The sequence below is a fragment of the Vicugna pacos genome, chromosome X (assembly GCF_048564905.1).
Source record: "Vicugna pacos chromosome X, VicPac4, whole genome shotgun sequence".
Lineage (NCBI taxonomy): Eukaryota > Metazoa > Chordata > Mammalia > Artiodactyla > Camelidae > Vicugna > Vicugna pacos.
This window is the reverse complement of record NC_133023.1, coordinates 23,119,499-23,263,677: the sequence shown is the minus strand read 5'-3', so window position 1 is coordinate 23,263,677 and position 144,179 is coordinate 23,119,499. Positions and strand designations below refer to the sequence as shown.

The 144,179-nt window shown below is 37.5% G+C and overlaps 1 protein-coding gene across 4 annotated transcripts; it reads right to left on the bottom strand.

The window, feature by feature from the left end:
* Positions 1–25,575: 25,575 nt before the first annotated feature.
* GK (glycerol kinase) lies at positions 25,576–92,455 on the bottom strand. Of its 4 annotated transcripts, XM_072955588.1 has the most exons (21): positions 92,219–92,455; positions 82,687–82,760; positions 80,447–80,553; positions 73,659–73,736; positions 64,072–64,155; positions 60,705–60,781; positions 58,451–58,588; positions 56,196–56,305; positions 55,627–55,693; positions 52,667–52,702; positions 52,214–52,281; positions 48,313–48,355; positions 47,772–47,852; positions 35,754–35,832; positions 34,876–34,972; positions 34,133–34,217; positions 33,476–33,596; positions 33,222–33,365; positions 30,446–30,526; positions 27,660–27,746; positions 25,576–25,763 (listed from the first exon to the last, which is right to left on the bottom strand). In XM_072955588.1, exons 1-21 carry the CDS (start codon positions 92,294–92,296, stop codon positions 25,753–25,755), a joined length of 1,746 nt encoding a protein of 581 aa, XP_072811689.1. In that variant the 5' UTR covers positions 92,297–92,455; the 3' UTR covers positions 25,576–25,752. The 4 variants fall into 4 exon arrangements, with proteins under 4 accessions (XP_072811689.1, XP_015099189.1, XP_006209479.1 ...); XM_015243703.3 differs by lacking the exon at positions 27,660–27,746; XM_006209417.4 differs by lacking the exon at positions 64,072–64,155.
* Positions 92,456–144,179: the final 51,724 nt, after the last annotated feature.

Genomic DNA, 144,179 nt, shown 5'->3' with positions numbered 1-144,179 from the left:
AGCACCTTTGTGGGAGTTGTGCGACCCAGCACTGTACACCAAGGGACTCAGAAGGAGGAGTCTGGCCCACCTGTGCACCTGGGAGTATGGAGACAGACTTCAGCACAGGATGTTCAATCAGTGGAACAGTAAACATGTCCAAGACCCTCTCATCACATTTGAGAAAAAAATCTGGGAAGTGCTGACCTGGGCAGATACCTACAGACAAGAGACAAACTGCAGAAGTCCAGTCTTCCCAAAGGGAGATGCAGCATGCCATTGGAGCAAACAAAATTATATATTATACATGGGGGAGTGTATAGCTCAGTGGTAGAGTGCATGCCTAGCATGCACGAGGTCCTGGGTTCAATCCCCAGTACCTCCATTTAAATAAATAAACAAACAAACGAACCTATTTATCTCCTCTATAACCCCCCCAAATATATTACATATGAGTGAGTTTGGACACAGAGGAGACAGTAAGAAATTTACTAGTGCTGCCCCACCTCCCCCAAGGTAACGCTGCATGGGGCTGAACTATCAGGCGGTGCCGACCTGTCCTAACCTCTCAAGTAGTGAAGCAGAGCAGTGAATGAGTGCTGGCTACTCCAGGGATACAGGATGCAGCTGGAGCAACCCATTTTTCTCCAGCAGCACCCAGAGTATAGAGGCAGGACCTCCATGGCTGGGAGAAGGGAGGAGACTAAGAAAAACACAGAAAAGAGTATCATATCAAAGGGCATGAAAGGGACATGGTTCCTGTTTGAATACACTCAGGAGACAGTCTACCCATGAGCCTCTGACACTACCACATCAGAGGACCTACCTACCAGGTCTGTGGGCACCTTTAATTCCCTGAATGCTAAACACATAATTCCTGCCACTCTGCAGCTGGCTGCCTGGGCATAGTCCCAAGTGCAGCAGCAAGAGCTAGCTTTGTAGATAGAGAGTGAGCTCGGAAAACAGGCCAGTGTCCACGGGCAAGGGAGAAATCATAAACATGAGCTATAGTGCCACCTTCTAGAAAACAAGAAAAGTTTCCTGTAGCCAGCCTGGTGAGTTGTAAGAACAAGAGAAGACATAAAAGCTTAAGAATTCTGTCACAAGAGGGGCCAAGAAGAATGGAGCAGGTGTACCCATACAAGGCAGAGGAAACTCCAGATAATAGCATCAACAAACTGAATTCCCTATCTGAAGGCAACTAGCAAAGATTTAAGGAGGTGTCTACTACTCCAAATGTGAAAGCAGGCGATGCAAAACTTCAAGGAACATGGAAACAAACAAAAAAATCAAGGAATCATGTCATCAACAAAAGATAATTCTTTAATAACCAAACTGTGAGGCACAAAATTTTGTGACCTAGCTGATAAAGAATTCAAAACATCTGTTTTGAAGAAACTCAACAAGCTACAAGAAAACCCAGAAAGATAATTCAATGAAATCACAACACACACACACACACACACACGCGCACACACACACAAAAGTACATGATCATAGCAGAGAAAACCATCAACAAAACGAAAAGGCAATCTACTGAATGGGAGAAAATACTTGTAAACTATATATCCAATAAGGGTTTAATAACTAAAATGTAGAAGAACTCAAGAGCAAGCAAACAAACAATAAAATGGGCAGAGGATCTAAACAGTTGACATTTGAGCAGCACAAGTTTGAACTGTGTGTGTCTACTATATGCAATTTTTTTTTCAATAATGCATATTGTAGTACTACATGATCCAAGGTTGGTTGAATCTACAAATACAGAACCAGACACCCAGGGCTGACTATAAAGTTATATGCAAATCTGACTGTGTAGAGGGTTGGCATCACATATCCCTGCAAAGTTCAAGGTTCAACTGTAGATTATTTTTCCAAAGACATACAGATGTCTATGAAAAGATATCCGACATCAGTATCAGGGAAATGTAAATCAAAACCACAATGAGAAACCACTTCACAACCTGTAAGAAAAGCTACTATCAAAAAGACAAGAAATAAGGGTTGGCAAAGATGTGGTGAAAAGGGAACCCTTGTCCACTGTTGGGAATATAAACTGGTGTGGCCAATTTGAGAAACTGTATGGAGGTTTCTCAAATAATTAAAAATAGAACTATCATATAACCTAGCTATTCCACTTCTGGGTATTTATTTGAAGAATATGAAGACAATAATTCAAAAAGATATGTGCACCCCCATGTTCACTAGTTTTATTTACAAACTAGAAGTCATAAGAGGAAAGCTGGAAAATCCACAAAAATGGGGAAATTAAACAACACACTCCTGAACAACCTATGGGTCAAAAAAGAATCACATAAAAAAAAAACTCTCAAAACAAATGAAAATAGTAACACAACACACCAAAACTTATGGGATGTAGCAAAAGCAGTTCTGAGAGTAAAGATTATAGTGATAAATGCATATATTAAGAAAACAGAGGAGGGAGGGATGAATTAGGAGTTTGGGATCAGCAGATACCAACAACTATACACAAAACTGATAAAACAACAAGGTCCTACTGTATAGCACAGGAAACTATATTCAATAGCTTGTAATAACCTATAATGAAAAAGAAAATATATATGTATAAGTGAATCACTCTACAGTACACCAGAAACTAAAACAACATTGTAAATCAACTATTTTTCAATTAAAAAAATTTAAAAGTAGAAAAGGCTTAAATAAACAACCTCAGTTTACACCTCAAGGAACTAGGGCAAGGCCAAAGTAAGCCCAAAGTTAGCAGGAGGGAAAAAATAACAAAGATCAGAGTGGAAATGAATTAGACACCAGATAATCAATAGAAAAAATTTAAAAACTGGTTTTTGAAAAAAACAAAATTGGCAAATCAGACAAAATTGACAAATCTTTAGGTAGACAAAGAAAAGACTCAAATAATAGCAGAAATGAAAGAGGAGACATTCCAACTAATACTATAGAAATATAAATAATTTTAAGAGACTACTATGAGCAATTATATGCCAGCAAATTTGATAACCTAGAAGAAACAGACAACTTTCTGGAAACATACAACCTCCCAAGACTGCATCATGACAAAATAGATAATTTGAACAGACCAATAACAAGTAAGGAGATTGAATCAGTAATCAAAAACTTCCCAACACAGAACCCCAGGATCAGATGGCTTCACTGTGAATTCTATCAAATTTTTAAAAAACAATCAATACCAATCTTACTCATTCTTCCAGAAAACTGAAGAAGAGCAAAAACTTCCAAATTATTTTATCAGGCCAGCATTACCCTGATACCAAAGTCAGGTAAAGAAACTCCAAGAAAACTATAGATCAATAGTTTAATCCCAAAAAAATATAAATGCAAAAATTCTCAAATACTAGCAAAGCAAATTTACTACATATATAAAGGATTATACACCATGATCAAATGGAATTTATCCCTGGAAGCAAGGATGGCTCAACATATGTAAATCAATAAATATCATATATCACTTTAATAGAACGAAAGGTAAAAATCGTAAGTCATTTCACTAGATACGGAAAAAGCATTTGATAAAAATATAACACCTTTTCATAATAAAAACTCTCAAGAAATTGAGTAGACAAGAAACATATCTCAATATAAGACAAGACCATAACTAACATACTCATCTACAAGCTTTTCCTGTAAGATCAGGAACAAAACAAGGGTGCCCATTCCCAACACTCTTATTGAACATGGTACTGGAAGTCCTGGCTAGGCAATTAGGCAAGACAAAGAAATAAAAGGCATTCAAACCAGAAACGAAGAAGTAAATTGTGATTATTTGCAGATGGCATGATAAAAGAAACCGTAATGATTCAATGACAAAAATGGTTGGAACTAATCAATAAATTCAGTAAAGGGGGGAGGGTATTATATAGCTCAGGTGGTAGAGCACATGCTTAGCATGCATGAGGTCCTGGGTTCAATCCCCAGTACCTCCTCTAAAAATAAGTAAACAAACCTAATTACCTCCCTCTCCCCTCCACACACAAAATACATATATATAGTTAAAATGTCCAATTACTCAAAGTCACTTTGAGCAATGGAACAGAATAGACCCCAGAAATAAACTCCCACATTTACCATCAACTAATATTTGACAAAGGAGCCAAGAACACTCAATGGGGAACAGATAGTTTCTTTAACAAATGGTGTTGCAGATATAGAAAACAAATTTATGTTTACCAAAGGGGAAAGAATGCAGGGGAAGGGGAGGGATAAATTGGGAGTTTGGGATTAGCAGATACAAACTACTATATACAGAACAGATAAACAACAAGGTCCTACTGTATAGCACAGTAAAGTACACTTAATAGCTTGTAATAACCTACAGTAAAAAAAAAAAATCTGAAAGAGAATATATATGTATAACTGAATATGCCGTATACCAGAAACAAATACAACATTGTAAATCGACTATACTTCAATTTTAAAATGTGGTTTTGAGAAAACTGGAAAACCATGTACAGAAAAATGAAATAAAAATACTGCATAACATCACTTACGTGTAGAATCTAAAAAAGCCAAACTTGTAAAATCAGAGAGTAGAATGGTGGTTACCAGGGGCTGGGTAGCAGGGGATTTAGGGAGATGTTGTTTGAGGGTACAGACTTGCAAAGAGTAGGTAAGTCCCAGAGATCTAATGCACAGCATAGTGATTATAGTCAACAATATAAAATTTCAAAGTTGCTAAAAGACCAGTTCTTAACTGTTCCCACCACAAAAAAGAAATATCATGTGATGTAATAGAGATGTTAGCTAACACTATGGTCTTAATCATAATGCTATATATAAATGTATTAAATCAACACATACATCTTAAACTTATACAATGTTATATCAACTATATCTCATAAAAATAAACGCAAAAATTAAGTTATAAAAGTCTATACTCTTTGAAATATTCACAGGTTTATTTACGACATGCATTACTAATATAAATTTTATTTCTGTACTCTGAGGCAGTCCTTGAAAGCATAATACATTTTTTTTAAAGTATATGCAGCCCATGCAGTAAAGTGTGTTTACTTATGGAGAAAATCCAATGGAAACATTGTGATGGGCCAGTATCTTCTGTAGCTGATATTTATTTGCTTTTCATGAAAAACCAAACCAGCATCACGACCCCAGGTGAAGGCTGGAATCGCTTGCTTGGTATTCTTGGGCAGTACTTGCACTTGTGAATTAGAGCAGGGAAAATCTGAAGGGTCCATCAAAGCAGATTGTTTCCTTTGCTCTAGTCATGCAGGAAATATTTTTAAAGGTGGATTTGGAGTTCTTATTTGGGTCAACATTGGAAGGGTTTTTTTTGTTTGTTTGTTTTTTATTGCTTGCCAGCTATATGTGCCTTTAAAAATATCTTCACCCCAGATAATGGTGAGTTTTATTCTCTGCTGATGTTCAAGTCTTTGCTACTTGTTCTGAGGCTCAAATTTATCCCATCCTTTCCTCCACTTGGTTCAGCCTCAAAACACACAGGGGTCTTTCAATGACTTTTCTTTTTTTTGGCTAAAGCTATATAGTAGTTAGGTTTTACTATACAACTACTGCAAAACTCTAGTTTAGATCATGATACTGTGGGTCAGCTGGATGATTCTGGGCTGCCTTGGTTGATCTCATATGAGTTCACCCATGCTGGCAGCTGGGTGCTATAGAAGATGACCTCAGTTAAATGTCTGGCAGGTGGATGGGGGTTGGCTGGGGTGCTGTGGAAGTGACCGGACTATGTGGTTTCTTGTCTTCAGACAAACTTTACAAGAAATATATCTGAAATTGAGAAACAGTGACTTCAAAACAATCTCCTACTGGCATTTTAAAAGGGTAATCTCATTTTCAAGGCCTTTGGACAGAATATTTAATGATCTTGGGGACCCACATTGTGTATTTTGTGTCCTGAAACTACCCCGTTTGTAAATTTCTTTGGTAATACTCCAAAGTGTTTTTCTGCTAGTAGGCAAGGAGAGACACTTGTAGACACTGCTCACTCATCCTATTACAAAAGAGAGCAATTTTGATTACTTTGTCACACTTGGTGTTTGTTTTACCAGAAACGCTGGAGGCTTAAATTTAAAACCCACAAAGTGGTAGAAGTTGTTCAGTACGTATTATTTAATCTTTCAGCTCAATAAAACTTTCCCATTTCCTCAAGCACTGATGAGGCCATCTGGAGCCCAGAATGACCAGACAAATGGGCAACAGTGGTTACTATTGCTTCTCCTCAAGGAACATTAACTAAAATGTCCTTTTAAAGTAAAGCATCTGGACCTATTTATCACTGTTTAACAATGTGAAGGGAGTTGCATCCTAAACAGAGGATTGCATTAAGATGCTGAGTATGCATCGAAAAGAAATGCAAGATGGGGAGGGTATAGCATGCACAAGGTCCTGGGTTCAATACCCAGTACTTCCATTCAAGATAAATAAATAAAAGCCTAATTACCTCCCCAGCCTCAAAAATAAAATTTAAAAAAGAAAAAAAGAAATGCAACAAGGAGGTAAATGATTGTCGACATCTCTCCTTCTCAAAGATGTAGAACTCTGCGTCAGTGTCATGGGTAGCAAAAAAATCCCCCATCCCCGTTTCCATATTTTAGAGTCTTTCTGAATTTTCAAAATAAGGTGAAAAGTTGACCCTAGATTAGATTCTACAGAACATTCGTAATTTCATGGACACTGAGCTTTTCCTTGACCCACTCAAACACACACACACACACACACACACACACACACATATTCACTCACTCACTGTCTCTCATACACACAAAGATCTGACCAAACTCCTGAATGAATCCTGACTTCCAAAAGGCCTCCTCATCCAGCCCCTGACCCCTCCGAGTTAGTTGCTGGTTCCTTGCTCAGGGTCACTATTGAAACTTGAAGGATTTTAAGTAGTGAATTGACATCTCAGGTTCATGTTTAGAAAACTGTTAGAGCAGCAAGACTGGGACAGTTAGTTTTTGCTGTGTAAATAAAAAACCCCAAACAGAGAAGCTTAAAGAAACCACCGGTCGCTCTCTCTTTCTGAGACGACCCACACTCTGCCTATGGAGTATCTACCTTTACTTTAACAAACCCCCTACCCTGTGTACATCTCTCTAAATAAATCTTTTATTAAAAAAAAATCATTTCACTGCTCATGAGACTGTGGGCAAAGCCAATCACATGGCCAAACCAGGAGTCTGTGCACATAGGAACCAGTTAAAGGTGTGGATACAGAAAGGTGGAAACAAACTAGAGACCATCACCACAGCAATCTACTGCAGAGGGGTTATTTCATTTGTGAGTGCCTTCAAAACATGTGGATGGATTTTCTATGGCCCCGTTTTTTTTTTCTCTCTTTTTTTTGCGTTCATATACATGTCAAGAGATGATGAGGCTTTAAATAAGGTTACTAAGGAGGGTTAATAAGGGGACAGTAAAGTATGATATTCTGTTTTGATTTCTATTTATGTTTAAATTGACTTCAAGTTATGCTCATTTTTTCTACTGGGAAGGGTTTAGGGTTATACAAACCAAGAGAATTCATCCTACAGACTTTACAGAAGCGTTAGGTAATCATGATCACCATGTGTTATCCCCTAGAACCTCACCACTGTTTATAGATTTACATACAGAGAAGTATCCATTTAAATTTTTTTTTTGCTTATAAGTCAGTTCCCTATCTACACAAAGGAGACCACTTAATCGATTACTTCAAGTATAAAACAAATTCTTGTTATTTTTCTATTTTTATCCCTTCAAAATGCCCTAATTAAATTACTCATTCATTCCAAAAAAAAATAGTTATTTAGCTTATTATGTGCAAGGAACACAGTGCCAATGTATGGTATGGTTTTCCCATTTGCTGTCCCCCCTCTATCCCAGGCTTATTCATTCACTCATTTTTTTCAGCAAATATCTACTGAGTATATTTTGTAAGGCAAGTGCAATTATAACTCTGCATATCAAACTCATACATTTAATCAATAAATACGCACTGAGTGTCAGTTATGTGCCAGGCACTGTCCTAGACATTAGGGCTCCAAGGATGAGCGAAGCCTGGCATTCTTTACTTTCTAGAATTTATAGTGGACTTGGGAATACAGACATTAATTGGAAAAATTACACAAACGTGTATTCAATCACAAAATGACATAAGAAATAAGTACAATAAAGGAAAATATAGTTTGCACGAGGGAGCCCCAAAAGGTTTCCCTAAGCAAGTGATGCCTGAGGTGAGATGAGAGGGTTGGGAAGAGCCAGTGGGGGGACAAGCGGAAAAGAATCCATGGCAAAAGCCACAACACACAAAAGCCACAACACACTCTGTGGCTGGAGGGGCAATGCCCATTTACCAGAACTGAAGGAAGGGCTGGAGTAGAGAGCCGAGTGTGGGAAGTTGTGGAGATGAGGCTGGAGATTGGGGGTGGGGGATGGCTCACGCTGTGAGGGGCTGTAGGTCATGGTAACTATATGGGCTTTTATCTTAAGATAAATGAGAGTCATTGAAGGGTTTTAATTGGGAAGGAGACACTGTCAGATTTGTTTTTAAAAACAAATTTTAAAATTATTGCTCTGATTTACAATGGATTGGAGTGGAGTCAGGGTGGATGCAGTGAGATGAGTATGAATCCCTGTTTAGTGGTCCAGGTGGAAGCCTGGACTAGGATGTTGCCAGTATACGTGGAGAAAAGGAGCAGAGTTTCAGATTTATAGGCGGTAAAAAAAAAACCAAACAACAGACTCTGGTGATGGGTACGCGCAGACGAAGGCGGAGGCCGACTCCAAGGTCCTCAAGTGGTTCAATAATACCTTTGATAAGGTTTTTACCTACAATTCTGCACCCAAGTCCAATGTGTGGGGTTTTTCCCCCACAACCAATTCTCCGACACCAGCTGAATACCCTCTAAATCAACTTAATTCTGACACTATCTGAAGACAACGTCGGACCCCACAGGTTAAAGTATTAGGGCAGTAGATATGAGCAGAGAAAGGGGCCAAATGGCAGGAAACCATACATCATGTGAATAATGGGGGGGGGTCCTTGGGCAGACAGAGAAGCAGGAACCTTGGGACTGATAAAAGATACAATTTTTAGGGTGACAAGTGGCCTGGAGGCCAACGAAGAAAGGCAGGAAAAAGCAAATATCTCCAGTATCCAAATGTAACCTTTTGCTCACTATGCCCTCATTTCAATAAAATTAGCCTTGCAGATTAGAAGTACCCATCATGCACAGATGCTGTGACACTTCCCATCCAGACAAAATAAGGACAAAAATCCCTCTTCCCCTCAGGAAGCTGGAGCTAGGATGAAAATCAGGGAATACGACCCCAAACCCTTCCCTCCCCAATGAATATTCCACCCATCCCTTCATTTTTACACCCTGTGTAACCAATTTACCAAAGAAACTCAGCGCAGCTGCTCACCTGAGCCTGTCCCCTCTCCCCTTGAGAGTGTACTATATCGCTTAATAAATCCTCACTTTACTTTCTTAACCTCTGTGTCTAGTCTCTAAATTCTTTCTGCAACAAGACAAGAACCTAATCGTTGGCAACAAAGGGCTCGGAGCCCCACAAGAGCACCCCCTCCTTCAAAAGCCAGTCACAAGTCCAGACTGCTACTGTGCCTCTGACCGACCGGCTATAGATCAGAGGTTCCTACAACCCTCTCCTCGGGTTGGATTATCTTGCTAGAGCAGCTCAAAGAACTCAGAGAAACATTTTACTTACGTGATTACTGGTGTATTATAAAAGAACGTAACTCAGGAACAGCCAGATGGAAAAGACGCGTAGACCAGAGTACGTGGGAAGGGGTAAGGAGCTTCCACGCCGCCTCCAGGTCCACCAGACTACCACCCTCCTCAGTCTTTACGTGTTCACCAACCTGGAAACTCTGAATCTTGTCCTTCGGGGTTTTCATGGAGGCTTCATTATATCGGCCGTTGACAGCGGAACTCAAACTCCAGCACTCCCTTCCCCGAAGAGCAGGGAATGGGACTGGAACTTCCAGCCCTCTTACCACGTGGTTGGCTCCCCGGGCAACCAGCTCCCATCCTTAGGTGCTTTCTACGTAACCTCATTAACATGATAGAAGACACCTTTACCACTCTAATCACAGGAAATTCCAAGGGTTTTTAGGAGCTCTGTGCCGGGAACCAGGACAAAGACCAAATATTTCTTACTATAAATCACAGTATCACATTACCAATTGCAAAGGCAATCCATGAAGTCTCAGCTTTTACTGCTAAAGTACCCCCAAAATGTAATGACTTAAAACAACAATCATTTACTCACAATTTTGAGGTGTAGCGATTTGAGCTGTGCTCTTGTGGGTGGTTCCTCTACTGCTGGCCTCTGGGCTCAGGCTCCTGAATGCCTTCAGCTGGAAGTGGGGCAGACTAAGAGCGCTCAGCTGAAATCACTGATTGACTGTCCCACCTAATCTTCTAGGCTTCTTTACATGGCGGTCTCAGGGCTCCGAAGAATAACAAGAGAAGCTACTCCCAAAGTGCTGTCACTTTTCCAGCTTTTGCTTGCACTTCACTTACTACTGTCCCATTGGACAAGTCACACAGTCCAGCCTGGAGTCACTGTACAGGAGGATCACCCAGGGACATGGATATAGGGAGCTGTGACGAAATGGGGGAAAATTACTGAACAATCTGCCTCACGTGGTTTCATTGTTTTAACAATAAATGACTTGAAAACTTGTGGGAGGATAGCCTATGATCTCAGGGATTGATTTATATTTGTGTGGAATCAATACATTGTTATTGCCAACTAAGGAACGTCACTCACCGTCCAGCTCTACAAGGATTGAGTCTTTACCCACTGCAGTCACTGACCTTCAGCACACCCTGCAAGGAGTTCAGGGCAGAGATCAGGAATGAGGCGCTCTGTGCTCTGGGAAAACTGGCAGAACTGGCCTTCAGATAGATATTTTCAAAAGAAGATTTTACGAAACCAATTTCTTGCACCTTTCCATAATTAGAAAAGACCATTAGCTAAGATACCTGTGCCTCATGACTAACAATAACCTGCTACCAAGATGTAGGCAGCATCGCAGGTAACCCTTCTCCAAAATCACATATACCTCTTTGGAGCAGTTTCTCAGGGCTGAGAGGCTGCCTCCCGGACTATACAGATTCAGTAAGTCTCCAAATAAAACTGAAACTCACAGCTCTCGCGTGCATTCTTATTTCAGTCAAGATTATCAAGGCACAATCGCTATTTGACCTGGTGCTCGTGACCTAGTGTCATATACACACGCACACACGTATCAAGTAGTTTGTTTAGTCAACTCCCCCCTTACCCCTGCTAAATCTCATACTTTAGTGGTGAGGGTATAGATCAGTGGTAGAGCGCATGCTTAGCATGCATGAGATCCTGGGTTCAATCCCCAGTGCCTCTATTAAAAATAAATAAATAAACCTAACTTCTTCCCCTAGATCTGCCATTTACCTCCAACAAAATCAAAATTAAAGTACATTTTAGTAATCTCCAAAAGAAAAAAAATTAAATATTTCAAGACTAATTTTAACATACAACCCAAACTACCATCCGAATACCAACATATTACTTAAATATATAATTCTTACACATATAAAATCCTACTCAACCTATTAATGTGGCTTAATAATTAAAGCAAGGCACTGAAAATGCCTAGATGAGTTTACTAACTCCAAAAACACATAGGTTTGATCCTAGCCCATTAATTTCTAATAAAATTACATATGCAATTACCTTCATTCTAGTGAGAATGCCCTCTAAATCATAATAGATTAAAAGGAGCAGGCACCAAGCACTCTATAAAGTAGCTCACAACATCTTGCTTAACCACACCCCATGGGAAACAGCAGTGATTAAAAATTAATGTCTGACGACATTACATTAACTAAACAGGGTTGGTAAATTTCATGCAAGCCACTGCTGTCATATGTTAACCCAAATCAATAGAAATCTGTTGTAAAGCATGTTAAAGAGTACCCCAAAATAAAGTTCAGTCCTAGCTAACGTGTCAAAAGCCAAAGATAAAATAAAAATAAGCTACAGAAAGTGACTTTAACATTTCTGATTACACAACAGCTAAGATCCAGACTGGAATTAGATACTCGACTATGCTTAGCCCTAAACCCATGTAATTTTAGCAACAAAATTATTCGCCAGCGTACTATTAGCAATAGGCTAAAAGTCAAAGGACTTGGCGGTGCTCCTTTCTAGAAGAGCCTCTTCTATAATTGATAAACCACACCAACTGTTGCTAATACAGCATATATACCACCAGCTTCAGCAAACTCTAGAAATGACTAATAGTAACCATAATTATCAGACATAAAAACATTAGGTCAAGGTGCAACCTATGGGATGGGAAGAAATGGGCTACTTTTTTTACCTCAAGAACATAAAATATTTTATATGAAAATTTTTATGACATTAAAAGCCAAACGAGAATTTAGTAGTAAATTAAGAATATGGAGTGCTTAATTGAATCAGGTCTGGAAGCTCACTCACACCCACACTGCCCGCCGTGCTCCTCAAATAGGAAAAACTCCTTATAACCTAGAAATAAGTACCAAAAAACATAGAAGAGGAGATAAGTCATGACAAGGTAAGCAGAGTGCAAAGTGTTCTTGGATGAATCAAAGTGTAGCCCAAACAAAAACACCTAGTTTACACCCAGGAGATTTCAGACTGCATGAACACTTTGAACTAAAATTATGCAAACTTCCCACCAAACTCAACTATTATAAGTAAATTAAACATTCATTCAATATTTAAAGTATGAGCGATAGAAATTTTAATTTGGTGCTACAGAGAAAGTTTTGTAAGGGAATGATGAAAGAAGTATTAAAAGTAGCAAAAAGCACAGCTTACCCCTTGTACCTTTTGTATGATTTAACTAGAAAACTTTAACAAAGAAAAATTAAGTCAAACATCTTGAAACCAGATGAACTACTTACTTATGAACAGTTTATAAGAACAAATTTATCTAATGTGGCAAAACAGTGACTTCTCACTAAGTCTTTATAAGTAGTAGTGACAAGCCAAACAAGCCTGGTGATAGCTGTGGTGACATCATGTGTTGTCAGTAGTCAAGATCAGAGTTAACTGATGCTCCTCTGACATCTGTCCTCCTGAATCATCATAATTTTGATGCATTGATTCCCTAGTAGACTCTCCAGCAACTGCAGTATTACTTCTTGTGGATTTTGTGCTTCTAAAGAGAAAAATTTGAATTATTTTTTGGTCTCCATTTTCTTGTATTTGACTCAGTGTTTTGTGGATCACTACACATTTGCTTATGTCAGCTTTCCACTTAAAAAATATCCTTTCTTTCTAACAAAAATACTGGTTGTATCAGTCAGCTATTGGTATGTAATTGACACAACACAAAATTTCTATTGCATACAAAAAACACCGAGTCTGTGGGTCAGCTGGGGAGTCTGCTGATCTAAGTGCATGAGTCAGATCCATGTGTATCTTATTGTCCTTAATCCACAGGATTGGCTAATAAGGGTTTTTCAGTAAATCCATGGGCCACACTGAGTTCCCAGGTTGGTTTGCTTATTTTTTAGTTTGCTTCTCTCTCCCTCCCTGTTCCCTCCGTGTTTTTTAAAAAAGTTTTAAGACACAGTTTCTTGTGTCTTAAACAGTTGGCTTGTTTCTTTGACTTTTTATTTCTAATGTTTAGAATGATCTTTTAAAGATTCATTTTTATCCACTTTAATTATGAAATTGATAAAGACATTTTAGTTTGTCTATTATTTCTACACCTGTCAGTTGCTAGAACAGACATTTGTAAGAAATTTGTTCACTAAACTAAGTTATCAAGTGTATCACTCACGGTGTCCTTTTTGTTCCAAGTATATTAAATCATTCTTTTCTTTTCTGGTATTATTATCCACAGAGGAAGGATCACCTTTTGTCTTTAACTTTAAATGAAAGTTCTGGCCAGACATTTATCAAACATCCAGCACTTTTAAAGGCTGCTCATGCTACTTTGCCAGTTATCTGAGAAGCAATGACCATGAAAAGAAGCTCTGAAATCTCCCCACAGAATCAATGATGAAAAAATGAATTACTCCTAGAATGGAGAAATCTTCCACAGTTGATGAGATAGGAATATGCTAATTTAGGGTCACCTACTTAGGTACAATTATGTATGCTTTATGGATTAGTAATAAATATTAATGGCAAATGTTACTTTAGTAGAAAATAAATGCTTGCAAGTAAATACACCTGCAAATATTCATCATGGCAACTTATTGAAAGTGGGCCACATTTCTAGGAAGCAAGCCTGTGTCATAGACTAGAATGTAGAATCAAAGCTAATCCAGTCTGATATCACAGCAGTTGGCTAAATTGCACATGACCATCTACTGTCCCACTACCATTTCTTGGTAACATTTCTTTTGGCCCCAGAAATGCATATGGCAGGACAGAAGTTAATCATGATCAGAAGAGAGTCAGTGATGCTAAGAAGTCTGGTAGTGTGGTTAAAAGTGTTGGCTTTGCAACCTAAATGTCCATCGAGAGATGACCAGATAAAGAAGCTGTGGTATATTTATACAATGGAATACTACCCAGCCATAAAAAATAAAATAATGCCATTTGCAGCAACATGGCTGGACCTAGAGATTGTCATTCTAAGTGAAGCCAGAAAAAGAAAAAAATACCACATATCACTCATATGTGGAATCTGAAAAAAAAAAGCACACTATGAACCAAACAGAAACAGACTCACAGACTTAGTAAACAATCTTACAGTTACCGAGAAAAGGGGGTGGGAGGGGATAAATTTGGGAGTTTTTGAGATTTACAAATATTAGCCACTATATATAAAAATAGATCTTTAAAAAAGTTTCTTTTGCATGGCACAGGGAACTATGTTCAATATCTTGTAATAAACTTTAATGGAAAAATATGAAAATGAATATATGTATGTATATGCTTGACTGGGACATTGTGCTGTACACCAGAAATTGACACATTGTAACTGACTGTACTTCAATAAAAAATAAAAATAAAAAGAGTGTTGGCTTTGAAGTCTGGCATACTTGGGCTTGAGTCTCAGTCTGTTATTCACTTGCTCTTTGACCTTGGGCAAATGATTCAACATCCTGAGCCACCTCTAAAGATTCAGGGAATTTGTCTGTCCTGGGGAAGACTGGTCCTAGGATTAGTCTCCTTGACACCATTCCATCTGCCCCTACCCACTCCTGCCCACTCCCGAGGCCTCTAAATTCCCTCCTGGAGTCTTTGTAGGGAGAACTTGAGTCTCCATTCTGGCGGGGGCTTGAAGCTCTGTGCCATTTGTTGCCTCACTCACTGCCCTTAGAAACATTTATCTCTGCCCTCCTCGTCCCTTGCTCCACTCCCGGCCAAGCATAAAGCCCTCCAAGCATTAAAAGGAAAAAAAAAACATACAGCAGAACCAAAACACCATTGTAATAGCTCAGTAAATTATCTAGTCAGGGTGAAATAGTATTAACCAATTTTAAGGGTATTTATGAGAATTCAATGTGATAATGTATGATAAAGTATATAAAGCACTTAACCTACATATATAGTAACAACTCAATAAATATTATTATCGTCTACCAATCACCTCATGTGAGCAACATTTTATAAATCAGAGAGAGGATCAACCCTTGGTATTAAACCTCTTGGGCATTTCACCTGGAAGTAAGACAGACCTAGACTCAAAATCTAGCTCTTCCTTTTTAAGGACATGCAATATTTTTCAGGCTTTGGTAGCCTTTTCCACCTTCCAAGAACTTCTGAATTTAACGTTGTCTAGTCTTACTTCTCAAATGTCTGTGACAGATATGGAAGGGGCTCTGTGCACCTGTGAGGAGTGCAGGTTAGATGACAGCTTCCAGCTGTGGCTCCTTTGGGGTGCTTTTCAGTTTTTGAAGCAAGCTCATGCTTTTGGAGGGGGCCACTGGCTAATGAACGAGCAGGTGGTGGTACTTGGGCCTGGCCATTTCTGCCCAGTGCAGGGCTCTTCTAACAGGCAATCTTCCCTCCAGAACTCCCCACTGGGCTGGGAGGGGTTTTCCACCTTTTCTTTCTGTATTCCATGCTGGGTAATTGTGCTAATCTATCTTCTAGTTTACTCATTCTCTCTTCTGATGTGTCCAATCTGTTGTTCAATATATCCATGGCATTCTTAATTTTGGTTATTGAATTTTTCTTTCCTAGAAGTTCAGGTTGATTCTTTTTCAGACCTGCTTTGTGGATGTTTTCAAGTTTGTCATCTATTTCATTAAACTTCTCTGATAATATCTGAAATTATAAAAATCTCTGCTTTTATTTCATCAGGTTCTCTTTTATGATGACTCATCTTCTAGTTCTCCCTTGGACTCCAGGGTTGTCAATGCCTTAGGAAAATCATTTCTGGTGGCCCCCAAAGGCCTAGGATGCAGAGGCTTTTGATTTGATTAGGTCACACACCTTGGAGAACTTCTAGTCCTGATTGCATCAACTAAGCTCATGGTTCGAGGGACACACCTCACTGAAGCTATGAGTTACTGGTAGTATAAATTTGCATGATGCAGACATGTACCAACCTCTCAGGGATTCTTTTCCTTTTCTTTCTTCTTCTCTAGCTGTGCTCAGAGCCAAGGCAGCCTTCTCTGTGGTCTCCTGGGATAGGGAGTTAGGGAGAAGATCCAGTCCTTATCCTGGAGGTGCAATCTTCTTGGACCCTTCCAATAATGCTGGATAATCACCTGTAAGACTCCCTTGACTCTGAATGTGTCCTGGTCCTGGACTTCTGGATCCCGAGTATGAAGCCTATTCATCTTTGGTGCTCCGATAGCTTGTATCTTTGATTACAAGCTATCACCCCAAAATTAAAAATTAGCATGGGAGCTATCAATTTTTCAGCTCTTCAATGTTTTTAAGGTATTATTTTAACATGTTCAATGAGAAAGTTCATCCAAATTACCTAGGGTGATAGATAAAAATGACCACAAGCTGCCTGTAGCCCTTTCTATCAAAAGATGGAATGCATTTTCCCTTCCCTTGAATCTAGGCTGGTCTTATGATTTGCTTTGACCAACAGAAAGCAGTGAAAGTGACTTTGTGGGACTTTCCAAGCCAAGGCCTCAAGAGGCCCTACAACTTCCACTTTTGCTGTCTTGGAACTCAGCCACCATGGAAAGAAGTAAGAGCAACTTAGGTGCTCTGGCTGACAGCCTAAGCTATCAGATGTGTGAGTGGGGTCAAGTGGGGCCAGCCAGAACCTGGTCAACTTGTTATCTGACTGTAGGCCTATGACTGATCCAAGCAAGATCAACAGAAGACTTGCCATCAATGAGCCCAGGCAAAACTGATGGTCCACAGAATTGTGATCAATAAAATTCCTGCTGTTTTAAGCCATAAAGTTTTGGGGTAGTCTCTTATGTGGCAATAGATAACTGATACACCCAGCTCACCAGTGAATAAAAACTACAAGTACCCTAAACTGAAATGTTGATGCTAAAAACATCACTAATTTTGTTATTATTTGGAGAAGATATTCACGTAAAATTTGTTAATAATCAAAGTATTCTACTAAGTAACCAAATATTCGATGGCAGAATTGGCTTTTAATCCTTTTTTGCCTTCTGATTTCTGAAAATCTTTAAGCATACATGATTAGAATGGCCAAGTCCATTCAGATATACTAAAGTCAATTATCAATAAAGCATGATAAAAAAAAGAGAAAACTCTACCTTCTTTGCTCCAATCCTTTCCCCAAGGGGACTAAAATTAGTTCCACTATAAGCAATTTTAGAAACAAGACTCATTATTCTTTACCCTACAAACCTGACTGTAGAGAAAAGAATAGTATAACTCTAGGGCCATTCACTTTTTCAAGTTAACATCCTACTCACATGTTTTGGATAAAAGCCTTTTTAATGTCTTTACACAACATATAAAGCCCCTTTTATAAAGCCCCCTCAAAAGTTTTGGGAGCAAGAAAATTTTCATTGTATCTTCCTGCTTGTGGATTTTTAGCATCTACACATCTACAACTAAATTTCTCCCTTACAGTACAATGCAAAGTATCATTACTTCTCTGAGATAAAAATTAATTTGGATTATTCAGTTCCAAAGTAGTTTATGATTCTTTTTAGAGTGGTATATTCAAAGAAATTAAAAATAAGTTTTTATAGAAAAAGAATTCCATTTAAAATACACTTTACCCAAAAGCTACTCAAGTAATAAATTGTTACAATCGTTGGCTCAACAACTGTTTTATGATTAAAGGAATTTAATCCTATTTGTAGCTTATTAACATTGATGAATCTATTGTAATTGTTTTTTCAAAGTATACCCTTTGTCTCATACAATTGTATGGGGAAAATGTAAATAAAGTATTCTATAAATTAGGTTATTCACCATTTTCCGGTTATGTTTTATTATATTTGGATGCTAAATTGCTTATGATGCTTAGAACATATGATCAAAGTGCTGATGGTCGATAGTACTAAAAAAGATTTTCTTAATAACTATAAAGCTCAATGCATAAGAAGTTAATGACAATAATAGAGTTTTTAAAAGACTTGCTTGGTATTGAGACAATAATGATAGTATCAGCATCAGGTACAATTAACACAATTTTATCTTGATTTGCTAATATTTCTGGATTGTAATAAAGAGGTTATTTCTTTATAGTTTTATATAACCAAACAGATGAGATCAAAAATAATAAAGAATAAAAAATAATTTGCTTGGTATTGAGGAAAATGATGGGTGTGCAATTTTGCCTTGGAATTGGTTGATTCTACTATGACATCCTCAAGAGTCAACGAAGAACATAAGTGTTGAAAAAAAGTTTTTTTAAAGAAATAGGTTGGGGAGGGCATAGAAACCTAGTTACCTCCCCCCAAAATAAAAAATAAAAAAAGTAGGTTGTTAACCATAAAGATATTTATGATGAATAAATTTAGGGGAGTGTATAGTGTGTAATCAGCAGAGATATTTGATTTTAAATAATTGTTAAATATTAAATTATAGATTGTGAAGGAAATTATCTTTTACAGTGAGCTAAAGTCTAAGGAAAATCAAAGCTGCAGGAAAGTGTAAAGGGATTAATGATTTTGCTTAAGCTGCTGGTTTTTATGATCCTACCATTAGGGCATCCTAGATTTTCCATGATCACTACTATGCTTTCAGGTAATTATGATTACCAAAAACAAGTACCCTAGCCACTTCTGCAATACACGCTGATGGGAAGAAGACCTGAGAAGACAGAAAAGCCTGTGTGGAAAACAGTGCCACCTAGGGGCTATCAGTCTAGTAATCAGTCCCTAGATTCTATGCCACATGGCCTTTAGCAAGCAGATAAAAGATTTTAGACTACGAGTGATGGACTTTGAAATGATTGGGGAATCTTGTACAGTACTCATTAATAAAATGTGATTGGATTTTTGAGACATTTCAGCAGAAAGTTAAGCATCTGCCCATGTTATCATCACTTAATATTGGCATTACAATGTCTAAAGTATAACTCAATTAAAAAAAAAAACCGAAAAAATTAACTTTGAAATCCTGTCTACTACAATCAGATTAAAGAAACCTATGTAGACATTTGTACCTTTGCCAGTTGTTCCGGGAGTGGGACACAGATCCTTGGCTTGAACTACACAGTTGCTTGGCTCAAGGCAAGAAACTGGAAACGGGTAAGAATTGAGGATTTTCTCTTCTTAGCTTTGAAAGGCAATCTTCTTTCTGGGAGTCCCATGCAGTTACGAGTGCAGTTCCATCAGTCAAACACAGTGGTCGAAGTCAATTAGGAAACAGTAATAAGCAGCAACAGGCTTCAGAGCATAGTAAGCCCTGTGTGTTACATAGGTTTTGGATTATCAAAAATTACATGTTGCCCAGGCCTAGCTGAGAGGGAGAGGAAGGCACCTTGTGTCTCTGATGAACACATATACACACTAGAGACTTTGCAAAAATTTCCCTACAATAATTTTTATTATCTATAATCCATAGAGAGAAGAATAGCTCTGGTTTTGTTTATTCTACATGTACTTACTTAACAGAAAATGTGAAGAATCTCTCTTATACTCACATGAGGTTATACTGAAAATATGTACCCTATTGTTTCCTACTATAAACTCTGTAGTAAAGAAAAAGATGTGGTGGTAAATTAATTAAAGGCTGAAGGTTTAAAATGAGTTTGGGGAGAAAGATGATAAACAGATGAAATTAAACCTTCAAGAAAATTAAGAAACAGCATAGTTAAAAGATTCCACTGAGGGAAAAGTCAAGTTATTGGCAATTATGGTAACATATTTTGCTTAATACGTACAGAAGACTGCCTCCTCATTTATCAAGTCTTTGGGGAAAACGAGTTGGCTGCATCCTTTAATATCAGTATATTCTATTGGACAGATCATGAAAAGGGGAAGCCCAGATCCTGTTTCACCATAATCGTTCATAGTATTAATGACTAAAGCATTTATTTCCAATATTAGATACTAAAAAAACAGAGTGAAATTAAAAAGGAGATAAATTTATTAACCTTTAGTTTTCAAGGAGCAGATAAAATTTATTTCCTTCAGAGGGCTCATTTTAGTGACTACAAGTTCACATGCTGTCAGGGACTGGTCGTATATTTTACATAGATGCAAATTAAAATTACACTTTTATTGAGATGTAACTCATATACCATAAATGTATTCCTTTAAAGTTTAAAAGTCAGTGGTTTTTAGTATATTCACAAAGTTGTGCAATCACCCCCAAAGAAACATGTATTCATTAGCAGTCACTTCCCATTTGCCCTCTCTCCAGACTGTGGCACCACTAATCTACTTTCTGTCTCCATAGATTTGTCTATCCTGGACACTTCATATAATTTGGCTTCATAAATGTGGCTTTTTGTATATTACTTTTTTGGCGTAGTTTTCAAGGTTCATCCGTGCTGTAGCACGTATCCGTTCTTTAATCATTTTTATACCTGAATAATATTCCATTGTACGGACATGCCAGCTTTCACTTCTCCATTCATCAGTTAATAGACATTTGGGTTGTTTCCTCTTTTTGGCTATTATGTATTATGTATAATGCTGCCATGAACATTCATGTACAATGGCCTCTGAAGTTAGGCTCAAAATTAGACTTAGTTTTGTAAATAGTATATTAACATGGTTCAATATTATACCTACTAGCAATTTATATATGTGTGTGTATATATATATATATATATATATATATATATATATATATAAAATATACATATGTGAAAGTTTTTTGCCACCTCTGTCTTCCATATGCTCAATATCACTGCTTTCTCAACACTATTTATAACTTCTTTATGTGTCCTTCCAGCATGGGCAAACATCCTAGTTTTCTTTTTTTAAAATAGAAACTTATGCACTCTTCTGCACCTTGTGTTTTTCACTTATCCCAGATATGTTTTCATGTTTCTATACAGCATCCTCATTCTTTTCTAAAGCTACACATTTTCTTTAAATTTATTTTTATTTATTTTAGGTTTATTATTAGGTTTGTTTTTTTATTTTTTTAATGGCAGTCCTGGGGCTTGAACCCAGGACCTTGTGCATGGTAAGCACACGCTCTACCACTGAACTGTAATATGTACCCTCCTCCCTAAAGCTACAGATTTCCTATAGTGTGGCTGTACCACAGCTAATTTTGCCAGTCTCCCTTTGATGAATATTTTGGGGATGATTTAAATGATTTGAAATCATTTATGAAATCCACTTGTAAACTAGTCATATAATAATAAGCAACCAATGAGGTAAGTAATACCAGGTCTAATAATGAGGAATAAAAGAAACTACTTAATTTTAATACTACACAGGAAAACTGAAAAAAGCCCGAGGCTGCTTTTGAAAACAAAATATTATTGTCATCCTCAACTATTATGCTGTCAGGTAGAATTAGTTACCTGAAGTAGGATGAAAACTGGTAAATAAAGATCATCTAGCTGAGAAACTTGTTTTTAACCTCTCTTCTGCTTCTCAGAATGTATGTTTATAGTCCCCAAATTTAATAGGTCATTTTCACCAAATCCGATGACAGGGAAATCTCTGGGAATACTTCTGAGTTTTTTGTCTATGATATTTAGCACATTTTACACTTTATCATACGAACAGAACTAAGATATGTACCTATAAAGTACAGACAAAGCAGCAATCAGATGGGTTTTAAAAGTCACTCAGTTTTCCACTAATTATCTATTATGTAATCTTATGAATTGTTAGGTTACAAGAACAATGGATCAAGTAAATTTCATTATTTAAATATGATTAATTAAAACAAGCTATTATAAAGTTCTAGTTAAAAAACAAATTTTGGAACCCTTGTACACTGTTGGTGGGAATGTAAAATGGTGCAGCCATTATGGAAAACAATATGGAGTTTCCTTAAAAAATTAAAAATAGAACTACCCTATGATCCAGCAATCCCACTTCTTGGTATACATCCAAAAGAACTGAAATCAGGATCTTGAAGAGATATCTACACTTCCTTGCAGCATTATTCACAATAGCCAAGATGTGGGAAGAACTGAAATATCCATTGACAGATGAATGGATAAAGAGAATGTGGTATATACATACAATGGAATCTTATTCATCCTTAAAAAACCAGGAAACCCTACTATTTGGGACATCAACAGATCTGACAGACATTATGCTAAGTGAAATAAACCAGACACAGAAAGACAAATACGGCATGAACTTACCAAAAGACAAATACGGCGTGAACTTACCTTACGTGTGGAATCTAAAAAGTCAAATTCATAGCAACAGAAAGTAGATTGGTGGTTAGCAGGGGCTGGGGTGAAGGGGAAATGCAGAGTTGTTCAATGGCTATAAAATTACAGTTAAACAAGACAAATAAGTTCTAGAGATCTGCTATAGAACATAGTGCCTACAGTTAACAATACAGTACTGTGCACTTCAAATTTTGTTAAGACAGTATATCTCACATTAAACAATCTTAACACATACACCCACAAAAAGCAACGAGACACAAGACTTCTGGAGGTGATGGATATTTTTATTACCTTGATTGTGGTGACAGGATAATGGGTATATGCATATGTTCCAACTCATCAAATTATATACATTAAATATGTGCAGTTTTCTGTACATCAATTACACCTCATTAAAGCTATAAAAATAGTAATTTTTGCACTTATTTACTATCAGGTAGACATTATGAGGTAAATACTGCTTACTCGACTGTCAATGCTGTTAGTTTCTATGCTATGACATCTTTTGTTTGGTGGTTCTTCCTAAATAGCCATCATTCTTCATTCTGACATGATACAAAACACTCATAAGCCAAAGAACTGAGCTTTAGGCATTTCAAAAGAAACACACTAAAAAATTCTAAGATATCATCGCAGAAGCAAGTATGCATTGCTTATGTTACTGATTACTTGGAGTACAAAAGATTGAGCTGTTGGGCTTTGAATTCTGAGAACAATGGCATATTTGACTCCACTGACTATCCCAGGTAGAAGGAAAGTAGAGTAGAACCAGTAGGTCAAGGTTGGCTATGACCGCAAGCCCCTATTGAAAATGGCTGCTGACCTTGCCAGGGTATTTTCTCGATGCTGAGATGGGACAGTGTCGTCTTTTCTAATTGAATGAGTAAGGTGCTCATCATTCCAGAAACTACTTCTTCCGGTGTTGGTTAATTCTTCAGAGTGTGCCTGATCAAGTGCTAACAGCTGAGTTTCACGCTTCCTGAAACATCTTTCTCAATTTAACTTTGATCTAAGTTCTAGTCTGTAAATGAGAAATGCAAGTAAGAATGAGGGCCAATTTATTTTAAGTAAATTTATCATTCAGTATCAATGCATACAATTTCAAACATTTATAAATATTGCAACTTATAGAAAGTTAACATAATCTTAAAATTATTTGAACAGTGATTTTCACAATTATTTACATTAACTCAACCTACCTTTGTAGAAACATAATTATGTTTAGAAGTATCCTCGCTATGAAGTAATAATTTCACAGTACTTTTCTATAATACTTATGTCACTGGAATTGCAGCTGTATCAATAAAACCCAGCAGATTCAATAATTTAGAAACAGCATAATCAGAACTGCAAATGTAAGCTACCATAAACTCCAAATAAAACAAAAGCTTTTATATTAATATATAATATTTTCCCATTTCAGCACTGACTGAAGAATTAGGAGGCAGTGTTTTCTTATCTGTAGTAAACAGAAATTAATTTTCAGATATTTTTAAAATTGACATTAAGAAACTAGACCAGGTAAGTTTTTCTAACACATACTATTAAATTTTTTTAGAAATTCTTGGTTTCATGAGAAGCCATTTCTAACAGTAGAACACTTTTTCAGCTGTAATATGACAATAAGCAGAGATAATTCTGTCATCTCAAGTAGAAATTACGATTGCTTATCAGCAATTGATAGCATACTTGGATGAAAAGAGATTCTTGGCTTTTTTTTTTACTGACATTTTTAACCTAATTTGACATCCCCTCAAAAGAACCCTATATATGTCTAAAACTATGGCAAAGGAAAATAACTTTATATGGACTAGTGCTTGTGTTTGAAAACAATATTCACTGTAGTATTAATCCACAGTCTTTTTAAAAATATAGTATATAAAAGTAAAGTCTAAGAAATTATAGTCACAATAAAGTACATTTTCTTTTATTGACATAGAACATATACTTGAATTTTAAATGTTGGCTCTTTAAGAAAAAGTTTCTCTTGGTAAATAATATGCACAACCATTGCCCAAAAATGTATACAGGTGTTTTCCCTGAAATATTTATACACATAGTGGTCCACTTAAGACCAGCTCCATTATAACCTACTGAATATAATGTGCTCTTAATTTATAAATGGGCCACCTTCAGTATATAAAATATATAGGCATGTATGTTGTACATACAAAGTAAGAAATATAAAAAGGAGAGACAAAAAGAAAAAAAAGTGTTCTTCTAAGATCCAGACAGAAATTCAGTGTAATTAGTGAGAACATGTAAAATGTACTCTTAATTTATAAATGGGCTACCCACAGTATATAAAATACATAGACATATATGTTATACATGTAAAATAAAAAATATAAAAAGGAGAGATGGGAAAAAGAAAAGGAAAAAAGTGTCCTTCCCTATAAGATCCAGATTGTAATTCAGTGTAACCAGTAAGACCATGTAAAGTGTAAGAATTTTCAGTTTTGGCAAATACTTTTCAGAAAAATACCTCAGCTGTGAGAGTATTAAATTTCCACTTTAAGAATTTAGTAGAGGTATCCATTTAAATATTCACTGAATGATGTTGTGGGGGTCTCTCTCATAAATAGAAAAGAGGCCTTTGTTGGGGGGGGTTGTTAAAAAGAAACAAACAAAAAGTCACTCATTTTTAGCTGGTTAGTAATAACCCCTTAATCAAGTGTGTGTAGTGCAGGAATCAAATCCTGGCCCATCAGAGTTTGAATATCTTTTAAAAAAGATTCCAATGGACAGGATCTTAATTCTTCCTAGATTTTAGAGGGAATGACCCAGGAAATGATGGCAAAGGACAGGGTCAGCCCCAAAGGTGGCTGGTCCAATCTTTACTGATATTAAAAAACACACCAAATGTTTCTATAGCATTCTTTCTGCTGCATTTTCTTTATTTCAAGCCACAGATGTACTTGGAGGGTCATGCAGCAAGTGGCTTATAAATAAAATCAGAGTCTATGAATAGTGTCATCACATTAAGAGACAGAATCGCTGGATTCTCGTTAGGTAAAGAGCTCGCATCTTTGGGATCCATGAGTTCGTATTATTTATGGCATACCTAAAACAGAGGACAAGAGTCATATATGTCAATAACAACATACATGCAATTCAGGCATTAAAGCAATGAAGACTATTCAGTCATTTACTGAGCTAGAGATTCCGTATGATTCCTAAATATTGCTTCACAGTTAAAATGCAACAAATATTAACTGGGCCAATTCTAAAATTAGCAAATAAACACTACTGCTGTTTACCAAGGCAAGCCATACCCATTTTTCTCCAATCTCAGCATATGTTACCAAGAGAGAGCCTAGAGATGGTAACTATAACTATTTTGGAGGCCTAGGACTTTGGACACTTGAAGTATACTTTAGCTTAGACCAGGACTTTTTGTTTTGTAATGGTATCAAGGGGAAACAGAAGGAAAAAAAAAATCAATGAAAACATTCAGCTGCAATGTTTTTTTCTTTCCTTTTCCACACCATCAGTATGCAGCCAAAAACTCAGGATAAAGAAAAAAATAACAGAACTTTTCTGAAAACAGCATTTAAGTTTTAAAAAATAAAATTTAAATTTCAATTCTTCTAGGGAATATTTGGACTCTTCCACCAAACATTCCCAAGAAGCAGAAGGAAATTGGCATTAGCTAATTCTGTATATATTTATGTATACAGAAGAGCTTTGTAAGGTGTAAAGCACTAATACCAACATAAAGTGTGGTTATTATGAAAGCAGAAGATGTGAACAAATTTATCATGAATATGAAGAATACAGGAAAAGGTAATCTAGTTTTAAATTCTCATGCAAGTAACCAAAATTGCATCATTAATTAAAAGATAATTTAATGTTCTGCTGATGTAAATAATTTTCATTTCATTTCTGTTGATGTTAAATAACTTTCATTCCATATTTATATACAGCACTTTGGTGATGGTGCTGCGTTGATTAATGCTTGTCGGATTTCTATAAAGAGATGTTCCCCCATCAATAAAAAATTTTACATTTTAAACCCAGGTCATCTTCTAATTTATTAAAAGATATAATTTAACTCTTTCCCTAATTAGGAAGATTTTTTTAAATGTTTCACTTTCTTGGCAACATATGAAATACATGATTTCCATTTATGCTATTAATTTGAAGAAAAATTGAGCTATCATTAGATAATCTTCCAAAAATAATTATTGTATTTAAATTACTACAGTTTATGTAACATGTTTTATAACATACTGAGCAATTTTACTCTTATAAGAATATTCAGAAATCAATATTCAAAACTAGTAATTTTGAATTTTAATCCCAATTTATTTCAGCAATAATCAAAAAAAACTTAAGTTCACAAAATACATTCTTTTAACTAAGATAAAAGTGACTAAATATTCCCCAGTTTTAGAGTTTTACAGAAACTCTGCTAAAATACTCTGGCGAACTCAAATATTAAGATTTGTCTAGCAGATTTTCAAAAGTATGAAAAACAGCATATATACAGTTGTAAGCCAATTTAACTGATTTCAAATACTATATTTAAAAAAAAATTTTTTAATGGAGGTACTGGTGATTAAACCCAGGACCTCGTGCATGCTAATCATGCTCTCTACGATTGAGCTATACCGTCCCCCAGTCAAATACTGTACTTTAAATTTCACCTGTCACTCTGAAAGTCCTTTCATTTAAGCATTAACAGAAATTCTTTCACTTTTGCTGACTGCTGCAGCTGACAGCCGAATGCAGTCCCTCAAAGAAATCATTATCTACTAAAAATAAAAGAGATTAAGCAGAGTCACAGTCCTTAATTGTGACTGCCCCAAAGAATAACTGGTCTAACTAATTAGATCTTTAATGGATTTTCCAGGTTCCAAGAACAGGAAGAAGGAAAAACACTGAAAACTTTCTGCTGAGTTATACACAAATACATTAATGCTAACTAATACAATTGTCTGATTTAAGAGGAACTGACCTGAGAGGTACCTTGCTCCGATTAACATTACCATGCTACTCACTATAAAAAAGCCCAAGGGTAGACTACAGAAGATACTAGGGTCACCTGTGGTCATCCATGTGGGAGGGAATTCCAGTCAAGCAAACCAAAAGAGAGACACATAATTACAATATTTGTGTTAAGAATCACATGATAGCAAAACAAAGTTATAAAAATAGTATATTCATAAAAGCTAGCAAAGAGTTATTACTTCAAATCAAAAACAATCAATATTGAAGGCTTATGACAATTAACAAACAATACAGATAGCATGCCACAAGTAGTCAAGAACATAATGCATATAGACCAACATAAGCCTTCCACTGGCAAAGCCAAAGAAAGCTGATGGAGAACTTTTTGAGAGGCTGTTGATTTTAGCTTTCTTGATTCTTCCCCAAAAGATATTACATGAGCAATCCAATTCCTCCAAATTCAAATTCAAATTAGAGATCCTTTGGCTATCAGAGAAGAGTTATATTAGTCTACTGAAAATGAATTTCAAACCCTATTAGTTTTATTTTCTTTTTAAAATGAACTTGGTGTATAAGGAAATACACTTGAATATTAGTGTTACTATAATTTAAAAACTAAATTGTATTAGTCTACATCTTAAGATATTGCCTGAGAACACGGCTGTTTCATTATTTTCTAACTTAAATTCTCTTGGAATCCCTTCCTTTGTACATATGTTTTTTTATTTATATATATATATATATAAATATATATAATACACTTTTCTTAAATTTAAAATTATTTCTCTAGAATATTAAATACTCTGAAAAAATGTTTTGTTGGGTTTCATATAAAGCCAAGAAGCCATCATTTATGATTAGCTCTCTCCAAAAAATATCAACCCCCCAATCACCTCTACTATATTTTAAACACATTGAACATATGTTAAAAATTCTTTACAATGCATTCAAATACAGTTACAAATAAGAAAATAAATATGACTGCTTCAAAATTGGCAAAGTGCTTTGGAAATTAAGCCAGCGTTATATTCATCCTATAAAATAAAGCACTTTAAGGAGTGCTGTAGCAATTTGAATATCCATTCAAGATGATTAGAATAGGATTCTGTCTCTGTTGCTATCATCATATAGTTTGTTGATACAGCATACAGTTATATCATATAGCTTATATTGCTTAAGGAATACAATTAGCATTTCACTAATTGAATATTATTATTCCATGTACAGTTTAGAGACTCAAAATATACACTAGAGTGCTTTTCATAAATTTACTCAAAGTTTTTTTTTTCAAATTTTGGTTTAAATCCATTGTTGTCTAATTGAAACAAAAACAAAGTCTGAAAAATCTAAAGCTCTCAAAAAAATCAAATAATTTTATCATCAATGCTGATAGCAGAAACCAAAAGAAGTCATGTTATTTTCTTCTAACAACTTCTCTTAAAATTCACTGACAGTAAGGTAGGCAAAGAGAAAAGGATCAATTGGTTTTGTGGGAATTTTGCAATTAAAATTATATCCTCAATTGTTAGTAAGGAGAAGTGTGTGTGGCACTGAGGGTTGGGGCGGGGGTGGGAGACGGACAACGACTCAGGGAGAATTGCACCATTTAAAAAGAGCCAACTAGCCAAAAAATCACATAACTCAAATTTTCATTAGCCATTAATTAAGGGCAATCACAAAATAAATCAGAGTGCATGTTTGTTATATCCTGCATAGCAACAAGCATGTGCTACAAAAATACCTATGACTGAGAAGTTAGATTATAAAGGGTCTCAAAATTGCAGTCTTAGCAAGAAAGGCTTTGCCACCCTCTTAGAAAAGTGAGTCTCAGAACAAAACATTTAAAGAAAATGGATATTAAGCAAGTAGGAACATCTGAGACTGAAAATACAGATCACAGTGATCTGCGGTAATAGATGATCCCAGAAGCTTCTCCTAGAAGCCAGATAAACTAAAAGCGGTTCTATACTCACTTAGGGGTGGGAAGGCAGGTTATTTTTCATTTATAAGCTCTTCTCCATTAAAGTATATGCTTTAACATATTGGCCATTGTCCCACTCATTATGTTCCAAATCTTACATTTAGTAAAGAATTAAAATATTACATCAAACTAAAGGCATGTTTAAGGCCGTTTAAATATCAAAGGCATATTAAAGACTGCTCAGGGCTGTTTACAACTAAATGGTTTTACTTAAGCCAAATACCTTCCCACCTAAGCAAATGAAAAATAGTCCTCTACTTTCTGCCAAGAGCATTTCCCAATTATGACATTTCTAATTTACTACATTTGGTACTTTTCTTCCTCTGATTCCAATGAATTCTCATAAAATACACTCATTAAGAAGTCAGAAATCAGTCTAGGCAACAGTGAAATATGATCTGACATGAATACAGCTTTCAGTTAGTTGAAGTCATGAAGACAGCCCCCCAAAAAGGCAAAGAAAGACATGAAGAGGGGAAAAAAAAGTGTAGTTGATTTTTTTTTCCATTAAGAAGAAACTAAAAATAAGTTTACTTTCAGAAAACTATGTTATCAATTGAAGTAGTAGGAGTAAACTAATAAGGAAAGATGTAGCAGGATACAGAATAAAGTATGTATATCAACGTGATAGTTTATATTTTATGTTTAGAACTTTTCAAAATATTTTCAAAGTGTTTTCAAAATGTTAGAAACTATGAGCCTATGATAATGCTTGTCTTCAAAGCAGCCTTGCTAGTATAAATGGTCAGATACTTAAATAAGCTATTTAACATACTAAGACAAAGTGGAAATAATAATAAAAACATTTTTACCACTTTCCGAAGACTGAGTTGTAACCCAACCCATTGACTTCATCACAGCTTTCTTCCACGTAGAATAACGAATTTCACTTTCTAGAAAGAGGTTAAAAAAACACACACGAGAAAGGTACTTTAGTGAGATGTACCACACTTAATGTTCACTCAGCATCCTTGACAAATAGTTATACTTATTAAGCTGACATTGAGCTTTATCAGGACTCAGATTTGGGAGAGTTCATTCGCTAGTGAGTGCCAGTGAGTGGGAGAGACGCTTGCTTGGAAGTTGGAGACAAGTTCAGCACAGTCAGCAGAGTGAAGGGAGATTGTGAGACAGGCTGCCTGCCAAGACCAGGCCACAAGCAAGTGGTCATGAAGTAGAAAGGGGAATCCTACTGGATCTGTTGTCTTTTTTTGGAGGTGGAGGACTTAGATATGGCGAGACGCATACTATAATGTAGAAAGACTAGAAGGAGAATTATTGTGGGTCCAGCCACAGGATTGAACAAATATTGATTTCTCTCATGATTCAAATTGCATTCCTGTCAGATGGGATGTCTTTAAAGGTGGAAATCCACAACAAGAGGACTAAACAAGAATGGGCCCTGGTGTGTCCATGCACACTGTACTCCTCCTAATGACAGGGAGGAAACATGCATGAAGCTGCCCTTCTCTCAGGCCTTCCGGCCTTCCACAGCACCCGAAGCCTGCAACACCCACTAGATACCAGTTGCTGCAGGAAGCTTTCCCGTGCCCTACACTTATGGCCCCTCCTCCATCTTCCCAAAGCACCTAACACAGACCTCAGGATAGCAGCTACCACGGGGAATTTTCTTGCTTGTGTCTACCTGTCTCAGTATACATGAGTCTCCCGAGGAGCAAGGACTTCAGTTTATTCATCTCTACATCCCCAAGTCAGGACAGTTTCTGGCCTGTACTTGGCTCTAAACAAACATGCACTGGAAGAATGAACTATCTACATCAGGGTGCCCAATCGCCCACGCGTGTGTGTGTGCGTGTGTTGTGGGGAGCGCGAAGGGCTGCTGAAAGGAAGGACAACAGATGTAAATGATCAATTCTGAGATAGGCCTTAAAAAATGGCAAAGATAGCTCTCCTTACACAACAGTAGTCCTTAACTCTGCACAAAAATTCCCTGCTTTAACAGTGGGATTGGGGGAAGGGTATAGCTCAGTGGGAGGGCACATGCTTAGCATGCACGAGGTACTGGGTTCAATCCCCAGTACCTCCATTAAATAAATAAACCTAATTACCTCTCCTCCTCAAAAAAAAAAAAAATTTTTTTTTAATTTAAAAGAAGAGTCGACTAGTATCTGATGGCCAAATACTTGCTCTGAATATTATTTGCTTGTTAAGGAGTTGATTTTCTTCAGAATTTTCATATATTTTTATTTCAGAAAAATCAAAACTTGATTTTTTTGAACTTCATGTTATCCAATATGGCAAATTTAAGAATGAATTACAGATAGAATATCAGATTTTGAAATATATTTTTACATCAAGGTACATGGTACACTGACTATAAAATTACAGATATTATAATTCATTTTCTTGTATTTAGAAAAGAATGAATAAAATTCAGAAGCACTGGCATAGTGCTCCAGAAAATTAAACAAAAATGCATTTGAAAGCTTATTTGCCAATAGCTCAAAATCCACTTTGACACTATTTTATACATAGGTTTTTAAAAAGTTTAAAAACCAAGTTCAATACATAAAACCTTACTTTTGTACTCACATTGAATTCAATTTCAGAGACGCACCACAATATTTCAATAAAGGCAGCAGTAGGAACTTGCAGCTTAACTTAGTTTGTTAGGACAGTGAACCAGATATTTAATGCTCATTTATTTAAATTGCTGCTGCATTTGTCGGGCTAGCACTGCTGTGCTTAAGTTATCAGAATGTCTCTTAGCCCAGCTGATCATATGCTAAAACTGGCCACTGGCACCAAATATGATCCAGTGTAGACATGAGGGGTTGGTGGCCAATACATCTCCCTTCTCACTTTCAAAAAGGGCTACACTATCAACTCCCAATAGACCTGGAGGCCCCAAATGGCAGGAGATTCCACCTCCAGTGGACCTGGATCTTTATTATACACATTGCAATGTACTAGCCTGGTGAATGGCACACCCACAAGTGCCATGACAGTTCTGAAGCTAACCATGGAAGGTCAAGAGAGGGTGGTGGCCCAATTCCTGGGAATCCATCCTTTCTCGCTCGCTCTCCTTCTGTGAGGCCTGCATTCTACCTATGAAGTGTGTATCTCCCTTTACTTCTTTACTTAACTATCCTCTGCAGTGTATATCTCTCTAAATAAATCTCTTACTAGAAAAAAAAAAAGAAAAACAAAAGTCTATGCTAACAAACTAGAACTGATAGTGAGGCAGTGTTGCCCTCCTACATGAAAGGCCTGTAAACAGTAGAAGTAAATGTTAAAAAAAGAAAAAAGTGATTTTAGAAGTTTTTTATTAAAATAAGGAACTACTTTTCTCATTCACACTCATTCAGTGTAGCTCAATAAGTTTAATAGCCAAATCTCAAACAGCAGCATTTGCTATTTTATCTAGTTTCTTAATTTATGGATAAACAGAAAGGCAAACTCACTTTTCACCGTGTACCATTCTTTAAACATCTCATTTTTATCTTTCTCCTTCCTCTTCCTTTATTCTGCCATCATCCACCACTACCTCCCCATCCTCGTCCGTTCCCTCACTGTCACCCTCCCTTCCTCATCCTCCTTCCCTCCTGTTTCATTCTTAAAATGTACCCTCAGCGTTGATCTGAGGTTCAAACCGCTCCATCGTCACAGCTGACAAATCCTCAGGTTCAAGACTCCAAACGCCAACTCCTTCTGCAGCCCCTGCTGCCATGGCAGCTCCCAGGGCAGTTGTTTCTGGCATTGAGGGTTTCACTGAAGGGAGAGAGCTACATCAGTATCTCTGCAGTCACATATGCCTAAGAAAACAATTCTTCAGAAGGAAACATTACTCTTGGAGTTTAAAGGCATGAAGGCTTACTGACCTACTGGGATATATAGAATGTCTGCTTGGAGCTGCATAAGAATTTTGTTGTTCGTCATTCCTCCGTCTACCTGCAAATGGCTGAGTGGAATTCCACAGTCGCGGTTCATGGCGTCCAAAATCTGAAATTAACCAATGCAGTGAACAGAATTAAAGTACTTTATAGTAACATCTCTGAAAACAGCAATCTTCTTTCAAAAATGCTCAAGAGCACCCCAAAGCCTACAGAATAAAAATTTAGATTTCTTATGCTGATCTTCCAAGTCCTCCTTGATCTGGTTACAACCAACGTTTTCTCTCACCACACCTCTCCACTCAGCCCTACATCCAGCCAAGCCAAACAACTCAATTTTGCACCCTGATTTTCTGCCACGACGCCTATGTTTGTGCTATTATTCCCTTTGGTTAATCTACCATTCAGCATACCCCTAAATGTAAAATGCTTGGTACGTGGCAGCTAACAGGAACTCAGAAGGTAATAACAGCTGGAAAAAGAACAAAAACTTACATTTATTAGATTAATGTTTAGACAGGCTTAATTTTGATTAATTATTTATTACATTTATTGTGCTTTAAATAAATTTCTGGCTTTAATATACAATTTGTTTAAGAGCAATAAAAGTGGATTAAGTACAAGAAAAAGGCCCATATTTATTACCTCTCGGGTCTGGAAACAAACAGCTTCTAACGCAGCAAAAGCAATATGGCATTTATTGGTGAACTGAGTGAGCCCACAGATAATCCTAAAAATACACACAAAGATTCTTAAGATCAGAGTGGAATAAACAAGTCAATTGAAGATGTCCTGAATATGGAAAGGTTGATTTTGGTAGAAAGAAATGTGCAGGGGAAAAAATGGACATTAAATAAATCAAAACTGGACATAAACATTAAATAGCTTGAAAAGTCCTTATAGTCTACAATCCTGCATCCACATATGAAAAAGTTCATGATCCAGCTGCACAGATGATATGTATAGTAATATTTTATTTTATATTGGTATTTTTATAGTATTCATCAGTATTCATCTACACTATGTCCTCTTGATATATAACTTGCTGGTATCTTGAAGATAAAAGATATTAACACTAACATGAATGTGGATATGGTGGGGGGTTATTGTCAGATGATTTATAACTTCTTGGAGCGTAAAGGCTCTGAAATTACACTCTCCAAGTAGAAAAGATATCTTCAACACTTAAAAATCATTTGAAGGGGGAGGGTATAGCTCAAGTGGTAGAGCACATGCTTAGCATGCATGAGGTCCTGGGTTCGATCCCCAGGACTTCCATTAAAAAAAATCATTTGAAAATAGATAGGAAACTGTTACCCAGTAAGTTATTAGCCAATGTTGTAAATAAATCAAGACCAACAAAAGCATACCTTACTTTCAATCCTTACCCTCTGGCACTGGGCTCCCAATAAGGTGCATATAGGCCTGAAAACGCTGGGACGAAATAGCAGCCATAAGAAGTACCTACTTCTTTAGCAAGTTTTTCTAACGTTAAAAACAAACAAACAAAAAACCCAAGAATCACTCCAATATCTACTTACTTCAGTCAATAAACACACGTGTTTAAAAAATGAGGACAGAGCTTTGGGTTTTGTATTCATTAGTAAAGCAAAATGTTCCTAATTATGACAGGACGCGAGGGGCAACAGAACCAAATTTCCCACGTTGAATATCCTCCAGTAAAAATGTACCCCAGTCCCAGAAATAACAAACTGGATTAGTTTTGTTAAGGTATTTTAGCTCCTCTCCACTATTTTGAAGGTTGCTGATTAGTAGATAAAGTAGCCTCCAGTGTGTCCCTAATCAGAAATGCGTTTCCGATTGTCTCACCTTCAGGCAAAATTAAAGACGTAGATGAATGAGCAGGAAGGGGAGTTCAAAATAATTATCCATTGACTGAAAATAGCCATATTAATGCTTAAATTATACATACTGGAGTTTTAATGCTCACTCCAAGAGTTAAAGCATTTTCTCATCAGATAAATTTAATTGCAGAGTCTGGCAATCTTTGGTGTTCAGTTTTATACTTGGGTAATTTTTATGCCTTACCTAGCCAGTTTATTAGTAACCACCACTAATTATGTCAGTCCGTTGCTTTATAAATCCTCACAAAACAGTCTTTCACGTATAAATCAAACTCATAATAGGGATCCAAGTAGTTTAATGTCACATATGGGGCAAAGCACAAGTACTAAAAGATTACAAAGGTAAAAATGTTAAAATTTTTCATTATTTAGATTCTAACTCTTTGTTAGAACATACTCACCAATTTCCTCTGAGGTCTTTATAATTCCAAGATTGTCTCTTAGCCAGCGAATAACAGCACCAGCTATAGCTACAGAACCCTATGGAAAAAAGGAATCCAAGAGAGAATATATGTTATCACCATAAAAAGTTTTTATTCATCATGTTCTCTGTGTATGACACTACCAGATGGATAAAATTTTAAAATTTGTCAAAAAAAACCCCTTCAACTTGGGGACTTCTACAAATATCATAAATTAAGCCTCCTAACAAATAGTTTTATCTAGGTCATTATAAAAACTTGTCATGAGACAGAGAAGCGAGCCCTCAAGCATAACATACCCTTGGAACTGTCCCTGTTGGTGTTCAGCAATTTGCCTCCTGAACAATTGTTCTATCTGTTAATAAACTACTGAGGTATATTATTACCCATAATACATTCCCATCTTATCCACAAAGTTATTGGGAGAAGTCACAAGTTTTTTTCAAGCCCATTTCCCATATCCAACAGTATATGAAGTCAAGCAACAGCAGCAAAATCTTAGCAGAAAAGCTAACTACGAAGTAATTATTCTTAACAACAAGATCACCATGGGATGTGGGGGAGGGGTTGTATGGCTATGGTAATACAGAATAAAACATACAATTTGGAGTCAGATGAACCAGATTTGAGTCTGAGTTCTAGTTTCTAATTGCTATGTGATCTTAGGCAAATTGGTTAGGCTTTCTGAGCCTCCATTTATTCACCTATATCACAGTGGTGACTGTAACAAAACTTACCTAAACAAACTACCATGAGGCTCAATATGAGTATCTGGGAGGTTCTTATTGAATGTAAATATCAGCATTATCAATTCTTTAAACGTGAAAAAAAAGTATCAGCCAATTCCATTGACTGATGTATGATTAAAAAAATGTAGTATAGCCACACAATGGAAAATAACTTGGCCATGAAAAGGAATGAAATTTTGTTGCAACACAGATGAACTTTGAAAACATTATACTAAGTGAAAGAAGCCAGTCACAAAAGACTATATATTGTATGACTCCATTTATACCAAATGTCCAGAATAAGCAAATCCATACAGACCAAGAGTAGATCAGTGGTTGCCTAGGGGTGGGATGATGGGATTATTCTTTGGGGTGATAAGAATGTTGTAAAGTTAGATTGTGGTGGCAGCTGTACAACTCTGTGAATATACTAAAAAAAAAACATTGAATTATACACTTTAAATGGGCAAATCAATCACGTGACATGAGAATTACATCTTAATAAAGCTGTTTATAAAAAGATCTTGAGGGCAAAGAGTATCAGCACAAACTATTAGGAATTCCAAAAAAAGGTTTTTGGTTCTGATGTTTCTTTCATAGAGATTATTAATGTAAATTACTTCCACAAAGTCACCCCAAACCAAAACTTCAGGTGGTATTAAGTGTAGGAAGCAGAATGCTTCTTATATGTTGCCTGCCTCTCTGTCCCCAATTCCATTCATTGAATTACAAATGGTTGCTACTCCCTGCTGTCAGTTTTCATGACGTAAACAAACTAGATGCTGAGTATGTTGATACTGTCTACCATTCACAGCTGCTCTGAAAATAAGTCAATATATGCTACTGCAAAGCTGGCAGAACAATACAGTTGTTCTTTTTATACAGTGGCTTTTCAGCTATAAAAAATTATTTGAGGAACAGATTTGACATTGCTATGTGAATATAACCAGGCTTTAAAAATGGGACAAAGATAATTCAGCAAATTCCTGACAAGGAATTCCAACCCAATGCTTCCTCCCAAAAAGGAAGTTCTTGATACACTTCCTAACTTTCGTATATTAAATATTTACGTACATAATGGGATCATGAGGGAGAACTAAGTAAACTTTTTGCTTACGGAGATAACAATTCAACTCTTAAAGCATTCTTTGGAAGCAAAAAATTCAGAGGAGACAGTAGTTGCCAAAGATTGCTAAATATGTAAGATATTCTAGACCCAGTGGTGTTTAACAGAAATATGTGAGCCACATATGTAATTTAAATTTTCTAGTTACCATATTAAAAAAGGTTAGATTAATTGTAATATATTTTGCTTAACCCAATATATTGAAAATATTATTACTGCAATGTGATCAATATAAAAATTAAGATTATATATATAATAATATAGAGAGAATATGTGTATATATACATATATTCTACTAGGTCTTTGAAATTGGGTATATATTTTACACTTACAGCACATCTTAATCCAGCCTAGCCATATTTCAAGTGCTCAGCAGTCACATTTGTCTAGTGGCTACCATATTATTTTGGATAACACAGTTCTAGATATAACTGGAAAAACAGATATCCTTTATTCTTATACTCTCAAAAAGACAGTGGTCCTACACGGCATCTAACCAGGAATGTGTATATTTTCAATAGTTTTAGGTGAGTAAATTGTGAATTTTAAAAAGTCACTGGAAAAAAAAGCCACTGAGCTAGAAGTCCAGTAGAGTGGTCCTGTGGCTATCAGCTAGAAAAACTTTATATTTAGGGGAACAAAATGCTGGTGTACGTCATTTCCACTGAAAAGGCCAGGATGTTACATGCTTAAACTTTTTTTTTTGAGTGGAAGCAATTTGATTTCAGAAAAAGGAAAATCAGGGTTTTCATTAAAAGTAACTGGTTGAGAACCAAAGGGCATTATTTAGATTAAAACAAAAGGGGAAAAAACACAAAGCCACTGTCAAGGTTCCAGAAGAAACTTATATTTAAGTTTGGCCATCAGGAGTGTTTTGTTGTTGAATGAATAGATTCAACATTAAAAAATTAAGGGTAATTAAAAACACTCATATGAAAGAAGTATCTAATTTTGGCATCAGGATATAATACTTGTTATAGCCTTTAAAAAATTAATAAAAATAAGAGAAACCTCCAAATTCACAAAAGATGTAGTCTTCTGAATCCAGAGGCAGGACATAAAGTGGAAGATGATACAATGCTTTGAAGATGGGCAGGAAAAAGAGTACAGGAATGGAAACCTAAAATGATAGATAGAAGATGACTGTCTACTTGCTATCAAATAAGCTGCTGTCAATTATATCCTAAAAAGAAAGATTTAGTACTTTAGCTCATCATCTACAAATATGAATCAACCCTTATTCAAAGTCACGATCTTCTGGGAAAATTACACAGAAGCCGCATAGTTGTTCTCTAATAAAGACATAATAGAAATGAGAGGGTAAAAAGAAGTAAGTTCAGTGATAACAGGACAAGAGAAATAAATTATTCAAAACTTGGACAGATAGCCTGGAGAGTGAAAGGCTAAGAAACAGGCTATGCAAAGATTAGATTAAAAAATAATCAAGTAGATCTGATGTGATGTCATAGCAGGCAAGCATACTTTTCCCAAAAAGCTCCTTGATGTGAATGCCACTACCATGCACAGTATCTGTATAAAGCAGATATTTCAGGATGCAGGGGAATCATATCTTACAAGGCAGTTATGGTTAAAATCAGTAACTGTCAAGAAAAATTACATAAAATTAATGTTATCCTTCAACTGCTTAAAATCAACCATTAGGCACAGTAAACATAGTTTTGTGTATGTTACAGTAGTATCACTACATATATAATTAATACTGTACTTAATTTGTATAAGATTACAAATGCAAAATCTAACTCTATAGCATTTTTAATTGCATAGAAAACGAGAACAGGAGCATAGTGCTGAACTGGGGAAGCATTATCTTTGAAATGTAATCTATATCATTAATACTTCAGTAACAAGTTAGGGAATTAAAATTAAAAGCACTTATTGCTCAGAAAGTATACTTTCCAGGAAAGTACATTACAAAAGTCCATAAATATATATACTGCGGCAGACAGATCCTTAATTAAGGTGGCCTCCATGATCCTTGCCTCCTGCTGTGCATCCTTTTCCGAGATCCCTTTTCCATGAGCGACATGAGATCTCTGACTTGCTTCTAACCAGTAGGTCATGTCAAAGGACAAGATGTATGTGATGATGTATATATGATTACATTGCATAAGATTATTGCACCTGTTTCCTGGACTCTCTCCCTCCTTTGCTGGCTTTAAAGAACCAAAGGGCCATGTTAGCAGTCATCACATGGGAAGGAACTGCAGGTGGCCTCTAGGAGCTGAGGGCAGCCTCTGGCTGACTGATGGCAAGAAACTGAAACCCTCAGACCTACAACCACAAGGAACTAAATTTGGTCAATAATCTAAATGAGCCTAGAAGCAGATGGAGCCTCAGAGGAGACTGCAGCCTTGTGAGACCATGAGGACAGGAATCAGCTAAGCTTTGTCTGGACTCCTGATCCATGGAAACAGTGAGATAGTAAATGGGTGTGGTTTTAATCTGCTTAATTTGTGGTAATATTGTTATGCAAAAAACAATTAATTAATACATCAAGCTTATACCTCAAATGGAATATCTGCCTCAAAAGCAATGAAAAACTCTAAAAAGAAAATAATAACACTATAATCATAAATCACACCAAGTAAGAGATGGAATAAAGAGCATTTAAAGATACAAGGAACCATGTGACAATGAATATACATATGTTCCTGTATAACTGAAAAATTGTGCTCTACACTGGAATTTGACCCAACATTGTAAAATGACTGTAACTCAATAAAAATAGGTTAAAAAAAAGATACAAGGAACCTTCTTTGAAGTGCATATTTAAATAGACAAAAATGGCATCACATAGTATTTGGTATGTAAACAATATTCATTATTGAGTGTCTACTGCATGTCAGCCTCTGGGATGGAGTGGTGAACAAGACAGACAGGTACCCTGGCTTAGGGTACTTAATCCTAGTGAGAGAATACAGAACATGGAATTCTCAAATCCAGAGTAAGCTGAAGTTCACAATCATATTAAAGGCCCCCAAGAGAATTTTGTTTTGTGAAATAATATTTAGAAAAAGAAGATGACCAAGGAAATGGAGAAGCACAGCTTGGTGAAGATAGTACACAGATATCAGAGCGAAGGCAGAAGTACTCAACCACTATTTTGCTTCAGCATCTTCCACTCCTAAGAAACATTTTCCAACTAGAAAGAGTGGGACAAATTTAAGCAGTTTAATAGGAGTTTAAAGTTTCAGAACAACTGAAGGATCATGTGTCCCAGTTCCTTTTCACTGATAATGAAAACAGGGACCTAGAGTTGTTTAAATGTCAGGTATAGATGAATCACATGCTGGAGGAAGGGAGAGGAAAAAAGAATTTTCTTGGTGATGAAAAAGAGGTAAATATCGTATCAGCAGAGGTGGTGAGTCTGCATTTTAAAAATCATCTGTGTTCCTAAGAGAGGGTAACAGGCAAAAGGTAAAAAGAGAAAACCAAAACAACACAGGCTAACTCAAACAGAGGATAGTGTCGATGTGGACAGAAACAGAAATGCATGACCGAGCAGGATTTGAGGCCACAAGCAGGATGGGTTCTGGTTCACTTTTCTGTATGTGTCAGGGAGCAGGAGTGGTGGCTATGAGCTGACTCCTGCAGAGGAAAAGGGATCCAAAATGTTTTGTGCAGGACAAGGAATAGCATTGGTGCTTGGAGCCAGGGCCAGGGGCTGCTCTCCCGCTCGTGCAGGGGTGCTGGGAAACAAGCGACTGTCCACCTGCTGACTAAGGCTAATGGCTTAGTGGAAGATGACACTGGAAGGGAAAATTTCAAAATGTACAAGGAAATTCATTATTAAGACATCAGGCATGGTGTTGGAAAAATTGGAGAGGTACATGCAAAAGAATCAAACTGGGCTACTTTCTCACACCATATACAAAAGTAAACTCCAAAATAGATTAAAGACTTAAATGCAAGGCTTGAAATCATCAAACTCCTAGAAGAAAACATAGGCAGTGTGCTCTTTGATACCGGGTCTTAGCAATTTTGGAGATCTGTCCCCTCAGGCAAGAGTAACAAAAGCAAAAATAAACTAAAAAGCGTTTGCACAGTGAAGTAAATTCTCAACAAAAAAGGCAGCCTACTGAAAAGGAGAAGATATTTGCAAATGATATATCTGATAAGGGGTTAATATCCAAAATATACAAAGACCTCATATAACTCAACATCAAAACAAACAGCCCAATTAAAATAATGAGCAGAGGACCTAAATAGGCATTTTTCCAAAAAAGACATAGACATGGCCAAGAGACATATGAAAATAAGTTCAGCATCACTAATCATCAGGGAAACGCATATCAAAACCACAATGAGATACCACCTCACACTTGTCAGAATGGCTATTATCAAAAATACAACAAATAACAAGTATTGGCAAGGATGTGGAGAAAAGGGAACTTTTGTATGCTGTTGGCAGGAACATAAATTTGTGCAGCCACTATGGAAAATGGAGGTTCCTAGAAAAATGAAAAATAAATCTACCTACCATACAATCTAGCAAGTCTACTTATGGGTATTTTTTCAAAGAAAACAAAAACACTAATTCAAAAAGATACATGTACTCTTATGTTCATTGCACCACTGCTTATAATAGCCAAGATATGAAAGTAACCTAAGTACCCAATGACAGATGAATGGATAAAATGGATAATTTCAAAATATATAAAATGGAATATTACACAGCCATTAGAATGACATCTTGCTATTTGTGAATACATGGATGGACCTAGAGGGTGTTATGCTAAATGAAATAAGTAAGACAGATAAAGAAAACACAGTATGATTTCACTTATATGTGGAATCTAAAGAAATAAAACAAATGAACAAATACAATAAAAAAGGAAATAGACTCAGAAAAGGAAAACAAATTGGTGGTTGCCAGAAGGGAAAGGGGTAGGGAAATGAGTGAAATAGATGAGGGAGATTAAGGGGTACAAACTTCCAGTTACAAAATAAGTCACAGGGTTGTAATGTACAGCACTGGGAATATAGTCAATATTTTGTAATAATTTTGTATAGTGAAAGATACTAACTAGACTTACTGTGGTGATCATTTTCTAATGTATAAAAATATTAAGTCACTATGTTGCATATCTAAAATTAATATAATATTGTAAGTCAATTATACTTCAGTTAAAAATTGGTAAAATTAAAAAATATATATATACTTTTCGGTAAATTAGATATTATTGCAATCGTGCTAGCTTGCAAGCACCATTTTGAATAAAAATGTATGGAAGGGAAAAAAATGACATAAGTCAACAAAATAGCTGGAATAGAATTCATTCCAGTCTGAAAAGTAAGTATTTAAAATATGTATGTGCTAAAAGTATTCAAAGAGATAAATTAAGGTATGATTTCCATGAAAAAAATCACAAATTACAAATCAAAAGAAAAGATGAATAAAACAAAATCAGGTAGATATGAAAAATAATGAATTGCAAATCCTAGAAATGAAATTACTGAGTGAAATTTAAAAATGTAATAGATGGGACAAACTGTAGAATAGACGAAGGAGGGTATAGCTCAAGTGGCAGAGCTCATGCTTAGTGCGCATGAGGTTCTGGGTTCAATCTCCAGTACCTCCTCTTAAAACAAGTAAGTAAATAAAACTAATTACCCACCCCCTCCCCAAAACAAAAACAAAAACAAAACAAAACAAAAAGGATGGACAGCCATGTTAGGTAAATCAGTGTCCCCATACATTGCTGGTGGTATTAACATATGGTAATGAAAAAGAATGAAACAACAGCTATATCTAACAACAGGGATGAATCTCACAAATATAATGTTGAGTGAAAAAGGCCAGATCAAAGATTGCATACTGTATTACTTAGTCTCTCTCTTTTGTATTTTTAACATGTAAAGTATTAAAAACATGCAAAGCTAAACTCTGGTGTTTAGGATTGCACATTTAAGTGTTAAAACTATACAGAAAGTAAGAGGAGGATTATAATAAAGGTCAGGACGGCCATTACCTTAGGGAGGAGGTTGTGATTGGGAGGGGCACACGGGGGGGGGGGTGTTCCTGGTAGGTTCTGTTAACTGATCTGAGTGAGGTTACATGGGTCTTCCCTTTATAATAATTTATTAAGCTGTACATTGATATTTTATGCATTCTTCTTTATATGCCTTCCATTTCACAATTAAAAAGTTTTCGTTTTAAAGAGAGAATTTGAAAATGTAAGGTAGATACTGAGAACTCACCAGGGATGCAGCACAGAGAAACAAAGAGATTAAAAAATACAAAGGGGCAGTTAAGAGACAAGGAGGGTGGGTTGAAAGGTTCCAATACCCATATAATAGCAATTCCAGGAGAGGATGGAGGTAATGGTAGAGAAGCAGTATTTGAAGAGATAATTGTTGAGAATTCTCCAGAACTGAAGACAGACTTGTATCCAAGGACCTAACAGAATAAGTAAAAATAAATCCAAACTCAGGGACTATCACAGTAAAACTATGGAACATCAAAGATAAAGATAAGGAGATAATGTTAAAAACTTCCATACAATAAACCTGATTATCTACAAAGGAACCACATTTAGAACAGAGCAACAAAGGTCTCATTAGCATCAAAAAATGGCCACGAGGGATGTAGAAAAAACAACTGAGATTTTATATCCACCCCAGAGAGAGGGCAAAATAAGGACAAACCTAGAAAGAATAGGCTTACTATGCCAGACTCCGGCAACTATAAAACACTGTCCCTCAGCAAGAAAAACCTGGGGATGAAGACATAAAAGGTATGGGACCAAAGAAATGATACTGGACACAGAAATGGATAAAATATGCCATAAATATGATTTATGATTGACTGAAAACAGTACTAATGATTGTGTTTTACAAAAAGTGTAAATAAAAAAAAATTAAATTCAGTAACATGATTGCTGGTGGAGGGGGTAGAGGTAAAGCAGAGATCCTCATCATGGTTGGGTGGTTAAACATACTAAACAACCATAAGCACTCTTACGAAGGAAAGTATATCGTTATAGAATATGTTAAAAATTTAAAGGCACTACCAAAAAATCCCAAAGAAAAACCAAAAATTAAAAATGCACTGTTTTTTGCTTCCAAATCAGCAGAAGGAGAATGAAAGACTAAAAACTATGATGGGCAGGTATAGTTTCCATTTTCAAAAAGGGTAGAAAGTAAAATTTTAATATCTCAGAATGCCAAGCCTAACAACAATCTGTCAAAGAAATGAGTATTAAATATACACTTTTTAAGCACTTACCAAAAAAAGGGGGCAGGGGGTGGGGGAAGAAGCGTGACCAAGTGGAATTTGCATAAACTTACTGAGAAAATGTTGTACCAATACAGCTTTACTCTCAGCACTTTTTTCGATCTTTTTTTCCTTAATATTTAAAAAATGTTTGTTAACTGAAAAAAAATTAGAAACGTGGAAAAGAAAATAATTCTATCTACTATTGTTAATACAGAACTGTATGTGTGTGTGTGGTGGCTGAGTTGCTAGGTTAGAAGGGTGTGACTTATGTGAGATCCAGTGAAAAGAACACTGGACTTGGGAGACTGGAACCCAGAATATTCAGATTTACAAGGAAGGAGATGGCACAGTGGGGTGGCCTAGGCATCTAGACTTTTATGTCCAATAAAAGCATCGGCTACTAACTAGCTGTCAAAAGTCACTTTGATCAAATGACTCCAATTTCACTTGTCTTCGTGTATAAAACAAGGAGATAGCAGGGTGCTGTAAAGCCTGTTATCTAATCTACTGTCCCTCTCCACTTTAAAATTCTATGAAACTAAAAAAAATTTACATGAATTGGAACAAAATCATAAAGCATAGAGGTGTTACCTCTCCAGATGAGACAACACTGCAAGAATAACAGAGTGAAAAAAATTCACAGTGTCAGAATAGGCTGAAATCACTATCGTGAAATTTAACAGGAAGAAACAAAGACCTAAATTTGGATCAATAAAAGGTCATCTGTGCAAATACAAATTGGAGGGGATCTGGCTTGATGATGATTCATTTGGAAAAGAGCTAGATATTTTAATACATGCTCCTGGAACCAATGATATGATGGGGTTATTAGATCTAATTAGTGAACTCTCGGGCTAGAGTGGCAGAAACAGTGTTTATGGTCACAGAGGCACAAATCACACTAAGGGCCTACCTCATTTTATTGCACTTCACAGATACTGCTTTTCTTTTCTTTTTTTTTTTTTTTTACAAATTGAAGGTTTTGTGGCAACCCTTCATTGAGCAAGTCTATTGGTGCCATTTTCTAACAGCATTTGCTTAATTTGTGTTTCTGTGCCACATTTTGGTCATTCTTGCAATATTTTAAACTCTCATTACTATTATTTTGTGTGTGTGTGTGGGAGGTAATTAGGTTTAATTATTAACTCTTTTTAAAATGGAGGTACTGGGGATTGAACCCAGGACCTTGCCCATGCTAAACACTACCACTGAGCTATATCCTCCCCACCCCATTATTATTATATTTGTTAAGATGATCTGTGATCAGTGATTTTTGGCGTTTTGGAGTGCCACAAACTGCCTATATAAAACAGTGAACTTAATCTATAAATGCGTGTGTTCTGACTGCTCTACTGACCAAGACTTTCCCCATTTCTCTTCCTCTCCTCAGGTCTCCCTACTCCCTGAGACAAAACAATACTGAAATGATACTGAAATTAACAACCCTATAATGGCCTCTAAGTGTTCAAGAGTCACATGTCTTTCATTTTAAATGAAAAGCTGGAAATAATTCAGCTTTGTTAGGCTGGCATGTCTAAAGCTGAGAGAGGCTGAAAGCTAGGTCTCTTGTACCAAATGGTTAGCCAAGTTGTGAATGCAAAGGAAAAGTTCTTTAAAAAAATTAAAAGTGCTACTCCAGGGAACACTCCAGTAGAACTCCAGTGAATGCTAAAAAAGTGAAACAGCCTTGTTGCTGATATGGAAAAAGTTTGAATGGTCTGAACAAAAGCTTAAACCAGCCACAACAGTTCCTTAAAGCCAGAGCCTAATCCAGAGCAAGGCCCTACCTAACTCACTTCAATTCTGCGAAGGCTGAGAGAGGTGAGGAAGCTGCAGAAGAAAAGTCTGGAGCTAGCAGAGGTTGGTTGATGAAGTTTAAGGAAAGAAGCATTCTCCATAACATAAAAAGTACAAGGTGAAGCAGCACATGCTGATGTAGAAGCTGCAGCAAGTTTCTGAGAAGATCTAGCTAAATTAATTAATGAAGGTGGCTACACACAGCAGATTTTTGAATGTAGACGAAACAGCCTTCCACTGGAAGAAGATGGCATGTAGGACTTTCATAGCTAGAGAGAAGTCTATGCCTGGCTTCAGAGCTTCAAAGGACAGGCTGACTCCCTTGTTAGAGGTTAATGCAGCTGGTGACTCTAAGTTGAAGCCAATGTTTATTTAACATTCGTAAAATCCTAGGGCCCTTAAGATTTATGCTAAACCTACTCTGCCAGTGCTCTAGAAATGGAACAACAAAGCCTGGAGGACAGCCCATCTGTTTACAGCATGGTTTACTTAATATTTTAAGTCCACTCCTACTGCTCAGAAAAAGATTCCTTTCAAAATATCACTGCTCATTGACAATGCACCTGGTCACCCAAGAGCTCTGATGGAGACATACAATGAGATTCATGTTGTTTTCATGCTGCTAATGCAACGTACATTATGCAGCCCACGGATCAAGGAGTAATATTGACTTTCAAGTATTATTATTTAAGAAATACATTTTGTAAGGCTATACCTGCCATAGACAGTGATTCCTCTGATGAATCTGGGCAAAGTCAACTGAAAACCTTCCGGAAAGGATTCACCATTCTAGATGCCATTAAGAACATTTGTGATTCATGGGAAGAGGTCAAAATATCATTAATAAGAGTTTAGAAGAAGTTGATTCCAACTCTCATGGATGACTTTGAGGGGTTCAAGACTTCAGTAGAGGAAGTAACTGCCAATGTGGTGGAAACAGCAAGAGAACTAGAATTAAAAGTGGAGCCTGAAGATGTGACTGAATTGCTGCAATCTCATGATAGAACTTTTTAACAGATGAGGAGTTGCTTCTCATTCTTAGCTTTGTGACTTTCATTAGCTTTGAATGTTTGTCATATTATGTATAATGAATGAAAAGTACTTACTTCTAATGCATAATATACTGGTTTGTCTCTGCCAAGTTTGTAAGCAACTGTGGTTAGAAGGCCATGTTCAGAAAATACACACTGTAGGAAAGAGAAAAAGGATTCAGCAGTCAGGAAAACAAAAAGAGAGCATAAGAATATTTTTAAAGCAAAAACATAATTCAATAATATTTTTAAAGCAAAAACATAATTCAATAAATATAACAAATTAGAAAATAAATCTTAACAGTCAAAATTACCAGTATTAAGAACACCACATTTAAATGGTACAAAAAGTTTATCCCTTGTTCCAAATTTGATTTGCATTAAGAATCTGACAAGATCCTAGGGCAGATATCCCATCAACACAATTAAAAACATATGTATAAAATTCAGAGAACCATTCAAATTTAGTGATTTTCATCATTTTTATTGAGTTCTAAATTAAACTGTTAAAAATTAAATAAAAGCTTGTTGACTCAAAATAGCAAATTATGTTCAAGCATTACTTTTATGAAGTTAAAGAAGACTTTCATCAATCTCTTAATTTGAAAAAACCAACCTTACGGCCTGTATTACATAGTAAGAAACAGCCTGTTCCATACCTATAGTTGGGGGAGAGTGAATAGTAGGACAATTTTATTAAAAGTAAATAATACAAATTATTTACAAAAAGTAAATAGTATGAATACAAATTTCAACTGACATTTAACTTAGTATAATAAAAGTAATTATATTAAAGTTTTAGAAAACGTCCCAAAGCTAACAAACATCACATACTCTTTTGGAATAATCTTTAAAGAACAGTCTAGAAGAAAATGTACCTAGTGTGATCCTAATAGAAAAATGCACATATAGTATGTGGTGCTTAGTCATAGCCCAGGGCTATGTTTGTAAAATACCACTAGTTACAACAAATCCTAAATGCAGGCACAGTTACGTTACTACTAAACCACATGGAGTGAAGCATCATGACTTAAGAGCCATTTGGCAACGGGGCCCGCCAGCCTTGCTCCATCGTTAGTACAGTCATAAGGCAAGAAATGCCGCTATCTTCTGGCACACAGTGGCCATTAGGTCCAGGGTGCGGGAAAGTGGAGCTGGACTTTGGGCACAAGAGAGGCACAGAGGGGAAGGCTATTTCCAGCCTAGCCTTCCCATTCTCAGTGCCAGATGGGGCATTCTAACAGTGGTGGGAGAGTCCCAGCCAGCATGTAACGCAGCTGCCATGGGAAGTGAATTTTTGTGGTAGCCTTATCAGCATCAACTTTGGACTCTGCAAATCTGGTGCTTGGACATGAGAGAGTAGTTTTGACTTGTGCCAGGCAGATAAGTAGACCAAACTGATACAGCAAGGGTCACATGGCAACAGGTTTCAGCTGAGTTGGCTGCAACAGTCACCCTCGGCTCACCACAGCTGCCCTGCCTGAGCTCAGGATTCCCTCCCCGTGGGCCCTGCCACTGTGCCCTGCGACGTTTGGGCAGAGAGGAGAAGGGGGAGGGAGTGCTCAGTCCAAAGGAAGGGGATCCCAGCAGACACTACGACCAGTCACCGCTAAGTCAACAGACCCGAAGAGCTGTATTTGTCTTGTGGAAGCAAACAGAAATCGAAGGCAATTTTTTCCAGGCACCACTGCTGTGAATAAGAATTAGCCCGATACAGCCTATCTCTTCTGCTTGATTCTGGGCCTGCTTGATGAATAGCCAGCACATTCAGGATGAGTATCTAAGTTTTCAAAGACACTAGTCAAAAAACACTAGGTACAGGTAATGACATATTTACGAATTTAAACACATAAATCACTATACCTTATTACTTCCATAATGCTGAAAAAGCTATATATTTTAATATCCTTTAATAGATACTCACAAAAAAAGTTAATTGTCTGTTCCATGCTTTTCATTTTATTTTTTAAATTAATTTTTTAATGGAGGGCCTGGGGATTGAACCCAGGACTCCTTGCATGCTAAGCATGTGCCCTACCGCTGAGCTATATATCCTCCCCCATGCTTTTAAAAGGAGAAGTCTGAACCCATTTAGTCCCCATACAAACACTCTGTATACTGAACAGTAACCTGGCTTCCATCTTGAGCCTTCTACTAAAGCTTCATTCATTCTTAGAGGTCACCACTGAAGACCTAATTTCTCAGCCTCAGCCTCCATGACTTTTATGGAGTATTTTGCACTGCTGACCAAGCACCCCACCCCTCAAGTATCTCTACCTGGGATCACCACATTAATGACTAACTACATTCTTATTTGTCTGCATTCTCCATCCCTGCGTTTCTTACTTTTAAAAATATCTCCTCTACCTGTATATTTTTTCTTGGTATTTTCATCTAGTCCTGTTGCTTCAAAAGTCACCTCTAAATCGGGAAATTCAAAACCTCTACTTTTATAATGAACTCATTCCCCATTTCCAAATGTGTAAGATAGATATATAACCTCTCAGTACCACCGTGTCCCAAATAGAAATTCTTCTACTTGGACGCGTTTCCTACTTTGGCTAAGCCTAACCACTAGGTCCAGGTGACTAGACTTCATACATGCTTCCTGTCTCCTGTCCCTCTGCAGTGTCATGGACATTCACCCACAGCCTCCCTCTCTCTCCTCACCTTCATAGTCTTTGTCCTTGTTATTAAGATGGCATAGTGGCCTCCACCATGCCCTCTTTGCCTCTAGCCTCCCCTCACTTTGACCCAGGATCATATTATTAAGTGAACTCTGAACACCAGCTCACAAACCTTCAGAAGTGTCCCAATGCCTTCAAGAAAAAACTCCTTAGTTGAAATTTAGGCCTTCACAACACCATCCTAGCCTTATTTTCCCACAACCACTTCCCTACCCAAATGTTCTCTACAGTCTTTAAACAAAGCCTTCCATTTTCCCACATGCATCTTTGGTCAGTGTTCGATGTGTTCACCATACTGCGCATTCTTTAGAACATCTCATTACTAACATAATGTTTTGTGACTTTTCTCCCCTCCTTATGAAACCCAACATAAGTACTTCAAAGCGTCTCACGGCACATACGTTCTGATTTATAATATGATGAACTGTGTGTTTGTGTTCTTTCTCCTCAGGAAGACAAACATGAACTGAAAGACCTTACAATTGGCTATTCCCCTCCTTCAACCTGGAGGAGCTGCAGAGATATTCAACAAGCCGTCCTTAACTTAAATGCATCATTCAGGACTTGGTTGATAATGCTTAAGGGATTGGGGGAGTATAAAGAGAAGGAAAATCAGGCAATTTTATTGGATCCCATGTGCTCTATATTACTGTGTTAGGTACTTGACAAATAGAGATACCATCTGACTTACTAGCATTAGAGTGCTTGGCAGAGGAGGAAAGAAGGGGGCGGAGGGGATAGCCTACTTTTCCGTCACTTCTCTTGATTCCTGATTCAACTACCTGGAACCCAGAATTCATAGACTATGTTACCAGACCCTCGCTGACTCAAGCTTTCCTTGTGGTAACCTAGGATACCACGACCTGCACAGAATATTCATATCTCCTTTCCCCACCAAAAATTCTCACACAAATAATATCACACTCTTGCATGAGGATAGCTGCTCCTGCTAGACTACAAGAACATTTCATCTAAGATGTTAGATGTTCCATTATTCACAAAAGAAGAAACTAACCACTGAAGTTAACACTGATGAGAGAATTAGGAAAGAAAAGCACAGTAAATGTAGACAGTCTCCTGCCGGATCTATGGAAATCTTTTCCAAGCAGGGGACAGTAATGTGCCCTGGCTAAGTCAAATCAGCTGGATCTGGGTGCAAAGACTGCTTCTCTCACTTGCTAGTATAACCTCTCTGAGCATCTGTATTCTCCTACTAAAGTGGGAATAATCTTATTATTCTTAGATATGTGGCTTGTTACAGACTCTGCACGTGTGAGTAGTAAGATGAGATTAGGAGGAAAATGCACCAAATCTCTACTTCCATCATTCCTTCTTCTTCTTATCAAAGAAAAAACTTCAGGTAATAGGGAGAAAGCACAATGCCAGGGAAATAACACTGAAAGTCCCACACAAATAAAATTACTTTACAATTAGCGAGAAAGTCTAGGACAGGAACAATACCTTGAAAACTGTAGTTAATTATGACTCTTCCTCCCCTCTGTTCAGCCTTCCTCCCATTCCCGAACAAGCTCCCCAAAAGGCAAGAATACTTTAAACCAAAATTTAGTTTCTGGATGAAAAAAGTATTGAATTTTATAAATCATGGTTTTCACAAGCCTCATCAGTGTGTTTACATATGGCATAATGTATTTTATTTGAAGGAGATGAAGAAATACAAATGGGAAAACATTTTTGTATCTTTATTGGAACTCTGAAGCTACTAATTTTCAGCTCAGATGAACTTCAAAAGCTTTTCCTCATTCAAAACACCAAAGGGAAAAACAAACAAACCAACAAAACACCATTGGTTTTCAGATTTCTGAAACTCACGTGTTTTTGGCTTGTCCATCTTGGAAGCACATTTGTCCCACCAATGCAGCTGACTGGTCCCCCAAACACTGAAAGCATAAATGACAATAAAGAACACCGACTAAGACAATACTATTAACTTCCTTTTTACAAGAACCATAAGATTTATCTTTCCTTCTTTATTTATGAAGGAATGAACTGTCTTATGTTCTCTGCATTGCCTCCACTTGGCCATTTTCACATTTGTTAACACTCCTCTGAGGTAACAGGTACGGGAAGGGAGATTTCCAATTAATTTACTCAGAAAATTTTCAGTGGCCCACACTGCGTCACATAAGAACATGAATTAGCCAATTCTGCTGCTCTATTTATTCTTCACAGTTAAGGAAGCAGCAGACTGATTAAGGAAAGCTGTAACATGGAAGGGATTGGGGGTAGGGAGGTCGCAGGGAGATGGTTGGTGATGAGACTTACCCCAGATATTGGCACACCTTCCAAGGCCCCAGCTTTCTAATAAAATTTTAAAAAAAGGATTATGAATAATCACAAACTGTTGGCTCCACTAACATAACTGCAACAGAAACGAACACGAAGAGCAACATGCCAGAGCATGTGGGCAGACAAGACAAAGCCATTGTTTCAACTACATGAGTGGTTCAGAGAGACAGACACCAGAAAGATTCCTAGAATGGCAGGAAGAGGCATGGCACTGGAGCGTGGACATGACACACCGGGCTGGCAGTCAGGAGACGCGGGCTGTACTCCTGGTTAGTCACTCAGTCACTGAGCAGGCCGCTGAAATCTCTCTAGGCCTCTATCTACAAAATGGGACTGGCCTTATTGAGCTTATATGAATGCCAAAGTCCATTTGCTCTTTGCTATTATTCCTGCTACTAAAGACTAACATATCCTTTTAAATGAACATATGAATAGCTATCAAACAGCATGGAACATATTTACTTTGGAATGTTGCATTTTATCAACTATACTTCCTACCCAAACTGCTTAAGTAAGAAACACAGGGTGGATAGATCGCTGGTAGAGCACGTGCTTAGCAAGCACAAAGTCCTGGCTTCAATCCCTAGTCCTACTCACAAATCAATCAATTGGATCACCACAACCCCACCAAAAAAAAAAAAAAGAAAAGAAAAGAAATACAAGAGTGTTCAGGTACTGGGTATTACTTGTTCATAACCAACATCACCCTTCAAGTTTTTTATAAATTAGAGTTAATTTATGTGATGAATAGTGGTTTCTATTTTGATCAAGGATGGCCAGCATTCCAGGGGGGAAAATGAGATTTCAGTGGCTGACTGTGGAGTTTACCAAACTTAATTTTTAAAGGAATACTTTACACTCATACAAAGCAATCTGTACTGGTATTAGGGAATTAGGAGAAAGGAATATGTTCCCTTAAGTACAGGTGATGTACCAGGAAGAGTGCCAAACAAAAGCTTTGGCCCGACCATTCAGCCTGCCATTTGGAAGCCAGTCTCCTGGCCCCTGGGAGCTTCCAGTTCCTGGGGTGTTAAAGCAAGGGTAAAAATAGAGGCCACCTCACATGGCTACAAGGAAATAATAGCATCTGTGTGGAAACCCTTTACAAAACAGAAAATACCCTCTAGGTAGTAGTTATCATTTTATTTCTTTCATGCTTTCTGGTTAGTTCAAGACCTGTCTTTTTATTTACTGTAAATAGTCTTAGAAAATCTGAACCTGGATAAGTGAAGGGTAAATTCCATAAAGGGCTAGGAGAGAATTAGGAAACCTAGAGGCTGTAAATCTTGATGTACTTAAATACAGAAAGAAGCCCTTGCTCATACTATTGAAAATATCGAACAACCAGCAGGATCTACTGTATGCGTGTGGTCAGGCACAGAAAGCGCTCCTTTTCCTTCGCAGAGAGGGATCTCTGGAGGATTCCTGGGAATATCCTCTGGTGAAGCATGCAGAAAAAGTGACAGTGCATTTCCAACTAACTGGTCTGAAAGGTTGGGCAAGATAACATTCAAGATAGATGTTCAGGACATTTAAAGACTACATCTGATTTCCCTGTTATGCTAAAGCCCAAAGCACATCACAGCTGTACTTTGTAATGGGGACCATTAGAATTTCTCATTCCAGAAAATCACCTTCATGTTTTATCGTGAAATCTCACTCTTGATCTTATGAGATTCTTAAAAAAATAAACAAGTAAGATTAAGTTTTAAAAACACCTAATGCTTGACTACAGCTTATAATAATTTGGAGGGTCATGGAAGATTCTAGATAAATCTGTTAAGTAAACGGACTTCTGCTTGACTAAAACTAAATGGAAATGCACTGTATCTTTTCCAAATGAATGGGTAGCGTAATTGGTGGGCAACCTACTCACCAGGCTATGAGAGATTTTCTACAGTCAGCAAAGGGGAGAGAGGGGGGACAGAAGCAATAATATTTAAATGCAAGAGAAACTAGGCCAGTGAAATTTTTTCAACCATCCTCTGAAACTGTTTCTCAAGAAAAGTTTTTTTCTCTGACTAAAGTCAGTTTGTAGATAGCTATGAAATCATCAAAGCACTTTGAAATTGTAGATAAGCAACTGTGCTTCCCTTTAAAAATTCCATGTTGCCTTGAAAGGCTTTATTATAATTAAAACATTTAAGAATTCTTGCTTATATTTTATCTACAACACTGAGTATTCAATTCAATAACTCAATTAAATAATAAAGTCTATAAGAGTATCTAATATTTTTTGTGGAATGTCATTTTTTGCAATTAATCTTAGACATTCTTAAATTTTACCATAAATTCTAGATTTTTGAGCTTAAACACCAGTTCAAATCCTCTTAGAGATTTGCATCTCTGCTGAGTATTCAGAGACACTCAATGATGCTAAGTGTACTTTTTGCTGACACTGCTTTTCTTGTGGGTTTCAATGAAAGCAACAGTAAAAATGTCCATGATGAAAACCCGTTTAATTAGCAATCACAAATCAGCAACAGACTCTGCTTTCAGTTTCTTTGCTCAAGTTTTGCTCAGGCTGACAAAGAATCTAAGATGAAACATGGTTTGGTTATTAGAAGAGATTCAACAGGAAAAAATGTGACGAGACTTTCCTGTAAATTAAAAGCTGGCATCACAACTGCTAAACAGTTATTTGGATTAAAAAAATAAACTGGCTCAAACATTCCCCTGCCATCCTGTATAATTAGATTATCCATTAATACTTTCAAATACTCAAAGAAAAGCCAGTTAAGGTTTATAAAATATAAAATCCATTGGTAGGAAGGGTTCTTAAGAATTTAAGTTATAAAACTATTTAAACAATACTAAATTCTTATTTTACATACTGCCAACATTAACAAAAAATTCACAGCTCTCAAAATAAAAAACAGCACACAATTGACTTTTGACTTCTGAATAGTAAAGCTTTTTTTTTTTTTTTTTTTTACCATTAGGCCATAGATCTCAGAAGAACTCCGGACATTTGGAAGAATTTTCATTGGAATTTCAAAAAATCTAAAAAACAATAAAGACTGTGTTTAACACTATTGTCAGTAAACATCTAGAAACATTTATATGTATTTAAAGGTAAAAAACCAAAAAAGAAAAAGGTAAAAAACCAATGTAAACAACAATTAGAAACGGCTATATTTGAGTATAGAGTTAAATAGTAACAAATACATAAGCCAGCAGAACACACTGTATGCTTGGATGTTTAACGTTTTAACTTTATACAAACAAATCAATACAAAATGAAAAGCACACAGAAACCCAAGTACTTTTCGAAAGGAACCTAGTCTTCTTGAAGAATAATCAAGACAATTACTTAATTAGGCCTATTTATTATACATGCAGTATTAGTCTCCTTTAAAAGAATACATGACACAGACTTGTATTTTGTAGTTGAAATATCAACAATTAAAGTTTGGTGCTCCACTGACATCTGAAAATAGTAAGATTTAGGTTACAAATAGGTAACCTATTTGGAAAACTATTCTTAGGACAAAACACAACTTACTCGCAGAGCTCTTTATCCCATTCCAAAGAATGGATGTTGAAAAGCATTGTCCTGCTCGCATTTGTTACATCCGTGCAATGGACACCTCCACTGGCTCCTCCTGTCAAGCTCTAGACAGAATGAAAAGGACATGTTAAATGTGTATGTTTTTGCAATTTAATTTACACTCTGTCAAGAGCCATAATCAGCAGCAGAACACATAAAACAGGAAGACGGAACATTTCAATTACTGAATTTTCTAGTTTTCAGCAGTGTCCAAGAGAAACATAATGGGAGCTGCACATGTAATTTAAAATGTTTTAGTTGCTACATTTAAAAAGCATCAAGGAGCAGGTGAAATTAATAATACAATATATTTTATTTAGTCCAATATATCCAAAATACCCTTTCAATATAAAAAATGATTACTGAGATACCTTCCATTTTTGTACTAACTCTGAAATATAGTGTGTACTTTATACTCACTCACATCTCGAGTCAGAATGTGCCACATTTCAAGTGCTCAATAGCCTTATGCAGCTCAGTAGCTTTATGTGGACAGCATAGTTCTAGCTAATGATGGATTAAAAATTCTGTTTTGTTTTCATTCTCTCATCTTTGGAAGATGGAGAGTCTTATTAAATTTGGCAAAGTGAAATACATTGAAATGACTGCCTCTTCAGGATCTTACTGAACCCTGTGTTGCTGTTGTTGTTTGCTTGTGTTTGTGCATGTGTGTGTGTGCGTGTGCACTTGCACACGTGTGTTTTGTAATAACGATTCTCATTGGGCTGTGCTGGCACTGACCCAGGCACATATCCTGAAAGCAGGGTTTTAAACTCTCTAATGTTAATACCCTTGGACTTGAACTGCAAGTACGGCTGCTTTCTTTTCTGTAGAAGAAATAAGAGGTATGAAAGCAACAAAAGTGGAGAAATGGCATCAAGTTAGGGGTACAGCCTCGAGTCTCTTGCAGCTCACAGTTCCCACATCCTGTCTTGCTCTGGCTCCAGGAAATTCTGAGAACTATTGTCAGAACTATTTCAACTGTGACTGACACGTATAAAGACTGCTGGCCATGAGCACAAAGCACAACCCGCCCTGGCCAAGCACTGGGAGGGCTGGAGAAGGCGCCACTTCCTGATAGGGTTTTTGAAAGATCTGCTCCAGGGATCTGACACGTGAGAAATAGGGGCAATGTTCCCTTGAAGCTCCCTTGAATGTTGAAAAAGAGAATCACAGACTTACAGAAGTGTTTACAAATGAAATTCTATGCCTGGGATTTGCCTGAAAATTATCCACGGGGAGAAAGAGAATGTGGCTATGGTTGAAACAAGACTGGCCACAGTCGATGGCTGTAGCTGACTCACTGATTTAGAGGTTCATGACAGTATTCCCTCTGCTTTTTGGGTCTATTTGAAAATGCCCACAATAAAAATAGCAGAGGATGTGCACGTGAGGGGAGCGGGGGTGAAGGGAGAAAATACGTAGTTTTAAGATATAGCTGGGAAATGTCTGTTTCTACTCATCCATGTACAGCTCTGGGAAAAAGATTATATAGCAGAAATTTCCACTGTGATTTTTCATATTGCAGTTTAATGAAGAGACAGCTGTGCGATGTTGAAAGTAAATGCTAGAGGGAGAGTATATAGCTCACGGGCTTAGAGCACATACTTAGCATGCGTGAGGTCCTGGGTTCAGTTCCCAGCACCTCCTCTAAAACACAGTAATAAATAAATCAACCTAATTACCAGCTCTCCCAAATAAATTAATTAAAAAAGAAAAGAAAAAAAAAAGAAAGTAAATGCTAAAAGTAGCCCAGGTGTTTTATCATGTTAAATAGTTATTTCTTCCAAGAAATGGCTAGTGGAAAGGAAGTACAATTGACCCCTGAGCAATATTGGTTTGAAATGCACAGGTTCACTTACATGTGGAATTTTAAGATAAATGCTACAGTAGTATATGATCCATGGATGCAGAACCGCTGACTAAGGGACTTGATATCTGTGTCTTTTGGTATCCTCCGCGGGTCCTGGAACCAATACCCTGCGGATACCAAGGAACTGCATGATAGGCAGAGAGGCAGAGAGGCAGAGAGGAAGGAGGCAAAAATATCTCTCAAATGGAGGCTGAAATGTTCTGCGGGTTCATGAGTGGCTTTTCTTAACAATGTTGCCAACTAAAAAATTTGAACTCTTAGTAGAAAAAAATGGTAAGCAAGGTGGTCTAAAAAGTTTCTGAAAATTTCTCCATACACACATTATATTTAAACATACCCAAATAAGCCATGAATCAATGGTCCCGAAAAGAGCTCTATCTTCTTCAACTGCCTTTTGAACTTTTCTCACATTGTCAAGGAGCCAACGAAGTTTCACTGCACTAAAGTAAGTGCTGAGCGGAAGGCCTGTCTTGGACTAAAAACAGTTATGAAATTCAGCCAGCAAGTTAAACTCATAACAGTTTAAAATAAAACAAAATACCAAATCAAAAAACGCAACCAACCAGAAAATATTCAATGGCTCTAAAGGCAATCCCATGGTATTATGGATAAAAAAATAGTTTTCCTATCTCATGGCACAGAAAAGCATGCTCATGAACAAAGGTCAGAGTGATATATTTGCAGTTCAAAGAACATCCACGCAGAAAGGCAAAGAGAAAATTAAATGACACAGCACCCTGAAATCTAGATAGTTAAGACAGATGTGATGTAACATTTGTGATGAATTAGTAATATACACAGAACCTAGCCCAAAACTGTGCCTTTTATTTTATATTCCATGAAAGTGATAAACTATTGAAAATCAGTATATCCAATCATAAACTAATGACCATAACCAGAAGACTATGTTTTGAAGCATATGACTTAACAGCAATATATTTATGTGTAAAAAAATAACATAAATACATACTCAACACACATATGTATTCAAATAACATAAAATTAGTAGAAAATAAAGTAGAACTCAAAGACACACCACATTAAAGCAACACAGATGTTCTATTTAAGTAGTTGCTAGTCAAAAGATAATGTAGCACACATGAAACTTATTTGATGTTCTAAACCAATGTGACCTCAGTAAACTAAAAAAAAATTAGTATATACAAAAAAAGAAAAGTAGTTGCCTGAATTCAGCAAATATATTGAACAAAGGGAGGGTGAACTGAATAAAGGTGAAAGGGTAAGAATGAAACACATATGGGCTTATCGATCTTCCTTGAGAACGATGAGGTCCAACTCATTTTTGTTAGTATATTAGGCACTAAATTTATTTATAAGGGCTGGTGTAAGTGGTTAAGAAAATACATACGTCAAAATAATGCAACTATCCTTCCCTCCCTGAATCCTATTCTCATTTATCACCTAACTACAGCAAGGGGTCCCCTTTCCTTCTCATCTCTATGGATATGCTTAGTAAACAAAAGCTCAAACCAAAGGATTTAATACTTTAATGCAACCTTATAAGTTAAGAATCTTAACTCACAGTTTTCCAGCTTTCCTAGAAAAAAAAATCAATGCTCAAAAATAATAAAAAGAAATCATTTTTGTGACGTTTCTTTGATTTTAAGGACCAAGGGCCATCCCACAAACCACTACAGAGATATAGCATTAGAACATCTCATCTTCATTATTTAAGTAGAACGTGTCAAAGTTGCCTAAAATGGCTTTAGAGAGAAAAATATGCATTTCCTGAAGCAAAGCGCAGTTGGAGTTGGGATGAGGGTTGGGCAGGTTGACCGAGAAAACAGATTAGTAAATGGTTAAGGGTGTCTTCAGGACAAGCCTGAAGTTGTTTGGGCAGGTGAGAATGGGAAATGGTTTGTTAGATTGCTGGAATTAACGGGAGTTGAGCACTAGTTTCAGAACCAAGAACTGCAAGAAACTGCCCTAAGAGTCCCATTGACAAATATAAAGGGAATAAACCAAAACCCAGAACTTCCTTTTGGATACTAGAAGAGCTTGACCTTGACCTTGCTGAGAAAAATATCACACTTGTTTCAAAAATTCTCTCTCCCTTCATTTATCTGAAGAGAGATGTACATAAGCACTGAAAATCAGGCATTGTTTTACTGGCTTCTTCATATGAAGACAGCAGAAGAGGAGTTCAAGTAAAGGCTGGAAAGCCTTCTACCTTCTCTCCCTGAATCCAGTTGCCCCAAAATTCAAAAGCATCCAGAATTTTCTTTGATGGATAGTAGAAAAATAAGAGAGAAGGATTTGGAAAGCATGGTTAAATCATAGGAAGTATTTCCTAGGGAGTATGGTTTAAGGCACGGGGACACCTTATAATCCCCTCCAACCTATCAACCTCGGAGTATTATTCCTCCAGTCTACCACAGGGCAAGGAAGATGGAAAGGTAAAGACCTGAGTTGTCCTCAATTATCTGCAGAGAAACATTCTATAAATTGCATCAAGTAAGTATTGCACAATAAGATGTAACAGCTGAATAGTCTTCCTGGTGAAATCGCTAAACTTTTTTTTTAAATATGAATTTTTATTTTTATAGTATACTTTTGAAGAGATGTCTTACCTTGACAAAGTTATTATTTCCTGGAATTCTTTTACTAAGACTCTCAACGGTAGACTGGGTTCGTAGGTCAAGCCACACTGTAGACCAAAATATAATAATAAATACGAAAAACTTCATTAAAAAATTCAGATTTTAATGAAATCACTGTCAAGGACAGGAGACCAATTAGTTTCCACAAGCAATTAAAATGCTGTAGCTTTCAAAAGACAGAAATTAGAAAATTAGAAAAGAATGGGCATATTGTTAGAAAAGAGACCAAATTTATGAGAATTCAAAGCTTTTATGCAAAATTACAGACCAAGTTAGGAGAACAATACATACCTTAGGGCACTTATTTTGTATCTTTTTTATAGAAAAAGTGAAAAAATTGTTTCAGATATGGATTTTCTATGCATAGTGAGTACTGAAAAAATCTGAATGCTAGACAGGCTAGTTGCCAGGGCAGAACGTACAGCCCAGGGTCACTGTACTGTGTATAAAGCATGGATCTTAGAAACACTTGGGAGCAATGTGTGACACAGCAGAGAACCTAACACTATTATGGAAGGAAAAAATAGAAAATTCAGTTGCTCATGTACTAAATGCTTATTTACACTAAACTCTTTCAAAGGAGGCTAGAACCCAGAATCGTTACAAAAGATTATTTAAAGGTTACCATTCTTTCTCCATGTTAGACTGTTTCTAAAAAAAATAAATAAAACCCCCCTCTATTTTAACAGATCAACATTATTTTTACTAAATAATTCCACTTTCTGATCCCCCTTGGAGAAAGTTGTGTTCTGCTTCGTGACAGAAGGCTTGAGAGAGAGAAGGCATGAGATTGTACATAAAGCCATCGTGAAAGGTGAACAATAGGCTCAGCTGAGCTTTCTTGGTCAGATTTCAGTTTTGTACTTAACTTGTATACCTCTTCATCTGTTAGTGGTCACTCGATATTTTTAGGCACTGACGGTGCTCAGATGCCTCCTGAAAAGACGCAGGCCCACAGGCTATTTAAAGGGCGCCGGGAAGACTCCGCAGGCTTGCCCACCACACGTGGGAGTGCTGGCAGCGAGTGTCTAGTTTTTGGTTCACCCATAACTATACTATTTCTTCCTCTTCATTTAAAAACTAGTCATTTCCTGTAGTGAATTTTAATCAATTCTTTTAAAGTACTTAAACCATCATTACCCTTGAGGGCTGTCTGTGCTTGATTTTGACAGTGGCTACTTGGCACTCAATTAATTAAATCGGGGACTTCAGTACACTATACTGGTTTCCACAGGTGGGGATAAAAGCAACAAAAGGTTTATCATAACTAAGGAAACAGAAGGCCAAGAGGAAGAGCATGGAAACACACGGGCTAGAGATGACATGTGCATTTGGTGCCCAGCATCCATTCCTCTTGCTGCTGGGAGCAGTAGCTCCAATTCCCCTTAGAAAACCATTCCTCTCTCATCCTCAGCTGTGTGGCTTGCATGAAATTCAACCCCATCCCCAGCTCCAGTACTGTGCCTCTACCCCAGTGGTGGGTTCTGGAGAGCAGAGAGCACATGGGGTCTAATCAGCCCAAGTGAGACTTGTGCTTAATCTGCAAGACTCCCCGTTCTCAGCTCAGCGTGGTAGAGCACATAGCTGGGGCTGCTGCCCTCGTGAAGACAGCTGAAACGGCCACATCTGGGGCCATCCCAGAAAAGACAGACTTGCGGGATCCGGGTGGTATCGTCTGACTCTGGAATCAAACAGCACCCGAACTGAGCCACTCTTTGAATTCCTTTTTTTTTTCTTTTAACCTCATTTAGTTGGGGTTGACTTTTCTATTACTTGCCCTGTGAGTGATACAAGCCAGCAGCAGCAGTAGCAGCGGCAGCATAGAGATGGCAAGATCTCCCAAGGCCAGGGAACAAGGGCAATCCACTTTTTTCACAGCATCGTATGACTGCGACAAAAGTGGACCTTCTTCATAGGCAAGCAACCCCAGCAGGTGTTAATAGTTTAACCGCAGTAGTTGGGAAAAGTAGAGGAATTCGAGAAAAAAGTTTTAAATCTACGACTGGTAGAATTAACAAGCGTAATTCAGTTTAGACTACCTACTTTGAAAAAAGGAAATAGGATGGATTAGAATGGAGAATATCAGCATTCACTAACCTCAGTAAAATAAGTATTGACTTGTGAAATCTTGCTTTAGTTACGTTGATTTCTTGAACCATGATGTAAAATACATTTCTTACCAAGGGACATGAAAACCACTGCTCTAGGCTTTTTGTTTACTGGCTTCCAGATCAGCATTTTCCTATATTTTAATGGACATCAAAATCACTAGGGATCTTAAATATAAACCCCATTCCCAAGAATTCTATGATAGTAGGTCTGGGGAGGGGGCCCAGAATACACCTTTTAAATTGACGCCCCCCTTTAAGAAACACTGTTAAACTCAACAGCAGTGATTCTTATCCAGGAAGCACACAAGAACCACCTAAAAAACTCTGAAATAACATATCCTGGGGCCTACACTAGAAGATTCTGGTTGAAGGTCCAGACAAGGAAGGCCTGAGTCTTTCTACCTGTGTTATTCAGTGTTATACTAGAACTGGAGAACCTCTTTTCTAGGGCATGTTCTTTAGGATACTGAACTTGTTCCAATCATTTGTTTAAAAACAAAACTAAAGACAAACTGATGTGATCATCAGGTTGCTCCCTGAGTCTCAGTGGCTCTCTGACTCTATTACTCCTTGACAAGGACCACTTATGTAAAACTGGGCACTATACTCCTCACTGAAAGCTTCCAGCTATTCACACTGGTGTCCACAGAATTAACCCTTTGCCAAAAAAGAGTCAAAACACTGGATGCGAAATCTACATCTTCTGGCTTTGCCACCAATAAGCTATGAGACTCAAGCAAATCATTTTACCCTTCGTGGCCTGGATTTCCTGAATATAAAACAAGGCAGTTGGAACAGTCTCTAAAGTCTCTCTCTCCTTCTATTATTCCATGATCACAGAAGGCTGGCATAATTCTTACTTTGTGTTTATAGCCCAAGAGTTTAAGGCAATTAGAATATATGGAATGAATTAGTAAAACTGCCAAAGAGAAAAATGTCAGTGGTCGGTACTAAGTAATTCACAAATGCTCAAAATTAATTGAATTAAGAACAAAAAAAATTGAAAACTCATTAAAGAAGCTGAGATGGCAAAATTAGATTTGCAGAATAAGGGACCAAAAGCCAAAGAGAAGACCCCAAGCTGGAGGACTAAGCCCCTCATGGAGGTAATTTCTGAGAACAATTAAAAGGTGCCAGATCCAGATTCAGCAACAGCATTGGTCAATTTCTCCCAGTAGGTGGGAGTCGGAAGGCCAAGATGTGAGCAAGAGGCAGAGCACCAATACCTGAGGAAGCGCCAGCAGCTGGAACTGAAGAGCCAGAGGAAACAACGGCAGCTGGATCGGAAGGGCCAGGAGAAACTGGAGCAGCTGGAGCATTAGGAGAAATAATGGCAGTTCATGCTAGAGATGGCCAGGTTCAAGGTCTCTGTTCTCTTCCTGACCATTTAGGAAATGGCAGATCACTCAGGCGAGTTCATGAGAATGAACATTTTTCTACTCATTGAGCGTAGAACAAGAAAAGGAAGAGACATGGAGTCGAAGGGGAACGGGGCAGTCCAGTCGGAGTCTCTGGTTCAGTGGCATTTCCATTTGGGCAAAGACCAGGTAAACACCTACTTCTTGTTCAGCATGACTCTTTGCTACCTGGCCATGTAGCCGTGTCCTAGTTAGGAAAGTTTCTCAGTTGGTTATTGACTGCTCACCCAACCACTGAATTGAAAGGCTTTGTGATGCCGTGAGTGAGCACATCCCTAGGGGATGTCAGGGGATGTCAGAAAGGAAAGCTAAAGAGTGTGCTACAGTCTGTTGGGGCCACCTGCAGGAAGACATAAAAGGGCTGCTCTGGGAAGGCGCAGCCCCAGGAAAGCACTTCCCTGGTAGGTTGGAATGTCTAGAGGGAACAAGGAATTGCTAAGTTTCAAAGTAATTCAGAAAAATATCAGAAGGAAAATAGAATCCAGAATACCATACAGCTTGTTTCTAGAATGCACGTCCCTTATTTAGCCTCAAATAAATTGGACTTAAATGGTTTAGACCATCAAATGAATAAGTTGAAAAAAAAACCAACTTGGATGATCTGAAATTTTTATTTGTATTAAATAAAGCCATATCTAATATATGCCAGGTAGATTTAGTTTGTTCTGAAAAACAAAGTCTTAAGAGTGAAGAGAAATGTAGTTGCCTCGATGCCCATGTACCAGGGTTAGTTCAGTGATGAGTAGCAGTATAGATGAAGAAATCACTTTTAGAATATTTAGAAATTACATCAGTTTTGGTTAGTCTTAACAATAGAAGGGAAATGTGCTGAAGAAAAAGAAGAAATGAACACACTAGAGATAATCTAAAGTATTTTCAGTTGACTGGGAGCAAAGGCAAATAATACATCTCCTCTGGATGGTTTGTTATGAGGCACTACTGGCCCGACAGGAAGCCAGGCTCGGGTTATAGAACACACCCTAAGCAAGGGCTGCTGACAGTTACGCAGTGTTATCGAGTTGTTTCCCTCGCAAAACATGGTAATAGTAAATCAGATTTAACTGCTATGTGTTATCACTAGCCAAAAGTTAAGCTACTAATTAAGCTGGGTAACAGGTAATTTGCAAAGGGGAAGGGAGTATTGATGACTGAGGACATTTTCAGAGATCAGGTGGGGCCAAAAGAAAAATAGAGAGTTGAGGAGGAGGGTAAATCAAAACGTGTATGTCAAAATTGGGGGGCTGAAGCCTACTTCAACTCTTAGGTGTATAAATGTAAAATGCCAATGGCTTACATGAGTGTGTGTGACCCCAGGTAGGCTCTGCATGTACCCTAAGAATACCTGTTGTGTATAAATCAGCCATTTCATCTGGCATTCCTAGATTAAAAAGGCTATCAGCCAATTCAGAACAGTGGCCATGTTCTGAACATTTACTGAAGATTTATAGTCTGCTAGGCACTGCTTAAGTGTCCTACATGTATCACTGATCTTCACCTCAAGCCTATGAGGTCCATACTTAGAATTTCTCCAGCTTAACTGTTGAGGGAACAGGCACAGAATGGTAGTAAATAGAAAAGGTAGAATTTGAACCCAAAGTCTGAATCCAGAATTAAACATCTATGATATTTCTGTCCTCTGGACCAGGCTAGTGCTCAGGAGAATCTGTTTTTTAAGCCATCTGAATCAGGTCAAACTGTACTTGGTTGTGTCTGAACACTATATGTCTTCTCTCTTGGGGAATAAATGATAAGTTAATTGTCCAAGAAAAAAAAAACTTCTATGATATAGGTACAATCAGGATGAATTCACAGTCTTAAACAAGATCAGAGACCTCAAAGTTGAAATCTAATTTAGTTTCTTTTTCTGGTCAGAGTTGAAGAATCCAATCACTGCAAAATATGGCAGTATTTCTTTACACAGGATTGAAGGCGATCTAAGGCATTCAAAGAACCATGTGAAAAGAGACTTGAAAAATGAAAAATAAGTGGATCTTGATAAAGCTGAACAGTTGAATACTCTAGATTTTATAAAAGAAAAAAAATCTGCTCCTTTCCAAAGAAACCCATCAAAAACAAAACCACACCTTTGCTGTTTAAGGCCAAGGAGTTTGAGGTGGTTGGCCATCTATGGTTTTCTTTCATGCTGATACTCTGAAACATAAATCAGTTCCAGAAAAGATAAAACAATTGAGCTCAAGGTTCCTTCAGATCTCACCAGATGACTAACCAGGTTTAATCTCTGGCCTAGGGTTAATGAGTATGTAAAAATTTAAAAAGGCAAAGAGGATGACCAATGTTTTAGACTGCCACAGTCAGCATAAAGAATTACGTGTCACAGAGGACTTTAAATCCATTATCTTAGAAAAAAATGTTTGCAATACCATTTAAATAAGGAATAATGGCTCAGAGACCCATGATTTTTGTTGGTGGTTTTCTTTAATATACTAAAGGTCTCAAGTCAGTGACTCTTGCCTCCCTGGATACTATAGTCCTAATGATGAATAATATTTCTATATTAAATCATAAATTGTGCTCCACAGAAAGCTACCAGATGAGTCATACTGCACTAGGCTTGCCATGTGTACCAGTCAGCTTCAATAGTGAGGGACAAAACCTGGCCAAGAAGGGGGGAAACAGTTGGGCCATCCTAGTTAGGCTAGAATGTTCCACCAGTAGCATCGGTGAAATGCATCTATGAACGTACTAAATATTGATGATTCAAGTCTTTCCCCTCTTGACAGTTGAACCACTTGTATAGTTTTGCACTTCATCAGATTAGTCTGTGGTGCATTTGCAAACCCAAACCTTTTTTTGCAATACTTCTTAAAGACAGCAAGGTCTGTAGACCACTAATAATAGTTAGTTTTGGAAGGAAAAGGCTTAGAAAAATGGTAGGGGCAGAGTAGAGGGAATTCTTTGGAAAATATTGGTGAAGATAATGCTAAGAGGGAGAAAGAAAAGTACCAGAGGGACAAGGAAAACCAAGACAGCTGAGAGAAGTCAAAGGCCTGCTTCACATCCAGAGCCACAAAGCTGCTGCCATCCACCTGTGAGGTCATCGTGGTAAATGGCTGCATCATGCAATAGAGACTGGTAAGCAGGGATGCATTTTATCTCCATTTTAGATATCACACCATTTGCCTCTTTCATCACAGAATTAACACATATTTTAAAACAATATGAAACTTCTAAAACAGGCCATCCGTGCTTCAATAGATGCATTTAGACTTTATCCTGCTCTTATCAGTGTACCCGTTATAAAAGATGCCAGTAGACAAACACAAGGAATTTTTGCAAGGAAGAACAAGTAGCCTTTCTCAGTCTTCAACTTCTTCAAAGAAGCATATTTCATGTCTACTCACAGGACTTTGAAATTCTCCTGTCTCTGTTACTGTACTGAGAGGTGAGTGAGTGGATTGCTTACCAAGGACCCTCGAGCCATTAAAAAGAAGGCCACATAAAAAGCAACTAAAAAAAAGAAATGTAGACTGCCTCTCTCATTTCCCTGTCTATAACAAGTTCTGCTTATTAGTTATATAATTTACTAAGTAAAGACAGAAAAGTCAAGAGGAGAAGGACAGGCCTAGAGGAACGGAGATTTACAAGAGAAAGGGACAAGGAAGCAAGAAAATCTAAGAGAGAGAGAGAGAGGGAAAAGTAGAAAACCCATAGACTATGATACAAACAAAGACAAAGAAGCTCAAAGACAAATATATGTAAAAATCTGATTCTGTTTCCATCAATACCACCTTGTGTTATTTTAAGATAAAGCTACTAAAGATTTAACATCATCATGCTGATATTCTCAACTGAGGACCTGCAGGGAGACAGGACACCTTAGTGTTTTCCTGGTTGAAATAAAATTGGAGGTAGATCTATCCTTGTCATTACTTCAAGTGGCTTCTCTTCCCAGCTAATTACTCCTCTGTCTACCTTTTCTAATCCCCTTCCTCTGTCTAGCTTCCAAATTCCTATCCCTAAGTCTTCTGTGTCACAAAGCCAAGCATGGTGCCTGCTTGGTTTGTCACTATATGCCTAGGGGCCATCATAGAACCTGTCTACAGAAAGGTACGTACACTTTTCTTGAACAAATTAATTTTACCTTCATTCCTATAGTGAATTCATCTATAATAAGCTGAGACGATCACCTCTGTGTTATCAACATTTAAGTCTACATTTTGAACAATCTCTTTATAATAGAGATACAAGTTTTAATTGTCCAGAAATTAGCTTTGATTCTAAGCCCAATACTCACTTTGTCCAAAAAATAAACTCCAGGTTGGCCCTCCCACGTGGGCACTCCCTAAATAATATTTAATTTCCTTCTGTTCTTTCAGGCTGAAAATCATGCAATCCTGTTTAATTTTTGTCTCATCTTTATTCAATTTCCAAACATACCTTTCCTCTGAAAGGTCTTGCCAACTTGTCTTCTCTGTTCTCGCTGCACTAACGCCATCAGCAGTCTCAATGAACTCCTCTGGTGTGCTAGATTTTACTGCAGAGATGAATCTTGTCCTTTTTAACATAATTACTTACATATTAGGATTTAAATGCTTTCTATTTGTCTTCCCTTCCTATTTCTACCCCCTTTTCTGTCCTTTTTAAAAAAAAATTCAATTTCCCCTTTAAGCTTGTTAATTATACATTATTTTACTCTTCCTGCTTACCCTATATACAACATGCATTCTTGACAATAAAAGGACCTCACTTTAACCTCACCTACCCAATATTCCTTTCATATACTACTATTGCCATGTAGTATTTAAATTTTTAATATATTTTGAACATCACAATACATTATTGTTTTATACAGTCAAATTCATTTAGACTGACCTACATAGTTACTCTTTCTAGGGCTCTGCATTCCATCTTGCATTGTCAAATTTCCATATGAGAACGTTTCTCTTCTACCAGAAAAAGATTGTTAGTAGGGATCTACTTGTAATGATTTCTATCAATTTTTGTTTGTCTTGGCCTTTATACCTTATTTTCATTTCTTTAGGATAGAGAATTCTAGGTGAAAGTTATTGTCTTTTAGCACTTAAAGATTTCATTCCATTGTACTCTGACTTTGTTTCCACTAAGAAATCAGCTGAAAGTTTTAGTATTGCTCTCTTGAAGGTCATATCGTTTGGTTACTTTACAATTGTCCTTTCATGCACGGCTTTCTATGTATTTATCTTGTCTAAGGATCACAGTGCTTCTTCAATTTGTGGCTTGATATCTTTCATCAGTTTTGAAAAACTTTATCATTTCTCTTTTCTTCTGGGACTCCAATACAAACAGGTTGGACCTTCTTACCTTACCTCCTATTTTTCTTGGATTTTTTTCCTATATTTTCAAAATCTTTGTCTCTTTGTTCTTCAGTCTGGATATTTGCTTCTGATCTCCCAGGTAACTAATTCATCATAAGCTGTGTTTAATCTGATATAAAATTCATCAACTGAGTTTTTAATACAGTCCTAGAATTCATATTTTGAAATTTCTAATTCTTTGCTAAGATTATCAATATTGTCAACAGATTCCTTGAACATGTAGGTCATAGTTATTTTAAAGTTTGCTAACTCTAATATGAGGATTTCCTATGGATCTTTTTCTAATGTTAGTTGTTTATATTGGTTTTTAGTTATTGTTGTTTTGAAAGCCTGGTTTTTTTTTTAATAGAAAACAAGAAATTGTATATGAAAAGTGCTAGAGATAATTTTTCTTCCAGAAAGGGTTCATTTTATTTACTTTTTGTTTTGGGGGGAGGTAATTAGGTTTATTTATTTACTTATTTATTTTAACGGAGGTACTGAGGATTGAACACACGTGCTCTACCCCTGAGCTACACTGTCCTGCCAAAGGATTCATTTTTGTTTCTGAAAGGAAGTTAGGCTAGGAGCATCAGCAATCTCAGATCATATTAAACCACGGAGGGTGGGAAGGGATAGATGGGATTTCAAAATTGTAGAATAGATAAACAATATTATACTGTATAGCACAGGGAAATATACACAAGATCTTATGGTAGCTCACAGAGAAAAAAACGTGACAATGAATATATACATGCTCATGTATAACTGAAAAATTGTGCTCTACACTGGAATTTGACACAATATTGTAAAATGATTATAAATTAATAAAAAATGTTTTTAAAAAATCATATTAAACCAGTCAGGGTTTTAAATTATTTGAATCTGGGCTTCAATTCTTGTGAGGGTTGGTATAGTTCCCATTTACCTAACTTCTAAGATTGGCCCTTCACAGTCGCAGTCAAGTGTGGCTTCCCAGGGGAGGGCACAACTCAGTGGTAGAGTATGTGCTTAGCATGCACTAGGTCCTAGATTCAATCCCCAGTACACCTCCATTAAAAGAAATATTTATTATTTTTTAAAAAATAAATTTTAGGAGGGGATAGGTAATTAAGTTTATTTAGTTTTAGAGGAGGTACTGGGGATTGAACCCAGGACCTCATTCATACTAAGCGTGTGCTCTACCACTTGAGCTATATCCTCCCCACCTTCCATTAAAAGAAATAAATAAATAAACGTAATTACCTCCCTCCTCCAAAAAAAAAAAAACCAAAAAAAAAGTCTGGATTGGATTTTACCAATATTCAGTACCATCCTTAGCAGCCTCTGATTCCACCTTTTGCCTCCTTATTTCAAGGAACCTTTAAAAGCGCTGCTTAGCTTCTCAGATACTCCTTTCAGAATCTATAGATATCTCTAGGGAAAAAGCAACAACAAATGCCAAACTCACCTCTCTGGGCTTTCCTTTTCTCCTGGATCTTGGTCCCACAATTTCTCACTGCCTTGGTAGCCTTCCAGTTCTTTAGGCAGTTTCTTTTTTTGTCCAACTTCTCTCATTGTTCTCAGCAGACAAGTGCATTTGAAATAACCCATTCCGCCATTGTGGGAAGCTAAACTCTCCTTTATCACCCATTTTGTTCCATGTTGCCCAGTCCATGGCTTACGGTGTCCTCTATATACTCGCCAACCCCTATCTATCCAAATTAGAACATGGGATTTGGGGTTGGAAAGATTTACATTCAAAATGTGGCTTTACCTCTACTAATACCTATATGGCATTGGACAAGTTATATAACTTTTCCATCAATCATTCATGAAATAAGCCGAGTAAAACCTGCTTCAGGGTCACTGAGATTAAATAAGTAAACAGCTTAGTATAATCCCTAGTACCTAGTAATAGCAGTTAGCACTGAGCATTTGCATCACTGCTAGTTCTATTAAAACTAGTAAATTAGTCATCCTATACTTGAATCTGATCAGACTCTTCACTCTTTGGTGAAATATGTGTACACATTTTTGCTTCATAGCTTGTTCACACTATCCTTCAATTCTTCCTTTTCTTTTTTCCTTTTGTTCTCCTCTTTGCTTTTTTTTTCTTTCTTTTTCTTATTGATATATAGTTGGTGTACAATGTTGTGTCAATTTCTGGTGTACATCATAGTGATTCAATTACATATATTATTTTTCATATTCTTTTTCATTATAGGCTATTTTTATAGGGTACTGAATATAGTTCCCTGTGCTATACAGAAGGACCTTGTTTATCTATTTTATATAGTTTACAGATGATGTCTGCAAATCCCAAACTCCCAAATTATCCCTCCACCCCTCTTCTAATTCTTCCTTTTCTTAATGTAAACCTTCCATACATTCTTCAAGGCCTAAAATGGAGTTCAATCTCCCTAAAAGGTATGCCAAAAATTCAACATCGACAGGAGCATGCACTGACTCTAATTCTTATTTAACTTAGCAGCACACAATGTATCAACTATTCCCTAATTTTGTGTTAGTCTCTTTTCAAAGCCAGATTATAAAATGTTTCCAAAAACAGCCAACAATTCATATCCTCAATAACACACCCAGTATAGCATCAAAGACATAAGAGGTTCTCAAAACATGCATGTGGTTCAGTATAGAAAAAAATGTCTTCTTATTTCATAGGTACAGATTGAATTAATACTCCAAAGCACACAGAATGAGGTGCAGAGGAACACAGGTCTAAGGGAAAAAAATGAGCAAATAAGCACATAACAAAAAGCTTTTCTGGTAAAATATTTACTGAAATCCTTCACTATAGTAAGCATAACATCAAGTAGCCTAGTTGCATTATTTTAAAGTGGCAACTCAAAGTCCAAAGTTGCATTTTTACAATTCAAAGTTTCGAGCTTAACAGGAAGTTTCTGGTTCTTTTGAGTAGGCCCTTCCTTTCACAAGGGGGAAAAATAGTAAAGCCCTAACTAGCTCAAGAAGTTGGCTAACACTGTTCTCTCAAGTACTAGTCGTTAAAATTGTAAAACCCTGCTTATATTCAAAATGAGCTGCTCATGAAAATGAGAACAAAGTAAAGATTTAAAATATGTACTTTTGTGTATTAGGGCCTTTGGCTGCAATGCTTTGACATTTTCTGCACCTTTAATTTCTTATCACAAATACAGAAGACAAACTAAGTTCTTTCTTAAACACAATAACATTACATCTCTTAATTTTTTTATAAAGATTCTTTCCAAAGAATTCATGCTACTTTTACAAGGTACCTTTTTAGTATATTTTCTGCATGAACATCACTTTCTTCCAATCAATACTAAACTAACAATATTACTAAAGTAACTGTAAAGTAAAAATAGCTCACTCTATAATCCCATCTCTGACAATTGCTGCCTCCACTCTCCACCCTACAACCTAGTATTTTATAGACAAATAAGTGTGCTTTGCTGTTTGTGACAGAATGACGCCTGTTAGTAACTGCATATTTAGAGCAAAATTTTCCTTTTAGCAAGTGACAGCGTCATTCAGAGCTGAACTGTCATGTGCTAAGAGTGATGCTAAAATATACCCATGGTTATTTACCTTTAATAAGATGTGACATCTAACGGTGGTATACTTGAGATTTTGAGTTTTTGAACTCCTGTTGAAATAGCCAAATTCAAAGCAGAAGGAACTAAAAGCTTGAGATTTTATTTTTATAACCTCAGCAGAGTCAATTCAAATTTTTAGATGGGAAGAACAAGTACTTTAGAGAGGGCGAGAGAGGGGACTGCAAACATTTACAATCTTGACTTTTGAGGGGAGGAGGTGAGATCTCTTTTAGGTGTCAGAAACAGCAGGGATTAATAAAACAGCTCTGGCAACATTAACTCATGTGTATAATACAGATAAACAGGAAAAGGGGAGAGCATAAGAAAGAGTTCATTCAAGATGTGAATATCTGAAAATGGTAAAGATTTAACAACTAATTTCTGAGAGGACTCTTCTGCCCAACCCATGAAACAGATTATAGGAAACATGACCACATGCTTTTTTAGCCAGATGTTTTAGTAATGACAACATCTGCAAGTGGAGAAAAGCCTTGCATGTGACATCCACGTACAATACATGGCTTACCTACAGCATTGTAGAGAGGCTCTCCAGTTAACTTGTCCCAGACTACTGTGGTTTCCCTCTGGTTACTGACACCAATAGCTTTAAAGAGAAAGTTAAACAGCAGGGAGTTAAAAAAACAAGCAGAAAACTACTTCAGGAGGATAGTTCTCTCTCCCTTTCCCCCTTACACACACAACTAAACATGACAATTCGAAAAAACACTTGGAACGTTTGTAGTGGTATTGAGTCTATTTTCTTGCAGCGGTCCCCGGAAAAGCAAACACCCAAACACACAATTGTTTCTTTTTCTTTCTACAGACTCCTTCCGGCTTCCCTACCAGTACAATGACATGGGTCCAGATCAATATCCAAATGAAATGCTCCTAGGTTGCCTTACAAAAGGGGATTCAGTAACTTTCCAAATTTACAACATCTAATTATTATGCTGAGGAGTCCAACAATAGCTTCATTCATTTATTTACTAACTGCTACAAGAAGTTTCCATCTGTGCACCTGTGTGTGCATGTGTGCATGCCTGCATTTTAAGAAAATAGTCACAGTTAAAATCCTCCCCGCTGAGCAACCTCATATTATGGTTAGTTAGAAATTCAGTTTTATGCATGTAGTTTAATAATGTGACAAGCCACAGAGTTTGAATCAGGCATAAGTACAGTATGTGATGGCAATTATATTATACTAACCAACATCTAACTCAAGTGCTATAGTTACAGTTAAGTTACTCCAAGTAAAATGGTAATCCATGTCATCTTATTCAATTCCGCTTGATTTAGCTAGATTTGGAGGTTCTTAAGACTTTGTGGTACATTAGAATTAACTCCAGAGGTTTTAAAAAGTATCAGTGACCAGGTCCTGACCCAAACATTCCAATTTAACTGACCTACGGTGGGATCTGAGCATTGGTTTTTTTTCTTACAACTCTCCATGTGATTCTACCACACAGCCGAGTGCTAGGATGGAGCTCTTCCAGAATTTAAGATTAGGACACACCTTAAAGGCTATAGAATCAACAACACATCTTATGCTCAAATCTCCTGTGGAATCACCTGTCAGGTGACCATTCAGACAGTGTTTCTAGTGACAAGATACTCACTGCCGGTCTCCAGGCAGTCCAATCTCTACTGCTCAGCTTTGTTATTAAAAAAAAAAAAATCCTTTTCCTCATTGCTTCCACCTACAGATCTTTGCTATATTCTTTGGAGATACATAGAAATAAGGTTAATCCTTCTTCCACATGTCAATCACTTTTTTAAAATTGAAGTTCAGTCAATTACAATGTACCAGTTTCTGGTGTACAGCACAATGTCCCAGTCATGCAGTCTATCACTCTTAAAGCAGCTACTTTGTCCCTTCAATGTTCTCTTCCCCTGCCTAGGCTAAACAATCCAACTTCCTTCCACCACCCCACCTCTGTATGGCATGGTTTAAAGTCCCTTGACCACCTCTCCTAGGAACCTGCAAATATTGTCCACGTTACTCAAGCTATACACCAGAAGAAAACACAGTAAGAATGTTCTGACCAACACAGAGCTGAGGGGGACTAGCAGCGCCCTTGTTCTAAATAATCTTTAACCAACACAGATTTATTTAACACCTTTTCTTGAGATACAACTTACTACAAGGAAACTTAGAGGCATAGGGTAAAAGGAAGAGATTTGGGGGTGACTTTTTAAAAAATAGAAGATACAAAGGTTTATAGGAATAAAGAAGGTAGAGAAAGGAGAATGTGGGGGGGGGGGCTTAAGGGGGATGAAAAACAATGGGATATGGTCCTGATTCTTGTAGTGCCAGGAGGGGATGGGATTAATACACAGGTAGAGGGAGGAGCCTCAGTAGGGAAGATTACTGCTTCCCTCGTGACAGTGGGGAGGGGCCAAGAGAGCCAGACATTAAATACAGAGACAAGAAGTTGAGGAATGAAAACCCCAGAGCCTCAACTTTCTCCATGAAGCAGCACACAAGATTATCTGCTGAAACAGGGATTCTGAGTCTTGGGCATTATTCAGTAGAGCTCAGGCTCTGAAACCAGACTGCTGGGGCTCAAATTTCAATTCCTGGGCTTCCTAGCAGTGTGACCCTGGGTCTCAGTTTTATCTTCCATAAAATGGAGATAATAGCTCTCACCTTACAGGGTTACCAGAAGGAATCTCTGAGTTAATGCATATTAAAACAGTGCCTGGCACATAGTAACCACTCAATAAATGTTACTGCTGCTCTTCACAATCATTGTTACAGAGAGAGTGGAGTATCAGTCGCAGAGAACGGGACTGAGCTAAGCAGGACACAGAAAGGAATTCCCCAGCAGCACTGTGGGCACAGCAGAGGCCAGAGACCTCAGTGGGATCTTGGCAGTGGTTTTCAAGGTGGAGGAGTTTTGTGAACACGATGACTGATGTGATACGAGACACCTTTAAAATGAGGGCTCACAATGAATTCGTGGTCTACTAAACCCTCCTATTCTTCCCCAATGCATTAACTTTCCCTTAGCTAGGGGGCTGCTTCCTTCTTTGTAGTCCTTAAATTGCTATTCTTTGCCCCTTCCACCACCTTTCTTTATTGGCTCATTCTAACTTGTATGCAGAACAGTTTCCAGAGCTATTTCTATCTGATTCATTGGCTACACGTTCCACCTTGACCGTTCCTTCTTTCCCTCTATCTTAATTCAGTTTCCTTCATGCTAAGTAAAATTGCTTTTCTTGCAGACAATCAAAGTCCAGTGAAACAGCTTCTCAGGACTCTCTTCCACCCACAAATGCACATCTAGTACTGGTCTCTCCCCACTCAGGCCTTCTGCAATGCCTCTCAACTTTTTCAGTGTGCTAATTTCTTGTCATTTGCACCCTAAAAATCCCCTAGGATTTTCTGTGTTTCTTAAAGAAAACTTTTGACTGCTCATCCCAGTACATGTGCCCCTCTTTAACAGCTCCTGATTTTAATTCCCTCTTTGTCAGAAAAACACATTCAGGTTTTATAATTCTCGACCCTTATTCACCTACCATTTAAGAACTACATGCATAAAGTATATATTTCCTGGCCTTACAGTATTTATTTACTTACTTATTTGTTGGTTTATTTAGCAGGGGGAGGTAATTAGATTTACTTATCTTATTTTTAGAGGAGGTGCCAGGGATTGAACCCAAGGTCTCTGCAGGGCCCTGGGCATGCTAAGTATGTGCTTTACTGCTTGAGCTACACCCTCCCCCACTGGCCTTGCAGTCTTTTAGTTACAGATACTATAATCATTGGCACATATAAAACCCAATGTATTGCTCTTGTATCTAGCAGGCTCATACTTCATTTATATATTCTTTTTCAGGAGATGTTTTCCTCATTATTAGTGTCACTTTAAAATTAACTACTTAAATGCAAGATTCAAAATCTGGTTACATTTTGCTTAATACTGCCTGTGAAAAGTTATAAGCACAGTTAAGAAACTATACTTAGAAAAAAAGCCTTTGGAAATACCTCAGAATGTCATCATTGCTGTCCTGGTAGAATGATGAATGACATGTATCCTTATTTAAAATTAAAATCATAATGTATAATTGGGACACATTTCTTAAAAAAAAAAACACCTAAAAACACACATGGTAAAATAGTAAGAACCCGAGAGGAAGGCTCTGGGGCTACTAAAAGTGCCATGTGGGAAGAGGTAGAAAGTTTTTTAAGAAAGCAGTCTCTGGAAGATGTGTGCTTGTGGCAAGTTATAACAATTGCAAATGAGATGTGGTCACTGCTAGGAAGTTCTTTCAGAGAAAGAGTGCCTTTCTGAGACCCCTGAGAAGGGGAGGAAATGTGTGTGGGTCTGTTGTAGGGGAGGCAGGCGATGTGGGAGTTTCCCTTTTCTCTAAGGGTGTGAGAACTCCTCTTTAATGGCTGAGAATTGGACACTCTCAACTTTGTAACAGCGTATGTTGCATTTTGCTTGTATCATATGAGAGAGGATGAATGAGAGTACCTTATATTTTAATTCTTTCTACTTTGTATTTCCTTCAGTCCAGTCATAGGCAAACAGAGCTGCTCAACTCTCTAAGAAGGCAAGAAACACCTTACTTGTCTTGGGCTTCCGAGCGCTGCTAAACTGGAAAGTGAACTTTCATTTTGGAGACACTGTTCATAGGGACCTGAAATCAACAAACTTTCTGACAGCTGAGGACAACTAAAACCAACGAAATTGGAATTTACAACCAGCTATGATGAACTCAACAAATATTAGGTTAAGACAATAAATCTATCACTCTTTAGCTAGAAAAAAACTAATTTATTTGCCACCCTGGAACTAAAAACTGAAGTGGTTTTTGAGGTTAGCATCAGCGTGGCTCAGGAAAGAGAGCACTGGGCCAGGAGACAGGGCAGCTGTGCTTTAACGTTATCCACCACTTAAATAGCTAACACAACCCACAGTAGGTCCCTTTCCCCTCATCTGCAGTTAGGTCTACAAGACGGAAGATCTTTTACAGCACTAGGGTTTTGTGACCTAGAATTCTACACAGGCAAGCAAAAGCTTGGCCCTCGGCAGTGCCAATTCAAGAAATTATCTGGGAAAAAAATTTTAGCACAACTGGCCTGGTATGGAGGGTCTTGTGGAACGTTCTCTTCCTTGGCCATAGGCTGGTAGTTGCTGAGAAGGAAGTGCTGGGTCACTTTGGTTCAGGTATGGGTTTCACACTGGCCAGAGGAGTGTAGATCAGAGAGCTGTGTGTTCAGTATCCTTACAGACACTTGGTGCAAGTGGAAGGCAAGTCACTTGGACTGGAGTTATGTGTCATCTTCACGAGCACCACAAAAACAAGAGAAAAAAGAATGGCACCTGAGTGGGTCCAGAAGGCCAGCACACTGCAGCGTACCTTACCTGCACGGTAGGTGGAGTGAGGTCAAAGTCATGGCCAATAGCTCTGGAATCTACATCCTGAATTCAACCACCCAGATTATTTACGTCTCTGGTAGTGGATATTCTGACAACAGAACATACTACGAAATGCCTCTTGTATGTTTACACTGTTTAGACTGTGAAAGCTGTGAGGACAATTCAAGGGAACATCCAACAACCGCTCTGACATACAACTCATCTGAAACTTGGCAAATGCAACTCTAAAAGAAGTCTGAAGTACTTCAACGTAGGTGTAGGGATAGTGAAAATGAGGGATGGATATTAAAACATTGTTAATAAAATATCAAATTGCACAAGGCGATTTCTTTTAAAAATCAGCAATAACAGAAATACCACTGGTACAACTGCCCATTACTTGGGGATTGGATTAACATGTATCCCCATTTGACAACTGCACAGCTTTATTTGTGCTCCATTGTTTCCCTAGCACACCTAGCACACAGAAGGCACTCTGAGTTTGCTGAATGTCTGGTTGTGATTATGCTTAGTCTTTTTTTTTAAGTGAGTTTTACTTATACAAATAAGGGGAAGTCTGAAAAAAAATCAAAGTTTTAACTCAGGAGTGCTAGTAAATCTCAGAGCCAAGATGATATGAATTAAGGCACCGCCCAGACCAACTGGTGGTTCGCCTTATCTTTCAAACTACCTGAGGAAGGAAAAAAAATAGCCCTAGAGTGATGAACTGGAGACATTTAAAGTCTAAAGGGATGACAATGACCATATTACGCTTTCACTCTTTACACTAGCCTATCAATTTCAGGTGACTGGGTTTATTTTCTCTCCCAGTATGAATGATGCAAAGCCAAACTTGGGCAGTCTATTAAAACTACTAGGAATTAACATAGAGATGTGTAATAATCTAACACTCTCAGACAATTATTTCAGGGAGATTTCACAAGTGAAGTGCTTTGATTTCAAACAACCTCCCCCCACCCAAGCTGTTCCTTATTCTAGTCTTTCCTCAGTAAAGGGCATCCCTATCTCCCCAGGAGCTGCAGCAAAAACCCCAAGCGCCATCTCTGATCCATCTCTCCCCCCACCCTACTACCCTCTCTGTTACCCTGACATCTAATCTTACCAGCAAGTTCTGGCCCTTCTCCCCCACCTCCACTGCTACCACTCTCAATCAAGTCACCACCCTCTCTCTCAGGACTCCCGCAGCAGCCTCCACACTGTCCCCTTGAGTCCACACTTAGGTCTTTACTGTCCAGTCTTCACACTGCTCCCCACAGCAGTCAGGAAGTTGCTTTTAAACTGTAAGTCAGATCTAGTTATCCCTTACTGTCTTGCTTAAAGGCTCCCTGTGATACTAAGAATAACATCCAAACTCCTAGGGCCGACAAGACCCTATCCACTTCCCAGATTTCATTTCCTCCTGAAACCCTTTACCCACCTACCCTCACTCATCGGTCTTCTTTTACTCTATTTTTGACATGCTGGCCTTCTTTCTGATCCAGGAATGTGCCAAGTCTATTCCCACCTCAGGACTTTGCATGTACTGCTTGTTTCCTCAAACACTGTTGCTCCAGGGATTTGAATGGCTGGCCCCTTTTGGCCTTTGAGGTCTCAGCCAATGGGTTACTTCTTCAGACAGGTCTTCTTTGGGTATCCAATTTAAAGTAAGCCTCTCTAGGCATACTCTACCATATCACTTGGTTTTATGTTCTGCCCAGAACGTCTCTGTCTCTCAAGTGAGCTAGCATCTGTCTGCTCTTACTGTTGGTCTCACCCCCACCAAAATAAAAGCTTCATGAGAACAGGGACCTAATCTTTCTGTTTATCTCTGTGCCCTCATTTCTCACAATGCTTGCCACTGCATGGGCACTCAAGTACATGCCGAATGAGTGAATACATTCAACTGAGATAATCATATACAGAGTAAAATATTCAATTAAAATACCTTTTATGTTGGAAATATCGATATTGAGCTGTCCAAGTTTCTCACACGTTTTCTCTATACACTCATAGACCGAATGCAGAATCTCCTTAGGGTCTTGTTCCACCCATCTTTGAACAAAAGAATACATTTTGTTAGCCCATAAGAAAACAATACAGATATAATTTTTATCACCAGTTATGTTCACTTATGAATGTGTGACTGCATAAATCAAAGAAAATCAGGTAAGCAAAGCAAAGCGCATCCAATATTCTAAAGAAATGATTTAAGGAAAAGCCTATTTCCTCCACATTTTTATTATTCTTCAGATAGTAATCATTTAAAAGGAGGCAAGTAATACCAGGCCACAAACAGCAATATCCTACCTCTTTTTAAATCATTTTTTCACATTTGTTAAGAAATTAGTTCCCTAATGCTTTATCAAAATTCATCAAACCCACAGGATATAAACTACCTTCTTGTTTTACTAGTCACTAGTTATTTTTAAGCAGACTAAGAGATAGATATTACTCTTTTGATGGACTGATTGATTTCCTTGTTTATTTGTGAAGCAAAACAAATTCTAAAAAGTCAAATAGATATACTAATCTCTTTTGTCATTTTTTTCCCTAAAATGTTTTGTTAGAACTTATGGAAAAAATGTAAATTCTTTCCAATAACTATTTCATGAAGGTAAGTGACTGGTCCACGTTTCCAGACCCAATCCCATTGCAATTCTGCAATTCTGGTTAAGGTATGAAGGCCTCAAAAGGATGAAAGGCTCCCAATAAATAACAAAGAAGAGAAGCCTGGGAAAAACAGATAGCAAATGAGGAAACTCCAAAGTAGAAATGACACAAGTAAAAAGAATCCTACACTAGGATCTGGAAGTAGCAAGGCAATTCCAAATGCCTTTCTTTCTTCTTTGCCTTCCTTGGGCCTGTCTGGCTTTCATAAGCTTAGAGTTGTCTCTAAATTCTCTTTTTCCAAAAACCCAATCTCCTTCCATGTATTTCTAATTTTTATCCCTCCAAGACTAGGTATTCTCTCTCCCAACTGCACTGGGATCAGGCCTGTGGACGGTCATTTTAATGCTGGTAACATGTCAATAGCTTTTGTTATTAAACAAAGGAATTCTCTAAAAGATAGGAGAACACTTATGAAAAATTTGGTAAGACACCAATTTTTTTTCTGTCTTAAATTGAACTAAACTTTACAGGGACATGAAGAGATCTAAAGTGCACAATCTGTTGAGTTTTAACAAATGTATATGCCAATCCAACCAACACCCCAGGCAAGATATAGAATATTTCCATTACTCCAGATAGTTCTTTCATGCCTCTTTTAAGTCAATCACACATTCTACAGGCAACCACTATTCAGATTTCCATCATCCTAGATTAGTTTGGCCTCTTTTTGAATTTCAGATAGAGCCATGCAGTATGTATTCTTTTGTGGTCAGCTTTTTTTCACTTCCCATAATATCAAAGAGATTTAACCAGGTCATTGCACGTATCAGTTCACCTTTTAAAAATTGCCAAACAGTATTTCATTGTTAACGTTCTACTGAAGACAGACATTTGAGGTATTTCCAGTTTGGTCTGCTATGAACAAAGCTGCTATAAACATTCACATATATGAGTCTCTACAGACGTATGTTTTCATTTCTCTTGGGTAAGTTCCTAAGAGTGGATGCTGCAGATGTATGATTAATTCTATAAGAAACTGCCACTTTTTCCAAGTGGTTGCATCATAAATATCAAATATTAGATATACTGTATAATAAATGTATATTTATTATGTGATATATATGTAGTAATTCCACAATTATGATATATGAACATTATTCCCCAAAAGGATGATTTTAGTATTAGATAAGATATATGAATGCTTCTTAAAAATTTTTATGTCTTTATTTAAGGAAAACACTCTTACACTCAAATCTGCAAAGCAGCAGTTTGGCAATGATGGAGACACAAAACTAAGTGACTTCAAAGTCAATGTGGAATTTCTGATATCTAATACTCCTTTGCTTTGTTATTTATTATCCTTTCCTTTTCTGTCACTAAATTCCTAAGTCATCAATCATCCACATGTTTTTGTTGAGCTACCAAGTTATTGCTTCTTTTCTTGACAAATACCTATCCCTCAAATCTTCTCAGGACGGTGTTTGGTCAAGTTTACTTTACAAAGATACAGGGCAGGTGGAGTGAGATGAACTAATAAACATGACGTATCTTTACATATTAAATTAGGAAACATACCCTTCTCTTGGAAACTCTTGTTTTATTTCCACTTGATGATGACTAAGTAGTTCGGCTGTTTTTGAATTGAAAACCTGAAAAATACATTGCAATGTTAGTGGGAAAATGTAGGTAGAGAGCAAAGACGTTTAAAAGTTATTCAGCAACTGAAGTTCTTACTCATGGATAGAAAAAGTCCAGTAAGATGAAATGTCATACAAGATGTTCTACTTTCTCTTCAGATGGAATCGTGGAAGTTATAAGGTACCTTCGGAAATAATAACTTCTCTTTAGATAAACAGAAATCTATCAAAGATAAAGCTAAAGAGGCAATTCCCTGTTCTTAAAAAAAAAACAAAAAATGGTTCCAGATATAGGAAATGTAATACATCAACCAATTAATGGTATGGATTTCTTATAAAGAATCAGAAAACCAAGAATAAAAGAGAGCTGGCAAAATGCTGATAGTGATGCCATAAGTTTCCATTTTGTATCCATCTTGGACGTGGAGACAGAAGTTACAGATGCTCAGGCAGGGAAGCATACTGTGTAAATTCCTTGGAAGGTCAGTGCAACAATCTATCTAGCTCTTATCAGAGGTAAGTGGAGCCACATCAGCACGGAGAGAACTGTATTGTGGCATTAAGCTGAATGCTCTCTGTGACCTGCTTGTCATGAATTCCTCGTGCTTGATTATAAAACATTAAAACCAATGGACAAAAGTTACCAAAGAAGTGTAGTACAAGTGTCCACAATTTTAATACCACTAAAACAACTTAAAAAAAAACTTATTAGCAACTTTTTTTCAAATATATTGTTTTCTACCTGGGTGTACTTAGACTTGAGTACCAAATTACTTAGTCTTTCAGAGTAAAGGTTCATATTTTAATTAAAATTAACTTCTAAAATGACTGTAATCACAGTAGTAAAGTCACATCCAAGCAGTGAACAAAGTGTTTCCATGTCTGGATTTCCTACGGGAGAAAATTTCCTGCTGAACACAGACTAAGAAAGAGAAAATAATAAAAAACACATGATGGGTCGGGTCACTGCTTTCTTCCCTTCTCAACACACACATCACCTTTCTGGGAGGAAGTGATAAATATAATGAAAGCAAGAAGGCAAATTCTCAAGTCCTTTGAGGAGATAAAATACCTTAGAAGTGAAAGGTTCATCTGACACACCATAAATAAAAGGCACTTGGCAGAACCCCGCATAACATCTTGGTAATTTACAACTTAGCATTAGGGATGTCTCTAGGATATCCAGTCCATTTGTCCCACTTTATCTGCTGAAATATCTCTAGGGCCTGGAATAGTGCCTGGCATGGGTTGATAATAAATATTTGTTACATATCTAAGAAACTATGGACTATCAGGTACTTACTAGGAGAAAAATGATCAAACAAAATGGGAAACAGTTGTGTGGCAGAAAAACTCAGGAAACCACAGTTGAATAACTTTTCTTTGTATTACTGCTGTTCCTGTAGTCTACTCTAGTTCCCAAAGGACTCTGGGATAAGAAACAACGTGTGCCCTTTTGCTGTCTGGATTCATAAAGACCTCAACAGCAGACTTACGGGGCTTAAAGTGGAGTAGGATCCCTCATTCATTACCTCCTAGTTTTAACTAGGCTAGCTTCAGAACACTTACACTAAAAATAAACTCAAAGGCCTTTAGAATAGGCACAGAAAAGGGAGCTCATTTGGTAAATTCTATCTACCATATTAGAACATGATGCTGTCTGACCACACAGCATTTGGATGTAACAGGATTGAGCCTGGACCTCCCTGGACTTTTTCAGAGCTGAGTCTGAGGAGAAAATGGAGATCGCCTTTAGGTGTTTAAGACTGGACCCTGTGCACTGCATCCAAGTTTGTGGGACACTTTATAGATCTACTATTTTAGAACCTGTAACTTTCTTAGTGGAGTATCATCCAATAGAAATACAATGCAAATCACAAATGCAAGCCACATATAATTTGAAATGTTCTCATAAAAAACAGTAAAAAGAAACAGGTGAAATTAATTTTAATAATTATTTAAGTCAACATATCTAAAAAATCATTTCAACATGTGATCAATATAAGAATAATTATATCATTTACCTTTTTTTAGTACAAATTTTTAAAACTATTACTATTATTTTGAGTTTTTGGTGGGGGGAGGTAATTAGTCATGCTTATTTATTTTTAATGGCAGCACTGGGGATTGAACACAGGACCTCCTGCAAGCTAAGCGCACATTCTACCACTGAGCTATACTCTCCCCCCATGAAGTTTTTGAAATCTGGTATAGATTTTATACTTATGATCCACATTAATTCAGACCAACCACAACTAAAGGAATCAAGAGCCACCTGTGGCCAGTGGCTAATATACTGGACGGTGAAGTTGTGCAGTACTGCTTTTCTCATATATCTAGGTTCATATGAGGAATCATAATGAATCCCCTGACCACCCATTGGTCTGCAGATGGGCAAGTGTACAAAGTAGACTAATGATGTTTCTATAAGACTGGCTGGAGGGTTGCTAACTCCATGTAAGAACACATTCATTGTCCAGTAGTGAGAATGCTAGTCTGTTCTTTTCAAGTAGACTTCAAAAGCCATCGTCAGTTAAAGACGGTAGTGGCTACAGAGTCTGCTTTATAAAAAGGTCTAGCACTTTCATTTGTTTAAGAATTATTACATGGCAAGGGAGAAACAGCCAGGATTACAGATGCTCCTCATCTCCTTCTCCCTTTTCAAGTTTGAAATTCACCAAATTTAAAAGTCAGTTAAAACTTCGGACACACAACAGCAAAGAACAGAAAACTCTCTTTAAGAAAATGAAAGGCTGAGGTAGGGATAACAGCTGCGGATGTGTCTGCAGTGATCCAGGTGAGACACGTGGAGGGCTCCACTTGGAGGAAAGCAGCAGTGGGGAATGAACGACGCGAAACGCACCGCTGGGAGTCAGTTCACAAGATAGGGGCAATTAGATGCATCAAGGGCTTTGGATGGGGAGGAGTGACATAAAAGGAGAAATACTCAAGGTTGACAGGTTACAGGTTACAAGTTAGGGTGGTCAGTGTTTACAAGACAAAGGCAAGGTGAGGAGCAATAGCTGCGGTACAGCAACGGTTAAGGAGACTGCAAATTTTTAGAAATAAGATTGCAAATTTTTAGATTCTGTGTTTGAGGTGTTACTCCGGCATGGAAGTGGAGGCACTCAGCAGTCAGTTGCTTATGTTTTAGGTCAAAAGCATAACAAAAGCGATCCATTAAGGGTACAAACTTGGAACTAGTAGATAAATAAGTCCTGGGATCTAATGCACAGCATAGTGATTAGTCAGTGATACTGTATCATAAACTTCAAAGTTGCTAAGAGACTAGATCTTAATTGTTCCTGCCATAAAAGATAAATGTTATTTATGTGACATGACAGAGGTATTAATGCTACAATAGCAATCATACTGCAATATACAAATGTGTCAAACAGCACATTGTACATTTTAAATGTATGCTATGTTATGTCAATTATGTATCAATTTAAAAAACAAAGAGGGGAAGGGAAATAGCTCAGTGGTACAGCGCATGCTTAGCATGCATGAGTTCCAGGGTTCAATTCCTAGGAACTACATTAAAAAAATAATAATTAAAAAAAAAAAGAAAGAGATTCATTCTTAGAATTTCATGTGGGCCAGAAATGCAGTTGAGAGCTACATGCTTAGAGTAATACGGAGGCAAAGAGCCCAGGACTCGGGGAGAGCTGGGTCTGGGCGGGGAGGGGAAGGTCAAGCCCAGTCCTGCCCATGTCAACTCTTTAACTTTTCTGAACCTCGACTTTTCCAACCATAAAAGGATTAAATAAAATAATTTATAAGAAGTTTTTTGCAGAGGGCAGGCCCATAGCATGTATCTAAAAGATGTTACCACTACTATTGTTGCTACAACTGCTACTATTTTTAATCACTGTTACTGTTACTACTACCACCATCAGCACAGCAGAGAGGTAATAGAGTTAGGATTCAAAATCACCAGCTCTGTATTCTTCTAAGCTCAAATCATGTCTCAATTAGATTGTTTGGAGGGGGGAGGGCATTAAAAACTGGAGAAACAAGCTAACGTGAGAAAAGAGTTCAGCACAGGTTTATGAATAGCATAAACCCAGAAGATGTTACCGCCACTGCTGCTGATACTATTACTGCTACTTATTATTATTATTATTATTATTATTATTATTATTACTACTTCTATTCCCTAGAAGTGGTGCAATTAGAAGTCACTAGCTCTGTACTCACCATTGTGCCTAAATCATGATCAATTCCAGGTTTGGAGGAGGGGGACAGTTTAAAAACACGGAAGAAACAAGGAAAATTATTTTTATAAAAATTGTTTAAAAAGGACTTTCTGAAACAACGCATGCCTTCTGTCTCAGAAGAAGGGGAGCAGTGGAGAGATGAAATGCTGTCCTTACTAAGTAACTGTCTTTCAGGCTTGCCTTACTCATCCGATGACTAATTCAGCCATCCCATCATAAACATGCAGATTCATTTCCCTCCCCAAGTGATTTCCCCACCAGCCTACTCTCTTCTGTCACACCCAACTTTACTGTGTGATAAGCAAGACATTTTTTAGGAATGTAAACTCACTCTCTAAAACACTATGATACTATATAAATTTGAATGACCCCCCCCAAAAAATACTAGCTACCAATATGTTACACTGGCAAACAAAAAGCATAATGGCATCTTCCAAAAAGCCACAGAAGTAAAGACCTAGCAAATGGCATATTTTTTAAAAAATGAAACCATATTAAATAGTATATATACTTACGTTTAATAGAGCTATAGTTGCCAAATTCAACTTTCTCCAAGAACCCACAAGTTTTACCTTTCTAGTCTTCCAACCCAAGAGTCAACACATTGAGCCCTGCAGGTCCCTCTCTGCTGATGTCTATTCATGTAATAAGCACCTACTACATGCTAGATGCTGTGTTAAGCCTCGGGGGGGGGGGAATAAGACACCATTCTGCCCCTCACAGAACTCAAAATTAAAAGCTCTTAATACTTCTGCTTATGAGAGACAAGAGGACGAGAGAGTGGCAGCTCTCTCATGAGACCATGCTCCTGCCATTTGTGTAATGTGATAGGCAAGAAAACAAACCAGCTTAGTGGGGAAAAAAACCTACAGAAGAATCACAATTACAGTTATTATAAGGGGGCCCCATTCCAGCTATGGGTCAAATTAGTTTAACCAAATTTAATGTTCATTAGTCCCTGGCCCCTAATGGGTGCTTAATATATATGTGAATAAATAAATGAAAGAAAGTGGAAATCCATCCCTAAGCCTTCTGAGATCTCTAAGTATGATGAGACAACTGGGGCCAAGGCAATGTTTCCTGCCAAAGCAGGTACAGAACTACAATTGTAGTCATTCTTCACAGATGCTGGCTATGAGAACGAAATGGTTATGCAACCATTATCCATGGTGACTACACCTGAGCCCTGCCCAGGATCCACTTAACCTGAGTTACAAGATAATCAAAACCAGAAGGACTTATACAAAGGCAATATATATATATTTTTTTACATATTGTGAAACCAGTGTGGTTGTTTTTCTTGGTGAAGATTCACCCGTGACCATAATCACAACTGCTAAGTGGCCTTCCCCAGCCTCCCATCTCCCCTTCACAGAACAGTCGGTCCTCTGTATCCACGGTTCCACATCTGTGGATTCAACCAACTGGAGATCAAAAATATTTTTTAAAAATTCCAGAAGGTTCCAAAAGGCAAAACTTGAATTTGCCCTGCCCTTGGCAACTATTTACATAGTATTTACAACTATTTATATAGCATTTACATTGCACTAGGTATAAGTGATCTAGAGATGAATTAAAATATGTGGGAAGATGTGTGTAGGTTATATGCAAATACTGAGCCATTTTATTATAAGGGGATTGAGCATCCTAGGATTTTGGTATCCACGAGGGTCCTGGACCCAATCCCCCATACAAAGGGATAATTGTACTCCAGGGAGCTGGGGAGTGAGCCTAGGCAGGAGTTAAGAAGATTGGCTTCTGACTGCGAGAGATGGGGACTTGGAATCCTACTTCCACCAGTTGCTCTGCAACCTGGGGCACAATCCTCAGCATGGGTAGTCACCTGGGTAAAGGAGCTTAGAAATACTACCAACCACAGTTGTTATGAGGACTCACTGAGATGATACCGGAAAAGTCCTCAACGTAGTCCCAGACACATTTCAAGTCACAACACATTCCAAGCCAATTTCCAAGTCAACTTAATGAGGAAAAAGCAGTTCCCAAATTTTAAAGAAGGAAGTTGACACTGAGGCTGAAGCTTTTGTCTTATAAAGAAATGGCCCCTCCTTTAAACCTGTTACGCTAATTCTCTTTTCCAAGAAGTTCCTACTCTGCAATCTGGGTAAACATGTGCCAAGCCAGTTCACTTTCCTATCAGACAAGTTGGAAATTTTCGTTTGGTACGAAAGGTATGCATAGGGTCCTGAGACGAATTTTTTGACAACTAGAGGAGGAAATGAACCCGTTCTAAAAATTGCAGGTCTACTAATAACAGAAGAAATTAAGTAATCAAACATATCCAAGTCAGAAAGTTTTAAGATTTTTTTGACAAGGTAAAAAAGATAACCAGAATTAAAATTCAGTTGACCTATTAGAAAGAAAATTTGCTCAATAAATATGTATAAAGTGCTCCCATAGATAAAACACGTGTTCATCTGTCATGTTGACCAAGATGTTTTAAGGAATACAAAGATGAACAAGTCTTAAAAAGGAGGTTCCTGATTTCAAGTAAGCAGATACATAATAACACAAGGTAAGTGATAAGAGCTATTGATAAAGATACAAAAAATGCTATAGGGACAGGGAGAGATTCTGACTAAGGGTTTGAGGAAGACTTCTACTAAGAGATGGCAGTTGAGCCAGTATTTGGAAGTAGAGCAGAATTTCAAGAAGCAGATATGGGGAATAAGGGAGGAGATAGTTCCCGTGGATGAAAGAACATGAATAAAGAAATCTTGTATTCATTACGGGAGAAAGCCAACAGAGCCAGCATTGAAAAAAGGAGCAGAAAGCATTGGAGAGGGTATTGCTCTTGTGAAAGCTGAATTAGATATGCAAGTTTACTGAATAGTGATTAGGAAATTATTTTAATAACTTTCACCTTACAAGCTTCCTTATGCCAGTTCTTATCCACTGTACTTTTTCCTGAGAAGATAAGCAATTATTTTTGAGTCATAATTATAACATGGAACAATATGACTGGAACAACTCCTGGGAATCACCTTGTGACTGAAGCGCTTATTCAGCACACCAATTATCTACATGTTGCAGGGAGTGGTTTAGCAACCTCTTTCCCTATAACCAAGGGAAAAAACACCTTGCTAAACCATTCTCAAGTTTTTCTCTACTTCACACAGGATCTCTAAGTTTTTTATCTACCTTTGAAGCTTTCTCTCACAGTTGTTTCTCAAGAGGCAGAAACTTTATTAATCTACTTTTCTACATCATTCTATAAGCATGACAGGAATCTTCTGAATTTGCACCTTAGCTTAATTCCATCACTGAGATCATGCCACAGTAAACAGAACCCAACCTTTGAAGGCTCATCTTCATGTCATACACTGAACAACTAACTGGGATAACATGAAGTTGATTAATTCTTTCTCCACCAATGCAGGAAGATGCCTCTTGGGCAGCAGAATCTGAGGGGCCAGGAACAACCTGCTATAGATAAAGATTGTTGGACCACATGGACAGCAACAGTGAAGAGTTGAAAGGAAGACAAGCACAGTAAGGCTGGCCACTAAAAAGGAAGCCTACAAAATTAGGAAATATTTTACCCACTTTCAGAGAGAGCAAAGGCCGTATAAACTTGAGAACAGCTGCCATGTTTGGTTTGGCCCCTGAAGTGCTTTACGAACTAGTTGCCAACATTTAAGAATAGGAAGATTTCACTGAAAAAACTTTAGACTACCAGCTTTTCTTAGAGAATTTGAAGATCTGGCAAACCTGGGCTTGTTGTGTTCCTGCTTGGCAACCACAGGTTATTCCCTTGGCTTGAGTCTGCTCTCCAGTCTGCCTTCCTCCCTCTACTCGTCAGGTCCCTGCAGGCATTTGTGTGTGCCTTGATTATGCCTTCAGAAGTCAATCTACAGTTAGTCAGCACACACATCTTCATGGTCTTTCTTAATTTGGAAGATGGTAGTGCTGATTGCGTATCTTATGTATGTATCAAATCCAGTTAGGCAGACTTTCTTACTTATGATTCAAGATTACTTTATAAACATTTATATGAAAATAAGACAAAGTGAAACCTGCCCTGGGTGATCAAAAGATAAACAGTGGAAGAGACGGTAGAACTATATCTTGGCAGTTTACACCGGGTTAAGTCATTCAATAAGATTCAAACTAAAACTGGACTGAAAGCTTTCCACTTTAGACAAGAGACATGGAGTGTCAAAATGAAGGTACAAATGCAGATTTTAGTCAAGTGGTCAGACAAATTTTGAAATATATATATGTACTGTATATATAATTTATACAGTATACACACATACATACATATACTAAATTCATGAAAATGTGATTTGAGGTAAAGAAGTGAAGATGATGCTAAATTATCATTAAATATTTACATCAACTTACCAGGTTGGTCAAATAGCCATTGAAAGCATCTTAATCAGTAGCTGGTTATTTAAATTATTTTAAAAGTATCTTCCTGAACTCAGGGCTAGATCACTTAAAGAGTAAGTTTCTTAATTGCACAAAACAAATTAATTAGCAGAGTCACTTAATGTTATGGCAAAACGCTACATTGGGAATAAAAAGAGAAACAATTTCTCTGTCACTTTACTTTGCGAAGTGCGGAGAGGACAATCATCTGTTTATAATGGGCAAAGAATCAGAACTGAAATTTACGAGTCTTATAAATTAAGTAGATTCTGGTAAAAGCAGTGTAGTGTGACTTGTTCCTAATGTATCCGGCCACTTTCCTCCCCTCTCCCCTTACCATTCTACCTTCTGCAATTTCTGTGAGAGAGGATGACAATGCATCATCACGTTTATACTATATCCGTTCTACTGCTCCAAAGGACGCTGTTAGGCTACCACAGTCGTGACACAGCTTCCCCCCCATCCAAGGACGTCCTGCTCCTAGCAGGCCAAATGCTTCTGGGGAAGAACGCAACAGCGGTCAATGTGGCCACCTGTCCCTGGCTGCAGGCGGGCCGCTCTGCACGGATGCTCGGTGAGTTCTAGCACCCTTTGGAGGAGGAGTCCCCCCCATTAGTAGCTGACCCGGCTCTACCATCAAGGCCAGGGCTTCTCAGCTCAGACGCGGGGGGTCGCGTTTCCCCAGGCCCGGGCGGGGCAGCTCCAGCGTGGCAGGTCCTGCTCCGGGGCCCTTGGCTTCCTTCTTTTGCCTGGGGGCCAGCGCTCGAGACGATGGGAAGAACAGGATGAGGACACAACCCACAATCCCGGGGCTGCTGCCCTGTCTCAGGACCTCCTCAAACATTACCCCGGGCTCACCAAAAACCGCGTCGAGCTGGTGCCCTGGTCCACTGCTCCCACCAACGGCCCCAAAACAGCTTTCTTCGAGGCTGCCATGAAACCAGCTTCGGGTCGGCAGATGATCGCGGCCCGTTTCCCAGGTGACGGTGGCGGGTGAGTGATGGGCGGGCGAGAAGCCGGGAGGGCCAAGCGGTGACCGGCTGTAGGACTCTGGGACCGTGCTGCAGGCGGCCCCTTTACCGGCGAGGAGCCTTCTCACCCCGCCCCTCCGGCCCCGGCCCCGCCTCCACCCCCACCCGCGTTCCCCACGACTCCAGGGGCGGGGCGGGGGGGGGCGCTGTCTGCCTGGCCGGCCAATTAGCGAACGCGGAAAGAGAAAGAAGCTTCAGACAATCTAAGGACAGCAAGACGTCACGGGGGAGGGGCCTGGGCGCGGCGGAGGCGGTGGCCCGCGCGGCAGGTCACGTGGGCCCGGCGACCCGGTGGCGGAGCCGGCCTGCCGCAGGGCCTGGGGCGGAGGCCGGTGTTGCCCTTTGGCAGGGAGTAGCACTGGCCCGAAGAAAGGGCACAACCCCCCCCCCCCCCGCGCCCTGGGGCCTCCGCTGGCTGATGGGTCCCAAAGTGCAGAAGTGCCTGTTCCTCTGGTGGGCTGTGCAGAGCGCTTGTGACTCACTCTTTGGACAGACCCTGCCGGGCCTTCCCGCGCTTCCTACGCCCGCCTACTTCCCCGTTCCTCGTCCAAAATAGAATAATCCCCTCTACGTAGGGACTGACCCTATGTAGTGTCACCTTTAGGAACAGGACTAACCATTCACCTTCGAAGGCTTTTCAGGGCCAAGGAACGCGGAAGTTCTTTCGATTTAGCATATAAGGGAAACATTCAAAATAAAGCTTCCCAGGTGATGAACTGACTATCCGGGAAGAAGTGCACCAGGCAACTCCCTGTCCTGATGCGCCCTTTTTCCTAGCTTGACCCCACTCTGGTGCCCCCTCCCTCACACGCCATTTCCTCTCTCTCTATTAACTGTTCTGGACAGCAAAAGGAGATAAAAGGGGCCTTTTAATTTGACCTTAAATTTACCTTGCCAGTAGTCCTTTGGATCCTAGGTTCCAGGGATTTTCAAACTGGAACAAGACCCACTGTGGGAAATAGTTTATAAAACAACCCCGGGCATTTCTGCGCTCTTGGGCGCGTGCATTTATTTGTCATTTATATAGCTGCATATATATACATTTTACATATTTTACGTATATTAAAAATATTTCTGAAACAATGTTTATCCTCCCATGCTATGAATTCTGTATTTTTTTATTCTATTGCATATCAGTTTTTAAAAACGCTGGTTAAAAATCAGTAAATTGATTTTGTAAACCAGAATGCTCCATCAATTTCAAAAGCATTGTACTATTCCCACTCTCACATTTTTTTCACTCCATTTTCCTAATCTCCCAGTGTTCTGGAACAACGTTTCTATTTTTTCTCCATCTTGTCTTACTCCACACCACCTCACTTATTCATCTCTGTGTTTACATTTTTACCATTCTTGCTCTGGAAGCAGATTTTCCTATAGTTTGTCTAGAAATCAAATTCTAGTGTTCCAGATGAGGCCTACTTATGGAGATGCTGGACTTGGTAACTAGTGATAAACTGGCTTGCTTTAGGAGTGCAGAGGAATCCATATTTCTGAATTTCCTGGAAAAGACAGACAGGCATACAGGCAAATGTAAAGAAACTAGGCTAATTTGTCCCTGAACATGCTGAAAAACATTAGTTGAATGATAAATAAGGATTTCCTTACTCTAACAGGCAGTAAAAAGAAAGCAACCAAACTTACCACACTGATCCATTAAAAAGAAAAATCCCTGACCGTGTTTGAACTTTCACACATTTTGACTCTCAGATTCTAACAGGACAGCAAATTATTTGTTCACCAGTATCATGTGATCAGAATTCAGTCATTTCAGAATAAGTAGGGCTGGATGTACAAGCAAGATTCTGAAATGTATTGATCCTGTGGTTCCCACAATAGTTTGTGTTCCACATCCTCATTCCTTTCCCCAAAACAAAATGTACACCACTGAGGAAAAGTGACTTATGCATGTCTCCTCCTGGATGGAATCTGAACTTTGACCCCCTTCTAGTCTTAACACAGGCATCCAGAACTTCTACCCAATGTTCCAGAAACTCAAGATACTTCTTGGACCCATACTCTAAAGTAACTCATGATTCCTTAAAGACAAATATCTCCTTTCTTGCATTGGGTCCGTTGTAATTCTTGAACAACCTGTGGCTTTTGCCTTTATAAGCCCCTGACTCTTTCTCTTCCCAGAACACTTTTACCTGAATCTCTGTCTCCTGAATTGCGATTCTTTTTTTTTTTTACCTTTTCAACATTTTATTATGAAAAATTTCAAACATACAAAGTCTTTGAAAAACTTTTACCGTGGACACTTACATAATCACTACATAGATTCTACAATTAAAATTTTACTATAGTTGCTTCATCACATATCTGAATTGCAATTCTTAAGACTCCAAAGAAAGCTCTTTGTTTTGCAGCCTTGATACTGATTACTGATGCAAAGGGAGGGATCTTAAATGGAAGAATGGAGCTCAGCCTACCTCAACGCCACACCCTAAATATTTACTCTGACTCTCAAAAACCTATTTGCTCTTATCTTTTTGGAATTAGTCTCATTTTCCTGCCCTTCATCATCCTTTCAAGCCTCAGCTACAGCCTGCAAATTCAAATTTACATAAATGTAAAAATCAACCAATATCATATATCCTGATTCCATTTTTCATACTACCATTGAGAAAAAGTGGGAATAGCTGTTGATGAAAATGTAATCCATAGTCGAGCTAAGAAAGAGATGGAAGCTTTTATTCCAGCCAACCTGAGGATTATAACCCAGGAGATGGTCTTTCAGAAAGCTCTGAGGACTGTTAGAGGACTGTTAGTGGTTAAAGCAGTTATATTAGTTTTTGAGACAAAAGATTATACTTCAGATGACGAAATGACAGTTTACACAGTCCATATCTGCATGAAGAAAGGGAGTAATGGTTTCATCCTTTACAAGATTAAGAAGGAATGTTAGCACCTAAGAAGGTCTGGTTGCTGCAGATGCTCAGTACACACTAATGGGGAGGGAAGACGCCCAAACTGGCAGAGAATATTTTATGTATAAAATTTTCTGGTCTTGCCATAAAATATGAATTTTATTTCATCATAACAACGATGCACCTGAGGCCCAGAGTGCATCAGTGACTTGTCTGAGACCAGCCAGCCTTCTGTGGTAGAACCAAGACAAGACTTTCCATCTCCTGATATCAAGCCTAATGCCTTTTGACAGCAGGCTGAGGGAAGGGAAGTTGAGGAAAACTAGGAAGAAAAATGGATAAAAAGGAAAAAGGTAGGATGCTGGTCCACCTTGATCTTCCCAACGTCCATGGAGATTTAAAGGCAAGGCAGCAGAAGAAACACTGGATTGGAAAACTAGCCTGGCTCTTGGCCCTGGCATTCAACTCTGGATCTTCTTGAACTTTGAGTACCTCAGTGCCTCCCATGGCTTTCTTTTGCTTCTTTGTAAAATAGGGAAAATGTCACTGACGTGGATAGCGTAATGTGAGACTTATATGATGTAAAGCCTGGGAAAGCACTCTACAAGCAGCATAGTTAATCATAAAAGGCAAGAGGTGGTCTAACTGGCAAGTGCGTTTCCACCGAAGAAATCCATAGGTGAAGACCAAGGTCCTTCATGCAAATGATCTGAGTAGCTTGAATCATCTGAGCTCACTGTGATGACTTCTGACTGGTAGAGCAAGAAATCAGTTACTCCCCAACGCCCCAACCTCTGGAGAGTCTCTGGATGTTTCACTTAGTCCTCCCCTAGTTTTTCTTGTTTTTTAATTTACACAGAACTTGTATAAGCAGAAAGGCCACATTTCCTTAGAGAATTTTTTTCTGTCCAGTAACACTTCTTGGTCTTCTCCTATTTGCCTGACTTATTTTTTCTAGTCTAGTGCATTTGGAGAGCTATCCTTTCCTTAATCTCTCCTTGCTAGTCTAATGATTACTTGGGTTGGAATGATACAGATACAGAAAGCACAACATGGGAAGTTAGTGCTAGAAAGCATTACAGTAAAGAGCACCGGCCCTCCTTTATTTTGAGACTGGGATGATTTAGGCAGATGGGAGAAGTGATTTGCCCAAGGTAGCTAAGGGAGTTAAAGACAGACCAAAATTTAAATATCTTTGATTAAAATAGCCAAATTGGGAGCCTTCCCCCCTCTTCATGCATACCGAACATTCCACTCATATGCATGTTAATTATCTAAGTATAACTACCTAAAAGTATGTATTGCTTAACACAATGTTGCAGATAGGAATGGCAACAATTCTGAAACTTTACCTACATCAGAACCACCTAGAGGACTTATTAAAACCTGGGCCCCAATCCCCGAATTTGTGGTTTAGTAGATGAGGTCTGAAAGCTCCCAGGTGATGCTGATAATGTTGGTAAAGGGACCGCACTTTGAGGACCGTGGTGCTGTGGGTATGCTGGAATCTCTCTTCTTCTAAGATTTAGCAAAACTGTGAGGTATGAGAAATCTGCCTTATGACTTGGGTAGAATCTTTTTCTCCCAAATCTTAGTTCTCTGCTAACACTCAAATAATCCATTTGGATTATTGGTAGATAAAGGTTTAAGGCAGAGATTCTCAAACACTACTCTGTGTTAGAATCACCTAGGGTGCTTGTTAAGGATATAGATTCCTGCTACCCTCTCCTACCCCGAGCCCTCAAAATGTAATGGGTTAGGCTCCTTAGTGCCAGAGATTTTGTCCCGATCATTATTATATCCTTAGGGTCTGGGCATTCTGTAAGTGATCGTTGAATGAATGAATGAATCAATCAATCAATGTGATAGACTCACATAGGTGACTCTATCTGAATCATGCTTTCTGGTAATAATGTCCTTGTGTCATACCTTCCCACTTCTGGTGGGATTATTTTAAAGCTTTATTGTAGGCTTTGCTGCTGGACACAAAATAAAGGCATACAACTTTCACATGTATGATGGGCAGTTACATACAAAGTCTAAGCTATAAAAAACCATATCAAAATATAAACTTGTGGGTGGGAAGGGACAGACTGGGATTTCAAAATTTGTAGATACTGACAGGCATATGCAGAATAGATAAACAAGATTATACTGTATAGCACAGGGAAATATATACAAGATCTTGTGGTAGCTCACAGTGAAAAAAAAGGTGACAATGAATATATGTATGTTCATGTATAACTGAAAAATTGTGCTCTACACTAGAATTTGACACAACATTGTAAAATGACTATAACTCAATAAAAATGTTAAAAAAAAACTTGTCTTTTGGAATACATGGTATCAGAAGCTGCCCATATTAATAGCTTTGGTATAAAACGGTAATACTTCCCTTGATAAACAGACAAAATGCATCCGTTACCTTATACACATTCCCATCTCCTATAACTTACTCTACTCTCAACCACCCATATTAGTCAACTCACTTCTGTCCCTTCACAGCTGCAGAGAAGACTGCTTGAGACCATGTGACTTTCATCACCAATGGGACGTTAGCAAACATGATAAGGGACACGACAAGTGGGCTCTTCCCTCTTGGAACCAAACTGCCATGCTGTTAAGAAAACCAAAGTAACCTACTAGGAGATGAGAAACCACACGGAGGAGAACTATGGCATTCTAGTTGACCAACACCAACTTCCAGATAGGTGACTGAAACCATTTTGGATATTTCAGCCCAACAGAACTCCTAGCTGACTGCAGCTGCTAAATGAGCAACCCTGTCCAATGAGTAACCCTAGCCAATATAAGCTAGAGCAGGAAAACCAGCCAGCTATGCCCAGTTTGCACACAGACTTACGAGAGGTAATGAATGGTTATTGTTCTTAGCCACTTGGTTTTGGAGTTGTTTGTCATGCAGCAACAGAAATGACAAAATGAGTACATTTTGGTATGATCTCTATTCCTAAAGAACTTAATTCTCGGGCATATTTGATTAAAACCAAGACACCAGTTCTTGACAAAAATCAGAGTAGAAGCATCTAGAAGTTTTCCAGTTTTCCAAAAACTTGAAACTGATGCAAACTGAGAAGCTTTCAATCTGAACACCTGTCCTGATAAGGTTCGGGGCAGGGATGATACTTAGAATGCTCTTGAGGCCTTGGCTGGGTCTGTTCAGGGCAAAGGGGTGCTGAAGGCAGGGTCACTGTCACTTTGGTTGTTTTCATTTCCTTCCCCCAGCATCTGTTTGGCTCTCTAGTCTCACATTCCTCTGATTTCTCCCATGCTTTCTCTTTTGTGTGCTTGTTTCTTTTGTCTTTCCCTTTTTATATGCCCACCTCCAAGCCTCCAGTGGCTAGTAAGATGAGACAAGATGAGCGTGACAAAGATGTATGTTCCATTTATTTTCTGCCTTTTGCCACTACAGAGATGTAAAAAAATATATAAATACTGACAAAAATGAAGCCAAAGTAACCACAAGTATGTTCAACAGTATGTTCGCAATTATAAATAACGCATTACATTTATAATCATGGGGCAGTGACTTTTCAAGTGCTCTAGTCACACATTTTAGAAAAAAAGAAAGTTGATTTAATGCCTTCCCTGACAAGTCATATAGTAGGCACAAATATATGTTGAATGGAAGAAGGGAATTCACTAATCTCAATGTGATTACGAATATGCATTTGCTGATTCTTCGAAAAAAAATCTATACTCTTGAAAAGAAAAGGTAACTCCTCCAATTTATTTGTTTAAGCTCCCTATTTAAACTTTATCAGGGAGAAAAATGGAGGAAAATCTATCATTTATCATTCAGTAATGGCATATAAGGAAAGAGGAACAATGATCTCAATTGCAGTATATTCATTGTTCCTTTAATGGGAAACGACTCCCTTTTGAAACATTCCACTGAAATCATCTGTGTCTTTCAGGACACTTCTTATGTGTGAAGAAACATGGATTTTTTAAAAATCAAAGGATTGGAAAGAAATTTTTAGACTGTCTAGCTCAACTGAACTTATTAGAACAGGAGAATATAAAGGCAAGAATCTAAGTCATTTGTCCAAGGTCACTCAAATGTATGGAGTAGGTCACCAAATGGTGACATGCACATGTGTGTCTTATGAATTCATTACTATTTCTGAAAAAAGAACTCGAGTATAAGCCAGCCTACAATGAATCAACAGTACTATTTTCCAAAGACAGTGTAAACATACAAACATTGTATGTATTAACAATTGAGCCATCATTGAAAAAAACCTGTGGCCTTTTTTTCAGTTTTCCTACCATACTTTTGGTACTCCATTCTCCTAAGGCCCCATTTCTCACCACTGTACATGAAACCTAGGTCTTCATCTGTCATCTCTCTCTCTATGTTACAGAATGAGGAATTAGAAACCATAGAGAAACATCAGATGCTGGTGAGGATGTGGGGCAACAGGACCTCTCATTCATGGCTGCTGGGAATGCAAAATAGTACAGCCACTTTGGAAGACACTATGGCAGTTTCTAACGAAATTAAACATACTCTTACCATTCAACCCAGCAATCATGTTCTTTGGTATTTACCCAGAAGAGCTGAAGACTTGTCCACACAAAAATCTGCAGATACACATTACGGCAGCTTTATTCACAACTGCCAAAACTTGGAAGCAATCAAGGTGTCCATCAGTAGGTGAATGGATAAATGAACTGTGGTACATCCAGACAATGGAATGTGATTCAGTGCTAAAAATCAATGAGCTATCAAGCCATGAAAAGACATGGAGGAGACTTAAATATATACTACTAAGTGAAAGAAGCCAGTCTGAAAAGGCTACACACTGTATGATTTCAACTATGTGACAATCTGGAAAAGGCAAAACTATGGACACAGTACAAGATCAGTGCTTGCCAGGGGCTCGTCAGGTGGGGATGTGTAAGGATGAATAGGTGGAGCACAGAGGATCTTTACGGCAGTGAAACTACTCTGTATTGATACACAGCACTCTATAATGATGCAGTCTACAAACTACTCTATAATGATGAATACGTGTCATTATACATTTATCTAAACCCACAGAATGTAAACAGTAAGAGCAAACTCTAATGTAAACTATGGACTGTGAGGGGTAATGATGTGTTGATGTAGGTTCATCAGTCGTAACAAACATACCACTCTGGTGGGGGGTCCTGATGATGGGGGAGTCTGTGGGGATGGGGGCTGTGGTCATATGGGAATTCTCTGATCTACCTGCTCAGTTTTCTTGTGAACCTAAAACTGCTATAAAAAAAATCCTCAAAAAAATTGTAGAACTAGTTTTGATAGATTTGAATGGTTCTGTCCCCTACTCATCCTTCTCAGCTGACGGTACATTACTGAGCATTCATTACTTTGGTTGAGATATCACCACTCTTTCCCTTTCATTGCCATTTCGATTCTCTGGTCTTGACTTCCTTTACTTGGGACCACATTGCTTGCATTGGTATATTCCCTTGCTTATGATAAAATAAATTTTACTAGAATTCTTTTTAGTTGTATTTAAATAAGTTTATGAATTCAATACTTCTTAAAGCGAATGCTATTTTAAATACTTTGTAAAATCTTGGTGCAACATGAAATCACTAACTTATGGAGAACAGAGGTTTTTTCCTCCTTTTAGGAACTGTTGGTCCCCACACCCCTGCTACTCAGGAAAATTCCAAGAACACTTTGTACTTACACTTTCAAATATACATTAACTTCTCCACTCCCCTTCATGCCCCTTTCCCTAATTGCTGGTTAATGACAGTGCAGTCCACAAACGGAAATGTTCTCTTTGTAGTTTGTGTCTGGCTGCCTGGAAGTGACGGTGATGTCACAATTGTCAGTTGGGCAACACTGTAAGAGGAACCTAGTTAAAGGGAAAATAACTTCTATTTGTAAATTAGTATTTGTACAATGAAGAAACCATAAGTTTGTATGTCTCTCCTCCCATGACCTTCTCTTCTTCTGGTTGAGGCGATAGGACATTTCTGCCCAGTAAGGAGAACTTCCTTTGATGTAGTGCCAGTGTCTAGACACTTTGGGATGCCTGTGTATTCTGCAGGTGACAGAGTCCATATTGCATCACATTTCGGAGATCTCCAGTCTGCCAGTCTCACAGACACCCAGACTGGCGTATGTGCTCAGAAATAGAGAAATAGAAATCACTTTTAACTTATGATTCACAGCTATGTGGTTATGAAACTTAAAGGAACAAGACCCATTTCAAGTAAGGGTTTGGTGCCTTCCATGGTATGCTCAGGGAAGTGTTTTACAGCAGAATAGCTTTTCCCTGTATAATTATATTTATTATTTGGGAGCCTTCTCTGCTAACAAGTATAAGAGAGCTTGTTATGTGGATTGTATTCAGGAAAGATTTTCTTTTCAATCTTTTGGTATTTTCCCCCTGTTAATTCTACTGAAATTCTTTTTTTTTCTCAAGGAAGAAAGGCAGATGATATATTCAAATGAGAGTGAAAATACTACAGATACTTGGATATTTTATAACTTTTTTTTCTTTTCTAAAAAATTGAGAGGTATAAATTGACACAACATTGTAAAATGACTATAACTCAATAAAAAATGTTTAAAAAAGTAAAAAATTGAAGTATAATTGACATATAATATTATATTCGTTTCTGGTGTACAATGTAATGATTTGATACTTGCATACACTGTAAAATGATCAGCACAATAAGTAGAGTCACCATCCATCACAATAAAGAGTTACCAGGAAAAAACTTTTTTTCTCTTGTGATTAGAACTTTCAAGATTCACTCTTTCAGCAACTTTCAAATATGCACTACAATGCCATTGACTACTGTTACCATGCAGCTCACCATCCCCATCACCTATGTTTTTCCCAACTGGAAGTCTGTACCTCCAACCCCCTTCACCCATTTGACACACCTCCCCCCAACCTTCCTCCCTCCTGGCAACCACCACTCTGTTCTTCATCTTGATGAGTTTTGTTTTGTTTTCTAGAATCCACATGTAAGTGAGATCATATGATATTTGTCTTTCTCTGACTTATTTCACTTAGGATAATGCCCTCAAGATCTAGCCATGTTGTCACAAATAGCAAGATTTCCATCAACAGATGACTGGATAAAGAAGATGTGGTATATTTCTACAATGGAATACTATTCAGCCATAAAAACAACAGCATAATGCCATCTGTAGCAACATGGATGTTCCTGGAGAATGTCATTCTAAGTGAAGTAAGCCAGAAAGAAAGAAAAATACCATATGAGATTGCTTGTATGTGGAGTCTAAGAAAAAAATTTCATTCTTTTTTAATAACTATTTAGACCAATGTTTCTATGGCTTTAGAGTCACAAGTGTCTGAGTTAACATCTTGGCCTCTTCCAAAAGTCTGTAGGTCAAATTGTAGCAAACTTGGATGTTTTCTTAGGCTCACTCCTTTATAAATACCACTCCCCTTTGCTCATAGGCCGTTCTTGAGCAGTACTGCCTTCTCCCTCCCTGTCCACTGTAGTTTGTGCTATGTCGTTGCAGTAATGGCTTTGACACAAGCAGAGAGTTAGAATGAGCTTCTTTATTTTGGACTAGGGCTCCTTTGCTGCTCCTTTGCTAGTCCTCAAACCACCACGTGGAGAGACCTCATGGAGCAGAAACAAGTCACAGCTACTGAGGTCCTACTAGAAAAACCAGGCACATGAGTTAGGCTATCCTAGAATGTCCAGCCTCAGTCCAGCTGGCCTAGACTAGAAGAGCCATCACAAATGTCCCATGCATCACAGACAATCTACAGAATTGTGAGCTATGTACAAGATTTTGTTGCTCTAAGCCCCTATATTTCAAGATGGCTTGTTACGCAATGAAAGCTATGTGATACACAGTCTCGCATGCAATCAGTTTGGTTTTCTATCATGTGAGGGAACACCAATCACAAGCTGGTTGCTCATAACTTCCTCTTCTTCCATTCTAGAAAGTATCTTAGTCTAGTTCTTTGGTTACAAGGAACAAAGTCCATTTACGTTAGCTAAAAATAAAACTCTGTGCATGTCTACGTTTGTGCGTGTGCACACGTACATATGCTATGTGGGTGGTAAGGGATGGTTTTGATGACAACACAGACAACTTCTTAAACACAAGACCAGCACTTCTTCAAATAGCCTTTATGAGAACTGAATTTACTCTAATTGTTTTTTTTTTTTTTTTTTTTTTTGCTCTCTGGGACTCTTCTCTGAAACTCTGAAAATCTGTTCTGTTTTCCTACTTAATTCTGAGACTGGCTTTCTACGTTGAGTCACCAAGTTGCACACGGCCCCAAGTGACACCTTGGTCTCCAAGTCTAGGAGACTTAATACCTTATTGATTAAAATATGTTTCCAAATGCAAACCCTCAAAAAATTTTTTTGACTGGCTCAAGTCATAGTCAGCAGGGGTGACATGGGACAGATAGACTGGGCAAGAACTCTGCTGGCTGACTTGAGATCTACTGATCTAGGCTAGGCTCAGCCAGGTACCACTGCTTCAGGCTATGGCAGCTAGGCTGGCCCTTTTTCTCACTGCAGGTTGTGTATTGGAACAGGTGGCTCTGCTCCATGTGTGTTATTTTCTTCCTTGGTTCAGTGAGATAGCTTATTCTTAGGCATGTTTGTCTCATGGTGATGGCAAACGTGTGAGAGAACAAATGAAAATGTGCAAGGCTTATTAAGGTCTAGGGTTGAAACTGTCATGCTGGCATTTTTGTCCAGATATCACTCATCAAAGCAAGTTGCATGATTAAGCACAAAGTCAAGGGGCAGGGAAATCAACTCCACCCATGATGAGACCATGACAAATGTCTGCCTGTAGGTAGGGATGAAGAATTGGGACCAGCAATGCAACCTAATACACTTTCCTCCTTTCATGTCTTTGATATATTCATCTTTAGAGCAGCAGAGATGGTAGTAGTAGTGATTCATGGTGAAGAGCGGGAAGAGGTGGGTCCAGGGGCTAGAGGAACTAACTTGTCTATAAGAATGGTTTTGAAGATTGCTGGGAGCCAAAATGACAGAGTTTAAAGGGCCCCACAGTAGATATGGGTTTTCTCTGGATCAATACTAGTATTCCAGGAGAACCAATACGTACTGTATTTGCAATCTCTAGGCCATGACATGGCCCTACTGGAGAGGGCCAACCAGGTTGTTTAGGGCAGAGCTATACTCCCTAGAGTAAGAAAACTGCTGTGCACATCAGGAAAGCAGCACAGATATATAGTCATATATCTGGCCAATACAGAAGAGGTCAGAATGAAGGTAACAGCATGACAGCAAGCACTGGGCCAAGGCTAATAGGACAAGACTACTCCAGGCCCCAGAAGGTCTGCTTTGGTAAAGCTTAGCTAAGGCCAGAGATGAAAGGCTATTGAAGGTCCTCAGGGCCTGGCAAGAAAAAAAAAAAAAAAACAACAACCCACAGACTGATTCTGCTAGCTCACAATGCTTTTCCTGTCCTGTAAACGCACTGCCTCCTGCCCCCAGCCTGCTATACCGCTCGTTGTCCAAATGACTCAGTTGGTAATTCACCTGTTCTACCTTATCTGTTTCTTAATTTGTCATGTGTGGATCATGTGAAAAATCATATGACTATTTTTGTTTGTTTGTTTGTTTTGTTTCATTTGACTACTTAAAAGTCAAAGATAAAGTTCAGAGCAGACCTATGCCCAATAGTTGGTTCTGACTGTTGAAGGAGTAGAAATCAGGGTAATGAAGTCAGAAGACCCAGGAAGTATAGACTGATGGTAGGAAGAAGACGCAATAAAAGTAAATCATTAGTAGGGCTTGACTCTGATAATCCCGTAAGAGGCTCCTAATACATCCTAGTTACTAATGGTGGACAAGAGGCTGTGACCTGACTATAAGCATTAGGAGAAATGGGGGAGGAGCCTGTTCCAAGCACTTAGAAGAAATGGACGTTGGCCAAGCAGCAGTGGGAACTCTTTAAAACTTCCTCATCTCTGAATTCAGAGTAAGCACCTGTTTATTTTTGCAGCTTCATCCCCCACAACTTCCCCATCTGTACTCTACCCACTGCCAACGAGCATGCTTTCCGTTTCCCAAAGACATCCTGCTCTTTCCCTGTTCTGTGTGTTTGAGTGTGCTGTTCTTACCCTCTAGGATGCTGTCTTTCCAATTTTTGCTTATTGATTTGTTCTCATCCTTCAAGGTTTACCTCCAATTCTACTTTTTCCATGAAGTGCATTCCTCAAGCAAGTATGACCTGTTCTGACTTTAACTCCCATGGTACATCTCACAGTCGACCTTGTATTATTATTTTACCCACACTTGTTTTGGCCATCCTTTCCCTCCTCTTCCCTCTGTATTAGTTATCTATCGGACAGCCTGTATTTCATCTGGACCTATAAAGATGCTTGTTCTCAAAGCCACTGCCCTCAAAAGACTCTAGTTGGTCTAGAGGGAAATGCAGACAGACAAATGAGAATAGAAACGTGTGGTAAAGATTAAACAGAAGTAAGTATAAGTGTTATGGACCCTCTAAGAAGGAAACTCTAACCAGCCTTCTAGAGTCAGAATCCTGAGGGTTAAGGGCAAGTCATTAAGCAGTCATCAGCATGTGCAAATACCTGAGGGTTATTAAAATTTGCTCTAAGGAGCAATACATTATATTTATGTTTAGATCTTGGTAAATTAATAACCCAAATATATGAGTTATATAAAACCCTTCCTATTTGTCATATCTTCTAGCAACCTTCAATAAGCTGTCATTCACTGCAATTTACAAATAAGGAAATCAGCCTCAGGGTTTAAATGATTAATCTGGAGTCAAACTCAAAGTAGCAGAGTAAGGTTGACAACATAGGTTTTCTGATGCCAGAGCCGTGCTCTTTCCTCTACATTCTGCCTCTCAGATCTTGCTCTTCTTGCTAGGAGAGAACTGGGTAAAGGGTCAAGGAAAGGCTGTGGAAGAAAAGTTGGGAACTGGAGGATAAATGACATAACCGCCACAGTTTTTGCACAAGACTAACTCTGCTTCATAAAGTATACAAAATCCGGTGTCTAGTTGGTCCATCAGTGTGCCTTAATCCCTTCCCATGGACTCCTCTGCTTTCAGTGGTTGACACTGACATTCACAGAGGTAATAAAAAGGGTGGAGGTGAAGGATGATCTCTAACCTACTTAAAGAACTGATGTGGATGCAGTGATGGGAGCCAACAAAAATGTCATAACATGCAAGTATAAAGAATTATTTTGGAGTTGCACAAATCACCTGACTGAAGCTCTAACCTCAGTACCACTGACATTCGAATAGCGAACTTAAAAAAAATAATGGTACATTACTATATTCTAGGTCAAAACAAAATTTCACTTCATTTCCACTTAAAAAATCTACATGTGCCATATACAACATTTAAGAGAGGTGATAAGGGTAAAATCTAATGAGATTTCTGTAATTCCCAAAATTCTGTTCTCTACAGAGATCAGCACTGCCACCCTCAGTAAAAGGTGGAAATTGCAATTATCAAGTAAGGATACTGTAGCCTTAAATTAAATGTAAATTGCTCCCCTAATTAATAGCCTTGAATTAATACTTGGATGAAACACTGGAGATCATGCCTCATTTTTCACGTTAAAAATTAAGATTCAGAGAAGCTTGGTGATTCTGCCAGGGATTTTCATATATGTGATGTCATTATATCTTTGAAAACTTGCAAAGTAGACATGACAAGTGATATTCCAATTTTACAAATAGGAAAACAAAGCACAAAGAGTTTATGCCTTGTTTGTTAGCACAAGAGTAATAAAGGACTATTCCAGGATTTTTGTATTTTTTCCTGTACTGTGTGACCCTTCATGAATTTTTTACTGATCTGAAGGAAATGACAGTTAAGGGATAATAATAAAAAATAAATAAATCAGCATTTCACTCTTTTCTTAAGCAACCCCGTAAGGAGGTGGAAAGGGTTCTAGACTGGAGTTTGAGACATATTTCCAGCAGTTAATGGCTGAGTGACCTTTGGGCTAACTTTTTACATGTGTTCATCTTTGAGGTCATAAGCCTGGAATTTGACCTGTCTCCCAGGGTTGGTACAAAGCTCAAATGAGATAACCGATGGGGAAATGTTGTGTAGACTGCTAAATCTTAACTGATTATATGGTGAAAACATATTCTGGATGATCAATGTTTTAGAAATGCAGGGGATAATAAAAACATTAACTTTTAGGTACTAATCTAATGAGAGACTTCTGTAACTTATAAAGGAGGATTTGACAACTTTTTAACAGCAGAAATGATAATCCTGGACACAAGAAGAAATATATATGCTCTTGTTTGGGAAGACAATATAATAGAGAAGGTATTTCAGAAATTAATTTACAGAGTCAGTACATTACCAATTAAAATCTCAACAGACTACTTAACAGAACTTGACTACCTGTCAACTTTTTATGGAAAAACATTCAACCAAGCAATGTTTCTACAAAAAAAGATAACAGTGTAGGATTTACTCTGCCAAACTTTTAAATAACTGTCACAACTTTCTGCATTATCTTAAGTAGAGAAAATAGAACGGTGAGGTAGAATAAATTTTAAAAGTAGACTAACAATATTTCAAGATGTCAATATATGGCAAGTCAATGACACAAAATAATAAAAATGAATCACTAATAAATGTGCTAAGGAGAATGGAAAGGAATACACAGAAAAATTAATTTCTAGTAATATCTTGTATCACATCCTAAATACATTTTAAATTAAAGAGTTAAATATTAAAAAGCCACCTACAAACAATGCCAGAAGAAAACAGAATCATAAATCTTAAAATGCTTGTGAAAGGGAGATAATTTCTTGATAATTAAATTAATAAAATATCCATTGTAAAATGGATAAAATAAGAAATGAAATGTTTTCCTATAACAATGAATACTAAAATGAAAACAACTGGATGAGAAAGTTGTTTGTATTTGATATGTAGGAATAAAAATTTTAGCCCCAAAGTATGTAAGTAAGAGAGATACTGGTTTATAAAGGCAGTAATTACTTTCTAATGGCAGCATGGTCAAAGAATAGGAATATACAATTACATAAGAAGAAATATATGTAGTAATCAAAGGTTACTCAACAGTTAAGCTTCCAGAAGAATTTAAAATTTCGTGAATTAGAGCAACTATAAGATGTCATCGTAACTATAATTAGTAAAAATAAATCAATTTAAATAGGTCATTTGATGACAAGGAAGTGGGGAAAAAAGATATTTCTATACAGTGGTGATAGAATGTGGGCAATCCTTCCGAAGGAAATATTTCAAAAGAAAAGAAAAGAAAAAGACCATTTTGGACAAAGGCATTTACATTTGCATAGCATATTCCAGTCAAAACTGGAAATGATCTGATCTGATAACTTAATTTTAAAAAGTTTAAAAAAAAACTGGAAAGATCTGAAATACTGCTGTGGAGAAATTACTAGGCAAACTGCGACATGTTTGGCAATGGATTAATATTCTCATTAGAAATGACAGATGTTAGGACCATATAAATATGTGGAAATAAATACATAAAATAATGTTAAGTAAAACAAATAAACAATGTATAGATGTTGATACCAGCCTTATAAAATTTATAGTATAAACAGTGGGCTTGGAATGGACCCTGTTGCTAAAAAACGAATGATTTTAAAATGAAGGTTTCCTCTCTCATTTAATTATTTTGGTATGACTTCATTTTATGCCATGTATAAACACAAAGATATGAAAATACATTAAAAACCAGAGATAAAAAAAATTCTTCCCTAGTGCTGTGAATTATTATTATCTATAAAATTTTTTCCACATTTATAAATTATGGTTTATTTACTGCTATAGATTGAATTTTTGTGTCCCATTAAAGTTCATTTTGTTGTGACCTAATCCCCAATGTCATGATGTTTGAAGGTGGGACCTTTGGGAGATGACATAAGATTAGTGGCCTTATGAATGGGGCCTCACAGAGCTCCCTTGTCCCTTCTGCCATGTAAGGTTATAGTGAGAAAGACGGCTATAGAAACTAGGAAGGGGGCTCTCATTGGACACCGAATCTGCCGGTGCTTTGATCTTGGAATTCCTGGGCTTCCAGAACTGTGAGAAGTAAATATTTGTTGTTTATGTCACCCAGTATGCTATTTTGTTACAGCAGCCCTAATGGGCTAAGATACTTATTATTTATGATTGTGATATCCATTGATTTTTTCTTTTATCAACTCAATTTGTAAACTTGGAACTAGATATATTCTTAAAGATTACTAAATCCAACCTTCCCATTTTGAGAATGAGGACAGTGAGGCCCAGGGAGATTAAGGGACTCCTCAAAGCCACAGAACTTGTCAGTTACCAATTAATATTTAGATTATATACAAGCATTATTTATTTTCTTATGAACACATTTGTCATACCTCCAAATAAGCATGTTATCCATCAGATTAACTCAATGTCAGAAGTATTATCTCAACCTTGTTTATAAAGAAATGAAAATCAAAGTAATAAAATGTTATATATCACTTATAAGGTTACTGATAAATTAAAAATGTATTATGATATCTAGTGGGAGGTCAGGGAAATAGGCATTCACATATCATGTTGGAGTGAGTGTCAGTCAATAGCAGGGATTTCTGGAAGACAATTTTGGCAACAGCTACCAATCATTTAAATGTACTTTTCACCCAGAAATACCACTGTTAGGAATTTACCCTAGAGATATACTTGGAAAAGTTCTTCAAAATATGTCCAAAAGGATGTTCATAACAACATTATCATATAAGGAAAAAAAAAAGAAACCACTAAAGCACTGATTAATTGAAAACTGGTTAAATAAATAGGGACTATCCTTCCGGTGGAGTACTATACAACCACTAAAAATGAAACTGAGTGTGTCAAATTAGGAATGGTCCATAAGATATATTATTAAGAGAAAAAAAGGTACATAATCATGAATGGTCCCTGGTGTATATGGAACATACATATACAAACACATACAAACATACACACAGACACAAATGTATGAATTCTAGAAGAGAACGCAAGGGACTTTGACTAGTAGTTGCCTTTGGAGAGAGGGATATGGAAGAAGGGAAGAAGGAAATCCTTTACTTAATATTTTATCTCAATCTGTACAGTGTAGATTTTCTACTCCATCACACCCATTACTGATGGTTTTAAATTGCCAGCAGAATTCTTGGAGGTTGTGGAGTCATTAGTCAATATTTTTTTCTTTATTTTTCTTGTTTGAACTTTATACTTCTCTGTATATTTCCTTAATATTGTCCTGATAGAAAGAATAAGTATTTTAACTTTTATATTGCGTTACATCATGTGAAAGGACCTAGAAAAATGTTCATGGAATTTTATATGAAAAAAGCACATTGCACAGTGAAATTTTTCATTAAAAAAACCTGGGGAAGGAGACCTATTACATTATAAACTTGGATGGGCAGTATTAGTGAGGAAGAACAAAAAAATCTCTTTTTTCTAAAAATAAAAATGCAGTAAGGTAAAAAAAAATTTTAAATATCACCAAGAAGCCATATGGGACCTGTATTATTTTCCTATTACTGCTGTAACAAAATACCAAAAACTTAATGGCTTAAAGCTACACACATTTATTATCTAATAGTCCTGAGGTCAAAAGCCCTGAATGGATCTCACTGAGGTTAAATCAAAGCAGGATCCAGAAGAGAATCTGTTTTCTTGCCTTTTCCAGCTTCTCGAGGTATAAAGCTTCCTTTATACCAGGCCACCTTCAAAGTCAGCAATGGCCAGTCCAGTCTTTCTCACATTGCATCACTCTGACACTCTCCTGCTTCCATATTTAAGGACCCATTTGATTATAATGGGTCCACTGAATAATCCAGGAAAAATTCCCTATCATAAAGTCAACTGATTAGCAACCTTAATTCAACCTGCAACCATAATTCTCCTTTGCCATGGGATTAGAATTTGGGATTGCTCAAGGGATCATGGACATTTGGAGGGGACCATTATTCTGCCTACCACAAGACACGAGGACGATGGCCACTTCTGGGACTATATAGGAATGCTCCCAACGTGAGCCAGAGGGGCTGGAATGCTAGTAATTTATCAGAAGAGGCTGAATGTGGTTTTATAATCCTACCATGACAGTACCTCAATCTAGTGTAGCCTGAAGGAAAATTTGTTATTATGCTAAGTTATTCCTGAGTGAAGCTGGGAAGCAGACAGGACTCCCAGTTGTTCAATTCCTTTATCTTTCCCCCCTTCCTTTTATTTTAAGATGTATTTGCTGGCCCTATGTCTGCATCAGTGCTTTTGCCCTTCTGTGGAATCCTTCATCCACCGACACTACCATATTCTTAGTGTGAAAATATGCCACCACAGTACTCTTGTCCTTGGTACACTTTCTGAGAAAGTTCTGCCACTCACAAGAGCCCCTGCTAAAACACACTATCATCATCACTCTTCACTGACAAAAGATATAAGTTAAGTGTGGATGAAAAATATTGCCAGCCATATCAGTAAACAAAGAATGTTGTCTGTGGCCATCAAGTCATCAGCTGCTACTGCCACCCTCAACAGGGAGAGGAAGGAATTTAGGATGCAGACAAGCAGGCAGCCTGCCCTCTGCAGCCACGCACAACCATGCACCCTGAGGGAACTCAGGATATATAAGAACAGGATCCTGGCCCTAGATAGCTAAGGTGCATATTAAAGGAATGACTTTAATGAGCCCAGACCTTTGCACATTCCCACATTTAGAAAAGCACTAAATTCCTTAACTTGAGATGTCTGGTTTTCTTTAATTAACAGTAATCTTTTGATGTTCTGACTACCTGGTCTTTGTTGCAAAAGCTCCTATATATCCTGGCTTCTACCTTGCCACTTTGGAGTAGTCCCTCAGAGTGATCTGAGATGCTGTGTCCTGGGCTCAAGTCCTAAGAAAATTCACTGAATAAAACATGGCTCTCAACTTTTAGATTGTACATTTTATTTCAGTCAACATTAGCAACTTATTTGAGGTGCATATATGTGACACACCCACAGACACACATACACAAAATTTATTCTACAGTTTTAGGTGGAAAAAGAAAAGGAGGCTATAATTTGACCTGAAATAAAACACCCATGCAAAATTCAGGAGTAAACTTAATTTGGGGATAATAAGATAAACTGCTTCTAAAATTAAAATCATATGTTTTAGACTCAGCCATAAAAAAGACTAAAATAATGCCATTTGCAGCAACATGGATAGACCTAGAGATTGTCATTCTAAGTGAAGTAAGCCAGGAAGAGAAAGAAAAATACCATATATCACTCATATGTGGAATCTAAAAAAAAAAAAAAAAGTACAAAAAAAGGACACTATGAACTCATCTCCAAACAGAAAGATTCCAAGACATGGTAAACAATCTTATGGTTACTGGGGAAAGGGGGTGGGAAGGGATAAATTTGGGAGTTTGAGATTTGCAAATGTTAGCCACTATATATAATAATAGATTAAAAAAACAAGTTTCTTCTGTATAGCACAGGGAACTATATTCAATACCTTGTAATAACCTTTAATGAAAAAGAATATGAAAATATATGTATGTATATGTATGACTGGGACATTGTGCTGTACACCAGAAATCGATACATTGTAATTGACTATACTTGAGTAAAACAAAAGATTCTGAAAAAAAAATCATATGGTTTAGGAACATCAATTCTTTCCTAAGGTCCCAGGTGCACATTTTCATGAATAATTATGTAATTCTCCACTAAGCTTAATCTTCCCTTCCAATTTTGTGGCATTAGTAATATCCAACTCAGAATTTGAAAACAAGGTAAAAAAAAAAGTCACCATCTGAAATGGAGCTAATATGAATCAAAATGGGGGAGATTAATTATGAACAAGAGTGATCTACCTATAGAGGCGGGATGGTTAGTAGGGTTATGAGGGAACTAAGCCAGAACTTAAGTGCAGGTCTTTGGACTTACAGTTCCGGAAGTTTTATTTTTCAGAGTGGAGACAAAATGTTCACTTGTCCCATTTGAGAGGCATGGGCAAATCTTCAAGACTGAGGTGGCTGTCCAAATAGGGGAATCCCTCATGGTTGGCAAAAGTAGGATTCGAGTTTCCTGTTTGGAAGGACACTTCCTGAATTTGATCTACTTCATATTAGGTAAATGTGTGGGCCATAACAGGCTCTCAGCAAATTTTGTGTCTCCAGCATAATATTCTTACCAGGTTTAAAAGTGAAAAATATTAGAAACCAGGTGATAGTCTCCACCATGGTTGGTTCAGAAGGAAAGAATGCCAAGGGAAAGTGGGTTGAGGAGGGGTTGGAGTGGTAAGGAATGGAGGTTATGCATGGCTCTGGGCCATGTCAATACAGGGAAAAGCAGCTGAGAGACACACAATTACTGTGTCATTTTCAAGGCAATATAAAGAATTTCTTTCATCTGCATGGGGCTCTTTACCTAATGAGGGTGTGTATGTTGGCTTGGGGGGATAAACAGGGAGCACATGCTTGTCTTTCTCTATGCAGCCCTACAAGAACATTCCTGTCACTCCTGTCTCTCTCTCCCATTTCCTCCCACCCTACCCACCAAGAGGAAAGACAGGAAGCAACAAAGCCCACTTTAAACAACACATACTAAAAAGCCAAGTACCCGTGTTATTTACATATGTTGCTACTGCTGATGACATAACCTGAAATGGTTATGTAATCTGCTTGTGAAATGCACAACAAAGAAAGGCATTATCTACACTGGCAATTGTAAATTGCACCTATTTTTTTTCCCCTTAACTCAAAGAGTGACTGTATATTAACTTGCCCATTAACTGTGGAATCTAGAGAAAAAGGCACATCACATGAAAAACAGAAGTTTTTATTGTGTTCAAATCTAAAGGTCAAACTTATGACTTTTATAAAGCTTTATTTCCTGAGTTAATGGAAAAAATTCTTTAGCACTAGAAATTTAATGGTACCATGCTTTATTTTCTCTTTTTCAAATAAGGTTTACGTCATGGCCTATTTTTCCCGTCTGTGTTTTCTTATTGCTGAAAATTTTGTTTGCACTGTGCTTATCCTGACTAGAGATCAAAACTAGTTAAATGTCTTTCAGCAAGGAAGAACATATTAAGAAATCACAAATCATCACTCTGTTTACATTTCCATTAAAAGAGGTGAATATTAGTTTAAATAAAACATTATACTTTTAGTCATTTCTTTTAATGAAATTCATTTAGGGAAGCCACTTCAAAGCGATGGGAACATGACAATTCTGTATCTGTTTCTTATTCATTTTTACAACCAGAATCAAAGTTTAGTCAATGCTCTAACCTGCAGAAACTCCTAACTGAATAAACAACTGGATTTTTCATGTATTTAGTCTTTGTTGGGCAATATTTAATGAATTTGTTAATTGTTCTTTGGAAATTAAGAGGTAGTTACAGAAGACCAAGCAGGGAGTAGGGAAAATAATTACTCAGGTAAGAAAGTCCCCAAACTTTTCTTTTTTCTTTTATTATTATTTATTTACTTATGTTTAACTCTTATTTTTTATTGAAGTGTAGTCAATTTACAATGTTAGCAAAAACTTAGTTTTAAGGCCCTAATTTATTAACTGAATGACCACATGAAATTGAGGGGAAGTTTTATCTTTCCTTGACTTTTAAAGGACAGCTTTGCCTCGTGTAGTTAGTATTTCTGGTTCATAGTTTTTTTCTTTCAGCACTTTTTGTTGTTGTTGGGAGGAGGTAATTTGGCTTGTTTGTTTGTTTATGTTACTGGAGGTACTGGAGATTAAGCCCAGGACTTCACCATGCTAGGCATGTGCTCTACCACTGTTCTGTGCCCTGACCCAACCCTCTCTCAGCACTTTGAATATATCATCTCATTCTTTCCTGGGCTGCAAGGTTTCTGCTGAGAAATCTGCTGATAGTTTTATGGGGGTCCCTTTATACATAATGAGTCACTCTTTTCTTGCTCCTTTCAAAATTCTCCTTATCTCTGACTTTTGACAATTTATAGGCATTCCTTGAAGATATTGTGGGTTTGGTTTCAGACCACCACAATAAAGTGAATATCGCAGTAAAGTGAGTCACACAAACTTTTTGGTTTCCCAGTACATATAAAAGTTATGTTTACACTATACTGTATCTATTAAGTGTGCAATAGCAATACAACTAAAGAAACAATGTACCTACCTTAAATAAACAATCCTTTATTGCTAAAATATGCTAACCATTATCGGAGCCCTCAGCACGTTGTAAGTTTTTTGCAACAGTAACATCAAAGATCATGGATCGATCATCAATCACCAAAACAAATATAATAAGAAAGTTTGAACTATTGCGACAATTACCAAAATGTGACATGGAGACATGAGGTGAACAAATGCTGTTGGAAAATGGCACTGGTAGACTTACTCTGTGTGGGGTTGCTACAAACCTTCAATTTGTAAAACAAAATGCAATGTCTGTGAAGCACAGTAAAGCAAAGCACAATAAAACAAGGTACATCTGTAACTATTATGTATATCAGTGTAGACCTTTTTAGGTTCAACCTATTTGAATCCTATGGGCTTCATGAATCTGGATGTCCATTTTTCTCCCCAGATTTGGGAAGATTTCAGTCATTATTTCTTTTAATAAGCTTTCTGTTAGAGCTAAGGATATTCATCAACAAAACGAAAAGACAACCTACAGAATGAGAAAATATTTGCAAATGATGCAACCGACAAGGGGCTAATTTCCAAAATATACAAACAGCTCATATACCTTAATAATGGAAAAAAACAACAACCCCAGCAACCCAATCAAAAAATGGGCAGAACACCTAAATAGATACCTCTCCAAGGAAAACATCCAGATGGCCAACAAGCACATGAAAAGATGCTCAACATCACCAATTGTTAGAGAAATGCAAATCAACTACAATGAGATATCACCTCACACCAGCCAGAATGGACATCACTAAAAGGTCTACAAACAATAAATGCTGGAGAGGGTGTGGAGAAAAGGGAACCCTCCTATACTGTTGGTGGGAATGTAAATTGGTGCAGCCACTATGGAGGAGAGTATGGAGGGTCCATAAAAAACTAAAAATAGACTTACCATTTGATCCAGCAATCCCACTCCTGGGCATATATCCAGATAAAAATGTAATTCAGACACATGCATCCCAATGTTTATAACAGCACTATTTACAATAGAAAACAACCTAAAAGTCAATCAACAAGATGACTGGATATAAGAAGTGGTATGTATACACACACACACACACACACACACACACACACACACACACAATGGAATACTACTCAGTCATAAAAAAGAATAAAATAATGCCATTTGCAGCAACTTGAATGGACCTGGAGATCGTCATTCTAAGTGAAGTAAGCCAGAAAGAGAATGAAAAATGCCATATGATATCGTTTATAAGTGGAATCTAAAAAAAGGACAGAAATGAATTATTATTTACAACTTAGATGACTGATTTCTTCAATATGTGTAAGCACATTCAACTGCCCTTTATGAATGGATTACTGCATTCTGTTGATTCTTAAAAAAAAAAGCTTTCTGTCCCTTTCTCTTCTCTTTCTGGGATTTCCATGCTGCATGTATTGGTCTGAGGGTTGGAAGCTCCTATTTCAGCATCTTGCTGATGTCACTTCTCATTAATAATTCTTTATAACACACATTCTCTGTGTGCTTTTTCTTTCCTGACTGGACTCAGACTGATATGCTTCGCAAACCATTTCTCTCTCTTTATTCTTTTCCTTCGGCAGGAGATGAGGCCTTGCCCTAAGTATTTACCAAATTCCCCAGCAGAAATAATCAAGTCACAGCACCCATTAGTCTCTTCTGGAGTTTTGCCGATTTTGTAGCTTTAGGAACTCCTATTTTCAATATGCCTTTCTTTTCCTTCTCGTTACCACTGCTCCAAGGCAGATAAGCTCAGACTCTGGTGGTCTCTACTGTGGGAAAGGGGTCATAGAAAAAGGGGACATGAAGAGTGAGGGGCTCTGGTTGATCTTCTAGAGAATTTAAAATCAAACACAACCTGCCTTCACAAAAATTAATTTTCTTCCAAATGGCTGCCTATAAGAGACAAAAGACAAAGGCCTATAAGAGAAATTGATTTTTCTAATACCTACTTGACTTTTTTTTATTGGGAAATAACACCCTAGTTTTATTACCTTAAAAGAACAACTGCCACCTCTTATTTACATTACATTAATTAATTTGATAAATTGCAGGCCTAATTTACATTACAAAGCATGCCACATTATTTGATAATAACTAGTCACAATGATTGCAGTCTCTTTCCTCACTGAAATGTGTGTGTTTATGTATCTTTTCAATTTTAAATTAAAGAAACTTAAGTCAGACAAATATCATATATCACTTATATGTGGCATAAAAATATGATAGAATGAATTTATTTACAAAACAGAAACAGACACACAGACATAGAAAACAAACTTATGATTACCAAAGGAGAAAGGTGGGGGGAAGAGGGATAAATTATGAGTTTGGGATTAGCAGATACAAACTACTATATATAAAACAGACAAACAACAAGGTCCTTCTGTACAGCACAGGACACTCCATTCAGAATCTTGTAATAAACCATAATGGAAAAGAATATTAAAAAGAATATATATATATATATATATATATGTATAACTGAATCACTTTATTGTACATCAGAAACTTAACACAACATTGTAAACAACTATACTTCAATCAAAAAAAAGAAAAAATTTTTAAATGAAAACAACTTCAACTTTAGGGAATAAAACAGGTTACTAATAAAATATATTTAGAAATAATGTATAAAATGAGCAATGATTGGCATTTATTTCTAAAATTGCTTCCCCTTTCTGCACTAACTTTTCAGTTGGTTGAAGTTATTTTTATATTCTTTTAACCCACAAGGCAGCTGCTCTTTGACCATGTCCCTCATTCTGCTCATTACTTCTGAGTCTTTTGCAATAATGCCAAAGTACCAAATGTAACAGTGAACATCTTTTGGAATACAGCAAACTAATTTACTGCAGGAGAAAATTTTTCTATATTTTTAATAGCTTTATTTAGCTGTAACTGACACGTAATGAAGTTCACGTATTTAAAGTATATAACTTAATGTGTTTTGACATATGTACACACTCATGAAATCATCACCACAATCAAGATAATGAACATTTTACTCCCAAAAGGTTCTTTATGCCCCTTTGTAATTCTTCTCTCCTGTACTCTCCATCTCTATTTTTCCAGGCAACCACTGGTGTATTTTTTGTTGCTATTGATTAACTTGTATATTTTAGAGTTTTATGTAAATGGAACCGTACAGTATGTACTCATTTCTGATTGGCTTTTTTAACATGGAAAAATTAGTTTGACATTCACCCATGTTGTTGTATATATTACCGCTGTATTCCTTTTTATTGTTTAGTAATATTTCATTGCATGACATACCAGAATCTTTTAATTGACTCAGTTGTTGACGGACATGTGAGATATTTCTAGTTTTTGGTTATTACAAGTAAAATTGTAAAGTATGAACATTTGTATACAAGTCTTTGTGTGGATATGGGCTTTTATTCCTCTTTCATTGGGCAAATAAGTAGAAGCAGAATAGTTGGATCATATGGGTGGTATACGTTTAATATTTGATAAACTGTAAAACTGTCTTCTGAAGTCATTGTATCATTTTATATTCCCACCATAAATGTATGAGAGCTCTAGTGGCTCCACATCCTCACCAAGACTTGGTATGGTCAGTCATTTTAATTTTTGACGTTCTAATAGGTGTGTAGTAGTAGCTCATTTTAATTTTAATTTGCATTTCCTTGAACTAATGATGTTGAACATCTGTTTATGTGCTTATCTGACATCCATTTGTCATCTTTGGTGAAATATCTATTCAGTTTTTTGGCCTATTTTTAAGTTGGGTTGTTTGTTTTCATATTATTGAGATGTGAGAGTTCTTTATATATTCTGAATACTAATTATTTTATCATATGTGCAATTTGCATATATTTTCTCCCAGTCTGTGGCTTGTCTTTTTTTTTAATAGTTTTTTTTGGGGGAGTGTTGGAGGTAATGAGGTTTATTTAATTATTTTTTAAATGGAGGTACTAGGGATTGAACTCAGAACCTTGCTCATGCTAAGCATGCAATCTACTGCTTGAGCTATCCCCTCCCTCTGTGGCTTGTCTTTTTATGCTCTTAACAGTATTTTTCTGAAGAGCAGAAATTCTTAATTTGGTTGAAGTCCAATTTATCATTTCTTTTATGCAACACGGTTTTACTTTCATATATAAGAAATCATTGCCCAAATGAACCTTAAATTTCATCATCTTTACATAGAATGAAATCTTGGCTACCAGAGCACATCAATTAATACAGTAGTTTATATACATGACAGTTGCCTATGTCAGTCTAAGATCTGATGACTCACATTTTCCTTCCATGGACTTTCTATTTCTTCAAAATTCAGTATTTATGGAGCAGCTAAATTTCTCTCTTCAAAAGACTATTAGCAAAATGACAACATAGTTCAAAGAGGTATTAACTAGATAGCATACCTTGAGCTCTGGTTTCAGATCGAACTAAATTTAAATTTTGGCTTTATTACTTACCAACTGTATAACTGTGCCTCAGTTTCCTAATTTTTAGAAGTGGGATATGACTACTATCTAATTCATGGGGCCATGGAAATGAAAAAATGAAATAAAAACCTGTAAAGGGCTTAGTAGTGAGCTTCACACATGGCAAAGCTTCAGAAATTATATTTTTGCCTCAGATTAAAACCAGAACACTGGGAATGTTTTCAAGGGAGTGTAGTACTTTCAAAAAGATAAAATTTCTGATTTTCCTAAGAAAATAACAAATGGAAGTAGGCTGTTGGAGTCTGGTAACCTTGGCCCTCTGAGGATGACTGTCTTGTCTTAAACCATAGTCTCCCTGGCTCCTTCTTGAGGCCCCATTCAATATGGGTTTTGTTCATTCCTTGAACACATCATACTTTCTCTCAGCTCTGAGCTATGAGCATGTAGTTATTTCTGCTCAGTTTCTTCACTCCCAAGTCTCAGCCTGGAAGATTGCATCTTATTCAAGTTTCAGTTGAAATGTCATTTTCTGGGGAGGCTCTGCTTGATCAGGATTAGGTCAGGTTCCCTCTTACTATCCACTCCATGTCATGTGTATTTCTTCTTTTCTTACATTTGTCATCATTGTTATTATCTGTTTAGGACCTGACTTCTACATGACACCAGATGATCCCTGATCCTAGGGACCTCCAGCTCTATCTACCATGCCTAGCACAGGGCCTAGACAAGAATAGATGCTAAAAAGTATTTGCTGACTTTTTTCATGTCCCTATTGGCCGTTTCTATGTCTTCATTGGAAAACTGCTTGTTCAGATCTTCTGCCCATTTTTGCATTGGGTTTTTTTTATGTTATGAAGTAAGCCAGAAAGAGAAAGAAAAATATGATATGATAGCATTTACATGTAGAATCTAAAAAAAGACACAAGTGAACTTATTCACAAAAAAGAAATAGACTCACAGACACAGAGAACAAACTTATGGTTACCGGGGGAGAAGGGGGTAGGAAGGGATAAATTGGGAGTTCGAGATTTGCAAATACTAACTACTGTATATAAAATAGATAAACAACAAGTTTATACTTTATAGTACAGGGAACTACATTCAGTATCCTGTAGTAACCTATAATGAAAAAAATATGAAAAGGAATATATGACTGAAACATTATGCTGTATACCAGGAATTGACACATTATAAACTGACTATACTTCAATTTAAAAAATGGAAAAAAAAGTATTTGCTGAAATTATTGAGGCAAAATCCCACAATCAATAGTACAACTCGGCCAGCACATCCAGTGTATAAGTTTCCCCATATAACAAACCACCCCAAAGTGTATACTGGTTTAAAACTATCGCCATTTTATTTGCTCACTACTTGGTATGCCAGCAACTTGGGCTTGCGTCAGCAATTTGAATCAGCTGGATAATTCTTTTGTTGTTCTTGCTTTCGGTCATGAATGTGGCTACAGTCGTCTGGCGGGTTGCCTATGGCTGGATGGCCCCACACAGCCTCATTCACATGTCTGGTAGTCGACACTGGCCGTCAACTGGACCTCCCTCTCCCTTGAACTTCATCATCAAAGAGGTTAGCCTGAGCTTCCTCACATGTCAGTTTCAGCATCCCAAGAAGTGAGAACAAAAGCTTCAAGGTCTCTTGAGGGCTAGGTTGGAACCGGCATGGCATAATTTCTGCTGCATTCTGTTGGTTAAAGCAAGTCTCAAGTCCAGCCCACATTCAAGACGTGAGAAAATTAACTATCTATTGATGAGAGAAACAGCTACACTGCAAAGAGTATGCCAGGAGTTACAGTGCAAAGGGTATGCATTCAGGGCTAGGAGTAATTTTTGCAGTCATCTTTGCAAACAATCTGCCACATCCAGATTCACCAGTAGTGCAAAATTAGCCTAATTACCTGGTACATGACGGGGCTTCAGACAAGGCGCACAGGACAGAGAAAAATGGGTTTGTATCTGACAGGAACAAGCTACGTAATGATATGTGACTGTTCCTGAAGTGAAAGGGAGAAAACTCTGTAGATGGAGAGGGGTCTTCTCATAGAGACCAAGGGTGGAAAGCATCTAATCATTTTACAGAGTACAAGCCTAAAACAGAAGGGCTAGAAAAGGTTGCAAAGGCTACAAGACAAACAGACTGCCAACCTCAACTAATTTCAGGGTGGAGAGGAGGAGAAGAAACTATAGAAAACTGACAGGAGAGAGCCTCCAAACCAGTATCTGAGGTTTGGTTCGCAGCCCCCAAGGACATCCTTTTACAGCACAGGGTAATGATACATGGTGACTATGATGATACCAATTTGTCAAAGACAATTTATATTTAAAGCTGTCTGTTAGAAAAATAGGAATTTATTTAGAACAGTTTCCAGCAAACATAGTGACACCCATGACTTTAAGTTTTAATTCATAAGGAATTCAATTATTTGGAAAAAATATTCATAAAGAAAACATTTATTCTACAAATCTGGTGAAGAATTAGAGTGTTACTATTTTTCTCTATACTTCTTTACCTGGTATTTCTTCTTTACTCTCAGAAATATCCATAATACAGATGAGAATATGATTTACACCACTGCAGTTGTACAGTGCACCCGGGTACACACTAGTGTTGTGCAATGCACACAACCACATATGGTATAAACCTACTTTCATGAGACCATCACTTACCTCCACATAAGCATATGTGGAGTCCAGAAAACCCCATGATATAGACTGATGGTAATGGCTTTCCTTGAGCTGTGCAGTCCACTGAAGTATGCGTGAGGTAAGTCTACATTCATAGGGCCATCATTTATTTCTGCACTGAGCATGTAGGAATCCAGAAAATTTATGGTTTAGAATGTGATGGGAATGGCACTCATTGAGTTATGCAGTACACCTGACTGAACATGGAATAAATCTTCCTCTGTGTGTCCATTAATTACCACTACACTGAGGATATAAGTAACTCAGAAAGATACATGGTATAGACTGCGATGCAAATCACATTCATTGAATTGTGCAGTGCATCTAACAGTACCCAGAACACCTCTACTTTCATGTGTCCTTCACTAACCTCTACACTGGGCATATGCAAATCCAGTGTGAACTGTAACACAGGCTGTGATGTGACTGGCACTCCCAGAGTTATGTAGTTCACTCATCTGTACGTGGATTTTTTTTTTCTACCTTCATGCGGTCACCACTTACCACCACACTGAACATACAGGGTATCTAGAAAGATCCACGGCTAATATTAGGATGTCAATTGCACTCCTTTAGTTGTACAATGTCCCAAATGTACAAGGAATAAATATACTTTAATATGGCAATCCCCTACTTCTACATTGAGCATATATGGAGTCAAGAATGATGAGGAGCATAGTAGGGGGAGGGTATAGCTCAAGTGGCAGAGTGTACGCTTAGCATGCATGAGGCCCTGTGTTCAATCACCAGTATCTCCTCTAAAAAATATAAATAAACAAACCTAATTACCACCCTCCCCCAAAAAACTAAAACAAAACAAAACAAAAAGAATGATGAACATAAACTATGATATGAATGGTAATCCTTGAGTGCACAGTTTGTACAGTCCTTCATGGACTATGTTTACTTTCATGTGATCATCATTTGCCACCACATGAGCATATGAAGTGTCCAATAAGACCCAGGGCATAGATTGTGATGTGAAGGGCACTTCTACAGTTAACAGTGCACTAACCATACATGGAATAGATCTATCTCTATGCGGCCATCACTTAGGTCCACTTTAAACAGATGAGAAATCAGGAAAACAACATGGCTAGTTACCTGTGATGTGAAAAGCACTTGTTTAATGTATAATGTACGCTATCATTCAGGAATAAGTCTACTTTATTGTGGCCATCAATTATCTTCACGTTGAATACGTGAAGAATCCAGAGAATCTAAGGCATAGATTGTGATGTGAATGGCACTTCTTCATCGTGCAGTGCACTGGACTGTACGTGGAATAAGTCTACCTTCATGTGGGCATTGCTTACTACAACTTTAAGAATAGAAGAGCCCAGAAAACTCCATGGACTAGACCAAACAGTCAATGAAATTCATCCAGCTGTGCAGTGCATACATATAGGTATTAAATACATCTACTTTCATGTGGTAATTTCTTACCTCCAAATCGATCATATGAGGTTAGAAAGGTGTATCATATGTAATAGTATATGCATGGCACCTTATGAGTTGTGCAGTGCACCAAAACTACAAAAAATATTTCAATTTTATGATGTCTTTCATTACCTCCACACTGATCATATGAGAAGTCCAGAAATATCCACAGCACTACACCGGTGTATAAATGGCATTCCTTGAATATGCAGTACAAAGAACCATTCATGGAATAAATCTAGTTCAAGGAAGCCATCATTTTCCTTTACATTGGACATATGAGCAGTCAGGAAAAATCCATGATATAGACTGATGTGCATGGCAACCTTTGAGTGTATAGTGCATACAATTTCTCATGGCGTAATCTTTATAAAAAATAATTAACATAACATTACGCTAGTTTCAGGTGTACAATGTAATAATTCAATATTTGTATATATTGCAAAAATGATCACAAGTCCAGTTCCCATCCATCACCATACATAGTTATGAAAATTTTTTTCTCATAATGAGAACTTTCAAGATCCCCTTGCTTAACTACTGTCAAATACGCAGTGCAGTATTATTAAGTATAGTCACCGTGTTGTACATTATATTCCCATGATTTACTCACCTTATAACTGGAAATTTTCATCTTTTGAGTCCCTTCACCCATTTTACCCATTCCCCACCCCTACTTCCTGTCTCAGATAACCACTGATCTGTTCTCTATATTCATAAAATTAGATTTATTTATTTTTTAAAAATTCAACATATAAGTGAGATCATATGGTATTTATCTTTTTATGTATTACTTATTTCATTTAGCATAATGCTCTTGAGGTCCATCCATGCCATTGCAAATGGCAAGGCTTCATTATTTTTTAGGGCTTAATAGTATTTCATCACATACATATAGCACATTTTCTTTATCCATTCATCCATTGATGGACATTTAGGTTGTTTCCATGCCTTGGGTATTGTAAAAAAAAATGCTGCAAATAACATATGGGTGCATATATATTTTCTAATTAGTACCCAGAAGTGGAATTGCTAGATCATATGGTAGTCCTATTTTTAATTTTCTAAGGAAATTAGTCATTGCATCAATTTATATTCCTATCAAGTATACAAGGGTTCCCTTTTACCCACATCTTTGCCAATACCTATTTCTTGTCTTTTTGGTAACAGCCACTCTAACAGATGTAATGTGGTTTTGATTTGCATTTTGCATAATCCTTAATTACTGTGGAAATCACTTCATCCTTGAGCATATGAGGAGTCCAGAAAGTTCTATGCCATAAATTAGGATGTGACTGACATCTTTAAGTTTTGTAGTGTACCAAAATTTACACAGAATATATCTATTTGAATGTGACATTTACCTCACATTAAGCATATGGGTTCAGAATTCATCATGTGACTGGCAGTGCACTCAACTGTATATACAATAAGTCTAATTTCATTAAGCCACCATTAACCGCCACAGTGACTATATGAAGAATCCAGAAAGATCCATGACAAAGCAGAATGTAGCTGTCAGTCCTTGAACAGTACAGTATACTCAACTGTAAGTGAAATAAGTCTAAACTCACATGACCAACACTTACCTCCACATTAGCATATGAGGAGCCCAGAAATAACTATACAATTTACCAAACAGTGAATAGCATCTCTTCAATTATACAGTGTATCCAAATGTACAAGGATTAATTGACTTTCATGGGGTCATCATTTACTTCCATACTGAGCACATGAGGAGACCAGAAAGATCTATGGCATAGACTAAGATATGACTGGCACCACTAGTGTTTTGCAGTGCACCCAAAGTACATGCACAATCTAACTTCTTATAGCCAACGCTTACTTTCACATTGAACATATGAGAAATTCAGAAAGATTCATGGCATAGACTATAATATGAACAGAATCCCTTAAGTTGTGGAGTACACCCACATTTATTTTTATGAGGTCATCACTAACTCCACATTGACTATATGAGGAATCCAGAAAGTTACATGGTATATACTGCATGTAAATGACACCAACTGAGTTGTGTAGTGCAGCCATCAGTACATACCTCCATTCTGAGCATATCAGGAGTCCAGAAAGAGATGTGGTATAGGCTGATATGGATGGCATCCTCTGAGTGTGCAGTGCTCACAAGCAAATATGGAATAAGTCTTCTTTTATGTGGCCATCTGTTACCTCCATATCGAGCATATAGAGTCCAGAAAGATCTGTGGGATAGAGTAGAATATGAATGGCACCCCCCTTCAGTTTTGCAGTGCACCCAACTGTACATGGTCATCATTTACCTTCACACTGAGTACAGGAGGAATTAAGAAAGATCCAAGGCATAGACTGTGATATGATTGGTGCCCTTTCATTTGTACAGTCCTTTCAACCATATACAGACTAAGTCTACTTCTATGTGATACTCACTAATTCACATTCACGTATGAGAAGCCTGAAAATTTATGGTGTAGACCATAATAGAAAAAGCACCCCTTCAGGTGTTCAGTATAGTAATCTGTACATGGTAGACCGAGTCCCAATAGCTATCCATTCTTTTTTCTTCCATGAATTTCAAAATTCAGATTCCCTGAATTTTAGCCAGGTAAATAAACACCTAAATAAAAACAATATTTCTCAGCCTCCTTAACTAATTGTGTCTATGTAACTAAATTCTAGATCATGTGTATAATACATATGAAACTTCCAGATAATACATCTTTTCCTCCCCTACCCCGTCTTTCTGCAAACTTGAATGAGACTGATAGTTGAGGCTAAAGCACTCATCTTGGGACATGAGGCAGAAGCTACGTATTGAGGATGGTAAAGCAACAAACTGTAATGGGCCTGGACTCTTATTGAAGGCAGTCACTATACCAGCTCTAGACTGCTACTTTTCACTGCTCATTTGAAATCTATCTTGCTTAAGCCATTGTTAATTTAGGATATGAGTCATACACAGCCATTCCAAATCCTAACTGTGATGGTTAATTTTATGTATCAATTTGACTAGGCTATGGTGCTTGGTTGATTGGTCAAATACCAGTTTAGAGGCTGCTGTAAAGGTATTTTTCAGATGTCTTTAACATAAGTAGACAATAAGTAAGGCAGATTATTCTCTGTAATGTGGGTGGGCCTTATCCAATCAGTTGAAAGCTGTAAAAGAAAAGAGTGAAGTCCATCTGAGAAGGAATTCTGCCTCCAAGTATCTTTTGGACTCAAGACATCAAGTTTTGCTGGAATTTCCAGCCTATCAGGTTTCCCTGCAGATTTAGGACTTTCCAGCCCCTGCGATCATATGAGGAAATTCTCTCTCTCTCTTTCTCTCTCACACACACAATTTATTGTTTCTCTGGAGAACTCTAATACCACCAACTAAGTCAGTTTCCAATTTATTTCACTTTACTATATTCTTTTTTACAGGATGACGACAAATTAAAAAATTCCCAAATGTTGTAGAAACTAGTTGGGCAAGCCACTTCATACCTCCAAAATTAGTTACAAATAGGTAATAATTAGGTAATAACACTCTGTTTATCACAGAGAACAAACATTTGAGGACAAAAGAGTTGTGTCTGTTTGAAAAACAAAGGCATTTATGAAAGCACTTATAAATAAGCAAAATTATAAAAAAATATGAGTCTATTATCTTTGACATCTAAAGCAAGCTATTTACCAACTGTCAGGTAAAACAACTTATTAAACAGCTCAAAAGAACAGACTTTGTAGGTTGTAAAGAGAGACTGCCTCATTTCTAAGTGCTTCAAACAAAATTTCAAGTGAATGTTTGTAAGATGCCATTTATGACTGGGATATTTTGTCTGGTTATTGGGTTGAGTACGATGGGAAATTGGTAGACTAGGTGCTCATGCCCAGATGCCCATCATCAGGATTTTAAAGGGGTTCTGGAGGTCCTGTCAAAGTTGGGTACCAAGAGGCATGTCTTTTCCACCTCAACCTGTATAGCTGGACCTTAGCATCAGGAATTCACTAGCTCATGGAATATCTCTTGTCCTTGACCCAAAGGGTAGCCCATGTTTCAGGCCTGTTTCTTTCACTTCTCTGGTTATAAAGAAACTACTTAAAAAAAAACAAAATAAAACACACTTCTCTTTTTTGATATATTCCATGTACATAATTCTCAATATTTGAAGTTTGGCCTCATTGTCTTTGTGGCATCCCCAAACTCCTTCTGTTATGGGGATTTGATTACCTCTGTCTCAGTTCTCCCTAATACACACCAATCATTCTTCCATTAAGCCCACTGGTTTCTGCACATGAATATCTTCCTAGTTCCTCATCATGCCCCTATGCCATCCCTAAGACTGATTATGCATTCATCACACTAACTCTCTTATTCTCTGGTGTATCTCACTCCTTGGCATTGCTCCTGGGTCTATGTGTTTTTCTTACCTATACATGTTCCTAAAACCTCCTAAGCAGAATCTCTTTTGCAGGGGAAATCTGGGTTTTAGCTTGCTTAATCTTAGGTATCACTGTCACTCCTGTTCTTCAGGCCATTTCTGCCATGGGAAAAAGGTCAAGGGCTATCTCTTGAAAAGTGGTATTTGGAACAAGCCTGCAACAATTTTAAAAATTAAGTTTCTGGTGGAAAAGCTAATGTAGACACACTGTACAAAAGTTACTGGGGGGAAAGAGGGTGGGAAGGGATAAATTGGGAATTCAAGATTTGCAGATAGTAACTACTGTATATAAAATAGATAAACAATAAGTTTCTTCTTTATAGCACAGGGAACTATATTCAATATCTTGTAGTAGTACCCTATAATGAAAAAGAATATGAAAACAAATATATGTATGTATATATGTGACTGAACCAGAAATTGACACAACATTATAAACTGACCATACTTCAATTAAAAAAAGTGTAAGAGGTTCCCTAGGCACCTAATTCTTTTCTTTAGAGGTAATCAGAATGACAAGTTTCATGTGAATTCTTCCAGAGATTTCCCAGCATTTAAAATACACACACACACACAGAGAAGCATACTGCACACATTATGTAAGCCCTTCTTTTCATTTAACAATATATGTTAAAGATTGTTTCATATCAGTATATATACAGCAGATTCATTTTTTTTAAAGCATTATGCTCTGTTATATAGATGAACCATTATTTACATATCCAACCCCTTAGTGGGGAACACTTGGGTAATTTCCAATCTCTTGGAAAAAAGCTGCAATGGCTATCCTTACACATACATCATTTCACACACATGTGAAAATAACTTTATGATAAATAAGTAAGAGTAAAATCACCCAGTCAGAGGGTTAGTGTAATTAAATTTTTTACAGTTATCTTTGCCCATTTGTGTAGGGGAAAAATGAAATCACTTTCTAGTTTTAATTTACATTTCTCTAATTACAGTGAAGTTGAACATTTCCTCTCAGCAAGTTTTATAGACTTCATGTTGACTGTTGCATCTGACACTAGCTGCAGTCTGAACAAATTCTCCATTGCTCTAGACTACCCTCCTCTCCTCAATGTTCACTTAGGGAAGTGTGAAGAGGTTGGTGTTCTTAAGCTGACAGGTCCCTAGCAGTGAGACCCCAGATGGTACAGCACCACCACAGCTTCTGTCCTCTGCTCTGATTTCCTCCCTTTTGATTCACTGATGGTTATCTCAGTTTTTCTCTACCTGAGGATTATGGTATTTTCAGCCCTGTGTGGAAGGAGACGACTAGAAGTTTCTTCTACTCATCTTGGCTGGCCAGGGTTTTCAAGGGTCTCTGTGTTGGTCAGTCAGAGAAACAGAACTACCAGATTTTTTACACACACACACAATTTGTATATTATATATAATTTGAATATTATAATTTATATATTATAGATAATCTGTATATTATACTTTATACTACATATATATTTATTATAGGGATTTGACCTTATTCAATTTTGGGAGCTAATTAAAAAAAATCTACTTAAGGCTGTTGATGCTGGAGCTGGCTTCAGGCAGGCAGCTGGGAGGGAAACAACCATGAACATCCACCCTCCCCACTTGTATTTTATCTTGTGGCCGTTGACCCAGGCCTGATTGTGCCTCTGGGCCAACATTTCCTTTTAAAACTAGTTCCTCAGCTTCTGTCCACGGGGCATATTCCCAATGTAAGTGTGTATCCAAGGGCAGGGAACCCATATCTGGGACAGATATCATGTCTTCCTTTTCATTGCCAAAGGTATCTTTGTACAAACAGAGTCCTCCTGACCTTTCTTATTCACCAGTTTATCAGGTGAGCCTGAATACCAGCTCAAATGAAGGCTGAGGACTGGGCTCCACAAGGCATGCTAGGTCCTTCCCAGTGGGGGTCCCTCCCCCATTTTCCTGGCTCTTCTCCTTCTGTTCCCTTCACATCCACCCCGCCCACCTTATCCTTCCTCTCTTCCACTTTTAGGTCTTTGTGCTCTGCTTACTGGGAATTACTGGCTGTTTCCTCAACAAGCATCGGCTTTTACATCTCCTTAACTTTACTCATACTGGTTTCCTCCTTGAAATATTCTTTTACCAATTTTTTTGGCTTTTTTGGAGGGGGGCTAATTAGGTTTATTTATTATTATTATATTTTATTTAGAGGAGGTACTGGGGATCAAACCCAGGACCTCGTGCATACTAAGCATGCGCTCTACCACTGAGCTATATCCTCCCCCTCCCCTTTTACTAATTTCTACTTGGAGGCTGCATCTTCATTCTTCATGATGCAGCTCTAATGTTTATTCACCTGTCAAATCTCCCTCAAGCTTTTTGCCCATAACTAGTTACTTAAGTAGCATCTTTTAAAATAATTTTCCTACTAAAATATTTATGCAATTTTAACTTGAAACTACTTATGACTCAACCTTGGTAGTCTCTAACTGGGAAATCAAACACAGACTTCCAAGTCTTGTGATTGATGGCAGGAGCCATCTCCTAGCCTCTAGCACTGGGGATAAGGTAAAAAAAATACTTAAAATGTGCATGGTGAAATGACCAAACAGATAAAGAAGCAATGATGTAGAAGACAAGACTGCATGTGGGAGGTTGATGGCAATGCCACAGTCGAAGGCATGGAGAAATGACAAGCACCGCTGTAGTTCTTGGAGTGACAAGTTATCTCAGAAGATTAAGAAGGCAGTCTGCTGGAATCCTTGACTTCTTAGTCAAGGTGCTTTGATCAAGGTGCATTTGAGGGGAGGAGTTCCTGTGAAGGAAAAACCGGGCTGGTCTAACAAGATAACTCACAAGTCTAGGAATGTGAAGGAGAGGCTGGGCTGGGCTAACAAGATAACTCACAAGTCTAAGTAATGGAATACTGATCTGAGTTCTGCTGGACTAACTTGTAAATCTAAGTTAATTAGTGTTGGTTTGCTGTTTATATTTTTTTGCTAGCCAGCTGGATTTTCAAAGATACATATCTGGCTTTGGAATGTTGGTTTGCTGCCTCCCCACCTCCACTTTTGTGATGATAATGCTGCTAAAGCTGTTCCATGCCTATTGGCCAAATACCCCAAGCTTGTACTTTACCCTACAAAACCTCATGCGCATGTCTTGGAGGTGCATCTTGGAGGTGCTCAGAGCTTCGGAGCAGAAGCCCCTCTGAGCCCGCCGGCGTAATGCATCTGAGTACTCCAACCCTCCGAGTGGTGCTTGTTTCTTGACTGGCCTGTCATTCCCGTAACATTCCTAAAATTGGAACCTGTTCCAGTCTGGGCAGTGGGCTGGAGTTTTTGTGGAATAGCGACTTGGGAAGGGATGCCCTAGATGATTCTGAACTGAGGCTACCCTGAGGAGGGGGCTCTCAGGTCTTGGATTTCTTGGCTGTTTGAGGATGTCTGGATAGACACAAAGCTGTGCCTTGTGGGTGTGTATTTATAATAACAAATGAGGCACTCAATATACTAGTGGATAAATAGTAGAAATTATCTCTAGCTTCAAACTGGGCAATCATTAGGAAGATATATATATATGGAAATGTGTATGGTACATTTCTGTAAACAGTTTTTTCCCTGGCTTTTCTCCTGTTCCTTGAATTTCTATAATTTTGTCTTTTATACATGGCAATAGTCCAATCATTTTCAAAAGACTTTAAAAAGCAGTTGTAGGTTTACAGAAAAATTAAGCAGAAGGTACAGAGATTTCCCATTCACTCTCTGTCCTCACAATGCTCATTTTATTTTCCACTTTATTTTCATACATAAGCAAAACATATTAATTATAAAAAATAAATCTCAAATAAGCAAAAAGGGATGGGAAGGAAAAACTTTTCCCATATATTTTAAAGATAACCACTGTTAATTTTTGTTGGCTCCCCTTATGTAAATAAAAATTTTTCTTAATAATCTTGCTTATAACATAATTGGGTGGCAAATAACTTCTTATACACTATAATTTTATTTTTCACAGATTTACTCTTTTTTGTACAAAAGGTAACTCATGCACAAAATATCAATTTCAAAAGTCAGCAAAGGGTATATAGCTTCTTTCATACCTTCCCAGATATAATATATGTATTCAGAATTGTTTATATGTGTGTGTGTGTATACATATACATTTTCCCCCTACATAAATGGTAGCACACCTGAAACATTACTCAGGATCTTTCTTGTTTATTACTTATGATAGATCTTGGAGATCTACTACATTTTAGTTCACTGAAATTCTCAATACTTTTGCTAACAATTTCTCAATAATTTTACTTTTGGAAAGAACTGTTAAAGTCAAAGATAACTTCTTCTGAGTAAGTCAATTGAGATGATTAAGCAATCAAGGAGAAGATAATGCCTCTTGAATGATACTCAGAACGGCTGGTAGCAGAAGGCACAGGAATGGGGATTAGGCAGAGAGCTGGGACTGTGGATTGGATGGGAGGGGACCGGCCAGAGGCTGGGGAAGGGTGGGGAAGACGCTGATCACTTCTAGCTGGGAAGAGAGGCTGCTGGGGAGAATGGGAGTGGCTGAGGTCAGTGACTAGAGATTGGAAAGGAAAGGGAAATTTGTGGGGAAGAATGAGCAAGAACTATTGAAAGCATTTGCAGCAACATGGATGGAACTGGAGATCGTCATTCTAAGTGAAATAAGCCAGAAAGAGAAAGAAAAATTCCATATGATATCACTTATATGTGGAATCTAAAAAAAAAAAGGCAAACAAACTTATCTACAAAACAGAAACAGACTAACAGACATAGAAAACAAACTTAACGGTTACAGGGGCGGGGGGAAGGGGGTGGGAAGGGATAAATTGGGAGTTTGAGATTTGCAGATACTACTATATATAAAACAGATAAAGAACAGGTTAATACTGTATAGCACAGGGAACTATATTCAATATCTTGTAGTAACTTATGGTGAAAAAGAATGTGAAAATGAATATATGTATGTTCCTATATGACTGAAGTATTGTGCTGTACACCAGAAATTGACACTACATTGTAAACTGATCATACTTCAATAAAATATTTTAAAAACAACTATTGAAAGCTTAAAGAATCTGGTTTTGTTTCACTGTGTATGTGTAAAGGAGAACCCTGTCTAGCTGCAGTCTGCAATTTATGTCTCATGGCACATCCTCATGGCCTGTCTCTCCCAGCTACTGTCCTAGTTGCTTCTGCCTCTGGCAATCCTCCCTCCCACAGCCGGGCTGCCCTGAAGTGAGGGGACTGTCAAGGCCAGTCCGCACCTGTTTTGTGTGGCTCCGCTTGAGGTGACTTCTTTACCATGGCTGGGACAGACGTCAGGATGGAATCAATCCCTCCTTCCCTGAGACCCTTTTCCTGCTCTCTCAGGGGACCCAGAACCTTCATTCAGCACCCTTCCTAGTATAGTGCTGGAGCTGCCACTTCTCACCGATCCCCTAGTCTTTGCCCCGAGGGGAGGGGCTTTGGGAATTAATGGCCTCTCCCCGCTTTCTGAGGGAACAGGTCTTCTGCCAACCTTCTGAGGGGCCCAGGCTATACTTGTGTTATAACTCTTTGGCTGGGGATTTCTGCTTACCCCCAGTGACAGCACTCAAGTTGGATCAATGTATCTGTCTCCTGCGTGAAAGGAAGGATTTTATTCTGTACAGGTCTAAAATAGTTCTCAGGACAGGCTCTGTGTTCAAAAAAACATTGAGCAGCGAGAAATAATGAGCAGATAGAAACGTGGTTAGGCCCCCAGGCTAGCACAAATAAGCAGAATGAAGGCGGAGTCTATATTAAAAGAACAATAGATCAGAACCACTAGGTGTAGCTATACTTCTGGGGGAAATGTCTTCAGAGGTTGCTGACAGCTCCAAATGGGAGAGTAGATCCTTCCAGTTCCAAGCTCCAGGTGGAGTCCATCTAGGAAGAGACTGGAATTCTAGGGTTGGAAAATAGCCTGTAAGGGGGAGTGGGAAGGCTTTAGGAGGCAGAAACCCCTACTGGGTTTGGAGCTGAGCAGCTGCGGTGGGCATAAGGGAGTTGATGAGCCTGGGAAAAGGAAGGTTCCTGTGGAGAGGACAGGTTGATGGTCTCTTCCTTTCTCATCCATGTCACCAGGGCACTTCTGCATGTGATAAGCAGAGAATGAAACCGAAGGGGAAAGAGGACAAGTGGGAGGAGAAAGAGGAGGATGAATGGCAGCTAAGAAGTTTTAGGTCCTGAGTTACAGAACAGGTTTTTCTCTTCTCTACTTCCTTGCCTGTAGATGCTGTTGACCACTGAGGGAGGGGTTTCCTGCCCATCAAGTCCCTTCTCTTCTTACAGAGACCCTCCACCCTGCTTTGACCTGGGAAAGGCAAGAAGGCGCAGTCAGGACTTGGGAAGGGAGATTGAGAAAAGATGGAAGTGTGGCAGGGAAGTAGAGTCAGAGTTAGCTGCAAGGTCCACAGCAGGTGAGGGGGAGGAGACAAGGGAGGAATTCCGTGGTCCAAAGGGAAGTATTTCTTAAGCACACAGGGAAGGACCAAGTGGGGGGCTTGTTTGCATTTTTATGCTTTTTCATAGGTAAAAATGAATAACCTTTCTAAGTGAGGAGTCTCCCATTGGCTGGAGAAATGGAGTTGCACTTAGGAAAAAGAGATTTTGTCTTGGGAGTTAATATATAAACCCATTTGAGTGGATTGAGTAACACTATGACTACCATTATTTTTAGAAAAAGGAAATATACCCCAAGATGACTAATTCTGGTGGTGGTAAATGGTAAAGGAAATGGTTCTATTGTCACATTCATAATTGTTCCAGTGCCCTGGTCTTCTCCAGGAACAGGTGTGCTTTTCGAAGGATGTCTGTCATATGCTCAGTATGACAAAGACCACATCACTTTGCCATCTGCACACTTGGCCACCACATCCTGATCTTGAAAATGTGAAATGTAAACCGAACCATGCTCCTTTTAGGACTCTATTCTTAGTAATTTATGTGAATTAACTTCTAGCCTAAATTTCCACATACTTAAGAAGGTTTTCCATATATGCTTTTGCCACTCCTTAAGAAAACGAAACAAACCAAGACCTTTTGATCACATGATGCTTTATATGCAAACAGGCAAGAGTATGTGTTTGATGTATATAAGTAGTTCTTTTATTCAAAAAATGATTACAAGTATGTCAGATATATATATATGTATATATATATATAATGAGAAATATATATATACTTCTCATTAGTGTTTTTAATTAGGGGATGTTTTAGCAAAATGCTTTTGAAGTCAGTCTTCCTGGGTTAAAATCTGAGCTCGACAGTTATTAGCTCTGTGCCCTTAGGAAAGCTAAGTAACTTCTTTTCGTCTCTGTCTCCTCATGTCTAAAACAGAGCTAACATGGGCCCTGCTGGCAGGATTAAATAAGTTAATATATTTAAAGTTCTGAGAGCATTTTTTAGTGTATAAGTGCTCATCAAGTCTTAGTAGCTGTTATTTAAACCCAAAATAGTTCATGGTGTGGTGGCAACAGAACAAGCTTAAAATCAGGAAGATCCAGATTTGTATCTTTAAATTTTGGTCTTTGCTAGATCTAGAAAATTATTTAACCTTTCTGAGGTTCAGTTTTCTTGTCTGTAAAACAGGAATAACGATACCTACTTTTGTGAATGTTACCGTGAGTCCTAAATAAGGTTAAGTAAATAACCCACATGTCATAGATATCCTAGTCTCAGCAATACATACGTAAATGAATGAATTTAATTTTATTTAGTCCTGACCCTTGAGTACACTTAAAAATATTCTCTGTAGTGAAATATGAAGTATGCAGAAAGCACTTCTGCTGCATATTGAAGTAGCATTGATGCCTCCAGGAAAAGCATTTGAGTGATTGAGATTCAGGCTGAACTAGCAGCTTTCCTCAGAAAACACCATTTTTTTTCTAAAAAACAACAAACTATGGCTATTCAGATTTGGAATACTGGTAGGTATTTTCTTGAAAAAGAATGGAGTCTGTCACTTCAAGGAAACCAATTGACAGTTTATGTTGCCAATGAACAAATTCAAGCCTCCAAATGAAAATTAAAATTTTGGAAAACTTGAGCCACTGTTATGAAATGTGAAAGCATTTGGAAGGGCTACATAACTCACTGAACCACTATTTTTTCAAATGACCAATGCATGATGTTATAAAATCATGCATGAACAAAAGACATATTCAAAGTATGTCACCTTATACCTGCCAGTATGGCTATTATCAAAAAGACAGGAAATAACAAGTGTTAGAGAGGATGTGGAGAAAAGGGACCCCGCATGCGCTGTTGGTGGGAATATAAATGGTGCAGCCACTATGGAAAGAGTATGTAAGTTCCTCAAAAAATTAAAGATAGGTCTACTGTATGATCCAGCAATTCCACCAATGGTATCTATCTGAAGAAAATGAAAACACTAATTTGAAAAGATATATGCACTCCCATGTTCATTGCAGTATTATTTATAATAGCCAAGATATGAAACAACCTAAATATCCACTGATGAATGAATAGATAAAGATACAGTTTATGCGCATATATGTGCATGTGCACACATATACACACAATGGAACAATATTCAGCCATAAAAAAGAATGAAATCTTGCCATTTGAGACAACATGAATGGACCTTCAGGGTATTATGCTAAGTGGAATAAGTCAGACAGAGAAAAAGACAAATATCACATTAATTCCCTTATATGTGGAATCCAAAAAACAAAAGAAAACAAAACCCAGAGTCACAGATACAGAGAACAGATTGGTGGTTGCCAGACGGGAAGCGGGTGGCAAAATTGGTGAAGAGGATCAAGGAGTACAAACTTCTACCCTAGACACAGCAGTAAGACAATAAAAATAAATAAAAGGTATCCAAACTGGAAAGGAGGAGGTAAAACTGTCACTGTTTGCGTATGACATGATACTCTAGAGAACCCCCAAGACTTCATACAAAAACTATTAGAATTAATAAATGAATTCACAGCAAGGTAGCAGGATAGAAGATTAGCACATAGAAATCTGTTTTATTTCTTTACAGTAACAATAAAATATGAGAGAGAGAAAGTAAAAATAAAATCTCATTTAAAATTGCATTAAAAAAATAACCTTAGAATAAGCTTAACCAAAGAGGTGAAAGACCTATAAGACACTGATAAAGGAAACTGAAGATGATTCAAAGAAATGAAAAGATATCCCATGTTCTTAGATTGGAAGAGAGATTATTTAAATGGCCATACTACCCAAAGAAATCTCCAGACTTAATGCAATCTCTACCAAAATACCCATGACATTTTTCACAGATCTATAACAAATAATACTACAATTTATATGGAACCATAAAGGAGTCAGAATTGCCAAAGCAATCCTCAGAAAAAAGAACAAAGCTGGAGGCATAATCTGCTGAGCCTGCAGACAAAACCACGAAGCTATAGTATTTGTTTAATCAAAACAGTATGGTACTGGCACAAAAACATACATATAAATCAATGGAACAGAACAGAGAGCCCAGAAATAAACCCACATATCTACAGTCAATTAATCTATGACAAAGGAGGCAAGAATATACCACGGAGAAAAGATAGTCCCTTCAGCAACTGGTGCTGGGAAAGCTGGGCAGCTACATGTAAATCAATGTAGATCAATTAAATTAGTACACTCCCTCACATCATATACAAAAATAAACTCAAAATGGTGTAAAGACCCAAATGTAACATATGACACTGTAAAACTCCTAGAAGAGAACATAGCTAAAACATTCTTGGACATAAATTGCAGAAATATTTTCTTAAATCTGTCTCTCAAGGCAAAAGAAATAAAAGCAAAAATAAACAAATCAGACCTAATCAAACTTAAAAGCTTCTTCACAGCAAAAGTACCATCAACAAAATGAACAGACAACTGACGGAAAGGGAGAAAATATTTGCAAGCAATGTGACAGAAAATGGGTTAATATTCAAAATATACAAACAGCTCATATATCTCAATATAAAAAACAAAAACAAAGAATCTAATCAAAAATGGGCAGAAGACCTAAACAGACATTTCTCTAAAGAAAACATATAGATGGCCAACAGGCACATGAAAAGATGCTCAACATTGCTAATTATTAGAAAAATGCAAATCAAAACCACAGTGAGGAATGTCGCGAGTATCTTGAAGGGGGTTGCACTGGATCTGTGGATTGCTTTGGGTAGTGTGGCCATTTTGATAGTGTTGATTCTTACAATTCAAGAGCACAAGAAATCTTTCCATTTCTTTGTGTCATTTCGGTTTTCAGAGTATAGGTAACCTCCTTGGTTAAGTTTATTTCTAGGTATTTTGTTGTTTTTGATATAATGGAAATGTCTCTGCTGGTTATAAAATTCTGGTTTTCGAAGTGAAGAAAAAAAGTGAATGAAGGGCCGCAAATGGCAAAATATCCTTCTCTTTTATGGGTGAGTTGCATTTCATTATATATATATATATATATATATATATGCAGCATATATATACTATTCAACTACTTATGTGCACTTAGGATGCTTCCATATCTTGGCAATTATAAATAATGTTGCTGTTGACAGCAGGGTTTACGTATCTTTTTGAATTAATTCTTATTTTGTGGTTGGCATTATTCCTTTAATAACTATGTAAGTTTAAAAAGCTAAAGCTCTAAACGTTCTAAGAAACAATGAACAGTACATCTATGTAGATTAAAAAATACATGTACAGTAAAAAAAATCTATCAAGCCATGAAAGACATGGAAGAAATTTAAAAGACATATTACTAAATGAAAGAAGCCAATCTGAAAAGGCTACAAACTGTATGATTCCAATCAAATGACATTCTGGAAAAAGTACAGCTACAGAAACAATAAAAAGATCGTGTTTTCCAGGGATTTGGGGAGAGGGAGGGAGGGAGGAATTAACAGATGGAACACAAGGGATTTTTTAGGGCAATGAAATTATTCTGTATGGTACTATAGTGGTGGCTACATGTCATTATGCATTTGTCAAAACCAATAGAATGTACAACATCAAGAGTGAACCCTAATGTAAACTATAGACTATGGTTGATAATAATGTGCCCATGTTGGTTCATCAATTGTACCAAACATGCCATACTGATGAGGGCTGTTGAGGGTAGGGGAGTATGTATGTGTGGGTGGGGAGGGCTATGTGCGAACTCTGTATTTTCTGCTCAGTTCTGTTGTGAACCTGAAACTGCTCTAAAAGAATAAAGTCTATTTAAAAAAAAACACAATGAGGTGTCCTCACATCAGTCAAAATGTCTATCATCAAAAAGCCTACAAATAATAAATACTGGAGAGGGTGTGGAGAAAATGGAACCCTCCTCTACTGTTAGTAGGAATTTAAATTGGTGTAGTCACTATGGAAAACAGAATTACCGTATTATCCAGCAATCTCACTCCTGGCCATATATCTGGAAAAGATGAAAACTCTAATTTGAAAAGATACACACACCCCAATGTTCAAAATAATACTATTTACAAAAGCCAAGACATGGAAACAACCCATCAACAGATGACTGGTTTAGAAAGATATGATATATATAATGGAATATTACTCAGCCATAAAAAGAATAAAATATTGCCATTTGCAGCAACATGGATGGAGTTAGAGGGTATCATAGTAAGTCAAGTAAGTCAGGAAAAGAAAAATATTATATCACTTATATGTGGAATCTAAAAAACAATACAAATGAATCTATATACAAAATAGAAACAGACTCACATACATAAAAAACAAACGAAAGGGAAAGAGGAGGGGATGATAAATTAGGAATATGGGATTAACAGATACAAACTACTATACATAAAATAGATAAGCGACAAGGATTTATGGTATAGCACAGGGAACTATATTCAATATCTTATAAGAATCTATAATGGAAAATAATCTGAAAAAAATGTAACTGATTCACTCTGCTGTATACCTGAGACTAACACAATATTGTAAATCAACTATACTTCAATTAAAGAAAAGAAATACAAACCTCGAGTTATAAAATACATAAATCATGGTGATGCAAAGTACAGCGTGGGGAATACAGTCAGTAACATTGTATTAACTTTGTATAGTGACAGAGAGTAACTGGACTTATTGTAGTGATTACTTCACGATGTATACAAATATCGTATCACTATGTTGTATGCTTGAAACTAACATAATATTGTATGTCAGTTATATCTCAATTAAAAAATGAAAAAAAACCCTCAAAGTATAAGACAGACCCATGGATTTTAATGTAACATAGTATGGAAAGTTCATTGATATGGTTTCAGATTCTACATTACAAACAATCTTTAAGAAATTATCACTTGTTGATTTGAAAAGATTCATGCACCTCAATGTCCATAGCAGCACTATATATAACAGCTAAGACACAGAAACAACCTATATGTCCATCGACAGATGGCTGGATAGACAAGTTGTGGTATGTTTATACAGTGGAATACTACTCAGCCATAAAAAATAAAATAATGTGATTTGCAGCAACATGAATGGACCTACAGACTGTCATTCTAAGTGAAGTAAGCCAGAAAGAGAAAGAAAAATACCATATGATATCATTCGTAAGTGGAATTTAAAAAAAAAGAAAAAAAAGAGGACACTAATGAACTCATCTACAAAACAGAAACAGACTTGCAGACATAGTAAACATATGGTTACCGGGGGGAAGGGGGTGGAAAGGGATAAACTTGGGAGTTTGAGATTTGCAAATGTTAGTCACTATATATAAAAATAAATAAAACCCCCAAATTTCTTCTGTATAGCACAGGGAACTATATTCAATATCTTGTAATAACCTTTAATGAAAAAGAATATGAAAATGAATATATGTATGTATATGCATGACTGGGACATTGTGCTGTATACCAGAGATTGATACATTGTAACTGATTGTACTTCAATAAAAACAAACAAACCCCAAAAAGCAAAAAGAAGAAGTTATAAGTTGAGTTGTGGTGTCATGTCAAAGCAGGATATCCATAATTATCTGAAAAGCCTACCAAAATACTCTTCCCTTGTCCAACTGCACATTTCTGAGGGGCTGGATTTTCTTCATATACTTCAAGTTGAAGTCTTCAACCAAAACAAAGTATCCCAATAGATTAAATGCAGAACTAGCTGTCTTCTATAAACCAACATTAAAGAGATTTGTAAAAATAGAAAGTGATTCTACTCTTCTCGTCAGTAATTTTGAAAAATAAATTTTTCTCCAAAACTGTCACTTATATTACTTTTTAATGGGTCCATTATTGTGGTCTTTAAGCTAGTTAATAAATAATAAAACTATTGATATTTGGAAAATATCAACATAATCCATCTAAACAAAAGCTCTTTGGCATCCTCCATACTTTTTAAGTGTGTGAAGGTATCCTGACATTAAAAATTTGACAACTACTGCTCTGGACCATTATTTCTGAACATTAGAACAGCAGAACGCTAGAATCACCTGAGGAGCTTTTTAAAACTATCAATGCCTGGCCTCACCCCAGATAACTTACATCAGAATTTCTGAGTCTAAAGCCTGGGCATTAATATATATGTATATTTTTAAACTCCCGAGGTGATACTACTGTACATCCAGGGTTGAAAACTATCACCCTAGTGTATTGTTTTTTAAACTTGCCCAATCTTGGATCTAATGAACCAAATACCTGGGGGAAGTGGCTGGAAAATCTGTCTGTTGAATAAACACCTCAGATGATTCTTAAAATGAGACAACTGAAGGAAACATGGCACCATTCTCTTCCCAACCTCCTCAGTCTCGATGGCAAGCTAGCTAAGGCGTTAGTGGCTAACAAAGGCATTACTCAAAAAATTCAACTCACAGAGTTTGGAATACACTTTAAAACTTCCCCTGGGAAATTACCTATTGATGTGAGATTTTGCATGCAGAAATGACTTTAAAATCTAAAGGAATAAGGACAGTGTAGTTAATTAATTGACAAGGTATTATTCTTGTGTGGAGGGACTTTTCTCCCAGACCCCTCAAGTTTTCACAGTTTTGGGGGAAGTATGTTGTGTATTTGGGTTGGGCGCGTGAACTTTGCATAGGCAGCTGACTCCTCAGCCCAAGTGTTTAGAGGGACTTAAGTCACAGGACTGGCAAGAACCAGTTTTTCTTGATTTGACTGTCTTGAACCTATGATAAAAGCTTTGTAAATACAATTTCATTTCCTCATGAATTTTAAGAAGGCAAGTAGATCCAAGGAGGGGGTCCAAAGGATTACCTTGGAGTGCTGACCAGAAAGTGGTTTATGGGAATCACAGTGGAGAAGTGAAACTTGTCTGAGAGAATACACCCTCAAATTCCTACTTTTTATCTTTGGGTAAAACAGGAAGAAGGCACCGCCAGTATTCAATAGTAATTTCCTGTCTGCAGCACCACAGTCGTTCTTTTTCCTAGTCAAGGAAATGTAGAAATCACTTAAGTAAGAGTGAGAGGAGGGAGAGACTGAGCCTTAGTTTTTATGGACTAAATGTGTAATGCTGGGGTCATAATAAATGTTCAATAATAGTAGTGATCATTTGCCTAGAGCTCAATGTTTAAAAGGTGCAAAAATATTAATTCTGTGCAGAACATTTCTTTAATATAACTTGTTTTCGACAAGGCTCACACTGAAAATTTGTACAAACCTCTAAGAAAAACTTAGCAGCCAGAAAAGATAACCATAAAGATGAAAACAGTATTTTCCTTTAGGGAGTGCAAATGAGGGGGTTAGGGAAGGAATCTTTTCCCTTTATAGCTCTCAACTATTATATTTTTTAAACCATGAGCAGCTAGTTTTTAGGCATTTAAAAATTTTATTTACCTATTTAATTTTAATTTTTTATTGAAGTATAGTTGATTTACAATGTTGTGTTAGTTTCTGGTGTGCAGCATAATGATTCAGTTATATATATGTATATAAAAATATACATATATATTCCTTCAGTTATATGTATTGTTCAGTTATATATATATTCCTTTTCTTCTCCTTTTTCAGTTTTATTAGGTAGAATTATTACAGTTAGACTGGAATATACATTATATTGTGTGTAAATACATATATACAGTAGACTGCACTTTTTTTAGTTTTCATGTGTGTACTGATCGTTGTTTCTAAGAACAGATTAGAGCTTTAGCTTTTTAAAGTTACATAGTTATGAAAGGAATAAAGCCAAGTACAAAATAAGAATCAACAGAAAGTGGTAATCCAATCATAAAGGGCAGTCAAATGTGCTTACACATATTCAAGAAATCAAAATAATAATTAGTTCATTTGCGTCCTTATTATTATTGTTTATAGGTTATTACAAGATATTGAATATAGTTCCCTATACAGTAGGACCTTGTTTATCTATTTTATATATAGTAATTAGTATCTACAAATCCTGAACTCCTTAACTCCCAATTTATCTCTCAGCACCCTCTTTCCCCCTGATAACCATAAGTTTATTTTATCATAGACATTTAAAAATTTTTTATTTATTATTTAATAAATTTAAATTTTATTTATTTTTTAATCAAGGTACTGGGGATCAAACCCAGGATCTCATGCATGCTAAGCTGGAACTCTACCACAGAGTTGTAGCCCCCAACCCATAGACATTTTTTCAAATGAGAAGTTTAAATATTGAATTACATGATTATACAAGTGGAGACCTAGAAGGGGCCTTGGAGATCCCTCTCTCCCCCTCAATCCCAACTCTCAGAATAATTCCAACTTCCTCTTCATTATTATCTAGTAGCAGTATTGGAATTCCCACAATTCTTTTCTTCCATCAAGAAGTAGAATCTTCTACATAT

Bases quoted from the DNA above. Each gene is read 5' to 3' on its own strand.
- GK (XM_072955588.1), bottom strand. From the start codon at position 92,296: ATGGCAGCCTCGAAGAAAGCTGTTTTGGGGCCGTTGGTGGGAGCAGTG. The intron at 80,554-82,686 runs GTATGTTTCCTA...TTTTGTTCAAAG, and splicing joins CAAGAGTTTCCAAGAGAAGG to ATGGGTGGAACAAGACCCTA. The intron at 73,737-80,446 runs GTATTTTAATTG...TTCTCTTTAAAG, and splicing joins CGATATTTCCAACATAAAAG to CTATTGGTGTCAGTAACCAG.